Here is a 144,179-nt window from a genome sequence, read left to right on the forward strand (position 1 = left end):
GGTTCGGTAGGTTTCCCTAGGTGGCGGCTGAGCTACAGGCCAAATCTACAGGTAGGCACTTTGCAAAAAACACCTCTGTTTTCCTTAAAAAATTTGGCTGTGTCCACGTTGCGCTTTGGGGCGTTTCCTGTCGCAGGCGCTAGGCCTACCCACACAAGTGAGGTATCATTTTTATCGGGAGACGTGGGGGAATGCTGGGTGGAAGGAAATTTGTGGCTCCTCTCAGATTCCAGAACTTTCTGCCACAGAAATGTAAGGAACATGTGTTTTTTTAGCCAGATTTTGAGGTTTGCAAAGGATTCTGGGTAACAGAAGCTGGTCCGAGCCACACAAGTCACCCTATCTTGGATTCCCCTAGGTCTCTAGTTTTCAAAAATGCGCTGGTTTGCTAGGTTTCCCTAGGTGGCGGCTGAGCTACAGGTCAAAATCTACAGGTAGGCACTTTGCAAAAAAACACCTCTGTTTTCCTTCAAAAATTTGGCTGTGTCCACGTTGCGCTTTGGGGCGTTTCCTGTCGCGGGCGCTAGGCCTACCCACACAAGTGAGGTATCATTTTTATCGGGAGACGTGGGGGAACGCTGGGTGGAAGGAAATTTGTGGCTCCTCCCAGATTCCAGAACTTTCTGTCACCGAAATGAGAGGAAAAAGTTTTTTTGGGCCAAATTTTGATGTTTGCAAAGGATTCTGGGTAACAGAACCTGGTCAGAGCCCCGCAAATCACCCCATCTTGGATTCCCCTAGGTCTCTAGTTTTCAAAAATGCGCTGGTTTGCTAGGTTTCCCCAGGTGCCGGCTGAGCTAGAGGCCAAAATCCACAGGTAGGCACTGTTTTCTATGAAAAAATGTGATGAAACACGTTATGTTTTGGGCCATTTCCTGTCGCGAGCGCTAGGCCTACCCACACAAGTGAGGTATCATTTTTATCGGGAGACGTGGGGGAACGCTGGGTGGAAGGAAATTTGTGGCTCCTCTCAGATTCCAGAACTTTCTGCCACAGAAATGTGAGGAACATGTGTTTTTTTAGCCAAATTTTGAGGTTTGCAAAGGATTCTGGGTAACAGAACCTGGTCCGAGCCACACAAGTCACCCCATCTTGGATTCCCCTAGGTCTCTAGTTTTCAGAAACGCACAGGTTCGGTAGGTTTCTCTAGGTGGCGGCTGAGCTACAGGCCAAATCTACAGGTAGGCACTTTGCAAAAAACACCTCTGTTTTCCTTAAAAAATTTGGCTGTGTCCACGTTGCGCTTTGGGGCGTTTCCTGTCGCAGGCGCTAGGCCTACCCACACAAGTGAGGTATCATTTTTATCGGGAGACGTGGGGGAATGCTGGGTGGAAGGAAATTTGTGGCTCCTCTCAGATTCCAGAACTTTCTGCAACAGAAATGTAAGGAACATGTGTTTTTTTAGCCAGATTTTGAGGTTTGCAAAGGATTCTGGGTAACAGAACCTGGTCCGAGCCACACAAGTCACCCCATCTTGGATTCCCCTCGGTCTCTAGTTTTCAGAAATGCACAGATTTGGTAGGTTTCCCTAGGTGGCGGCTGAGCTACAGGTCAAAATCTACAGGTAGGCACTTTGCAAAAAACACCTCTGTTTTCCTTCAAAAATTTGGCTGTGTCCACGTTGCGCTTTGGGGCGTTTCCTGTCGCGGGCGCTAGGCCTACCCACACAAGTGAGGTATCATTTTTATCGGGAGACATGGGGGAACGCTGGGTGGAAGGAAATTGGTGGCTCCTCTCAGATTCCAGAACTTTCTGCCACAGAAATGTGAGGAACATGTGTTTTTTTAGCCAAATTTTGAGGTTTGCAGAGGATTCTGGGTAACAGAACCTGGTCCGAGCCACACAAGTCACCACATCTAGGATTCCCCTAGGTCTCTAGTTTTCAGAAATGCACAGGTTTGGTAGGTTTCCCTAGGTGGCGGCTGAGCTACAGGCCAAAACCTACAGGTAGGCACTTTGCAAAAAACACCTCTGTTTTCCTTCAAAAATTTGGCTGTGTCCACGTTGCGCTTTGGGGCGTTTCCTGTCGCGGGCGCTAGGCCTACCCACACAAGTGAGGTATCATTTTTATCGGGAGACGTGGGGGAACGCTGGGTGGAAGGAAATTTGTGGCTCCTCTCAGATTCCAGAACTTTCTGCCACAGAAATGTGAGGAACATGTGTGTTTTTAGCCAAATTTTGAGGTTTGCAAAATATTCTGGGTAACAGAACCTGGACCCAGCCACACAAGTCACCCCATCTTGGATTCCCCTAGGTCTCTAGTTTTCAGAAATGCACAGGTTTGGTAGGGTTCCCTAGGTGGCGGCTGAGCTACAGGCCAAAATCTCCAGGTAGGCACTTTGCAAAAAACACCTCTGTTTTCCTTCAAAAATTTGGCTGTGTCCACCTTGCGCTTTGGGGCGTTTCCTGTTACGGGCGCTAGGCCTACCCACACAAGTGAGGTATCATTTTTATCGGGAGACGTGGGGGAACGCTGGGTGGAAGGAAATTTGTGGCTCCTCTCAGAATCCAGAACTTTCTGCCACAGAAATGTGAGGAACATGTGTTTTTTTAGCCAAATTTTGAGGTTTGCAAAGGATTCTGGGTAACAGAACCGGGTCCGAGCCACACAAGTCACCCCATCTTGGATTCCCCTAGGTCTCTAGTTTTCAGAAATGCACAGGTTTGGTAGGTTTCCCTAGGTGGCGGCTGAGCTACAGGCCAAATCTACAGGTAGGCACTTTGCAAAAAACACCTCTGTTTTCCTTCAAAAATTTGGCTGTGTCCACGTTGCGCTTTGGGGCGTTTCCTGTCGCGGGCGCTAGGCCTACCCACACAAGTGAGGTATCATTTTTATCGGGAGACGTGGGGGAACGCTGGGTGGAAGGAAATTTGTGGCTCCTCTCAGATTCCAGAACTTTCTGCCACAGAAATGTGAGGAACATGTGTTTTTTTAGCCAAATTTTGAGGTTTGCAAAGGATTCTGGGTAGCAGAACCTGGTCCGAGCCACACAAGTCACCCTATCTTGGATTCCCCTAGGTCTCTAGTTTTCAAAAATGCGCTGGTTTGCTAGGTTTCCCTAGGTGGCGGCTGAGCTACAGGTCAAAATCTACAGGTAGGCACTTTGCAAAAAAACACCTCTGTTTTCCTTCAAAAATTTGGCTGTGTCCACGTTGCGCTTTGGGGCGTTTCCTGTCGCGGGCGCTAGGCCTACCCACACAAGTGAGGTATCATTTTTATCGGGAGACGTGGGGGAACGCTGGGTGGAAGGAAATTTGTGGCTCCTCCCAGATTCCAGAACTTTCTGTCACCGAAATGAGAGGAAAAAGTGTTTTTTGGCCAAATTTTGATGTTTGCAAAGGATTCTGGGTAACAGAACCTGGTCAGAGCCCCGCAAATCACCCCATCTTGGATTCCCCTAGGTCTCTAGTTTTAAAAAATGCGCTGGTTTGCTAGGTTTCCCCAGGTGCCGGCTGAGCTAGAGGCCAAAATCCACAGGTAGGCACTGTTTTCTATGAAAAAATGTGATGAAACACGTTATGTTTTGGGCCATTTCCTGTCGCGAGCGCTAGGCCTACCCACACAAGTGAGGTATCATTTTTATCGGGAGACGTGGGGGAACGCTGGGTGGAAGGAAATTTGTGGCTCCTCTCAGATTCCAGAACTTTCTGCCACAGAAATGTGAGGAACCTGTGTTTTTTTAACCAAATTTTGAGGTTTGCAAAGGATTCTGGGTAACAGAACCTGGTCCGAGCCACACAAGTCACCCCATCTTGGATTCCCCTAGGTCTCTAGTTTTCAGAAACGCACAGGTTCGGTAGGTTTCCCTAGGTGGCGGCTGAGCTACAGGCCAAATCTACAGGTAGGCACTTTGCAAAAAACACCTCTGTTTTCCTTAAAAAATTTGGCTGTGTCCACGTTGCGCTTTGGGGCGTTTCCTGTCGCAGGCGCTAGGCCTACCCACACAAGTGAGGTATCATTTTTATCGGGAGACGTGGGGGAATGCTGGGTGGAAGGAAATTTGTGGCTCCTCTCAGATTCCAGAACTTTCTGCCACAGAAATGTAAGGAACATGTGTTTTTTTAGCCAGATTTTGAGGTTTGCAAAGGATTCTGGGTAACAGAACCTGGTCCGAGCCACACAAGTCACCCCATCTTGGATTCCCCTCGGTCTCTAGTTTTCAGAAATGCACAGATTTGGTAGGTTTCCCTAGGTGGCGGCTGAGCTACAGGTCAAAATCTACAGGTAGGCACTTTGCAAAAAACACCTCTGTTTTCCTTCAAAAATTTGGCTGTGTCCACGTTGCGCTTTGGGGCGTTTCCTGTCGCGGGCGCTAGGCCTACCCACACAAGTGAGGTATCATTTTTATCGGGAGACATGGGGGAACGCTGGGTGGAAGGAAATTGGTGGCTCCTCTCAGATTCCAGAACTTTCTGCCACAGAAATGTGAGGAACATGTGTTTTTTTAGCCAAATTTTGAGGTTTGCGAAGGATTCTGGGTAACAGAACCTGGTCCGAGCCACACAAGTCACCACATCTAGGATTCCCCTAGGTCTCTAGTTTTCAGAAATGCACAGGTTTGGTAGGTTTCCCTAGGTGGCGGCTGAGCTACAGGCCAAAACCTACAGGTAGGCACTTTGCAAAAAACACCTCTGTTTTCCTTCAAAAATTTGGCTGTGTCCACGTTGCGCTTTGGGGCGTTTCCTGTCGCGGGCGCTAGGCCTACCCACACAAGTGAGGTATCATTTTTATCGGGAGACGTGGGGGAACGCTGGGTGGAAGGAAATTTGTGGCTCCTCTCAGATTCCAGAACTTTCTGCCACAGAAATGTGAGGAACATGTGTGTTTTTAGCCAAATTTTGAGGTTTGCAAAATATTCTGGGTAACAGAACCTGGACCCAGCCACACAAGTCACCCCATCTTGGATTCCCCTAGGTCTCTAGTTTTCAGAAATGCACAGGTTTGGTAGGGTTCCCTAGGTGGCGGCTGAGCTACAGGCCAAAATCTCCAGGTAGGCACTTTGCAAAAAACACCTCTGTTTTCCTTCAAAAATTTGGCTGTGTCCACCTTGCGCTTTGGGGCGTTTCCTGTTACGGGCGCTAGGCCTACCCACACAAGTGAGGTATCATTTTTATCGGGAGACGTGGGGGAACGCTGGGTGGAAGGAAATTAGTGGCTCCTCTCAGAATCCAGAACTTTCTGCCACAGAAATGTGAGGAACATGTGTTTTTTTAGCCAAATTTTGAGGTTTGCAAAGGATTCTGGGTAACAGAACCGGGTCCGAGCCACACAAGTCACCCCATCTTGGATTCCCCTAGGTCTCTAGTTTTCAGAAATGCACAGGTTTGGTAGGTTTCCCTAGGTGGCGGCTGAGCTACAGGCCAAATCTACAGGTAGGCACTTTGCAAAAAACACCTCTGTTTTCCTTCAAAAATTTGGCTGTGTCCACGTTGCGCTTTGGGGCGTTTCCTGTCGCGGGCGCTAGACCTAACCACACAAGTGAGGTATCATTTTTATCGGGAGACGTGGGGGAACGCTGGGTGGAAGGAAATTTGTGGCTCCTCTCAGATTCCAGAACTTTCTGCCACAGAAATGTGAGGAACATGTGTTTTTTAGCCAAATTTTGAGGTTTGCAAAGGATTCTGGGTAACAGAACCTGGTCCGAGCCACACAAGTCACCCCATCTTGGATTCCCCTCGGTCTCTAGTTTTCAGAAATGCACAGGTTTGGTAGGTTTCCCTAGGTGGCGGCTGAGCTACAGGCCAAAATCTACAGGTAGGCACTTTGCAAAAAACACCTCTGTTTTCCTTCAAAAATTTGGCTGTGTCCACGTTGTGCTTTGGGGCGTTTCCTGTTGCGGGCGCTAGGCCTACCCACACAAATGAGGTATCATTTTTATCGGGAGACGTGGGGGAACGCTGGGTGGAAGGAAATTTGTGGCTCGTCTCAGATTCCAGAACTTTCTGCCACAGAAATGTGAGGAACATGTGTTTTTTTAGCCAAATTTTGAGGTTTGCGAAGGATTCTGGGTAACAGAACCTGGTCCGAGCCACACAAGTCACCCCATCTTGAATTCCCCTAGGTCTCTAGTTTTCAGAAAAGCACAGGTTTGGTAGGTTTCCCTAGGTGGCGGCTGAGCTACAGGCTAAAATCTACAGGTAGGCACTTTGCAAAAAAACACCTCTGTTTTCCTTCAAAAATTTGGCTGTGTCCACGTTGCACTTTGGGGCGTTTCCTGTCGCGGGCGCTAGGCCTACCCACACAAGTGAGGTATCATTTTTATTGGGAGACGTGAGGGAACACTGGGTGGAAGGAAATTTGTGGCTCCTCTCAGATTCCAGAACTTTCTGCCACAGAAATGTGAGGAACATGTGTTTTTTTAGCCAAATTATGAGGTTTGCAAAGGATTCTGGGTAACAGAACCTGGTCCGAGCAACACAAGTCACCCTATCTTGGATTCCCCTAGGTCTCTAGTTTTCAAAAATGCGCTGGTTTGCTAGGTTTCCCTAGGTGGCGGCTGAGCTACAGGTCAAAATCTACAGGTAGGCACTTTGCAAAAAAACACCTCTGTTTTCCTTCAAAAATTTGGCTGTGTCCACGTTGCGCTTTGGGGCGTTTCCTGTCGCGGGCGCTAGGCCTACCCACACAAGTGAGGTATCATTTTTATCGGGAGACGTGGGGGAACGCTGGGTGGAAGGAAATTTGTGGCTCCTCTCAGATTCCAGAACTTTCTGCCACAGAAATGTGAGGAACATGTGTTTTTTTAGCCAAATTTTGAGGTTTGCAAAGGATTCTGGGTAACAGAACCTGGTCCGAGCCACACAAGTCACCCTATCTTGGATTCCCCTCGGTCTCTAGTTTTCAGAAATGCACAGGTTTGGTAGGTTTCCCTAGGTGGCGGCTGAGCTACAGGCCAAAATCTACAGGTAGGCACTTTGCAAAAAAACACCTCTGTTTTCCTTCAAAAATTTGGCTGTGTCCACGTTGCGCTTTGGGGCGTTTCCTGTCGCGGGCGCTAGGCCTACCCACACAAGTGAGGTATCATTTTTATCGGGAGACGTGGGGGAACGCTGGGTGGAAGGAAATTTGTGGCTCCTCTCAGATTCCAGAACTTTCTGCCACAGAAATGTGAGGAACATGTGTTTTTTTAGCCAAATTTTGAGGTTTGCAAAGGATTCTGGGTAACAGAACCTGGTCCGAGCCACACAAGTCACCCTATCTTGGATTCCCCTAGGTCTCTAGTTTTCAAAAATGCGCTGGTTTGCTAGGTTTCCCTAGGTGGCGGCTGAGCTACAGGTCAAAATCTACAGGTAGGCACTTTGCAAAAAAACACCTCTGTTTTCCTTCAAAAATTTGGCTGTGTCCACGTTGCGCTTTGGGGCGTTTCCTGTCGCGGGCGCTAGGCCTACCCACACAAGTGAGGTATCATTTTTATCGGGAGACGTGGGGGAACGCTGGGTGGAAGGAAATTTGTGGCTCCTCCCAGATTCCAGAACTTTCTGTCACCGAAATGAGAGGAAAAAGTGTTTTTTGGCCAAATTTTGATGTTTGCAAAGGATTCTGGGTAACAGAACCTGGTCAGAGCCCCGCAAATCACCCCATCTTGGATTCCCCTAGGTCTCTAGTTTTCAAAAATGCGCTGGTTTGCTAGGTTTCCCCAGGTGCCGGCTGAGCTAGAGGCCAAAATCCACAGGTAGGCACTGTTTTCTATGAAAAAATGTGATGAAACACGTTATGTTTTGGGCCATTTCCTGTCGCGAGCGCTAGGCCTACCCACACAAGTGAGGTATCATTTTTATCGGGAGACGTGGGGGAATGCTGGGTGGAAGGAAATTTGTGGCTCCTCTCAGATTCCAGAACTTTCTGCCACAGAAATGTAAGGAACATGTGTTTTTTTAGCCAGATTTTGAGGTTTGCAAAGGATTCTGGGTAACAGAACCTGGTCCGAGCCACACAAGTCACCCCATCTTGGATTCCCCTCGGTCTCTAGTTTTCAGAAATGCACAGATTTGGTAGGTTTCCCTAGGTGGCGGCTGAGCTACAGGTCAAAATCTACAGGTAGGCACTTTGCAAAAAACACCTCTGTTTTCCTTCAAAAATTTGGCTGTGTCCACGTTGCGCTTTGGGGCGTTTCCTGTCGCGGGCGCTAGGCCTACCCACACAAGTGAGGTATCATTTTTATCGGGAGACATGGGGGAACGCTGGGTGGAAGGAAATTGGTGGCTCCTCTCAGATTCCAGAACTTTCTGCCACAGAAATGTGAGGAACATGTGTTTTTTTAGCCAAATTTTGAGGTTTGCGAAGGATTCTGGTTAACAGAACCTGGTCCGAGCCACACAAGTCACCACATCTAGGATTCCCCTAGGTCTCTAGTTTTCAGAAATGCACAGGTTTGGTAGGTTTCCCTAGGTGGCGGCTGAGCTACAGGCCAAAACCTACAGGTAGGCACTTTGCAAAAAACACCTCTGTTTTCCTTCAAAAATTTGGCTGTGTCCACGTTGCGCTTTGGGGCGTTTCCTGTCGCGGGCGCTAGGCCTACCCACACAAGTGAGGTATCATTTTTATCGGGAGACGTGGGGGAACGCTGGGTGGAAGGAAATTTGTGGCTCCTCTCAGATTCCAGAACTTTCTGCCACAGAAATGTGAGGAACATGTGTGTTTTTAGCCAAATTTTGAGGTTTGCAAAATATTCTGGGTAACAGAACCTGGACCCAGCCACACAAGTCACCCCATCTTGGATTCCCCTAGGTCTCTAGTTTTCAGAAATGCACAGGTTTGGTAGGGTTCCCTAGGTGGCGGCTGAGCTACAGGCCAAAATCTCCAGGTAGGCACTTTGCAAAAAACACCTCTGTTTTCCTTCAAAAATTTGGCTGTGTCCACCTTGCGCTTTGGGGCGTTTCCTGTTACGGGCGCTAGGCCTACCCACACAAGTGAGGTATCATTTTTATCGGGAGACGTGGGGGAACGCTGGGTGGAAGGAAATTTGTGGCTCCTCTCAGAATCCAGAACTTTCTGCCACAGAAATGTGAGGAACATGTGTTTTTTTAGCCAAATTTTGAGGTTTGCAAAGGATTCTGGGTAACAGAACCGGGTCCGAGCCACACAAGTCACCCCATCTTGGATTCCCCTAGGTCTCTAGTTTTCAGAAATGCACAGGTTTGGTAGGTTTCCCTAGGTGGCGGCTGAGCTACAGGCCAAATCTACAGGTAGGCACTTTGCAAAAAACACCTATGTTTTCCTTCAAAAATTTGGCTGTGTCCACGTTGCGCTTTGGGGCGTTTCCTGTTGCGGGCGCTAGACCTACCCACACAAGTGAGGTATCATTTTTATCGGGAGACGTGGGGGAACGCTGGGTGGAAGGAAATTTGTGGCTCCTCTCAGATTCCAGAACTTTCTGCCACAGAAATGTGAGGAACATGTGTTTTTTAGCCAAATTTTGAGGTTTGCAAAGGATTCTGGGTAACAGAACCTGGTCCGAGCCACACAAGTCACCCCATCTTGGATTCCCCTCGGTCTCTAGTTTTCAGAAATGCACAGGTTTGGTAGGTTTCCCTAGGTGGCGGCTGAGCTACAGGCCAAAATCTACAGGTAGGCACTTTGCAAAAAACACCTCTGTTTTCCTTCAAAAATTTGGCTGTGTCCACGTTGCGCTTTGGGGCGTTTCCTGTCGCGGGCGCTAGGCCTACCCACACAAGTGAGGTATCATTTTTATCGGGAGACGTGGGGGAACGCTGGGTGGAAGGAAATTTGTGGCTCCTCTCAGATTCCAGAACTTTCTGCCACAGAAATGTGAGGAAAATGTGTTTTTTTAGCCAAATTTTGAGGTTTGCAAAGGATTCTGGGTAACAGATCCTGGTCCGAGCCACACAAGTCACCCCATCTTGGATTCCCCTAGGTCTCTAGTTTTCAGAAATGCACAGGTTTGGTAGGTTTCCCTAGGTGGCAGCTGAGCTACAGACCAAAATCTACAGGTAGGCACTTTGCAAAAAACACCTCTGTTTTCCTTCAAAAATTTGGCTGTGTCCACGTTGCGCTTTGGGGCGTTTCCTGTTGCGGGCGCTAGGCCTACCCACACAAATGAGGTATCATTTTTATCGGGAGACGTGGGGGAACGCTGGGTGGAAGGAAATTTGTGGCTCGTCTCAGATTCCAGAACTTTCTGCCCCAGAAATGTGAGGAACATGTGTTTTTTTAGCCAAATTTTGAGGTTTGCGAAGGATTCTGGGTAACAGAACCTGGTCCGAGCCACACAAGTCACCCCATCTTGGATTCCCCTAGGTCTCTAGTTTTCAGAAAAGCACAGGTTTGGTAGGTTTCCCTAGGTGGCGGCTGAGCTACAGGCCAAAATCTACAGGTAGGCACTTTGCAAAAAAACACCTCTGTTTTCCTTCAAAAATTTGGCTGTGTCCACGTTGCACTTTGGGGCGTTTCCTGTCGCGGGCGCTAGGCCTACCCACACAAGTGAGGTATCATTTTTATTGGGAGACGTGAGGGAACGCTGGGTGGAAGGAAATTTGTGGCTCCTCTCAGATTCCAGAACTTTCTGCCACAGAAATGTGAGGAACATGTGTTTTTTTAGCCAAATTATGAGGTTTGCAAAGGATTCTGGGTAACAGAACCTGGTCCGAGCAACACAAGTCACCCCATCTTGGATTCCCCTAGGTCTCTAGTTTTCAGAAATGCACAGGTTGGGTAGGTTTCCCTAGGTGGCGGCTGAGCTACAGGCCAAAATCTACCGGTAGGCACTTTGCAAAAAACACCTCTGTTTTCCTTCAAAAATTTGGCTGTGTCCACGTTGTGCTTTGGGGCGTTTCCTGTCGCGGGCGCTAGGCCTACCCACACAAGTGAGGTATCATTTTTATCGGGAGACGTGGGGGAACTCTGGGTGGAAGGAGATTTGTGGTTCCTCTCAGATTCCAGAACTTTCTGCCACAGAAATGTGAGGAACATGTGTTTTTTTAGCCAAATTTTGAGGTTTGCGAAGGATTCTGGGTAACAGAACCTGGTCCGAACCACACAAGTCACCCCATCTTGGATTCCCCTAGGTCTCTAGTTTTCAGAAATGCACAGGTTTGGTAGGTTTCCCTAGGTGGCGGCTGAGCTACAGGCCAAAATCTACAGGTAGGCACTTTGCAAAAAACACCTCTGTTTTCCTTCAAAAATCTGGCTGTGTCCACGTTGCGCTTCGGGGCGTTTCCTGTCGCGGGCGCTAGGCCTACCCACACAAGTGAGGTATCATTTTTATCGGGAGACGTGGGGGAACGCTGAGTGGAAGGAAATTGGTGGCTCCTCTCAGATTCCAGAACTTTCTGCCACAGAAATGTGAGGAACATGTGTTTTTTTAGCCAAATTTTGAGGTTTGCAAAGGATTCTGGGTAACAGAACCTGGTCCGAGCATCACAAGTCACCCTATCTTGGATTCCCCTAGGTCTCTAGTTTACAGAAATGCACAGGTTTGGTAGGTTTCCCTAGGTGGCGGCTGAGCTACAGGCCAAAATCTACAGGTAGGCACTTTGCAAAAAACACCTTTGTTTCCTTCAAAAATTTGGCTGTGTCCACGTTGCGCTTTGGGGCGTTTCCTGTCGCGGGCGCTAGGCCTACCCACACAAGTGAGGTATCATTTTTATCGGGAGACATGGGGGAACGCTGGGTGGAAGGAAATTTGTGGCTCCTCTCAGATTCCAGAACTTTCTGCCACAGAAATGTGAGGAACATGTGTTTTTTTAGCCAAATTTTGAGATTTGCAAAGGATTCTGGGTAACAGAACCTGGTCCGAGCCACACAAGTCACCCCATCTTGGATTCCCCTAGGTCTCTAGTTTTCAGAAATGCACAGGTTTGGTAGGTTTCCCTAGGTGGCGGCTGAGCTACAGGCCAAAATCTACAGGTAGGCACTTTGCAAAAAACACCTCTGTTTTCCTTCAAACATTTGGCTGTGTCCACGTTGCGCTTTGGGGCGTTTCCTGTCGCGGGCGCTAGGCCTACCCACACAAGTGAGGTATCATTTTTATCGGGAGACGTGGGGGAACGCTGGGTGGAAGGAAATTTGTGGCTCCTCTCAGATTCCAGAACTTTCTGCCACAGAAATGTGAGGAACATGTGTATTTTTAGCCAATATTTGAGGTTTGCAAAGGATTCTGGGTAACAGATCCTGGTCCGAGCCACACAAGTCACCCCATCTTGGATTCCCCTAGGTCTCTAGTTTTCAGAAATGCACAGGATTGGTAGGTTTCCCTAGGTGGCAGCTGAGCTACAGGCCAAAATCTACAGGTAGGCACTTTGCAAAAAACACCTCTGTTTTCCTTCAAAAATTTGGCTGCGTCCACGTTGCGCTTTGGGGCGTTTCCTGTCGCGGGCGCTAGGCCTACCCACACAAGTGAGGTATCATTTTTATCGGGAGACGTGGGGGAACGCTGGGTGGAAGGAAAATTGTGGCTCCTCTCAGATTCCAGAACTTTCTGCCACAGAAATGTGAGGAACATGTGTTTTTTTAGCCAAATTTTGAGGTTTGCGAAGGATTCTGGGTAACAGAACCTGGTCCGAGCCACACAAGTCACCCCATCTTGGATTCCCCCAGGTCTCTAGTTTTCAGAAATGCACAGGTTTGGTAGGTTTCCCTAGGTGGCGGCTGAGCTACAGGCCAAAACCTACAGGTAGGCACTTTGCAAAAAACACCTCTGTTTTCCTTCAAAAATTTGGCTGTGTCCACGTTGCGCTTTGGGGCGTTTCCTGTCGCGGGCGCTAGGCCTACCCACACAAGTGAGGTATCATTTTTATCGGGAGACGTGGGGGAACGCTGGGTGGAAGGAAATTTGTGGCTCCTCTCAGATTCCAGAACTTTCTGCCACAGAAATGTAAGGAACATGTATTTTTTTAGCCAAATTTTGAGGTTTGCAAAGGATTCTGGGTAACAGAACCTGGTCCGAGCCACACAAGTCACCCCATCTTGGATTCCCCTAGGTCTCTAGTTTTCAGAAATGCACAGGTTTGGTAGGTTTCCCTAGGTGGCGGCTGAGCTACAGGCCAAAATCTACAGGTAGGCACTTTGCAAAAAACACCTCTGTTTTCCTTCAAAAATTTGGCTGTGTCCACCATGCGCTCTGGGGCGTTTCCTGTCGCGGGCGCTAGGCCTACCCACACAAGTGAGGTATCATTTTTATCGGGAGACGTGGGGGAACGCTGGGTGGAAGGAAATTTGTGGCTCCTCTCAGATTCCAGAACTTTCTGCCACAGAAATGTGAGGAACATATGTTTTTTTAGCCAAATTTTGAGGTTTGCAAAGGATTCTGGGTAACAGAACCTGGTCCGAGCCACACAAGTCACCCCATCTTGGATTCCCCTAGGTCTCTAGTTTTCAGAAATGCACAGGTTTGGTAGGTTTCCCTAGGTGGCGGCTGAGCTACAGGCCAAAATCTACAGGTAGGCACTTTGCAAAAAACACCTCTGTATTCCTTCAAAAATTTGGCTGTGTCCACGTTGTGCTTTGGGGCGTTTCCTGTCGCGGGCGCTAGGCCTACCCACACAAGTGAGGTATCATTTTTATCGGGAGACGTGGGGGAACGCTGGGTGGAAGGAAATTTGTGGCTCCTCTCAGATTCTAGAACTTTCTGCCACAGAAATGTGAGGAACATATGTTTTTTTAGCCAAATTTTGAGGATTGCAAAGGATTCTGGGTAACAGAACCTGGTCCGAGCCACACAAGTCACCCCATCTTGGATTCCCCTAGGTCTCTAGTTTTCAGAAATGCACAGGTTTGGTAGGTTTCCCTAGGTGGCGGCTGAGCTACAGGCCAAAATCTACAGGTAGGCACTTTGCAAAAAACACCTCTGTATTCCTTCAAAAATTTGGCTGTGTCCACGTTGTGCTTTGGGGCGTTTCCTGTCGCGGGCGCTAGGCCTACCCACACAAGTGAGGTATCATTTTTATCGGGAGACGTGGGGGAACGCTGGGTGGAAGGAAATTTGTGGCTCCTCTCAGATTCTAGAACTTTCTGCCACAGAAATGTGAGGAACATATGTTTTTTTAGCCAAATTTTGAGGTTTGCAAAGGATTCTGGGTAACAGAACCTGGTCCGAGCCACACAAGTCACCCCATCTTGGATTCCCCTAGGTCTCTAGTTTTCAGAAATGCACAGGTTTGGTAGGTTTCCCTAGGTGGCGGCTGAGCTACAGGCCAAAATCTACAGGTAGGCACTTTGCAAAAAACACCTCTGTATTCCTTCAAAAATTTGGCTGTGTCCACGTTGTGCTTTGGGGCGTTTCCTGTCGCGGGCGCTAGGCCTACCCACACAAGTGAGGTATCATTTTTATCGGGAGACGTGGGGGAACGCTGGGTGGAAGGAAATTTGTGGCTCCTCTCAGATTCTAGAACTTTCTGCCACAGAAATGTGAGGAACATGTGTTTTTTTAGCCAAATTTTGAGGATTGCAAAGGATTCTGGGTAACAGATCCTGGTCCGAGCCACACAAGTCACCCCATCTTGGATTCCCCTAGGTCTCTAGTTTTCAGAAATGCACAGGTTTGGTAGGTTTCCCTAGGTGGCAGCTGAGCTACAGGCCAAAATCTACAGGTAGGCACTTTGCAAAAAACACCTCTGTTTTCCTTCAAAAATTTGGCTGTGTCCACGTTGCGCTTTGGGGCGTTTCCTGTCGCGGGCGCTAGGCCTACCCACACAAGTGAGGTATCATTTTTATCGGGAGACGTGGGGGAACGCTGGGTGGAAGGAAATTTGTGGCTCCTCTCAGATTCCAGAACTTTCTGCCACAGAAATGTGAGGAACATGTGTTTTTTTAGCCAAATTTTGAGGTTTGCAAAGGATTCTGGGTAACAGAACCCGGTCCGAGCCACACAAGTAACCCCATCTTGGATTCCCCTAGGTCTCTAGTTTTCAGAAATGCACAGGTTTGGTAGGTTTCCCTAGGTGGCGGCTGAGCTACAGGCCAAAATCTACAGGTAGGCACTTTGCAAAAAACACCTCTGTTTTCCTTCAAAAATTTGGCTGTGTCCACGTTGCGCTTTGGGGCGTTTCCTGTCGCGGGCGCTAGGCCTACCCACACAAGTGAGGTATCATTTTTATCGGGAGACGTGGGGGAACGCTGGGTGGAAGGAAATTTGTGGCTCCTCTCAGATTCCAGAACTTTCTGCCACAGAAATGTGAGGAACATGTGTTTTTTTAGCCAAATTTTGAGGTTTGCGAAGGATTCTGGGTAACAGAACCTGGTCCGAGCCACACAAGTCACCCCATCTTGGATTCCCCCAGGTCTCTAGTTTTTAGAAATGCACAGGTTTGGTAGGTTTCCCTAGGTGGCGGCTGAGCTACAGGCCAAAATCTACAGGTAGGCACTTTGCAAAAAACACCTCTGTTTTCCTTCAAAAATTTGGCTGTGTCCACGTTGCGCTTTGGGGCGTTTCCTGTCGCGGGCGCTAGGCCTACCCACACAAGTGAGGTATCATTTTTATCGGGAGACGTGGGGGAACGCTGGGTGGAAGGAAATTTGTGGCTCCTCTCAGATTCCAGAACTTTCTGCCACAGAAATGTGAGGAACATGTGTTTTTTTTGCCAAATTTTGAGGTTTGCAAAGGATTCTGGGTAACAGAACCTGGTCCCAGCCACACAAGTCACCCCATCTTGGATTCCCCTAGGTCTCTAGTTTTCAGAAATGCACAGGTTTGGTAGGTTCCCCTAGGTGGCGGCTGAGCTACAGGACAAAATCTACAGGTAGGCACTTTGCAAAAAAGACCTCTGTTTTCCTTCAAAAATTTGGCTGTGTCCAGGTTGCGCTTTGGGGCGTTTCCTGTCGCGGGCGCTAGGCCTACCCACACAAGTGAGGTATCATTTTTATCGGGAGACGTGGGGGAACGCTGGGTGGAAGGAAATTTGTGGCTCCTCTCAGATTCCAGAACTTTCTGCCACAGAAATGTGAGGAACATGTGTTTTTTTAGCCAAATTTTGAGGTTTGCAAAGGATTCTGGGTAACAGAACCCGGTCCGAGCCACACAAGTCACCCCATCTTGGATTCCCCTAGGTCTCTAGTTTTCAGAAATGCACAGGTTTGGTAGGTTTCCCTAGGTGGCGGCTGAGCTACAGGCCAAAATCTACAGGTAGGCACTTTGCAAAAAACACCTCTGTTTTCCTTCAAAAATTTGGCTGTGTCCACGTTGCGCTTTGGGGCGTTTCCTGTCGCGGGCGCTAGGCCTACCCACACAAGTGAGGTATCATTTTTATCGGGAGACGTGGGGGAACGCTGGGTGGAAGGAAATTTGTGGCTCCTCTCAGATTCCAGAACTTTCTGCCACAGAAATGTGAGGAACATGTGTTTTTTTAGCCAAAATTTGAGGTTTGCAAAGGATTCTGGGTAACAGATCCTGGTCCGAGCCACACAAGTCACCCCATCTTGGATTCCCCTAGGTCTCTAGTTTTCAGAAATGCACAGGTGTGGTAGGTTTCCCTAGGTGGCGGCTGAGCTACAGGCCAAAATCTACAGGTAGGCACTCTGCAAAAAACACCTCTGTTTTCCTTCAAAAATTTGGCTGTGTCCACGTTGCGCTTTGGGGCGTTTCCTGTCGCGGGCGCTAGGCCTTCCCACACAAGTGAGGTATCATTTTTATCGGGAGACGTTGGGGAACGCTGGGTGGAAGGAAATTTGTGGCTCCTCTCAGATTCCAGAACTTTCTGCCACAGAAATGTGAGGAACATGTGTTTTTTTAGCCAAATTTTGAGGTTTGCGAAGGATTCTGGGTAACAGAACCTGGTCCGAGCCACACAAGTCACCCCATCTTGGATTCCCCCAGGTCTCTAGTTTTTAGAAATGCACAGGTTTGGTAGGTTTCCCTAGGTGGCGGCTGAGCTACAGGCCAAAATCTACAGGTAGGCACTTTGCAAAAAACACCTCTGTTTTCCTTCAAAAATTTGGCTGTGTCCACGTTGCGCTTTGGGGCGTTTCCTGTCGCGGGCGCTAGGCCTACCCACACAAGTGAGGTATCATTTTTATCGGGAGACGTGGGGGAACGCTGGGTGGAAGGAAATTTGTGGCTCCTCTCAGATTCCTGAACTTTCTGCCACAGAAATGTGAGGAACATGTGTTTTTTTAGCCAAATTTTGAGGTTTGCAAAGGATTCTGGGTAACAGAACCTGGTCCCAGCCACACAAGTCACCCCATCTTGGATTCCCCTAGGTCTCTAGTTTTCAGAAATGCACAGGTTTGGTAGGTTTCCCTAGGTGGCGGCTGAGATACAGGCCAAAATCTACAGGTAGGCACTTTGCAAAAAACACCTCTGTTTTCCTTCAAAAATTTGGCTGTGTCCACCTTGCGCTTTGGGGCGTTTCCTGTCGCGGGCGCTAGGCCTACCCACACAAGTGAGGTATCATTTTTATTGGGAGACGTGAGGGAACACTGGGTGGAAGGAAATTTGTGGCTCCTCTCAGATTCCAGAACTTTCTGCCACAGAAATGTGAGGAACATGTGTTTTTTTTAGCCAAATTATGAGGTTTGCAAAGGATTCTGGGTAACAGAACCTGGTCCGAGCAACACAAGTCACCCTATCTTGGATTCCCCTAGGTCTCTAGTTTTCAAAAATGCGCTGGTTTGCTAGGTTTCCCTAGGTGGCGGCTGAGCTACAGGTCAAAATCTACAGGTAGGCACTTTGCAAAAAAACACCTCTGTTTTCCTTCAAAAATTTGGCTGTGTCCACGTTGCGCTTTGGGGCGTTTCCTGTCGCGGGCGCTAGGCCTACCCACACAAGTGAGGTATCATTTTTATCGGGAGACGTGGGGGAACGCTGGGTGGAAGGAAATTTGTGGCTCCTCTCAGATTCCAGAACTTTCTGCCACAGAAATGTGAGGAACATGTGTTTTTTTTAGCCAAATTTTGAGGTTTGCAAAGGATTCTGGGTAACAGAACCTGGTCCGAGCCACACAAGTCACCCTATCTTGGATTCCCCTCGGTCTCTAGTTTTCAGAAATGCACAGGTTTGGTAGGTTTCCCTAGGTGGCGGCTGAGCTACAGGCCAAAATCTACAGGTAGGCACTTTGCAAAAAAACACCTCTGTTTTCCTTCAAAAATTTGGCTGTGTCCACGTTGCGCTTTGGGGCGTTTCCTGTCGCGGGCGCTAGGCCTACCCACACAAGTGAGGTATCATTTTTATCGGGAGACGTGGGGGAACGCTGGGTGGAAGGAAATTTGTGGCTCCTCTCAGATTCCAGAACTTTCTGCCACAGAAATGTGAGGAACATGTGTTTTTTTAGCCAAATTTTGAGGTTTGCAAAGGATTCTGGGTAACAGAACCTGGTCCGAGCCACACAAGTCACCCTATCTTGGATTCCCCTAGGTCTCTAGTTTTCAAAAATGCGCTGGTTTGCTAGGTTTCCCTAGGTGGCGGCTGAGCTACAGGTCAATATCTACAGGTAGGCACTTTGCAAAAAAACACCTCTGTTTTCCTTCAAAAATTTGGCTGTGTCCACGTTGCGCTTTGGGGCGTTTCCTGTCGCGGGCGCTAGGCCTACCCACACAAGTGAGGTATCATTTTTATCGGGAGACGTGGGGGAACGCTGGGTGGAAGGAAATTTGTGGCTCCTCCCAGATTCCAGAACTTTCTGTCACCGAAATGAGAGGAAAAAGTGTTTTTTGGCCAAATTTTGATGTTTGCAAAGGATTCTGGGTAACAGAACCTGGTCAAAGCCCCGCAAATCACCCCATCTTGGATTCCCCTAGGTCTCTAGTTTTCAAAAATGCGCTGGTTTGCTAGGTTTCCCCAGGTGCCGGCTGAGCTAGAGGCCAAAATCCACAGGTAGGCACTGTTTTCTATGAAAAAATGTGATGAAACACGTTATGTTTTGGGCCATTTCCTGTCGCGAGCGCTAGGCCTACCCACACAAGTGAGGTATCATTTTTATCGGGAGACGTTGGGGAATGCTGGGTGGAAGGAAATTTGTGGCTCCTCTCAGATTCCAGAACTTTCTGCCACAGAAATGTAAGGAACATGTGTTTTTTTAGCCAGATTTTGAGGTTTGCAAAGGATTCTGGGTAACAGAACCTGGTCCGAGCCACACAAGTCACCCCATCTTGGATTCCCCTCGGTCTCTAGTTTTCAGAAATGCACAGATTTGGTAGGTTTCCCTAGGTGGCGGCTGAGCTACAGGTCAAAATCTACAGGTAGGCACTTTGCAAAAAACACCTCTGTTTTCCTTCAAAAATTTGGCTGTGTCCACGTTGCGCTTTGGGGCGTTTCCTGTCGCGGGCGCTAGGCCTACCCACACAAGTGAGGTATCATTTTTATCGGGAGACATGGGGGAACGCTGGGTGGAAGGAAATTGGTGGCTCCTCTCAGATTCCAGAACTTTCTGCCACAGAAATGTGAGGAACATGTGTTTTTTTAGCCAAATTTTGAGGTTTGCGAAGGATTCTGGTTAACAGAACCTGGTCCGAGCCACACAAGTCACCACATCTAGGATTCCCCTAGGTCTCTAGTTTTCAGAAATGCACAGGTTTGGTAGGTTTCCCTAGGTGGCGGCTGAGCTACAGGCCAAAACCTACAGGTAGGCACTTTGCAAAAAACACCTCTGTTTTCCTTCAAAAATTTGGCTGTGTCCACGTTGCGCTTTGGGGCGTTTCCTGTCGCGGGCGCTAGGCCTACCCACACAAGTGAGGTATCATTTTTATCGTGAGACGTGGGGGAACGCTGGGTGGAAGGAAATTTGTGGCTCCTCTCAGATTCCAGAACTTTCTGCCACAGAAATGTGAGGAACATGTGTGTTTTTAGCCAAATTTTGAGGTTTGCAAAATATTCTGGGTAACAGAACCTGGACCCAGCCACACAAGTCACCCCATCTTGGATTCCCCTAGGTCTCTAGTTTTCAGAAATGCACAGGTTTGGTAGGGTTCCCTAGGTGGCGGCTGAGCTACAGGCCAAAATCTCCAGGTAGGCACTTTGCAAAAAACACCTCTGTTTTCCTTCAAAAATTTGGCTGTGTCCACCTTGCGCTTTGGGGCGTTTCCTGTTACGGGCGCTAGGCCTACCCACACAAGTGAGGTATCATTTTTATCGGGAGACGTGGGGGAACGCTGGGTGGAAGGAAATTTGTGGCTCCTCTCAGAATCCAGAACTTTCTGCCACAGAAATGTGAGGAACATGTGTTTTTTTAGCCAAATTTTGAGGTTTGCAAAGGATTCTGGGTAACAGAACCGGGTCCGAGCCACACAAGTCACCCCATCTTGGATTCCCCTAGGTCTCTAGTTTTCAGAAATGCACAGGTTTGGTAGGTTTCCCTAGGTGGCGGCTGAGCTACAGGCCAAATCTACAGGTAGGCACTTTGCAAAAAACACCTATGTTTTCCTTCAAAAATTTGGCTGTGTCCACGTTGCGCTTTGGGGCGTTTCCTGTTGCGGGCGCTAGACCTACCCACACAAGTGAGGTATCATTTTTATCGGGAGACGTGGGGGAACGCTGGGTGGAAGGAAATTTGTGGCTCCTCTCAGATTCCAGAACTTTCTGCCACAGAAATGTGAGGAACATGTGTTTTTTTAGCCAAATTTTGAGGTTTGCAAAGGATTCTGGGTAACAGAACCTGGTCCGAGCCACACAAGTCACCCCATCTTGGATTCCCCTCGGTCTCTAGTTTTCAGAAATGCACAGGTTTGGTAGGTTTCCCTAGGTGGCGGCTGAGCTACAGGCCAAAATCTACAGGTAGGCACTTTGCAAAAAACACCTCTGTTTTCCTTCAAAAATTTGGCTGTGTCCACGTTGCGCTTTGGGGCGTTTCCTGTCGCGGGCGCTAGGCCTACCCACACAAGTGAGGTATCATTTTTATCGGGAGACGTGGGGGAACGCTGGGTGGAAGGAAATTTGTGGCTCCTCTCAGATTCCAGAACTTTCTGCCACAGAAATGTGAGGAAAATGTGTTTTTTTAGCCAAATTTTGAGGTTTGCAAAGGATTCTGGGTAACAGATCCTGGTCCGAGCCACACAAGTCACCCCATCTTGGATTCCCCTAGGTCTCTAGTTTTCAGAAATGCACAGGTTTGGTAGGTTTCCCTAGGTGGCAGCTGAGCTACAGACCAAAATCTACAGGTAGGCACTTTGCAAAAAACACCTCTGTTTTCCTTCAAAAATTTGGCTGTGTCCACGTTGCGCTTTGGGGCGTTTCCTGTTGCGGGCGCTAGGCCTACCCACACAAATGAGGTATCATTTTTATCGGGAGACGTGGGGGAACGCTGGGTGGAAGGAAATTTGTGGCTCGTCTCAGATTCCAGAACTTTCTGCCCCAGAAATGTGAGGAACATGTGTTTTTTTAGCCAAATTTTGAGGTTTGCGAAGGATTCTGGGTAACAGAACCTGGTCCGAGCCACACAAGTCACCCCATCTTGGATTCCCCTAGGTCTCTAGTTTTCAGAAAAGCACAGGTTTGGTAGGTTTCCCTAGGTGGCGGCTGAGCTACAGGCCAAAATCTACAGGTAGGCACTTTGCAAAAAAACACCTCTGTTTTCCTTCAAAAATTTGGCTGTGTCCACGTTGCACTTTGGGGCGTTTCCTGTCGCGGGCGCTAGGCCTACCCACACAAGTGAGGTATCATTTTTATTGGGAGACGTGAGGGAACGCTGGGTGGAAGGAAATTTGTGGCTCCTCTCAGATTCCAGAACTTTCTGCCACAGAAATGTGAGGAACATGTGTTTTTTTAGCCAAATTTTGAGGTTTGCAAAGGATTCTGGGTAACAGAACCTGGTCCGAGCATCACAAGTCACCCTATCTTGGATTCCCCTAGGTCTCTAGTTTACAGAAATGCACAGGTTTGGTAGGTTTCCCTAGGTGGCGGCTGAGCTACAGGCCAAAATCTACAGGTAGGCACTTTGCAAAAAACACCTTTGTTTCCTTCAAAAATTTGGCTGTGTCCACGTTGCGCTTTGGGGCGTTTCCTGTCGCGGGCGCTAGGCCTACCCACACAAGTGAGGTATCATTTTTATCGGGAGACATGGGGGAACGCTGGGTGGAAGGAAATTTGTGGCTCCTCTCAGATTCCAGAACTTTCTGCCACAGAAATGTGAGGAACATGTGTTTTTTTAGCCAAATTTTGAGATTTGCAAAGGATTCTGGGTAACAGAACCTGGTCCGAGCCACACAAGTCACCCCATCTTGGATTCCCCTAGGTCTCTAGTTTTCAGAAATGCACAGGTTTGGTAGGTTTCCCTAGGTGGCGGCTGAGCTACAGGCCAAAATCTACAGGTAGGCACTTTGCAAAAAACACCTCTGTTTTCCTTCAAACATTTGGCTGTGTCCACGTTGCGCTTTGGGGCGTTTCCTGTCGCGGGCGCTAGGCCTACCCACACAAGTGAGGTATCATTTTTATCGGGAGACGTGGGGGAACGCTGGGTGGAAGGAAATTTGTGGCTCCTCTCAGATTCCAGAACTTTCTGCCACAGAAATGTGAGGAACATGTGTATTTTTAGCCAATATTTGAGGTTTGCAAAGGATTCTGGGTAACAGATCCTGGTCCGAGCCACACAAGTCACCCCATCTTGGATTCCCCTAGGTCTCTAGTTTTCAGAAATGCACAGGATTGGTAGGTTTCCCTAGGTGGCAGCTGAGCTACAGGCCAAAATCTACAGGTAGGCACTTTGCAAAAAACACCTCTGTTTTCCTTCAAAAATTTGGCTGCGTCCACGTTGCGCTTTGGGGCGTTTCCTGTCGCGGGCGCTAGGCCTACCCACACAAGTGAGGTATCATTTTTATCGGGAGACGTGGGGGAACGCTGGGTGGAAGGAAAATTGTGGCTCCTCTCAGATTCCAGAACTTTCTGCCACAGAAATGTGAGGAACATGTGTTTTTTTAGCCAAATTTTGAGGTTTGCGAAGGATTCTGGGTAACAGAACCTGGTCCGAGCCACACAAGTCACCCCATCTTGGATTCCCCCAGGTCTCTAGTTTTCAGAAATGCACAGGTTTGGTAGGTTTCCCTAGGTGGCGGCTGAGCTACAGGCCAAAACCTACAGGTAGGCACTTTGCAAAAAACACCTCTGTTTTCCTTCAAAAATTTGGCTGTGTCCACGTTGCGCTTTGGGGCGTTTCCTGTCGCGGGCGCTAGGCCTACCCACACAAGTGAGGTATCATTTTTATCGGGAGACGTGGGGGAACGCTGGGTGGAAGGAAATTTGTGGCTCCTCTCAGATTCCAGAACTTTCTGCCACAGAAATGTAAGGAACATGTATTTTTTTAGCCAAATTTTGAGGTTTGCAAAGGATTCTGGGTAACAGAACCTGGTCCCAGCCACACAAGTCACCCCATCTTGGATTCCCCTAGGTCTCTAGTTTTCAGAAATGCACAGGTTTGGTAGGTTTCCCTAGGTGGCGGCTGAGCTACAGGCCAAAATCTACAGGTAGGCACTTTGCAAAAAACACCTCTGTTTTCCTTCAAAAATTTGGCTGTGTCCACCATGCGCTCTGGGGCGTTTCCTGTCGCGGGCGCTAGGCCTACCCACACAAGTGAGGTATCATTTTTATCGGGAGACGTGGGGGAACGCTGGGTGGAAGGAAATTTGTGGCTCCTCTCAGATTCCAGAACTTTCTGCCACAGAAATGTGAGGAACATATGTTTTTTTAGCCAAATTTTGAGGTTTGCAAAGGATTCTGGGTAACAGAACCTGGTCCGAGCCACACAAGTCACCCCATCTTGGATTCCCCTAGGTCTCTAGTTTTCAGAAATGCACAGGTTTGGTAGGTTTCCCTAGGTGGCGGCTGAGCTACAGGCCAAAATCTACAGGTAGGCACTTTGCAAAAAACACCTCTGTATTCCTTCAAAAATTTGGCTGTGTCCACGTTGCGCTTTGGGGCGTTTCCTGTCGCGGGCGCTAGGCCTACCCACACAAGTGAGGTATCATTTTTATCGGGAGACGTGGGGGAACGCTGGGTGGAAGGAAATTTGTGGCTCCTCTCAGATTCTAGAACTTTCTGCCACAGAAATGTGAGGAACATGTGTTTTTTTAGCCAAATTTTGAGGATTGCAAAGGATTCTGGGTAACAGATCCTGGTCCGAGCCACACAAGTCACCCCATCTTGGATTCCCCTAGGTCTCTAGTTTTCAGAAATGCACAGGTTTGGTAGGTTTCCCTAGGTGGCAGCTGAGCTACAGGCCAAAATCTACAGGTAGGCACTTTGCAAAAAACACCTCTGTTTTCCTTCAAAAATTTGGCTGTGTCCACGTTGCGCTTTGGGGCGTTTCCTGTCGCGGGCGCTAGGCCTACCCACACAAGTGAGGTATCATTTTTATCGGGAGACGTGGGGGAACGCTGGGTGGAAGGAAATTTGTGGCTCCTCTCAGATTCCAGAACTTTCTGCCACAGAAATGTGAGGAACATGTGTTTTTTTAGCCAAATTTTGAGGTTTGCAAAGGATTCTGGGTAACAGAACCCGGTCCGAGCCACACAAGTCACCCCATCTTGGATTCCCCTAGGTCTCTAGTTTTCAGAAATGCACAGGTTTGGTAGGTTTCCCTAGGTGGCGGCTGAGCTACAGGCCAAAATCTACAGGTAGGCACTTTGCAAAAAACACCTCTGTTTTCCTTCAAAAATTTGGCTGTGTCCACGTTGCGCTTTGGGGCGTTTCCTGTCGCGGGCGCTAGGCCTACCCACACAAGTGAGGTATCATTTTTATCGGGAGACGTGGGGGAACGCTGGGTGGAAGGAAATTTGTGGCTCCTCTCAGATTCCAGAACTTTCTGCCACAGAAATGTGAGGAACATGTGTTTTTTTAGCCAAATTTTGAGGTTTGCGAAGGATTCTGGGTAACAGAACCTGGTCCGAGCCACACAAGTCACCCCATCTTGGATTCCCCCAGGTCTCTAGTTTTTAGAAATGCACAGGTTTGGTAGGTTTCCCTAGGTGGCGGCTGAGCTACAGGCCAAAATCTACAGGTAGGCACTTTGCAAAAAACACCTCTGTTTTCCTTTAAAAATTTGGCTGTGTCCACGTTGCGCTTTGGGGCGTTTCCTGTCGCGGGCGCTAGGCCTACCCACACAAGTGAGGTATCATTTTTATCGGGAGACGTGGGGGAACGCTGGGTGGAAGGAAATTTGTGGCTCCTCTCAGATTCCAGAACTTTCTGCCACAGAAATGTGAGGAACATGTGTTTTTTTTGCCAAATTTTGAGGTTTGCAAAGGATTCTGGGTAACAGAACCTGGTCCCAGCCACACAAGTCACCCCATCTTGGATTCCCCTAGGTCTCTAGTTTTCAGAAATGCACAGGTTTGGTAGGTTCCCCTAGGTGGCGGCTGAGCTACAGGACAAAATCTACAGGTAGGCACTTTGCAAAAAAGACCTCTGTTTTCCTTCAAAAATTTGGCTGTGTCCAGGTTGCGCTTTGGGGCGTTTCATGTCGCGGGCGCTAGGCCTACCCACACAAGTGAGGTATCATTTTTATCGGGAGACGTGGGGGAACGCTGGGTGGAAGGAAATTTGTGGTTCCTCTCAGATTCCAGAACTTTCTGCCACAGAAATGTGAGGAACATGTGTTTTTTTAGCCAAATTTTGAGGTTTGCGAAGGATTCTGGGTAACAGAACCTGGTCCGAACCACACAAGTCACCCCCATCTTGGATTCCCCTAGGTCTCTAGTTTTCAGAAATGCACAGGTTTGGTAGGTTTCTCTAGGTGGCAGCTGAGCTACAGGCCAAAATCTACAGGTAGGCACTTTGCAAAAAACACCTCTGTTTTCCTTCAAAAATGTGGCTGTGTCCACGTTGCGCTTTGGGGCGTTTCCTGTCGCGGGCGCTAGGCCTACCCACACAAGTGAGGTATCATTTTTATCGGGAGACGTGGGGGAACGCTGAGTGGAAGGAAATTTGTGGCTCCTCTCAGATTCCAGAACTTTCTGCCACAGAAATGTGAGGAACATGTGTTTTTTTAGCCAAATTTTGAGGTTTGCAAAGGATTCTGGGTAACAGAACCTGGTCCGAGCCACACAAGTCACCCTATCTTGGATTCCCCTAGGTCTCTAGTTTACAGAAATGCACAGGTTTGGTAGGTTTCCCTAGGTAGCGGCTGAGCTACAGGCCAAAATCTACAGGTAGGCACTTTGCAAAAAACACCTCTGTTTTCCTTCAAAAATTTGGCTGTGTCCACGTTGCGCTTTGGGGCGTTTCCTGTCGCGGGCGCTAGGCCTACCCACACAAGTGAGGTATCATTTTTATCGGGAGACGTGGGGGAACGCTGGGTGGAAGGAAATTTGTGGCTCCTCTCAGATTCCAGAACTTTCTGCCACAGAAATGTGAGGAACATGTGTTTTTTTAGCCAAATTTTGAGGTTTGCAAAGGATTCTGGGTAACAGAACCTGGTCCGAGCCACACAGGTCACCCCATCTTGGATTCCCCTAGGTCTCTAGTTTTCAGAAATGCACAGGTTTGGTAGGTTTCCCTAGGTGGCGGCTGAGCTACAGGCCAAAATCTACAGGTAGGCACTTTGCAAAAAACACCTCTGTTTTCCTTCAAAAATTTGTCTGTGTCCACGTTGCGCTTTGGGGCGTTTCCTGTCGCGGGCGCTAGGCCTACCCACACAAGTGAGGTATCATTTTTATCGGGAGACGTGGGGGAACGCTGGGTGGAAGGAAATTTGTGGCTCCTCTCAGATTCCAGAACTTTCTGCCACAGAAATGTGAGGAACATGTGTTTTTTTAGCCAAATTTTGAGGTTTGCAAAGGATTCTGGGTAACAGAACCCGGTCCGAGCCACACAAGTCACCCCATCTTGGATTCCCCTAGGTCTCTAGTTTTCAGAAATGCACAGGTTTGGTAGGTTTCCCTAGGTGGCGGCTGAGCTACAGGCCAAAATCTACAGGTAGGCACTTTGCAAAAAACACCTCTGTTTTCCTTCAAAAATTTGGCTGTGTCCACGTTGCGCTTTGGGGCGTTTCCTGTCGCGGGCGCTAGGCCTACCCACACAAGTGAGGTATCATTTTTATCGGGAGACGTGGGGGAACGCTGGGTGGAAGGAAATTTGTGGCTCCTCTCAGATTCCAGAACTTTCTGCCACAGAAATGTGAGGAACATGTGTTTTTTTAGCCAAAATTTGAGGTTTGCAAAGGATTCTGGGTAACAGATCCTGGTCCGAGCCACACAAGTCACCCCATCTTGGATTCCCCTAGGTCTCTAGTTTTCAGAAATGCACAGGTGTGGTAGGTTTCCCTAGGTGGCGGCTGAGCTACAGGCCAAAATCTACAGGTAGGCACTCTGCAAAAAACACCTCTGTTTTCCTTCAAAAATTTGGCTGTGTCCACGTTGCGCTTTGGGGCGTTTCCTGTCGCGGGCGCTAGGCCTTCCCACACAAGTGAGGTATCATTTTTATCGGGAGACGTTGGGGAACGCTGGGTGGAAGGAAATTTGTGGCTCCTCTCAGATTCCAGAACTTTCTGCCACAGAAATGTGAGGAACATGTGTTTTTTTAGCCAAATTTTGAGGTTTGCGAAGGATTCTGGGTAACAGAACCTGGTCCGAGCCACACAAGTCACCCCATCTTGGATTCCCCCAGGTCTCTAGTTTTTAGAAATGCACAGGTTTGGTAGGTTTCCCTAGGTGGCGGCTGAGCTACAGGCCAAAATCTACAGGTAGGCACTTTGCAAAAAACACCTCTGTTTTCCTTCAAAAATTTGGCTGTGTCCACGTTGCGCTTTGGGGCGTTTCCTGTCGCGGGCGCTAGGCCTACCCACACAAGTGAGGTATCATTTTTATCGGGAGACGTGGGGGAACGCTGGGTGGAAGGAAATTTGTGGCTCCTCTCAGATTCCTGAACTTTCTGCCACAGAAATGTGAGGAACATGTGTTTTTTTAGCCAAATTTTGAGGTTTGCAAAGGATTCTGGGTAACAGAACCTGGTCCCAGCCACACAAGTCACCCCATCTTGGATTCCCCTAGGTCTCTAGTTTTCAGAAATGCACAGGTTTGGTAGGTTTCCCTAGGTGGCGGCTGAGATACAGGCCAAAATCTACAGGTAGGCACTTTGCAAAAAACACCTCTGTTTTCCTTCAAAAATTTGGCTGTGTCCACCTTGCGCTTTGGGGCGTTTCCTGTCGCGGGCGCTAGGCCTACCCACACAAGTGACGTATCATTTTTATCGGGAGACGTGGGGGAACGCTGGGTGGAAGGAAATTTGTGGCTCCTCTCAGATTCCAGAACCTTCTGCCACAGAATTGTGAGGAACATGTGTTTTTTTTAGCCAAATTATGAGGTTTGCAAAGGATTCTGGGTAACAGAACCTGGTCCGAGCCACACAAGTCACCCCATCTTGGATTCCCCTAGGTCTCTAGTTTTCAGAAATGCACAGGTTTGGTAGGTTTCCTTAGGTGGCGGCTGAGCTACAGGCCAAAATCTACAGGTAGGCACTTTGCAAAAAACACCTCTGTTTTCCTTCAAAAATTTGGCTGTGTCCACGTTGCGCTTTGGGGCGTTTCCTGTCGCGGGCGCTAGGCCTACCCACACAAGTGAGGTATCATTTTTATCAGGAGACGTGGGGGAACGCTGGGTGGAAGGAAATTTGTGGCTCCTCTCAGATTCCAGAACTTTCTGCCACAGAAATGTGAGGAACATGTGTTTTTTTAGCCAAATTTTGAGGTTTGCAAAGGATTCTGGGTAACAGATCCTGGTCCGAGCCACACAAGTCACCCCATCTTGGATTCCCCTAGGTTTCTAGTTTTCAGAAATGCACAGGTTTGGTAGGTTTCCCTAGGTGGCAGCTGAGCTACAGGCCAAAATCTACAGGTAGGCACTTTGCAAAAAACACCTCTGTTTTCCTTCAAAAATTTGGCTGTGTCCACGTTGCGCTTTGGGGCGTTTCCTGTCGCGGGCTCTAGGCCTACCCACACAAGTGAGGTATCATTTTTATCGGGAGACGTGGGGGAACGCTGGGTGGAACGAAATTTGTGGCTCCTCTCAGATTCCAGAACTTTCTGCCACAGAAATGTGAGGAACATGTGTTTTTTTAGCCAAATTTTGAGGTTTGCAAAGGATTCTGGGTAACAGAACCTGGTCCGAGCCACACAAGTCACCCCATCTTGGCTTCCCCTAGGTCTCTAGTTTTCAGAAATGCACAGGTTTGGTAGGTTTCCCTAGGTGGCGGCTGAGCTACAGGCCAAAATCTACAGGTAGGCACTTTGCAAAAAACACCTCTGTTTTCCTTCAAAAATGTGGCTGTTTCCACGTTGCGCTTTGGGGCGTTTCCTGTCGCGGGCGCTAGGCCTATCCACACAAGTGAGGTATCATTTTTATCGGGAGACGTGGGGGAACGCTGGGTGGAAGGAAATTTGTGGCTCCTCTCAGATTCCAGAACTTTCTGCCACAGAATTGTGAGGAACATGTGTTTTTTTAGCCAAATTATGAGGTTTGCAAAGGATTCTGGGTAACAGAACCTGGTCCGAGCCACACAAGTCACCCCATCTTGGATTCCCCTAGGTCTCTAGTTTTCAGAAATGCACAGGTTTGGTAGGTTTCCTTAGGTGGCGGCTGAGCTACAGGCCAAAATCTACAGGTAGGCACTTTGCAAAAAACACCTCTGTTTTCCTTCAAAAATTTGGCTGTGTCCACGTTGCGCTTTGGGGCGTTTCCTGTCGCGGGCGCTAGGCCTACCCACACAAGTGAGGTATCATTTTTATCAGGAGACGTGGGGGAACGCTGGGTGGAAGGAAATTTGTGGCTCCTCTCAGATTCCAGAACTTTCTGCCACAGAAATGTGAGGAACATGTGTTTTTTTAGCCAAATTTTGAGGTTTGCAAAGGATTCTGGGTAACAGATCCTGGTCCGAGCCACACAAGTCACCCCATCTTGGATTCCCCTAGGTTTCTAGTTTTCAGAAATGCACAGGTTTGGTAGGTTTCCCTAGGTGGCAGCTGAGCTACAGGCCAAAATCTACAGGTAGGCACTTTGCAAAAAACACCTCTGTTTTCCTTCAAAAATTTGGCTGTGTCCACGTTGCGCTTTGGGGCGTTTCCTGTCGCGGGCTCTAGGCCTACCCACACAAGTGAGGTATCATTTTTATCGGGAGACGTGGGGGAACGCTGGGTGGAACGAAATTTGTGGCTCCTCTCAGATTCCAGAACTTTCTGCCACAGAAATGTGAGGAACATGTGTTTTTTTAGCCAAATTTTGAGGTTTGCAAAGGATTCTGGGTAACAGAACCTGGTCCGAGCCACACAAGTCACCCCATCTTGGCTTCCCCTAGGTCTCTAGTTTTCAGAAATGCACAGGTTTGGTAGGTTTCCCTAGGTGGCGGCTGAGCTACAGGCCAAAATCTACAGGTAGGCACTTTGCAAAAAACACCTCTGTTTTCCTTCAAAAATGTGGCTGTTTCCACGTTGCGCTTTGGGGCGTTTCCTGTCGCGGGCGCTAGGCCTATCCACACAAGTGAGGTATCATTTTTATCGGGAGACGTGGGGGAACGCTGGGTGGAAGGAAATTTGTGGCTCCTCTCAGATTCCAGAACTTTCTGCCACAGAAATGTGAGGAACATGTGTTTTTTTAGCCAAATTTTGAGGTTTGCAAAGGATTCTGGGTAACAGAACCTGGTCCGAGCCACACAAGTCACCCTATCTTGGATTCCCCTAGGTCTCTAGTTTACAGAAATGCACAGGTTTGGTAGGTTTCCCTAGGTGGCGGCTGAGCTACAGGCCAAAATCTACAGGTAGGCACTTTGCAAAAAACACCTCTGTTTTCCTTCAAAAATTTGGCTGTGTCCACGTTGCGCTTTGGGGCGTTTCCTGTCACGGGCGCTAGGCCTACCCACACAAGTGAGGTATCATTTTTATCGGGAGACGTGGGGGAAAGCTGGGTGGACGGAAATTTGTGGCTTCTCTCAGATTCCAGAACTTTCTGCCACAGAAATGTGAGGAACATGTGTTTTTTTAGCCAAATTTTGAGGTTTGCAAAGGATTCTGGGTAACAGAACCTGGTCCGAGCCACACAAGTCACCCCATCTTGGATTCCCCTAGGTCTCTAGTTTTCAGAAGTACAGGCCAAAATCTACAGGTAGGCACTTTGCAAAAAACACCTCTGTTTTCCTTCAAAAATTTGGCTGTGTCCACGTTGCGCTTTGGGGCGTTTCCTGTCGCGGGCGCTAGGCCTACACAAGTGAGGTATCATTTTTATCGGGAGACGTGGGGGAACGCTGGGTGGAAGGAAATTTGTGGCTCCTCTCAGATTCCAGAACTTTCTGCCACAGAAATGTGAGGAACATGTGTTTTTTTAGCCAAATTTTGAGGTTTGCAAAGGATTCTGGGTAACAGAACCTGGTCCGAGCCACACAAGTCACCCCATCTTGGATTCCCCTCGGTCTCTAGTTTTCAGAAATGCACAGGTTTGGTAGGTTTCCCTAGGTGGCGGCTGAGCTACAGGCCAAAATCTACAGGTAGGCACTTTGCAAAAAACACCTCTGTTTTCCTTCAAACATTTGGCTGTGTCCACGTTGCGCTTTGGGGCGTTTCCTGTCGCGGGCGCTAGGCCTACCCACACAAGTGAGGTATCATTTTTATCGGGAGACGTGGGGGAACGCTGGGTGGAAGGAAATTTGTGGCTCCTCTCAGATTCCAGAACTTTCTGCCACAGAAATGTGAGGAACATGTGTTTTTTTAGCCAAATTTTGAGGTTTGCAAAGGATTCTGGGTAACAGATCCTGGTCCGAGCCACACAAGTCACCCCATCTTGGATTCCCCTAGGTCTCTAGTTTTCAGAAATGCACAGGATTGGTAGGTTTCCCTAGGTGGCAGCTGAGCTAGAGGCCAAAATCTACAGGTAGGCACTTTGCAAAAAACACCTCTGTTTTCCTTCAAAAATTTGGCTGTGTCCACGTTGCGCTTTGGGGCGTTTCCTGTCGCGGGCGCTAGGCCTACCCACACAAGTGAGGTATCATTTTTATCGGGAGACGTGGGGGAACGCTGGGTGGAAGGAAATTTGTGGCTCCTCTCAGATTCCAGAACTTTCTGCCACAGAAATGTAAGGAACATGTATTTTTTTAGCCAAATTTTGAGGTTTGCAAAGGATTCTGGGTAACAGAACCTGGTCCCAGCCACACAAGTCACCCCATCTTGGATTCCCCTAGGTCTCTAGTTTTCAGAAATGCACAGGTTTGGTAGGTTTCCCTAGGTGGCGGCTGAGCTACAGGCCAAAATCTACAGGTAGGCAGTTTGCAAAAAACACCTCTGTTTTCCTTCAAAAATTTGGCTGTGTCCACCATGCGCTCTGGGGCGTTTCCTGTCGCGGGCGCTAGGCCTACCCACACAAGTGAGGTATCATTTTTATCGGGAGACGTGGGGGAACGCTGGGTGGAAGGAAATTTGTGGCTCCTCTCAGATTCCAGAACTTTCTGCCACAGAAATGTGAGGAACATATGTTTTTTAAGCCAAATTTTGAGGTTTGCAAAGGATTCTGGGTAACAGAACCTGGTCCGAGCCACACAAGTCACCCCATCTTGGATTCCCCTAGGTCTCTAGTTTTCAGAAATGCACAGGTTTGGTAGGTTTCCCTAGGTGGCGGCTGAGCTACAGGCCAAAATCTACAGGTAGGCACTTTGCAAAAAAACACCTCTGTATTCCTTCAAAAATTTGGCTGTGTCCACGTTGCGCTTTGGGGCGTTTCCTGTCGCGGGCGCTAGGCCTACCCACACAAGTGAGGTATCATTTTTATCGGGAGACGTGGGGGAACGCTGGGTGGAAGGAAATTTGTGGCTCCTCTCAGATTCCAGAACTTTCTGCCACAGAAATGTGAGGAACATGTGTTTTTTTAGCCAAATTTTGAGGTTTGCAAAGGATTCTGGGTAACAGATCCTGGTCCGAGCCACACAAGTCACCCCATCTTGGATTCCCCTAGGTCTCTAGTTTTCAGAAATGCACAGGTTTGGTAGGTTTCCCTAGGTGGCAGCTGAGCTACAGGCCAAAATCTACAGGTAGGCACTTTGCAAAAAACACCTCTGTTTTCCTTCAAAAATTTGGCTGTGTCCACGTTGCGCTTTGGGGCGTTTCCTGTCGCGGGCGCTAGGCCTACCCACACAAGTGAGGTATCATTTTTATCGGGAGACGTGGGGGAACGCTGGGTGGAAGGAAATTTGTGGCTCCTCTCAGATTCCAGAACTTTCTGCCACAGAAATGTGAGGAACATGTGTTTTTTTAGCCAAATTTTGAGGTTTGCGAAGGATTCTGGGTAACAGAACCTGGTCCGAGCCACACAAGTCACCCCATCTTGGATTCCCCTAGGTCTCTAGTTTTCAGAAATGCACAGGTTTGGTAGGTTTCCCTAGGTGGCGGCTGAGCTACAGGCCAAAATCTACAGGTAGGCACTTTGCAAAAAACACCTCTGTTTTCCTTAAAAAATTTGGTTGTGTCCACGTTGCGCTTTGGGGCGTTTCCTGTCGCGGGCGCTAGGCCTACCCACACAAGTGAGGTATCATTTTTATCGGGAGACGTGGGGGAACGCTGGGTGGAAGGAAATTTGTGGCTCCTCTCAGATTCCAGAACTTTCTGCCACAGAAATGTGAGGAACATGTGTTTTTTTAGCCAAATTTTGAGGTTTGCAAAGGATTCTGGGTAAACGAACCTGGTCCGAGCCACACAAGTCACCCCATCTTGGATTCCCCTAGGTCTCTAGTTTTCAGAAATGCACAGGTTTGGTAGGTTTCCCTAGGTGGCGGCTGAGCTACAGGCCAAAATCTACAAGTAGGCACTTTGCAAAAAACACCTCTGTATTCCTTCAAAAATTTGGCTCTGTCCACGTTGCGCTTTGGGACGTTTCCTGTCGCGGGCGCTAGGCCTACCCACACAAGTGAGGTATCATTTTTATCGGGAGACGTGGGGGAACGCTGGGTGGAAGGAAATTTGTGGCTCCTCTCAGATTCCAGAACTTTCTGCCACAGAAATGTGAGGAACATGTGTTTTTTTAGCCAAATTTTGAGGTTTGCAAAGGATTCTGGGTAACAGATCCTGGTCCGAGCCACACAAGTCACCCCATCTTGGATTCCCCTAGGTCTCTAGTTTTCAGAAATGCACAGGTTTGGTAGGTTTCCCTAGGTGGCAGCTGAGCTACAGGCCAAAATCTACAGGTAGGCACTTTGCAAAAAACACCTCTGTTTTCCTTCAAAAATTTGGCTGTGTCCACGTTGCGCTTTGGGGCGTTTCCTGTCGCGGGCGCTAGGCCTACCCAAACAAGTGAGGTATCATTTTTATCGGGAGACGTGGGGGAACGCTGGGTGGAAGGAAATTTGTGGCTCCTCTCAGATTCCAGAACTTTCTGCCACAGAAATGTGAGGAACATGTGTTTTTTTAGCCAAATTTTGAGGTTTGCGAAGGATTCTGGGTAACAGAACCTGGTCCGAGCCACACAAGTCACCCCATCTTGGATTCCCCTAGGTCTCTAGTTTTCAGAAATGCACAGGTTTGGTAGGTTTCCCTAGGTGGCGGCTGAGCTACAGGCCAAAATCTACAGGTAGGCACTTTGCAAAAAACACCTCTGTTTTCCTTAAAAAATTTGGCTGTGTCCACGTTGCGCTTTGGGGCGTTTCCTGTCGCGGGCGCTAGGCCTACCCACACAAGTGAGGTATAATTTTTATCGGGAGACGTGGGGGAACGCTGGGTGGAAGGAAATTTGTGGTTCCTCTCAGATTCCAGAACTTTCTGCCACAGAAATGTGAGGAACATGTGTTTTTTTAGCCAAATTTTGAGGTTTGCGAAGGATTCTGGCTAACAGAACCTGGTCCGAACCACACAAGTCACCCCATCTTGGATTCCCCTAGGTCTCTAGTTTTCAGAAATGCACAGGTTTGGTAGGTTTCTCTAGGTGGCAGCTGAGCTACAGGCCAAAATCTACAGGTAGGCACTTTGCAAAAAACACCTCTGTTTTCCTTCAAAAATGTGGCTGTGTCCACGTTGCGCTTTGGGGCGTTTCCTGTCGCGGGCGCTAGGCCTACCCACACAAGTGAGGTATCATTTTTATCGGGAGACGTGGGGGAACGCTGAGTGGAAGGAAATTTGTGGCTCCTCTCAGATTCCAGAACTTTCTGCCACAGAAATGTGAGGAACATGTGTTTTTTTAGCCAAATTTTGAGGTTTGCAAAGGATTCTGGGTAACAGAACCTGGTCCCAGCCACACAAGTCACCCCATCTTGGATTCCCCTAGGTCTCTAGTTTTCGGAAATGCACAGGTTTGGTAGGTTTCCCTAGGTGGCGGCTGAGCTACAGGCAAAAATCTACAGGTAGGCACTTTGCAAAAAACACCTCTGTTTTCCTTCAAAAATTTGGCTGTGTCCACCTTGCGCTTTGTGGCGTTTCCTGTCGCGGGCGCTAGGCCTACCCACACAAGTGAGGTATCATTTTTATCGGGAGACGTGGGGGAACGCTGGGTGGAAGGAAATTTGTGGCTCCTCTCAGATTCCAGAACCTTCTGCCACAGAAATGTGAGGAACATGTGTTTTTTTAGCCAAATTATGAGGTTTACAAAGGATTCTGGGTAACAGAACCTGGTCCGAGCCACACAAGTCACCCCATCTTGGATTCCCCTAGGTCTCTAGTTTTCAGAAATGCACAGGTTTGGTAGGTTTCCTTAGGTGGCGGCTGAGCTACAGGCCAAAATCTACAGGTAGGCACTTTGCAAAAAACACCTCTGTTTTCCTTCAAAAATTTGGCTGTGTCCACGTTGCGCTTTGGGGCGTTTCCTGTCGCGGGCGCTAGGCCTACCCACACAAGTGAGGTATCATTTTTATCAGGAGACGTGGGGGAACGCTGGGTGGAAGGAAATTTGTGGCTCCTCTCAGATTCCAGAACTTTCTGCCACAGAAATGTGAGGAACATGTGTTTTTTTAGCCAAAATTTGAGGTTTGCAAAGGATTCTGGGTAACAGATCCTGGTCCGAGCCACACAAGTCACCCCATCTTGGATTCCCCTAGGTCTCTAGTTTTCAGAAATGCACAGGTGTGGTAGGTTTCCCTAGGTGGCGGCTGAGCTACAGGCCAAAATCTACAGGTAGGCACTTTGCAAAAAACACCTCTGTTTTCCTTCAAAAATTTGGCTGTGTCCACGTTCCGCTTTGGGGCGTTTCCTGTCGCGGGCGCTAGGCCTTCCCACACAAGTGAGGTATCATTTTTATCGGGAGACGTTGGGGAACGCTGGGTGGAAGGAAATTTGTGGCTCCTCTCAGATTCCAGAACTTTCTGCCACAGAAATGTGAGGAACATGTGTTTTTTTAGCCAAATTTTGAGGTTTGCGAAGGATTCTGGGTAACAGAACCTGGTCCGAGCCACACAAGTCACCCCATCTTGGATTCCCCCAGGTCTCTAGTTTTTAGAAATGCACAGGTTTGGTAGATTTCCCTAGGTGGCGGCTGAGCTACAGGCCAAAATCTACAGGTAGGCACTCTGCAAAAAACACCTCTGTTTTCCTTCAAAAATTTGGCTGTGTCCACGTTGCGCTTTGGGGTGTTTCCTGTCGCGGGCGCTAGGCCTACCCACACAAGTGAGGTATCATTTTTATCGGGAGACGTGGGGGAACGCTGGGTGGAAGGAAATTTGTGGCTCCTCTCAGATTCCTGAACTTTCTGCCACAAAAATGTGAGGAACATGTGTTTTTTTAGCCAAATTTTGAGGTTTGCAAAGGATTCTGGGTAACAGAACCTGGTCCCAGCCACACAAGTCACCCCATCTTGGATTCCCCTAGGTCTCTAGTTTTCAGAAATGCACAGGTTTGGTAGGTTTCCCTAGGTGGCGGCTGAGCTACAGGCCAAAATCTACAGGTAGGCACTTTGCAAAAAACACCTCTGTTTTCCTTCAAAAATTTGGCTGTGTCCACCTTGCGCTTTGGGGCGTTTCCTGTCGCGGGCGCTAGGCCTACCCACACAAGAGAGGTATCATTTTTATCTGGAGACGTGGGGGAACGCTGGGTGGAAGGAAATTTGTGGCTCCTCTCAGATTCCAGAACCTTCTGCCACAGAAATGTGAGGAACATGTGTTTTTTTAGCCAAATTATGAGGTTTACAAAGGATTCTGGGTAACAGAACCTGGTCCGAGCCACACAAGTCACCCCATCTTGGATTCCCCTAGGTCTCTAGTTTTCAGAAATGCACAGGTTTGGTAGGTTTCCTTAGGTGGCGGCTGAGCTACAGGCCAAAATCTACAGGTAGGCACTTTGCAAAAAACACCTCTGTTTTCCTTCAAAAATTTGGCTGTGTCCACGTTGCGCTTTGGGGCGTTTCCTGTCGCGGGCGCTAGGCCTACCCACACAAGTGAGGTATCATTTTTATCAGGAGACGTGGGGGAACGCTGGGTGGAAGGAAATTTGTGGCTCCTCTCAGATTCCAGAACTTTCTGCCACAGAAATGTGAGGAACATGTGTTTTTTTAGCCAAATTTTGAGGTTTGCAAAGGATTCTGGGTAACAGATCCTGGTCCAAGCCACACAAGTCACCCCATCTTGGATTCCCCTAGGTTTCTAGTTTTCAGAAATGCACAGGTTTGGTAGGTTTCCCTAGGTGGCAGCTGAGCTACAGGCCAAAATCTACAGGTAGGCACTTTGCAAAAAACACCTCTGTTTTCCTTCAAAAATTTGGCTGTGTCCACGTTGCGCTTTGGGGCGTTTCCTGTCGCGGGCTCTAGGCCTACCCACACAAGTGAGGTATCATTTTTATCGGGAGACGTGGGGGAACGCTGGGTGGAAGGAAATTTGTGGCTCCTCTCAGATTCCAGAACTTTCTGCCACAGAAATGTGAGGAACATGTGTTTTTTTAGCCAAATTTTGAGGTTTGCAAAGGATTCTGGGTAACAGAACCTGGTCCGAGCCACACAAGTCACCCCATCTTGGATTCCCCTAGGTCTCTAGTTTTCAGAAATGCACAGGTTTGGTAGGTTTCCTTAGGTGGCGGCTGAGCTACAGGCCAAAATCTACAGGTAGGCACTTTGCAAAAAACACCTCTGTTTTCCTTCAAAAATTTGGCTGTGTCCACGTTGCGCTTTGGGGCGTTTCCTGTCGCGGGCGCTAGGCCTACCCACACAAGTGAGGTATCATTTTTATCAGGAGATGTGGGGGAACGCTGGGTGGAAGGAAATTTGTGGCTCCTCTCAGATTCCAGAACTTTCTGCCACAGAAATGTGAGGAACATGTGTTTTTTTAGCCAAATTTTGAGGTTTGCAAAGGATTCTGGGTAACAGATCCTGGTCCGAGCCACACAAGTCACCCCATCTTGGATTCCCCTAGGTTTCTAGTTTTCAGAAATGCACAGGTTTGGTAGGTTTCCCTAGGTGGCAGCTGAGCTACAGGCCAAAATCTACAGGTAGGCACTTTGCAAAAAACACCTCTGTTTTCCTTCAAAAATTTGGCTGTGTCCACGTTGCGCTTTGGGGCGTTTCCTGTCGCGGGCTCTAGGCCTACCCACACAAGTGAGGTATCATTTTTATCGGGAGACGTGGGGGAACGCTGGGTGGAAGGAAATTTGTGGCTCCTCTCAGATTCCAGAACTTTCTGCCACAGAAATGTGAGGAACATGTGTTTTTTTAGCCAAATTTTGAGGTTTGCAAAGGATTCTGGGTAACAGAACCTGGTCCGAGCCACACAAGTCAACCCATCTTGGATTCCCCTAGGTCTCTAGTTTTCAGAAATGCACAGGTTTGGTAGGTTTCCCTAGGTGGCGGCTGAGCTACAGACCAAAATCTACAGGTAGGCACTTTGCAAAAAACACCTCTGTTTTCCTTCAAAAATTTGACTGTGTCCACGTTGCGCTTTGGGGCGTTTCCTGTCGCGGGCGCTAGGCCTACCCACACAAGTGAGGTATCATTTTTATCGGGAGACGTGGGGGAACGCTGGGTGGAAGGAAATTTGTGGCTCCTCTCAGATTCCAGAACATTCTGCCACAGAAGTGTGAGGAACATGTGTTTTTTTAGCCAAATTTTGAGGTTTGCAAAGGATTCTGGGTAACAGAACCTGGTCCGAGCCACACAAGTCACCCCATCTTGGATTCCCCTAGGTCTCTAGTTTTCAGAAGTACAGGCCAAAATCTACAGGTAGGCACTTTGCAAAAAACACCTCTGTTTTCCTTCAAAAATTTGGCTGTGTCCACGTTGCGCTTTGGGGCGTTTCCTGTCGCGGGCGCTAGGCCTACCCACACAAGTGAGGTATCATTTTTATCGGGAGACGTGGGGGAACGCTGGGTGGAAGGAAATTTGTGGCTCCTCTCAGATTCCAGAACTTTCTGCCACAGAAATGTGAGGAACATGTGTTTTTTTTGCCAAATTTTGAGGTTTGCAAAGGATTCTGGGTAACAGAACCTGTCCCAGCCACACAAGTCACCCCATCTTGGATTCCCCTAGGTCTCTAGTTTTCAGAAATGCACAGGTTTGGTAGGTTCCCCTAGGTGGCGGCTGAGCTACAGGACAAAATCTACAGGTAGGCACTTTGCAAAAAAGACCTCTGTTTTCCTTCAAAAATTTGGCTGTGTCCAGGTTGCGCTTTGGGGCGTTTCATGTCGCGGGCGCTAGGCCTACCCACACAAGTGAGGTATCATTTTTATCGGGAGACGTGGGGGAACGCTGGGTGGAAGGAAATTTGTGGTTCCTCTCAGATTCCAGAACTTTCTGCCACAGAAATGTGAGGAACATGTGTTTTTTTAGCCAAATTTTGAGGTTTGCGAAGGATTCTGGGTAACAGAACCTGGTCCGAACCACACAAGTCACCCCATCTTGGATTCCCCTAGGTCTCTAGTTTTCAGAAATGCACAGGTTTGGTAGGTTTCTCTAGGTGGCAGCTGAGCTACAGGCCAAAATCTACAGGTAGGCACTTTGCAAAAAACACCTCTGTTTTCCTTCAAAAATGTGGCTGTGTCCACGTTGCGCTTTGGGGCGTTTCCTGTCGCGGGCGCTAGGCCTACCCACACAAGTGAGGTATCATTTTTATCGGGAGACGTGGGGGAACGCTGAGTGGAAGGAAATTTGTGGCTCCTCTCAGATTCCAGAACTTTCTGCCACAGAAATGTGAGGAACATGTGTTTTTTTAGCCAAATTTTGAGGTTTGCAAAGGATTCTGGGTAACAGAACCTGGTCCGAGCCACACAAGTCACCCTATCTTGGATTCCCCTAGGTCTCTAGTTTACAGAAATGCACAGGTTTGGTAGGTTTCCCTAGGTAGCGGCGGAGCTACAGGCCAAAATCTACAGGTAGGCACTTTGCAAAAAACACCTCTGTTTTCCTTCAAAAATTTGGCTGTGTCCACGTTGCGCTTTGGGGCGTTTCCTGTCGCGGGCTCTAGGCCTACCCACACAAGTGAGGTATCATTTTTATCGGGAGACGTGGGGGAACGCTGGGTGGAAGGAAATTTGTGGCTCCTCTCAGATTCCAGAACTTTCTGCCACAGAAATGTGAGGAACATGTGTTTTTTTAGCCAAATTTTGAGGTTTGCAAAGGATTCTGGGTAACAGAACCTGGTCCGAGCCACACAGGTCACCCCATCTTGGATTCCCCTAGGTCTCTAGTTTTCAGAAATGCACAGGTTTGGTAGGTTTCCCTAGGTGGCGGCTGAGCTACAGGCCAAAATCTACAGGTAGGCACTTTGCAAAAAACACCTCTGTTTTCCTTCAAAAATTTGTCTGTGTCCACGTTGCGCTTTGGGGCGTTTCCTGTCGCGGGCGCTAGGCCTACCCACACAAGTGAGGTATCATTTTTATCGGGAGACGTGGGGGAACGCTGGGTGGAAGGAAATTTGTGGCTCCTCTCAGATTCCAGAACTTTCTGCCACAGAAATGTGAGGAACATGTGTTTTTTTAGCCAAATTTTGAGGTTTGCAAAGGATTCTGGGTAACAGAACCCGGTCCGAGCCACACAAGTCACCCCATCTTGGATTCCCCTAGGTCTCTAGTTTTCAGAAATGCACAGGTTTGGTAGGTTTCCCTAGGTGGCGGCTGAGCTACAGGCCAAAATCTACAGGTAGGCACTTTGCAAAAAACACCTCTGTTTTCCTTCAAAAATTTGGCTGTGTCCACGTTGCGCTTTGGGGCGTTTCCTGTCGCGGGCGCTAGGCCTACCCACACAAGTGAGGTATCATTTTTATCGGGAGACGTGGGGGAACGCTGGGTGGAAGGAAATTTGTGGCTCCTCTCAGATTCCAGAACTTTCTGCCACAGAAATGTGAGGAACATGTGTTTTTTTAGCCAAAATTTGAGGTTTGCAAAGGATTCTGGGTAACAGATCCTGGTCCGAGCCACACAAGTCACCCCATCTTGGATTCCCCTAGGTCTCTAGTTTTCAGAAATGCACAGGTGTGGTAGGTTTCCCTAGGTGGCGGCTGAGCTACAGGCCAAAATCTACAGGTAGGCACTCTGCAAAAAACACCTCTGTTTTCCTTCAAAAATTTGGCTGTGTCCACGTTGCGCTTTGGGGCGTTTCCTGTCGCGGGCGCTAGGCCTTCCCACACAAGTGAGGTATCATTTTTATCGGGAGACGTTGGGGAACGCTGGGTGGAAGGAAATTTGTGGCTCCTCTCAGATTCCAGAACTTTCTGCCACAGAAATGTGAGGAACATGTGTTTTTTTAGCCAAATTTTGAGGTTTGCGAAGGATTCTGGGTAACAGAACCTGGTCCGAGCCACACAAGTCACCCCATCTTGGATTCCCCCAGGTCTCTAGTTTTTAGAAATGCACAGGTTTGGTAGGTTTCCCTAGGTGGCGGCTGAGCTACAGGCCAAAATCTACAGGTAGGCACTTTGCAAAAAACACCTCTGTTTTCCTTCAAAAATTTGGCTGTGTCCACGTTGCGCTTTGGGGCGTTTCCTGTCGCGGGCGCTAGGCCTACCCACACAAGTGAGGTATCATTTTTATCGGGAGACGTGGGGGAACGCTGGGTGGAAGGAAATTTGTGGCTCCTCTCAGATTCCTGAACTTTCTGCCACAGAAATGTGAGGAACATGTGTTTTTTTAGCCAAATTTTGAGGTTTGCAAAGGATTCTGGGTAACAGAACCTGGTCCCAGCCACACAAGTCACCCCATCTTGGATTCCCCTAGGTCTCTAGTTTTCAGAAATGCACAGGTTTGGTAGGTTTCCCTAGGTGGCGGCTGAGATACAGGCCAAAATCTACAGGTAGGCACTTTGCAAAAAACACCTCTGTTTTCCTTCAAAAATTTGGCTGTGTCCACCTTGCGCTTTGGGGCGTTTCCTGTCGCGGGCGCTAGGCCTACCCACACAAGTGACGTATCATTTTTATCGGGAGACGTGGGGGAACGCTGGGTGGAAGGAAATTTGTGGCTCCTCTCAGATTCCAGAACCTTCTGCCACAGAATTGTGAGGAACATGTGTTTTTTTAGCCAAATTATGAGGTTTGCAAAGGATTCTGGGTAACAGAACCTGGTCCGAGCCACACAAGTCACCCCATCTTGGATTCCCCTAGGTCTCTAGTTTTCAGAAATGCACAGGTTTGGTAGGTTTCCTTAGGTGGCGGCTGAGCTACAGGCCAAAATCTACAGGTAGGCACTTTGCAAAAAACACCTCTGTTTTCCTTCAAAAATTTGGCTGTGTCCACGTTGCGCTTTGGGGCGTTTCCTGTCGCGGGCGCTAGGCCTACCCACACAAGTGAGGTATCATTTTTATCAGGAGACGTGGGGGAACGCTGGGTGGAAGGAAATTTGTGGCTCCTCTCAGATTCCAGAACTTTCTGCCACAGAAATGTGAGGAACATGTGTTTTTTTAGCCAAATTTTGAGGTTTGCAAAGGATTCTGGGTAACAGATCCTGGTCCGAGCCACACAAGTCACCCCATCTTGGATTCCCCTAGGTTTCTAGTTTTCAGAAATGCACAGGTTTGGTAGGTTTCCCTAGGTGGCAGCTGAGCTACAGGCCAAAATCTACAGGTAGGCACTTTGCAAAAAACACCTCTGTTTTCCTTCAAAAATTTGGCTGTGTCCACGTTGCGCTTTGGGGCGTTTCCTGTCGCGGGCTCTAGGCCTACCCACACAAGTGAGGTATCATTTTTATCGGGAGACGAGGGGGAACGCTGGGTGGAACGAAATTTGTGGCTCCTCTCAGATTCCAGAACTTTCTGCCACAGAAATGTGAGGAACATGTGTTTTTTTAGCCAAATTTTGAGGTTTGCAAAGGATTCTGGGTAACAGAACCTGGTCCGAGCCACACAAGTCACCCCATCTTGGCTTCCCCTAGGTCTCTAGTTTTCAGAAATGCACAGGTTTGGTAGGTTTCCCTAGGTGGCGGCTGAGCTACAGGCCAAAATCTACAGGTAGGCACTTTGCAAAAAACACCTCTGTTTTCCTTCAAAAATGTGGCTGTTTCCACGTTGCGCTTTGGGGCGTTTCCTGTCGCGGGCGCTAGGCCTATCCACACAAGTGAGGTATCATTTTTATCGGGAGACGTGGGGGAACGCTGGGTGGAAGGAAATTTGTGGCTCCTCTCAGATTCCAGAACTTTCTGCCACAGAAATGTGAGGAACATGTGTTTTTTTAGCCAAATTTTGAGGTTTGCAAAGGATTCTGGGTAACAGAACCTGGTCCGAGCCACACAAGTCACCCTATCTTGGATTCCCCTAGGTCTCTAGTTTACAGAAATGCACAGGTTTGGTAGGTTTCCCTAGGTGGCGGCTGAGCTACAGGCCAAAATCTACAGGTAGGCACTTTGCAAAAAACACCTCTGTTTTCCTTCAAAAATTTGGCTGTGTCCACGTTGCGCTTTGGGGCGTTTCCTGTCACGGGCGCTAGGCCTACCCACACAAGTGAGGTATCATTTTTATCGGGAGACGTGGGGGAACGCTGGGTGGACGGAAATTTGTGGCTTCTCTCAGATTCCAGAACTTTCTGCCACAGAAATGTGAGGAACATGTGTTTTTTTAGCCAAATTTTGAGGTTTGCAAAGGATTCTGGGTAACAGAACCTGGTCCGAGCCACACAAGTCACCCCATCTTGGATTCCCCTAGGTCTCTAGTTTTCAGAAGTACAGGCCAAAATCTACAGGTAGGCACTTTGCAAAAAACACCTCTGTTTTCCTTCAAAAATTTGGCTGTGTCCACGTTGCGCTTTGGGGCGTTTCCTGTCGCGGGCGCTAGGCCTACACAAGTGAGGTATCATTTTTATCGGGAGACGTGGGGGAACGCTGGGTGGAAGGAAATTTGTGGCTCCTCTCAGATTCCAGAACTTTCTGCCACAGAAATGTGAGGAACATGTGTTTTTTTAGCCAAATTTTGAGGTTTGCAAAGGATTCTGGGTAACAGAACCTGGTCCGAGCCACACAAGTCACCCCATCTTGGATTCCCCTCGGTCTCTAGTTTTCAGAAATGCACAGGTTTGGTAGGTTTCCCTAGGTGGCGGCTGAGCTACAGGCCAAAATCTACAGGTAGGCACTTTGCAAAAAACACCTCTGTTTTCCTTCAAACATTTGGCTGTGTCCACGTTGCGCTTTGGGGCGTTTCCTGTCGCGGGCGCTAGGCCTACCCACACAAGTGAGGTATCATTTTTATCGGGAGACGTGGGGGAACGCTGGGTGGAAGGAAATTTGTGGCTCCTCTCAGATTCCAGAACTTTCTGCCACAGAAATGTGAGGAACATGTGTTTTTTTAGCCAAATTTTGAGGTTTGCAAAGGATTCTGGGTAACAGATCCTGGTCCGAGCCACACAAGTCACCCCATCTTGGATTCCCCTAGGTCTCTAGTTTTCAGAAATGCACAGGATTGGTAGGTTTCCCTAGGTGGCAGCTGAGCTAGAGGCCAAAATCTACAGGTAGGCACTTTGCAAAAAACACCTCTGTTTTCCTTCAAAAATTTGGCTGTGTCCACGTTGCGCTTTGGGGCGTTTCCTGTCGCGGGCGCTAGGCCTACCCACACAAGTGAGGTATCATTTTTATCGGGAGACGTGGGGGAACGCTGGGTGGAAGGAAATTTGTGGCTCCTCTCAGATTCCAGAACTTTCTGCCACAGAAATGTAAGGAACATGTATTTTTTTAGCCAAATTTTGAGGTTTGCAAAGGATTCTGGGTAACAGAACCTGGTCCCAGCCACACAAGTCACCCCATCTTGGATTCCCCTAGGTCTCTAGTTTTCAGAAATGCACAGGTTTGGTAGGTTTCCCTAGGTGGCGGCTGAGCTACAGGCCAAAATCTACAGGTAGGCAGTTTGCAAAAAACACCTCTGTTTTCCTTCAAAAATTTGGCTGTGTCCACCATGCGCTCTGGGGCGTTTCCTGTCGCGGGCGCTAGGCCTACCCACACAAGTGAGGTATCATTTTTATCGGGAGACGTGGGGGAACGCTGGGTGGAAGGAAATTTGTGGCTCCTCTCAGATTCCAGAACTTTCTGCCACAGAAATGTGAGGAACATATGTTTTTTAAGCCAAATTTTGAGGTTTGCAAAGGATTCTGGGTAACAGAACCTGGTCCGAGCCACACAAGTCACCCCATCTTGGATTCCCCTAGGTCTCTAGTTTTCAGAAATGCACAGGTTTGGTAGGTTTCCCTAGGTGGCGGCTGAGCTACAGGCCAAAATCTACAGGTAGGCACTTTGCAAAAAACACCTCTGTATTCCTTCAAAAATTTGGCTGTGTCCACGTTGCGCTTTGGGGCGTTTCCTGTCGCGGGCGCTAGGCCTACCCACACAAGTGAGGTATCATTTTTATCGGGAGACGTGGGGGAACGCTGGGTGGAAGGAAATTTGTGGCTCCTCTCAGATTCCAGAACTTTCTGCCACAGAAATGTGAGGAACATGTGTTTTTTTAGCCAAATTTTGAGGTTTGCAAAGGATTCTGGGTAACAGATCCTGGTCCGAGCCACACAAGTCACCCCATCTTGGATTCCCCTAGGTCTCTAGTTTTCAGAAATGCACAGGTTTGGTAGGTTTCCCTAGGTGGCAGCTGAGCTACAGGCCAAAATCTACAGGTAGGCACTTTGCAAAAAACACCTCTGTTTTCCTTCAAAAATTTGGCTGTGTCCACGTTGCGCTTTGGGGCGTTTCCTGTCGCGGGCGCTAGGCCTACCCACACAAGTGAGGTATCATTTTTATCGGGAGACGTGGGGGAACGCTGGGTGGAAGGAAATTTGTGGCTCCTCTCAGATTCCAGAACTTTCTGCCACAGAAATGTGAGGAACATGTGTTTTTTTAGCCAAATTTTGAGGTTTGCGAAGGATTCTGGGTAACAGAACCTGGTCCGAGCCACACAAGTCACCCCATCTTGGATTCCCCTAGGTCTCTAGTTTTCAGAAATGCACAGGTTTGGTAGGTTTCCCTAGGTGGCGGCTGAGCTACAGGCCAAAATCTACAGGTAGGCACTTTGCAAAAAACACCTCTGTTTTCCTTAAAAAATTTGGTTGTGTCCACGTTGCGCTTTGGGGCGTTTCCTGTCGCGGGCGCTAGGCCTACCCACACAAGTGAGGTATCATTTTTATCGGGAGACGTGGGGGAACGCTGGGTGGAAGGAAATTTGTGGCTCCTCTCAGATTCCAGAACTTTCTGCCACAGAAATGTGAGGAACATGTGTTTTTTTAGCCAAATTTTGAGGTTTGCAAAGGATTCTGGGTAAACGAACCTGGTCCGAGCCACACAAGTCACCCCATCTTGGATTCCCCTAGGTCTCTAGTTTTCAGAAATGCACAGGTTTGGTAGGTTTCCCTAGGTGGCGGCTGAGCTACAGGCCAAAATCTACAGGTAGGCACTTTGCAAAAAACACCTCTGTATTCCTTCAAAAATTTGGCTGTGTCCACGTTGCGCTTTGGGGCGTTTCCTGTCGCGGGCGCTAGGCCTACCCACACAAGTGAGGTATCATTTTTATCGGGAGACGTGGGGGAACGCTGGGTGGAAGGAAATTTGTGGCTCCTCTCAGATTCCAGAACTTTCTGCCACAGAAATGTGAGGAACATGTGTTTTTTTAGCCAAATTTTGAGGTTTGCAAAGGATTCTGGGTAACAGATCCTGGTCCGAGCCACACAAGTCACCCCATCTTGGATTCCCCTAGGTCTCTAGTTTTCAGAAATGCACAGGTTTGGTAGGTTTCCCTAGGTGGCAGCTGAGCTACAGGCCAAAATCTACAGGTAGGCACTTTGCAAAAAACACCTCTGTTTTCCTTAAAAAATTTGGCTGTGTCCACGTTGCGCTTTGGGGCGTTTCCTGTCGCGGGCGCTAGGCCTACCCAAACAAGTGAGGTATCATTTTTATCGGGAGACGTGGGGGAACGCTGGGTGGAAGGAAATTTGTGGCTCCTCTCAGATTCCAGAACTTTCTGCCACAGAAATGTGAGGAACATGTGTTTTTTTAGCCAAATTTTGAGGTTTGCGAAGGATTCTGGGTAACAGAACCTGGTCCGAGCCACACAAGTCACCCCATCTTGGATTCCCCTAGGTCTCTAGTTTTCAGAAATGCACAGGTTTGGTAGGTTTCCCTAGGTGGCGGCTGAGCTACAGGCCAAAATCTACAGGTAGGCACTTTGCAAAAAACACCTCTGTTTTCCTTAAAAAATTTGGCTGTGTCCACGTTGCGCTTTGGGGCGTTTCCTGTCGCGGGCGCTAGGCCTACCCACACAAGTGAGGTATAATTTTTATCGGGAGACGTGGGGGAACGCTGGGTGGAAGGAAATTTGTGGTTCCTCTCAGATTCCAGAACTTTCTGCCACAGAAATGTGAGGAACATGTGTTTTTTTAGCCAAATTTTGAGGTTTGCGAAGGATTCTGGCTAACAGAACCTGGTCCGAACCACACAAGTCACCCCATCTTGGATTCCCCTAGGTCTCTAGTTTTCAGAAATGCACAGGTTTGGTAGGTTTCTCTAGGTGGCAGCTGAGCTACAGGCCAAAATCTACAGGTAGGCACTTTGCAAAAAACACCTCTGTTTTCCTTCAAAAATGTGGCTGTGTCCACGTTGCGCTTTGGGGCGTTTCCTGTCGCGGGCGCTAGGCCTACCCACACAAGTGAGGTATCATTTTTATCGGGAGACGTGGGGGAACGCTGAGTGGAAGGAAATTTGTGGCTCCTCTCAGATTCCAGAACTTTCTGCCACAGAAATGTGAGGAACATGTGTTTTTTTAGCCAAATTTTGAGGTTTGCAAAGGATTCTGGGTAACAGAACCTGGTCCCAGCCACACAAGTCACCCCATCTTGGATTCCCCTAGGTCTCTAGTTTTCGGAAATGCACAGGTTTGGTAGGTTTCCCTAGGTGGCGGCTGAGCTACAGGCAAAAATCTACAGGTAGGCACTTTGCAAAAAACACCTCTGTTTTCCTTCAAAAATTTGGCTGTGTCCACCTTGCGCTTTGTGGCGTTTCCTGTCGCGGGCGCTAGGCCTACCCACACAAGTGAGGTATCATTTTTATCGGGAGACGTGGGGGAACGCTGGGTGGAAGGAAATTTGTGCCTCCTCTCAGATTCCAGAACCTTCTGCCACAGAAATGTGAGGAACATGTGTTTTTTTAGCCAAATTATGAGGTTTACAAAGGATTCTGGGTAACAGAACCTGGTCCGAGCCACACAAGTCACCCCATCTTGGATTCCCCTAGGTCTCTAGTTTTCAGAAATGCACAGGTTTGGTAGGTTTCCTTAGGTGGCGGCTGAGCTACAGGCCAAAATCTACAGGTAGGCACTTTGCAAAAAACACCTCTGTTTTCCTTCAAAAATTTGGCTGTGTCCACGTTGCGCTTTGGGGCGTTTCCTGTCGCGGGCGCTAGGCCTACCCACACAAGTGAGGTATCATTTTTATCAGGAGACGTGGGGGAACGCTGGGTGGAAGGAAATTTGTGGCTCCTCTCAGATTCCAGAACTTTCTGCCACAGAAATGTGAGGAACATGTGTTTTTTTAGCCAAAATTTGAGGTTTGCAAAGGATTCTGGGTAACAGATCCTGGTCCGAGCCACACAAGTCACCCCATCTTGGATTCCCCTAGGTCTCTAGTTTTCAGAAATGCACAGGTGTGGTAGGTTTCCCTAGGTGGCGGCTGAGCTACAGGCCAAAATCTACAGGTAGGCACTTTGCAAAAAACACCTCTGTTTTCCTTCAAAAATTTGGCTGTGTCCACGTTCCGCTTTGGGGCGTTTCCTGTCGCGGGCGCTAGGCCTTCCCACACAAGTGAGGTATCATTTTTATCGGGAGACGTTGGGGAACGCTGGGTGGAAGGAAATTTGTGGCTCCTCTCAGATTCCAGAACTTTCTGCCACAGAAATGTGAGGAACATGTGTTTTTTTAGCCAAATTTTGAGGTTTGCGAAGGATTCTGGGTAACAGAACCTGGTCCGAGCCACACAAGTCACCCCATCTTGGATTCCCCCAGGTCTCTAGTTTTTAGAAATGCACAGGTTTGGTAGATTTCCCTAGGTGGCGGCTGAGCTACAGGCCAAAATCTACAGGTAGGCACTCTGCAAAAAACACCTCTGTTTTCCTTCAAAAATTTGGCTGTGTCCACGTTGCGCTTTGGGGTGTTTCCTGTCGCGGGCGCTAGGCCTACCCACACAAGTGAGGTATCATTTTTATCGGGAGACGTGGGGGAACGCTGGGTGGAAGGAAATTTGTGGCTCCTCTCAGATTCCTGAACTTTCTGCCACAAAAATGTGAGGAACATGTGTTTTTTTAGCCAAATTTTGAGGTTTGCAAAGGATTCTGGGTAACAGAACCTGGTCCCAGCCACACAAGTCACCCCATCTTGGATTCCCCTAGGTCTCTAGTTTTCAGAAATGCACAGGTTTGGTAGGTTTCCCTAGGTGGCGGCTGAGCTACAGGCCAAAATCTACAGGTAGGCACTTTGCAAAAAACACCTCTGTTTTCCTTCAAAAATTTGGCTGTGTCCACCTTGCGCTTTGGGGCGTTTCCTGTCGCGGGCGCTAGGCCTACCCACACAAGAGAGGTATCATTTTTATCGGGAGACGTGGGGGAACGCTGGGTGGAAGGAAATTTGTGGCTCCTCTCAGATTCCAGAACCTTCTGCCACAGAAATGTGAGGAACATGTGTTTTTTTAGCCAAATTATGAGGTTTACAAAGGATTCTGGGTAACAGAACCTGGTCCGAGCCACACAAGTCACCCCATCTTGGATTCCCCTAGGTCTCTAGTTTTCAGAAATGCACAGGTTTGGTAGGTTTCCTTAGGTGGCGGCTGAGCTACAGGCCAAAATCTACAGGTAGGCACTTTGCAAAAAACACCTCTGTTTTCCTTCAAAAATTTGGCTGTGTCCACGTTGCGCTTTGGGGCGTTTCCTGTCGCGGGCGCTAGGCCTACCCACACAAGTGAGGTATCATTTTTATCAGGAGACGTGGGGGAACGCTGGGTGGAAGGAAATTTGTGGCTCCTCTCAGATTCCAGAACTTTCTGCCACAGAAATGTGAGGAACATGTGTTTTTTTAGCCAAATTTTGAGGTTTGCAAAGGATTCTGGGTAACAGATCCTGGTCCAAGCCACACAAGTCACCCCATCTTGGATTCCCCTAGGTTTCTAGTTTTCAGAAATGCACAGGTTTGGTAGGTTTCCCTAGGTGGCAGCTGAGCTACAGGCCAAAATCTACAGGTAGGCACTTTGCAAAAAACACCTCTGTTTTCCTTCAAAAATTTGGCTGTGTCCACGTTGCGCTTTGGGGCGTTTCCTGTCGCGGGCTCTAGGCCTACCCACACAAGTGAGGTATCATTTTTATCGGGAGACGTGGGGGAACGCTGGGTGGAAGGAAATTTGTGGCTCCTCTCAGATTCCAGAACTTTCTGCCACAGAAATGTGAGGAACATGTGTTTTTTTAGCCAAATTTTGAGGTTTGCAAAGGATTCTGGGTAACAGAACCTGGTCCGAGCCACACAAGTCACCCCATCTTGGATTCCCCTAGGTCTCTAGTTTTCAGAAATGCACAGGTTTGGTAGGTTTCCTTAGGTGGCGGCTGAGCTACAGGCCAAAATCTACAGGTAGGCACTTTGCAAAAAACACCTCTGTTTTCCTTCAAAAATTTGGCTGTGTCCACGTTGCGCTTTGGGGCGTTTCCTGTCGCGGGCGCTAGGCCTACCCACACAAGTGAGGTATCATTTTTATCAGGAGACGTGGGGGAACGCTGGGTGGAAGGAAATTTGTGGCTCCTCTCAGATTCCAGAACTTTCTGCCACAGAAATGTGAGGAACATGTGTTTTTTTAGCCAAATTTTGAGGTTTGCAAAGGATTCTGGGTAACAGATCCTGGTCCGAGCCACACAAGTCACCCCATCTTGGATTCCCCTAGGTTTCTAGTTTTCAGAAATGCACAGGTTTGGTAGGTTTCCCTAGGTGGCAGCTGAGCTACAGGCCAAAATCTACAGGTAGGCACTTTGCAAAAAACACCTCTGTTTTCCTTCAAAAATTTGGCTGTGTCCACGTTGCGCTTTGGGGCGTTTCCTGTCGCGGGCTCTAGGCCTACCCACACAAGTGAGGTATCATTTTTATCGGGAGACGTGGGGGAACGCTGGGTGGAAGGAAATTTGTGGCTCCTCTCAGATTCCAGAACTTTCTGCCACAGAAATGTGAGGAACATGTGTTTTTTTAGCCAAATGTTGAGGTTTGCAAAGGATTCTGGGTAACAGAACCTGGTCCGAGCCACACAAGTCAACCCATCTTGGATTCCCCTAGGTCTCTAGTTTTCAGAAATGCACAGGTTTGGTAGGTTTCCCTAGGTGGCGGCTGAGCTACAGACCAAAATCTACAGGTAGGCACTTTGCAAAAAACACCTCTGTTTTCCTTCAAAAATTTGACTGTGTCCACGTTGCGCTTTGGGGCGTTTCCTGTCGCGGGCGCTAGGCCTACCCACACAAGTGAGGTATCATTTTTATCGGGAGACGTGGGGGAACGCTGGGTGGAAGGAAATTTGTGGCTCCTCTCAGATTCCAGAACATTCTGCCACAGAAGTGTGAGGAACATGTGTTTTTTTAGCCAAATTTTGAGGTTTGCAAAGGATTCTGGGTAACAGAACCTGGTCCGAGCCACACAAGTCACCCCATCTTGGATTCCCCTAGGTCTCTAGTTTTCAGAAGTACAGGCCAAAATCTACAGGTAGGCACTTTGCAAAAAACACCTCTGTTTTCCTTCAAAAATTTGGCTGTGTCCACGTTGCGCTTTGGGGCGTTTCCTGTCGCGGGCGCTAGGCCTACCCACACAAGGGAGGCTTCATTTTTATCGGGAGACGTGGGGGAACGCTGGGTGGAAGGAAATTTGTGGCTCCTCTCAGATTCCAGAACTTTCTGCCACAGAAATGTGAGGAACATGTGTTTTTTTAGCCAAATTTTGAGGTTTGCAAAGGATTCTGGGTAACAGAACCTGGTCCGAGCCACACAAGTCACCCCATCTTGGATTCCCCTAGGTCTCTAGTTTTCAGAAATGCACAGGTTTGGTAGGTTTCCCTAGGTGGCGGCTGAGCTACAGGCCAAAATCTACAGGTAGGCACTTTGCAAAAAACACCTCTGTTTTCCTTCAAAAATTTGGCTGTGTCCACGTTGCGCTTTGGGGCGTTTCCTGTCGCGGGCGCTAGGCCTACCCACACAAGTGAGGTATCATTTTTATCAGGAGACATGGGGGAACGCTGGGTGGAAGGAAATTTGTGGCTCCTCTCAGATTCCAGAACTTTCTGCCACAGAAATGTGAGGAACATGTGTTTTTTTAGCCAAATTTTGAGGTTTGCAAAGGATTCTGGGTAACAGAACCTGGTCCGAGCCACAGAAGTCACCCCATCTTGGATTCCCCTAGGTCTCTAGTTTTCAGAAATGCACAGGTTTGGTAGGTTTCCCTAGGTGGCGGCTGAGCTACAGGCCAAAATCTACAGGTAGGCACTTTGCAAAAAACACCTCTGTTTTCCTTCAAAAATGTGGCTGTGTCCACGTTGCGCTTTGGGGCATTTCCTGTCGCGGGCGCTAGGCCTACCCACACAAGTGAGGTATCATTTTTATTGGGAGACGTGGGGGAACGCTGGGTGGAAGGACATTTGTGGCTCCTCTCAGATTCCAGAACTTTCTGCCACAGAAATGTGAGGAACATGTGTTTTTTTAGCCAAATTTTGAGGTTTGCAAAGGATTCTGGGTAACAGAACCTGGTCCGAGCCACACAAGTCACCCCATCTTGGCTTCCCCTAGGTCTCTAGTTTTCAGAAATGCACAGGTTTGGTAGGTTTCCCTAGGTGGCGGCTGAGCTACAGGCCAAAATCTACAGGTAGGCACTTTGCAAAAAACACCTCTGTTTTCCTTAAAAAATGTGGCTGTTTCCACGTTGCGCTTTGGGGCGTTTCCTGTCGCGGGCGCTAGGCCTACCCACACAAGTGAGGTATCATTTTTATCGGGAGACGTGGGGGAACGCTGGGTGGAAGGAAATTTGTGGCTCTTCTCAGATTCCAGAACTTTCTGCCACAGAAATGTGAGGAACATGTGTTTTTTTAGCCAAATTTTGAGGTTTGCAAAGGATTCTGGGTAACAGAACCTGGTCCGAGCCACACAAGTCACCCTATCTTGGATTCCCCTAGGTCTCTAGTGTACAGAAATGCACAGGTTTGGTAGGTTTCCCTAGGTGGCGGCTGAGCTACAGGCCAAAATCTACAGGTAGGCACTTTGCAAAAAACACCTCTGTTTTCCTTCAAAAATGTGGCTGTGTCCACGTTGCGCTTTGGGGCGTTTCCTGTCGCGGGCGCTAGGCCTACCCACACAAGTGAGGTATCATTTTTATCGGGAGACGTGGGGGAACGCTGGGTGGACGGAAATTTGTGGCTCCTCTCAGATTCCAGAACTTTCTGCCACAGAAATGTGAGGAACATGTGTTTTTTTAGCCAAATTTTGAGGTTTGCAAAGGATTCTGGGTAACAGAACCTGGTCCGAGCCACACAATTCACCCCATCTTGGATTCCCCTAGGTCTCTAGTTTTCAGAAATGCACAGGTTTGGTACGTTTCCCTAGGTGGCGGCTTAGCTACAGGCCAAAATCTACAGGTAGGCACTTTGCAAAAAACACCTCTGTTTTCCTTCAAAAATTTGGCTATGTCCACGTTGCGCTTTGGGGTGTTTCCTGTCGCGGGCGCTAGGCCTACCCACACAAGTGAGGTATCATTTTTATCGGGAGACGTGGGGGAACGCTGGGTGGAAGGAAATTTGTGGCTCCTCTCAGATTCCAGAACTTTCTGCCACAGAAATGTGAGGAACATGTGTTTTTTTAGCCAAATTTTGAGGTTTGCAAAGGATTCTGGGTAACAGAACTTGGTCCGAGCCACACAAGTCACCCTATCTTGATTCCCCTAGGTCTCTAGTTTTCAGAAATGCACAGGTTTGGTAGGTTTCCCTAGGTGGCGGCTGAGCTACAGGCCAAAATCTACAGGTAGGCACTTTGCAAAAAACACCTCTGTTTTCCTTCAAAAATTTGGATGTGTCCACGTTGCGCTTTGGTGCGTTTCCTGTCGCGGGCGCTAGGCCTACCCACACAAGTGAGGTATCATTTTTATCGGGAGACGTGGGGGAACGCTGGGTGGAAGGAAATTTGTGGCTCCTCTCAGATTCCAGAACTTTCTGCCACAGAAATGTGAGGAACATGTGTTTTTTTAGCCAAATTTTGAGGTTTGCAAAGGATTCTGGGTAACAGAACCTGGTCTGAGCCACACAAGTCACCCCATCTTGGATTCCCCTAGGTCTCTAGTTTTCAGAAATGCACAGGTTTGGTAGGTTTCCCTAGGTGGCGGCTGAGCTACAGGCCAAAATCTACAGGTAGGCACTTTGCAAAAAACACCTCTGTTTTCCTTCAAAAATTTGGCTGTGTCCACGTTGCGCTTTGGGGCGTTTCCTGTCGCGGGCGCTAGGCCTACCCACACAAGTGAGGTATCATTTTTATCGGGAGACGTGGGGGAACGCTGGGTGGAAGGAAATTTGTGGCTCCTCTCAGATTCCAGAACTTTCTGCCACAGAAATGTGAGGAACATGTGTTTTTTTAGCCACATTTTGAGGTTTGCAAAGGATTCTGGGTAACAGAACCTGGTCCGAGCCACACAAGTCACCCCATCTTGGATTCCCCTAGGTCTCTAGTTTTCAGAAATGCACAGGTTTGGTAGGTTTCCCTAGGTGGCGGCTGAGCTACAGGCCAAAATCTACAGGTAGGCACTTTGCAAAAAACACCTCTGTTTTCCTTCAAAAATGTGGCTGTGTCCACGTTGCGCTCTGGGGCGTTTCCTGTCACGGGCGCTAGGCCTACCCACACAAGTGAGGTATCATTTTTATCGGGAGACGTGGGGGAACGCTGGGTGGAAGGAAATTTGTGGCTCCTCTCAGATTCCAGAACTTTCTGCCACAGAAATGTGAGGAACATGTGTTTTTTTAGCCAAATTTTTAGGTTTGCAAAGGATTCTGGGTAACAGAACCTGGTCCGAGCCACACAAGTCACCCCATCTTGGATTCCCCTAGGTCTCTAGTTTTCAGAAATGCACAGGTTTGGTAGGTTTCCCTAGGTGGCGGCTGAGCTACAGGCCAAAATCTACAGGTAGGCACTTTGCAAAAAACACCTCTGTTTTCCTTCAAAAATTTGGATGTGTCCACGTTGCGCTTTGGGGCGTTTCCTGTCGCGGGCGCTAGGCCTACCCACACAAGTGAGGTATCATTTTTATCGGGACACGTGGGGGAACGCTGGGTGGAAGGAAATTTGTGGCTCCTCTCAGATTCCAGAACTTTCTGCCACAGAAATGTGAGGAACATGTGTTTTTTTAGCCAAATTTTGAGGTTTGCAAAGGATTCTGGGTAACAGAACCTGGTCCGAGCCACACAAGTCACCCCATCTTGGATTCCCCTAGGTCTCTAGTTTTCAGAAATGCACAGGTTTGATAGGTTTCCCTAGGTGGCGGCTGAGCTACAGGCCAAAATCTACAGGTAGGCACTTTGCAAAAAACACCTCTGTTTTCCTTCAAAAATGTGGCTGTGTCCACGTTGCGCTTTGGGGCGTTTCCTGTCGCGGGCGCTAGGCCTACCCACACAAGTGAGGTATCATTTTTATCGGGAGACGTGGGGGAACGCTGGGTGGAAGGAAATTTGTGGCTCCTCTCAGATTCCAGAACTTTCTGCCACAGAAATGTGAGGAACATGTGTTTTTTTAGCCAAATTTTGAGGTTTGCAAAGGATTCTGGGTAACAGAACCTGGTCCGAGCCACACAAGTCACCCCATCTTGGATTCCCCTAGGTCTCTAGTTTTCAGAAATGCACAGGTTTGGTAGGTTTCCCTAGGTGGCGGCTGAGCTACAGGCCAAAATCTACAGGTAGGCACTTTGCAAAAAACACCTCTGTTTTCCTTCAAAAATGTGGCTGTGTCTACGTTGCGCTTTGGGGCGTTTCCTGTCGCGGGCGCTAGGCCTACCCACACAAGTGAGGTATCATTTTTATCGGGAGACGTGGGGGAACGCTGGGTGGAAGAAATTTGTGGCTCCTCTCAGATTCCAGAACTTTCTGCCACAGAAATGTGAGGAACATGTGTTTTTTTAGCCAAATTTTGAGGTTTGCAAAGGATTCTGGGTAACAGAACCTGGTCCGAGCCACACAAGTCACCCCATCTTGGATTCCCCTCGGTCTCTAGTTTTCAGAAGTACAGGCCAAAATCTACAGGTAGGCACTTTGCAAAAAACACCTCTGTTTTCCTTCAAAAATTTGGCTGTGTCCACGTTGCACTTTGGGGCGTTTCCTGTCGCGGGCGCTAGGCCTACCCACACAAGTGAGGTATCATTTTTATCGGGAGACGTGGGGGAACGCTGGGTGGAAGGAAATTTGTGGCTCCTCTCAGATTCCAGAACTTTCTGCCACAGAAATGTGAGGAACATGTGTTTTTTTAGCCAAATTTTGAGGTTTGCAAAGGATTCTGGGTAACAGAACCTGGTCCGAGCCACACGAGTCACCCCATCTTGGATTCCCCTAGGTCTCTAGTTTTCAGAAATGCACAGGTTTGGTAGGTTTCCCTAGGTGGCGGCTGAGCTACAGGCCAAAATCTACAGGTAGGCACTTTGCAAAAAACACCTCTGTTTTCCTTCAAAAATGTGGCTGTGTCCACGTTGCGCTTTGGGGCGTTTCCTGTCGCGGGCGCTAGGCCTACCCACACAAGTGAGGTATCATTTTTATCGGGAGACGTGGGGGAACGCTGGGTGGAAGGAAATTTGTGGCTCCTCTCAGATTCCAGAACTTTCTGCCACAGAAATGTGAGGAACATGTGTTTTTTTAGCCAAATTTTGAGGTTTGCAAAGGATTCTGGGTAACAGAACCTGGTCCGAGCCACACGAGTCACCCCATCTTGGATTCCCCTAGGTCTCTAGTTTTCAGAAATGCACAGGTTTGGTAGGTTTCCCTAGGTGGCGGCTGAGCTACAGGCCAAAACCTACAGGTAGGCACTTTGCAAAAAACACCTCTGTTTTCCTTCAAAAATTTGGCTGTGTCCACGTTGCGTTTTGGGGCGTTTCCTGTCGCGGGTGCTAGGCCTACCCACACAAGTGAGGTATCATTTTTATCGGTAGATGTGGGGGAACGCTGGGTGGAAGGAAATTTGTGGCTCCTCTCAGATTCCAGAACTTTCTGCTACAGAAATGTGAGGAACATGTGTTTTTTTAGCCAAATCTTGAGGTTTGCAAAGGATTCTGGGTAACAGAACCTGGTCCCAGCCACACAAGTCACCCCATCTTGGATTCCCCTAGGTCTCTAGTTTTCAGAAATGCACAGGTTTGGTAGGTTTCCCTAGGTGGCGGCTGAGCTACAGGCCAAAATCTACAGGTAGGCACTTTGCAAAAAACACCTCTGTTTTCTGTGATGTGTCCACGTTGTGTTTTGGGGCATATCCTGTCGCGGGCGCTAGGCCTACCCACACAAGTGAGGTATCATTTTTATCGGGAGACTTGGGGGAACATAGAATAGCAAAACAAGTGTTATTGCCCCTTGTCTTTCTCTACATTTTTCCCTTCCAAATGTAAGACAGTGTGTAAAAAAGACGTCTATTTGAGAAATGCCCTGTAATTCATATGCTAGTATGGGCACCCCGGAATTCAGAGATGTGCAAATAACCACTGCTTCTCAACACCTTATCTTGTGACCATTTTGGAAATACAAAGGTTTTCTTGATAGCTATTTTTTACTCTTTATATTTCAGCAAATGAATTGCTGTATACCCGGCATAGAATGTAAACCCACTGCAGGGTGCAGGTCATTTATTGGCTCTGGGTACCTAGAGTTCTTGATGAACCTACAAGCCCAATATATCCCCGCAACCAGAAGAGTCCAGCAGACGTAACGGTATATTGTTTTCGAAAATCGGACATTGCAGGAAAAAGTTACAGAGTAAAACTTAGAGAAAAATTTATGTTTTTTTCACCTCAATTTCAATATTTTTCTTTTTCAGTTGTTATTTTCTGTAGGAAACCCTTGTAGGATCTACACAAATTACCCCTTGCTGAATTCAGAATTTTGTCTACTTTTCAGGAATGTTGCGGTTTCTGGGATCCAGCATTGGTTTCATGCCCATTTCTGTCACTGACTGGAAGGAGGCTGAAAGCACAAAAAATCATAAAAATGGGGTATGTCCCAGTAAAATGCCAAAATTGTCTTGAAAAATTGGGTTTTCTGATTCAAGTCTGCCTGTTCCTGAAAGCTGGGAAGCTGGTGATTTTATCACCGCAAACCCTTTGTTGATGCCCTTTTCAGGGAAAAAACCACAAGCCTTCTTCTGCAGCCCATTTTTCCAATTTTTTTTAAAAAAACGAAATTTTCACTGTTTTTTGGCTAATTTCTTGGCCTCCTTCTGGGGAACCCACAAAGTCTGGGTACCTCTAGAATCCCTAGGATGTTGGAAAAAAAGGACGCAAATTTGGCGTGGGTAGCTTACGTGAACAAAAAGTTATGAGGGCCTAAGCGCGAACTGCTCCAAATAGCCAAAAAAAGGCTCGGCACAGGAGGGGGAAAAGGCCTGGCAGCGAAGGGGTTAAAAATCAAAGGTGCTTGTACTTATTGTTTAACGAGGGTTTATTTCCTAGTGAGGGATTGCTAATAAAGTGCACTGTACTCCTAAAGTCATAAAAATATCAAGCTACTTTTGATGTTGGACACCTGTTTTCTTTTACGAAGTTGCCGCGATGATTGAGATTAAGACGCAAATATGTATAAAAAGTTCACCATATTGGGCTTCTTTAGAAAAGTGCATGGAAGGGTTAACACGTACTAACCATTCAGAACTGGACTTACAAACCTAAAATATGAAAGGTATGTTTTTATTTGCTGACTTCCACAGTATCAGACAGCGCAAAGTTGAAAAGATTGCCATATGGTTGCTTTGCATGAGAGTGGTGTGTCATTCTCATTCATAGTTTTCACAATTGCTGAGACTGTTTAATCTATCTAATAAGAGCAAAAAAACAATTTCACCAGCAGACTAAATCTTCAGATATGTAAATTACATTTAATTCTGAGAAGAAAAAAATGAATTAAAATGCATATGTCTATGTGAGATTGTTAAAAGGTAGTACAAAATATAATTAAAATTATTGTAAGTACCTGAGATGATCTATTAGTGGTAATGTGAGTGCTTCTATATATTTAATAATAGGTGTCTAAGATGCAATTTCTCTGAGGTGCAGACTAGGTGTGTGAGAGGTTGGTTCACAAACTGTTGCCATGGAACTGCATATTATTCATGTGTTGCTTTACTGCATGAAAAGAATTGTACACTGAGGGTTAAACTTATACTTAACAATGTATTGGTAAATGTGAAAGTTTTACATGTCTGTACATGATGTGTTGTTCAGAAAGGTTTTTTTTTTAATTCTGGGAGTTGTAGTCCTATTTATTCCATAATAAAAGATTGCAAGACTCAAAATTGAAAAGGAAACATGCACTGTATGTGTATATGAACCATGAACTTGTGAAAGTTGAAAGCAATGTATTAGATACCCCTTAGGGAAAGTGTTGGTAAATTACAAGGCAGATGTGGACGTGCGTAGATGTTGAGAAATGTTGTTTAAACTAATACTGAGTCAGATGTGTAGTACAAGACTGCTACACATACTTAAATATGCAGTGTTTAAATATGGGTCAGCCCTAATAGGGAAGACCCTGTCTATGGTATAAAATAGGCAGATTCTCATGGTATGTACAAAGTGTTTGTTAGCTGTAAAAACCCATGTTTTAGTAGCCATTACTTATTCCTGAAATATGCAATTGGTATGTCATAAACTATGGTGTTTTGTGTTCAAAAGAAGAAAGATTTGTTTTTGAGATAAAGAAGTTACTCATGCACATGCAGGCCCCAATGCCAAGTATTACATGGAGTAGCACCCATGAAGGAATACATTATTCATGCACTTGCAGGTCCCTACAGCAAATATTACATACAGTCTACTACCCATAAAGCAAGTGACATACATATTCACAAAAGCATAGAGCCTCTATCACAACCAGTGACATTGCATTAAGGTATTTGTTTTGCCACTTACATACCCATTTAGAAAGCCATAGAGGTACTTTTACAACTGGCATCCTTGGCATGGTCTCCCCTGCCGTTTTTGCCTCTACTTCCCATGTTTTGCTGTTTTTGGTACTTTCGGCACTATAACACTGCTGATCAGTGCTAAAGTGCAAGTGCTCCTATGTAAAGTGTTTTCCATGATTGGCATATTCGATGTACTAGTAAGTCTCTAGTATAGTGCACTAGAGGTGCCTAGGGCCTGTATATCAAATGCTACTAGTGGGCCTGCAGCACTAGTTGTGCCACCCACATTACTAGCCTTGAAAACATGGCTCAGAACTGCCACTGCAGTGTCTGTGTGTACAGTTTTAAACTACCAATTCGACTTGGCAAGTGTACCTGCTTGTTAGGCCTACACCTTCCCTTTTTATACATGTAAGGCACCCCTAAAGTAGGCCCTAGGTAGCCTCAGGGACAGGGTGGAGTGTATGTTAAAGGTGGGACATCTACTGATGTGTTTTACATGTCCTAACAGTGAAATACCGCCAAATTTGTTTTCACTGTGCAAAGCCTATCTCTCTCATAGCTTAACATGGGGGCTGCCTTTAAATATCCTTAAAGTGAAGATTCCCTTTGAGAGCAGATAGAAGTGTGGGGTTTGGGGTCTCTGAACTCACAGTTTTAAAATACATCTTGTAGTGAAGTTGTGTTTTAGATTCTTAGTTTGAAAATGCCACTTTTAGAAAGTAGGCATTTTCTTGCTTTAACCATTCTGTGACTCTGCCTGTTTGTGGATTCCCTGTATGGGTCAGGCTGACAGACTGGGTCATTTTCTTGCTTTAACCATTCTATGACTCTGCCTATTTGTGGATTCCCTGTCTGGGTCAGACTGACAGTTTGGCTGTTTGTGAATCTCCTCTAGACAGCGACACAAAGGGAACTGGGGTGTAGCCTGCCTATCCTGATAAGCCATCTGAGCTAGAGTGGAGGGAGGAGTGGTCATTTATACGTGAATTGGTTGTGCCTGCCCTCACACAATGCAGTCTCCAACCCCCTGGTGTGTGTCTGGGGCGTGGCCTGGGCGAAGCAGGATCTTGTGAACAACAGAGACTTTCCTTTGAAGTCTGGCTACTTCAAAGGCAGAAAGGGGTGTAAGCAGTGGACCCAAAACCCCAGACTTAAGTCACACCTGGAACAAAGAGGAACCTCTGCCAAGGAGAAGAGCTGAACAGCTGAGGAGAAGTGCTTCCCCTGCCTGTGACTGTGCTTTGGTGGGCTATCCTGCAGTTGCTGCTTTTGCCTGTGAAAGGAGACAAAGACTGGACTTTGTTGTGCATTCCCGCTCGAGAAGAATCTCCAAGGGCTTGCCTCCTCTTTTGAAGTCTCATGTCCATCAAAGACTTCCTCTGCCAGCAACTAGACTCTCTACTGAGACTCCTGCCCTGCCAAGTGGTGCCCCACCCAGTCCCTGAGCTCTTGAAAGGTGAAGTTGGCAAAACAAGAGCTGAAAGCCACCAACAGAACACTGTGAAGGGAACGTTTCCATGCACCATCTGCAACGTGGCTGATAAATGATGCGCCACCCGCTTCATGGATGAAACCTGCATTGCGGCTGGGAAATCGAGGCATCACGGCTGGAGAAACGACACAATGGGTGCTGATAACCACGCAAACCCCACGCAGCGCGGTTTTCTAACACCGTGCGACCGGATTTCTCATGCATTGTTGCTGGGGGTCAAAGTCATCATGAACCTGCATGGATCTGAGGTGCCCAGTACGGAAATCGACGCATTGCTCTCTTGCAAGGGAGAAAAACGACGCATCGCCTATCCGACCAGAGAAGAGATGACACACAGCCTCACTTTCAAGTAAGGAATCAATGCCTCGCTGATTTTTTGATGCACACTTGCCCGTGCAGCTTTATTTTTGACGCAAACCAGGTACTTTGTGTAAAATCACCATTTCCATTATTGCCTATGGAGTAAGACTCATTCTTTTGAAAATTCATATCTTGGCTTGTGTATGTTGGATTTTTGTTGTTTTGGTCTTGTTTGATTTAGATAAATATTGCCTATTTTTCTAAACTGGTGTGGTATCCATTTTGTAGTGTTTTCACTGTATTACAGTAGTCACATACTGGCACGTTTACTGTAACATCTCATAGCACTTCTGTAGGGCCTCTACTACATTCAGTGAAAAATATAGGGAAGTAGTGACATAGGGCCAGATGTAGGTAGGTTTCCTTTTGCCAGTTGCAAATTGCGAGTCCCAGCGACTCGCAATTTGCAACTCGCAAAAGGAAATGCAGAAAGGTGTCTCAAACACCTTCTGCGACTCGGTATGGGGTCGCAAAGACCCACCTCATGAATATTTATGAGGTGGGTCGCAGTTTGCGACCCCATAGCGAGTCTAGGCAATCACGGGGATGGTGGCCTGCTGGGGACAGCAGACCACCATGTCCATGACTGCTTTCTTAATAAAGCAGTTTTTTTCTTGTCTTTTTGCAGCCCGTTTTCCTTAAAGGAAAACGAGCTGCAAACAGAAAAAATACCGAAACCATTTGTTTCGGTGTTTTCAGAGTAGGCAGTGGTCCATAGGACTACTGCCTGCTCTGAAAACATATTTTTGTTTGCATTCACAAAGGGGAAGGGGTCCCATGGGGACCCCTTCCCGTTTGCGAATGAGTTACCATCCACTATAAGTGGATGGTAACTGCGAGTTGATTTGCGACCGCTTTCACGGTCACAAATCAACTCTACATCGCGATGCGGTCGCAAATAGGAAGGGAACACCCCTTCCTATTTGCGAGTCGGAATCACATTTTGCGAGTCGGTACCGACTCGCAAAATGTGATTCTGAATCGCGTAAGGGCTTTTGCGCCTCGCAAACGGCGTTTTTCGCCGTTTGCGAGGCGCAAAAGCCTTCCTACATCTGGCCCATAATCTTTTTATGTATGCAGACAAATACTGGTTTCATCATGGGTGAGGCCTACTACTGCTGAGTCTGTGTGTGCACCTCTCACTGCCCACTCAAGTTGGTCTCTAAAACCCCTTTTTCAAGTCTTAAACCCATGTTTTAGTGCAAGTAAGTCACCTCTAAGGTATGATGTAGGTATGCTGTCAAGCATGGTGTTTTGTGCTTAAGTGATTGAGAGAGGTCATTTTCAATTTTAGAAACTTAGTCATGCATTTGCAGGCCACTAAGCCAAGCACTATACAGAGTATACCACTCATAAAGGAACTAACACACATGTTTCCAAATCATAGATCTGCCTTACTAAGTCACAGAGTGACACAGAGACTTCTACATTCGCTTGCATACTCAGAAAGTACTTGTGTATGCAGCAGTATCAAATGCAATTGGAGACACAGCCACATACCCCTGTATTCTCTAACATAGGCACTGAGGCATTTGTTCAGTTACTTACATACCCATTTAGAAAGCCATAGAGGTACTAAAACAGAGAGTCACGTACCAGCACATTTACTGAAACATCTCATGGCACTTATGTATGTGGTCTCCTACATTCAGTGAGAAATATAGGCAAGTGGTAACATAATCTTGTTATGTATGCAGACAAGTACTTCTTTAATCATAAGTGAAGCCTACTACTGCAAAGCACGTGTGTGCACTCTCACTGCCCACTCAAGCTGGTCTCTAAAAGCTTTCTGTGAAATCTTAAACTCAAATTTTAGTAGAAATATCTCACCTCTGCGATATAATGGAGGTATAACATCAAGCATGGTGCTTTGTACTTCAGTGATTGAGAGATGTCCTTTTCAGTTTTATAAACCTGCTCATGCACTTGCAGAACCCTTAGGCACGCACTTCATACAGTGTAACACTCATAAAGGAACCAACATACATGTTTCTAAAGCATAGATATTCTGTCTCACCCACTCAGAGAGTGACACACAGACTTCAACATTCACTCACATACTCAGAAACAACTTATGTATGCAGCAGTATCAAAGGCATGTCAAGACACATCCACATATCCCTCTATTCACTAATACAGACACAAAGGTATTTGTTCAGCCACATACCTACCCATTTAGAAAGCCATAGAGGTACTAAAACAAAGAGTCACATTTCGGCACATTTACTGGAATATCTCACAGCACTTCTGTAGTTGCTCTCCCACATTCAGTGAGAAATATAGGGAAGTAGTGACATAGGGGGTTATTCCGACCTTGGCGGGCGGCTACTGCCGCACGCCAGGCGGGAACCGCCATGCGGCCGCCAATGCAGCCGCACTCCCGCGGCCCCCATTCCGACATTCCCGCTGGGCCAGCGGGCGCAAACTTGGTTTGCGCCCGCCGGCCCAGTGGGAATGAGGCCGCAACACAAGAGCCGGCTCCTAATGGAGCCGGCGGTGTTGCGGCCGTGCGACGGGTGCAGTTGCACACGTCGCGCTTTTCACTGTCTGCTATGCAGACAGTGAAAAGCTGGCCGGGGCCCTGTTAGGGGGCCCCTGGACACCCCTTACCGCCAGCCTCTTCCTGGCGGTGAAAACCGCCAGAAACAGGCTGGCGGTAAGGGGATCATAATCCCCAGGGCAGCGCTGCTTGCAGCGCTGCCCTGGCGGATTATCACTGCTGGGGCATAAACAGCAGTAAACCGCCGGCCCCGGCGGTGCAACCGCAGCTATACCGCAGCGGTCAGAATACAGAAAAAAGCACCGCCAGCCTGTTGGCGGTGCTTTGGTCTTTTTTGCCCTGGCGGTCTCGGACCGCCAGGGTCAGAATGACCCCCATAGTCTTGTTATGTGTGCAGACAAGTACTGCTTTAATCATGGATGTGGCTTACTGCAGCAGAGCCTGTGTGTGCACTCTCACGGCCCACTCAAATTGGTCTCTAAAACCCCTCTGTCAAGTCTTAAACCCATGTTTCAGTACAAATAAGCCACCTCTGAGATATGCTGGAGGTATAACATTAAGTATGGAGCTTTGTGCTTAAGTGATTGAGAGATGTCCATTTCAATTTTAGAAACTTACTAATGCTCTTGCAGACCCCTCAGCCAAGCGCTACCTAGAGTATACCACTCATAAAGGAAGTAACCCACATCTTTCCAAAGCATAGATCCTCTGTCTCACCCAATCACAGAGCGACACAGAGACTTCTACATTCACTCACATATACAGAAATTACTCATGTATGCAGGAGTATGAAAAAGAACTGCATACACAGCCACATACCCCTGTCTTCTCTAACACAGGCATCGAGGTATTTGTTCACCTACTTACATACCCATTTAGAGAGTCATACAGTTAGTACAACAGACAGTCATATATTGCCAGACTTATTTAAATAGCTGGTCACATACACTCATTTAGATTAGATTAGTTAGTTCTGACACACTCTATTGACCCATCCAGTCTAGTATACATTAAGATTATGTATATGGGAACACAATGATAAATATCGTAGTATAGCAGTGATAGAGTAATGCATACAGTGACACAGGAAAACACAGAAATATAAACTCGAAAACGAATGCAATAATGTTACCAATGTCATAAGAAGACAACTGTTTACATTGCTAGTTAACAAATTAAAATATTCAATGTGAAACTATATAATTAAAAAATAAATATACCTTTTTCGATACCTTTCAGATATTACCTTCTACTTAACTATACAGAATTACAATGCTGTCAAAAAGTGAGTGAAGAAAGAACAAGAGACCACAATACGATCTCCTCACAACTGAGAAACAAAAGGGGTAAAAATGCAGAAAAAGTACTAAAGGAGAAAAGAGCTGCTGGTAAGAGAAAAAAGACATGTCTTAAAATAGTATGTGGTCAACTTGAAAGACATCAAAATGAAGTAAATAAAAACAATGTTTCAGATCAACTAAAAAAGGAGTAAAAGTATGTGATATTAGAAGTAAAAAGCAGAAGACTGCACCAGTTTAAGGAAATCAGAGTTAGAATGTACCGTAGTAGGGTAATTCAGAATCTATTGAGAGACATGAAGAAGTATAAAAGAAGAAGAGAAACTGTCCCACAAAAGGAATGTGTTGAGGGTGTAGTAGACAAGGCCTTTACTCTGAAAAGGAAGCTATTTTCTCAAATGTGAACTTCAGTTAAGAGGCTTTACCCTGTGAAGACTCTTGCGCTATGTTTAGAGGAAATTAATAGAGCTCTTTTGCATGGTACAGTAGCAGAGGTAGAAAAGGTTTGTGATGACTTTTGTAGTGAGTGTGTCGACAACATATACATACATAGTTTCATTTCAGTTCAGTTTCATTTCTTTGAACCTGAAGAGAAATGTAGGAGAAATTAAGACATGGTATCTGACGATGTAGCAGAACAAGAGGCAGGTTTTACTATTGGTAACTTTCATGAAGAGATTAGAAAGTTTAATACAGTCTGTTCAGAGAAACCGGACTGTGTATGTATATGTTGTCGACACACTCACTACAAAAGTCAACCTCGTTATGTTATTCAATTGCAATTATGGTATTTGAAGATTGAAGAAGACAATAGAGATAAGTGGCAGAATTTGCTGCTTATTTATTTGCAGAGGAATGCTTCAATTGTTTCACACATCAAAAGTAGTGTTATAATAAGCTAGAGGACAAAACCATGCCAGCTTGAGTGCTGCATACCACATTAAAACTGGTTTCAATTCCAGAGGAACTTCAAGATATGAATGTTTATGAATCTATACTTATACAATGTATACATCCATTTCAAGCTTTAGTCCGTATGGAGCCAAAAACTGGAAAGTTACTTCCAAATGAGCTCCAGAAAGGTCTTAAAAGTAGAGTTGTGTAGTTTACATTAGATGTCAAGCAGAGTATTGAAACTTTAGGGGTGCAGAGATATTTGAAAGAAGGACTTGAAATTCTACTCAATAGTGTCCCTATCAAGAGCAAAAAGATATGGCAAGAGTTAGAAGATGGTAGTAAACTAAAAAAAATCAACATTATCTCTGGTACAAAATAATATTTACTATAAAAATGTAGATGAACTTCAAGATATTACACATATGGAGTTTGACACACTTCGAGCAAGAGGTCAAATTGAAAAGATAGATCAATCCAGATCAGAAGAAATTTATGAACACTACAGTATTCATCCTCTATAATCCAAAGACATTACTGGAGATGCTATTGATCTCTTTCAGATGAACAAAGCAAAAGGAACTCCCTTCAGTGTTTGAGAGAAAAGCTTAGAAGCTTGATGTTTTCCACATCTCTTTCCTACTGCAGTAGGTGGTAGGCATGATAACCAGCCCATACAAATACCAGCAGCAGAGTACAGATCAACTAGTCTTCACTCATAGCACCCGAGATTTCGCCAGTGTATTCCCTATATATTTCATCTACTATTTGAGAGAGACTTGTCTGGCTTATCTTATGCAGTAAATCAAATTTTCAAAACAAGGGGAGAATATGCAGAATCTATCAGCAGGGTTTGCTGAAACAGTTCATAGAAAAGATGAAAATCTGGAATACAACTTGATTAATTTGATGGCATGTCAACAAGGTACCAATGAGTATTGGTATCGTCATCATGGTGAACTGAAACGCATGATGAGAAACCTAGGAACTCAGTTGTGCTGAGTATGCGTGGGATAACCTCCTTGATTTCTGATGAAAAGCAAATTCAAACATAAAAGACATCAATTTGAAGAAATAAAAAGAACACTGCTCATTGCACCCAGCAAACCTTTGCAAATATTTTAACCATGGATTTCAAACAATGATTGCTCTCATCTGTAACAAAACAAATCCTCCTTATGGTGAACTGACATTTCTTTTGGAGGAAAGAGTACGAAGCTAGAGGTGCTCCACATATTCACATGCTGTCATGAGTAAAAGATGCCCCGACATTTGGAACAGACACTGATGAGTCTGTCTTGTCTTTCATGGAATAGTATGCAACATGCGCCATCCTAAAAGAAAACGCTGACATAGATCAAAAGCAACATTTTACACAAGATGTTTGGATTCCCGCGACCTGCCATCTCAGAGGGAATAGTGAACAGCTTTTTGTCAACAGTCAGACACACTCTAACATGTAAATCACCAAAAATGCATACAACCTCGAAACAATAGAAGCATGAAAATAATTAAATTACTACAACTCTGTTATTCTGCAGATGTGCAATGCAAATATGGATGTACAATTTGTTTCAGATAACTCCATTGCTGTTGCTCGCTATGTGACTTCTTACATAACATAGTCAGAGAACACAGAGTTGAAAGTGGTGTGGGAGGAGATTTCTACAGAAAAGACTCCTACCAAGAAATTGTACAGTTTCAGTTTGAAAATGCTTTCCCACAGGTAAATTGGATCTTATGAATGGGCAGGTAGGTTGAGCTCTGCAAGGTTATTCTCAAAGTCAAGAGAAATTGTGTGGGAAAGACTGGGTCTTGCAAGCAGTCATAGTAGAGTATTAAAGTCTTTCCCAAAAATACAGTACCTTGCAGAATTGCTCCAAAGAGTACAGACATTCTAAGGACTAACATGTGGGATACATGCTATCCAAGAAAGAGTCCCAACTTCAAAACGTGTCTCTATGAAGTACTTCAATATTATATGTACAGCACTAATGTAACTGAAAACAAAGAAGAAGGAAGATTTACAATCATTGGATGTGACAGTTGTTTGGTGAAACACAACAAAGGAAATCTAATTAAGCACAGAAAGAGTAGCTGCCAAACCCCAGAGAGAAGAAAGTTTTTCTACTTGACAATTTTGCACCTGTTCAAACCACGACGTGCTGAATCAGATTTACGTGGACTCTATGGCTGTCATGAGGAGTCATTAAACACTGTAAATGATGAGATTGGACAAATAATCGCTGCTGAAATAGCCAGGTAGGGTTCAAAAGTAGCCAAAGTTCTGCTGCAACAAGTCACGATCATCTGGGAGAACCAGTAATTCAAAATGAAGCAGCTATGAATGAGGTGGACATTGCAATTCAGGCAAAAGAGGAAACTGTGGATTTTGAACAATTAGTGCTACAAGTGAAGAATGAACAGAGAGAAACTTACAACAGAGTTAAAGATAAAATAATGCATAGATTTCTCCATGAGAAGAAACAATGTTACTGTTCGTCCTATAAACCAATATTACTATACTTCAGTGGACAAATAGGCACTGGGAAAAGTTTTCTAATTAAAGTTCTCATGGTTATCTACAGAAGACTACAGATTCAAATGTGTCATGTGCAGTAAGAGCACCAACAGGATTAGCTGCACATATTATTAAAGGAATTACTCTACATCAACTACTAATGCTACCTGTTGAACATGAAGAGTACCAGAAATTATCTGGTGACACTTGCCATGAGGTATGAAGAATATTGAAAAAACTGAAGCTTCTACTCATTGATAAAGTGACCAGGGTAACAAACATAATGCTTGCCTTCATACGCTTAAGGTTGCAGCAAATTAAAAGAAAAAACTACAATGTACTCTTTAGAGGAAAGCATTTAATTGTCTTTGGTGACCTGCTCCAACGTATCCCTGTAAAAGGACAACCTGTATATAAAACACTTTTGCATTATGAAACAAGACATTTTCTGAGAAGTATTGGAAACATGAATATTTGGTTAAATTTTGAATACAAAGAATTGGTGAAAAACATGCACCAAGCATCTGATATGAAATATGGAGATATACTGAAAGACATTAGAGTGGAAGTGCTCACCAAAGAGGGAAACTGTGCTTCAGAAAGCTGCCTTATCAAGAATCTATTCCCATCTAGCATTACAGCACCAGACCTAATGCTCAATTTCATTAAAGAAGGGACATCTATAGTTTGTTTAGTACCAACACTTCAAGAGGGCTCCAACTTTAATGAAAAATTACTACAACTGGAGGAAGAAGAAAATTGAGAAATTACAACTATTGATATAATGGAACCTCAGGCAGTCACAATACTACTGACAGGTAAACTGCAATCAAAATTGTCAAGTTATTTTGCAATGTAATTTAAATGTTGAGAAAGGCTTAGTACATGGTTCAATGGGTAAAGTTATTGATTTCATTAATTTTCCAAATAGAGATGAAGTAGAATATTTGGCTATAATATTTTATTAGATAGATGATGTGAAGAACATTGGCAGATGTATTGTATGTTTTTTGCTTATAAAAGATATATATGCGGCAGCAACAGTTCCCACTCTCTTTAGCATATCTATAACTATCCATAAATCACAAGGTTTAAGTGTAAACTTTAGTAAATGTTGGGCGTTCTGTATTCAAAGAAGGAATGTCATATGTAGCATTGTCATGAATTAGAACATTGTCAGGTTTGTTTTTGAGTGACTTTGATGAGAAGAAAGTTAATGCTGATGCAAAACTGTGTAAGAGAGTACAATTGGTTAAGAGGACTATATGCTCCTCATTTAGGCCAGTATTCTATTTATGAGAAAAGGATGATCTGTCCAATTATAAAACAGTTTACAGACCCTGTAGGAGGCTGGCCCTCTATGTAGCGTGCAAAGCTAGGCACACTGTGCAGTGGGTCCAGGCGAACACAGGTTAGTTTACAGAGGTAAAAACTAGACCACTTAATGCTCTAATTTTTATGGTAGCTTGGTCGAGCAGTTAGGCTAACCTTGGAAAAGTGCAAAGCATTTGTGGAAGTACTTTTTAAGTTATGAATTTTAAACTTTTTACAAAGTTAGTCTTTTTGTGAGTAATTAAGTACTATAGGAATCAATGGAGAAATACTTTGAAAATTCACAGTAAATCAGGCAATGCATTTACCAATGTCTCCATGTCGAGGTCATAGATGGGTACCCCCGACCAGCTTGAAAAGTTTGGGCAACTCCCGGTTCTAGCGGGTGCAGCTGCAGAAAGTTGATGGAGCTGGTGCCAGGCCACTTCAGGGGATCACTTGGAAAAGCACTGCACACATGGATTTACAGGGGAGTCCCGTGGGCCCACTTGGGGTGTTGAGGTCGCAAGGGGTGTGGAACCCTCAGGGCACAGCTGGATCTAGGCAGCAGGGTGCAGAGCGAATCTGTGAGGGAGGAGCTATGTGCAAAAGTGCCTTTGGAAGCAGGAGATAGGTAAATTTGAGAGTCACTTGCATGTCAGCAGGGTCACTCTGGTGGGAGGTCCAGGTGGTTCCTAAAGTCCCTAGACTGGGCTTCCTCCTTGTCCTTTTTCAGTCCAAAATGGACTGTCCTTCTGGGTATCTGATGTGAGGTGACCAGTACCAGGGGCTATTGCACGGGCTGGCCAATGGAGAGAAAAGTGCCAACAAACGCACTGGTAAGTTTTGTCCCCGCAGTCCAAAGGGCAAAGTTTGGTGTAGCTGCAGCATCCAGTTCCTTGGTCAGCAGTTGGTCAGTAAAGTGGCCTTCACTGGGTCTTTGGTTCCTTGGGGTTGCAGAGTGATGGCTTTACCCTGGAGGGAGATCTTTGGTGATTTTTGAAGAGTGGAGTTCCTCTGGGGGTTTGTAGAGTCTGCCTGACATCCAAGCAACCCTTCAGTGACGATTGTCGAGTCCTGGGTGCAGCTGGCAGGGTTTGGTGCCTTTTCTTGGTGCAGCAGGACTTGAACATTGGGTCTTCCTTGTTGCTGGGCTTATTTTGTCCTTAGAATCTGATTTCTTGGTCGAGGGATGCTCACTAAATACTGTATTTAGGGGTGTTTTAGGGCGTACCTGATAGTGACCATTGGGTCATCTCCTATAGGGTGCCTACACCTACTAAGTGACCATTTCCTGTAGGAAGAGATCACTTCCCTACACCTGATTGGTTATTTTCTTTCCATGCAAGATAGAGAAAAATGAAAAGGAGAGGTCTCCTTGCATGCAACACCTAAGGGGTGGTGAAAGCCAGGACTGACCACGCCTCCTGTCCTTTGTCTCCCACCAAACGTGGGGGTTTGCAATGTGGGTGACAATCTGCTGCTAGCAGCAGGACTAGGGATTGAGTTTTGAAGGGCGGTATGCCCATTGAAGCTTGCTAGCAGGGCAGTGCACATTCCTGAGGGAGGGGGTGTTAGCACCTCCATCTAGGAGGGGCTTTGTTCTGAAAACCAGAGAGCAGGATCTCTCACTCCAGGGATTCAGACTCTTTTCTGGTGGTGGTAGTCTGGTTGTGACTGCCCAGCAACCATGCCAGGGTAGTTAAATGTGGCTGGAGGCACATCTAAGGTGACCCCTGGGTACTTTTTTAAATAAATCCAATACTGGCACCAGGTTAGATTTATCATTCAGAGTTGTTTGATACCAAACAACCCAAGGTTCAGAGTGGCCAACATATAGCTGTAAAACATGTATTGACCAGTGTCCAGCACATGCTCTTAAAGTGGCTGCTCTGTTCACTCGCTATATCCCATGTTTGGCAAGGACACAGTGGGGGCAAATTGCTCATGCAGCTATACCCTCACATATAGTGTAATGCACCCTGCCTTAGTGCTATAAGGCCTGCCAGAGGGGTGTCTTACCTATAATGCATGCAGCAGGTAGTGGACATGGCACACAGGTAGTGTGCCATGTCAAGTTTGTCTTTGGGATTGCATCAGGACACTCCGCCTACAATTACAGTGCTGGGTGCATCTGAATGCATGGCCCTAGAGGGTGGCACGATCAGTGCTGCTGCCCACAGGGGCCTACCCTTAGTGTCCTATGCCCTGGGTACCTAAGTAGAATTTACTAGGGACTTATAGTGGCAGCTAAAGGTTTTTCCAATTGTGCCAATGCGTCACAACAGTTTTGGGAAGGAGATCTGGCCCAGGGAACCTGGGTAGCAGGTGCCCTGGGCACTAACGACTTTGAGGCTACATCATTTACCAGGCAAAACGTGAGGAGCTTACCATGTCAAAAAAGGCCTTTTCTCACACTACCCGTCGCCCAAATGAATGAGGATGAGACTACCCCTTCCCTATTGAGTCTTCATCATCAAGTGGAAGAATCTGGAAAGGCCATTTGCAGTGGCTTGGGCAGTCTCAGATCTGTATTCCACATGGATGTCCATCCCCTCTAGGAAATAGACCACTTAAGCAGCTTGAGGGTTGCACCTTTCATCTGTTGTAGCCATCTGAGAGGCCTGTGGTCAGTCTGAACAATAAAGTGGGAGCCAAACAGGTATGATTTCTTCAGGGCCCAAACCACAGCAAAGGCTTCCCTCTCTATGGCACTCCCCTTTTGTTCCCTAGGGAGTAGTCTCCTGCTTATAAAAGCAACTGGACATTCATGCCCTTTATCATTTTTCTGGGCTAGGAGAGCTCCGACCTCCATTTCAGAAGCATCTGTTTGGACTATGAATTGCCTGGAGTAGTCTGGAGCTTATAGGACTGGAGCAGAGCACATAGCATTCTTCAAAGTGTCAAAGGATCTTTGACAACTCACTGTCCAGTTGATCGTTTTGGGCATTTTCTTGGAAGTTATTTCTGTGAGAGGGGCAACCATGGTGCCAAAGTCCTTCACAAACCTCCCATAATATCCAGTTAAGCCAAGGAATGCTTCCCAAGCCAGAATGGTCTGTATCTTGGTTTGGAGGCATTGAACTTGGCCTCCACCAACCAGGTGGCCCAAGTAAACAACCTTACCCTGCCCCATCTGACACTTACTTGCCTTGATAGTAAGACCTGCCTTCTGCAGAGTCTCAAGGACCTTCCCTAGGTGAATCAGATGATCCTGCAGGTGGAACTATAGACAGCTATGTCATCAAGGTAAGCTGCAATAAAAGATTGTAGTCCAGCAAGGACTTGGTTCACCAACCTCTGGAAGGTGTTAGGTGCATTCTTTAGTCCAAAGGGCATAACAGTGAACTGATAATGGCCACTAGGAGTAGAAAATGCAGACCTCCATTTTTCTCCTGGAGTCAGGCCAATCTGCCAGTATCCAGATGCTAAATCAAAAGTACTCAGGTATTTGGATGCCCCTAGTCTGCCTATGAGCTCATCAGCTCTTGGAATTGGGTGTGCATCAGTTTTTTGTAACAGAATGGTGGCCCCTGTAATTCACAAAAAAACTCTTTTACTTTTTCTCTCCTTGGGAGTGAGGTTTGGGGACTCGCACTACTATGCTAGCCCAGGGACTCTCTGAGGGTTCAAAGTCACCCAAATCCAGCATCATTTTAACTTCTGCTTGGATGCTTTCCCTGACATGGTCTGACTGTCTGTAAAGTGTGTTTTTGACAGGCAAGCTACCACCAGTGTCTACATCATGGGTACACCAGTTTGTCTTTTCAGGGGCCAGGGAGACTAAGGCCCTCATTTCGACTTTGGCGGTCTTTTAGGAAGACCGCTGTGAAGGTAGCCAGCAAAAGACTGCCAGTGTTGGCGGTATCCTGACCGCTGTATTACAAGTCACAGACTGAAGATCGCCAGAAAACAGCCACAAATCCGACACCGCCAGGCCAGCCGAGGGCGGGAGAGAGGCGGTCCCACCACCAGCACCGCCACACCAACAACATTCCGCCCTCCATATTACGACCCACAAATCAGCAAAGCGGACCTTCAACAGCAGTAAACCATTGGCGGTACGAACCGCCGTGGTTCAAAACTCACCTCCAATTGAATCCAAAGCCACACCGGAGAGTTTGAATATTTTGCACCTGATACACAGACACACACCACACACACCTGCTCACTGCACTATATAACACCCCCCAAACAACCCACAATTCTTTGTGACAAAAAAAATAGACAAACACACAGAAGGGAACGAGGAAAGAACAGAAACAGCACCATCACACCATAGGCATAGATACACTGTACAGTCACCACACACAACACAACTGCACCAACAACACTAGTCACACATCACAAATACACACATACACCACTACCTACCAGAAGTCACAACCAAACACTCCTACCCCACCAACCACCCTACACTGCACCCTACACACACAGCACAACCCCACACCTACAACATGTCACGTTCAAAGCACCCATGTTTTAATGACAATGAGTTGAGGGTCATGGTTGACACAATCATCAGGGTAGAACAACAACTGTTTGGAGCCCAGGTACAGCAGACATCAATGGCCAGAAAAACGGAGTTATGGCAGAGGATCATTGACAGGGTCAACTTAGTGGGCACCCATCCATGCACAAGGGAGGACATCAGGAAGAGGTGGAACAACCTATGGGGGAAGGCGTGTTCCATGACCTCGAGACACCAAATTGCCATGCTGAAGACTGGCATTGGGCCCCCACCTCCTTCCCCAGAGTTAACATCATGGGAGGAGAAGGTCCTGGACATCATGCATCCTGAGGGCCTGACTGGAATCTTCAGAGGGCTCTACTCTGGTAAATGAACAACACTCCGCAGGCACCAACCACTCCTGCCCAGCATGCGTCCCCACCACCCATCACACCCCACAAACCACCCATCTCACATGTCTGTACCCCCCCAATCACGCCATGCCCCTCCCTTGTATGCCACACCACCCCACTGTCACTATTCCCACAAAGTCCCTTTCCTAATGCACGAAGATCAATCACAATGCCAAGCACCACAACTCCTACAATGTATCACTCCCTACACATCAAAAGATCACAGTCCCACTTCACAGTGGAACACCTGCATGGAAAACAATAGCACATGCCACACCAATTGGATGCTTTGACTGCGTCCCAACACTTGGCAATGACAGCAATGCTATCCACTATCCAAAAGCCTCAATGGCACATGCACAAAATGGCACGATCTGTCACCCGTAAACAATGTTTGCAGTGCTGCACCTGTCATTGCCATCACAGGGAAGCAAGCTACGCTACTCTATTCATCACATGATGATACCAATAAGTACATTTCTACAATGTAACTCTTTCCCTTTCCATCCACAGGTCCGACTGCCGTTGCCACGTGGCAGCGAATGCCAGAGACAGACAGCCCTCCACAGGATGAAGGCCCCAGTGGATGTCTGGATAGTGAAAACTTGCATGGCCCATCTGGGATGACTGGCCAGTCCACCACCAGCAGTCCCACCCTGGACACAGCTACTATACCTCAGCCAACCCTCCATCCCCAAACCTGTGTCCCAAGGACAGGTCAATCAGACATGTGCCCCACAGTACATAGACCAGAGTTACGGCCACATACCCAAGACGATGAAGGTTGTGGTGAAACTGGGAGTGGGCACTCTGTGGGACAGGTGCAGGGGGCCAATGGCAGTAGGAGGGCACTTGTGGGCCAAGTGATGGGGCACCCAAGGGAAACTACTGGCCAGGAGGCCATCTCTCAAGTCCTGGGAGCATACCACCAATCCCAGGACAAGGTGGGCCAGATCTACACTACTGTTCAGGAGAACCAGAGGCCCCAGTGGAAACACCACCAGGAGGATATGCTGCAGTGGCAGACCCTCAATGTCACCATGGCCTCATTTGCAGGGGTGCTGAAGGAACTTACCACCATCCTGCATGAGTTCTCCACCCACCAGCAGCCCCCTTCCACTAGCCACATCCCAACAGAGCCCTCCACTTCTTCTGCAGCTAGTGGAATGGAGGCCCTGCCAGAAAACCTGCAGATCACCAGCACCACTCTCCCTGTAGCTGAAGAACCCCCACACAAGCAAGGACAACCAACCAGACACCCTGCAGTACCTGATGCCAAGACCAAAACCACTGCCAGGAAGTAACCATCTCCTGAACATTCCCCCGTGTGTGCCACTGACACACCCTGTTGACTGTTGACTGTACACTGTCATCTCTCCATTTCCCCATGGCCTCTTTGATACTGGACCTGGACTATCAGTAGCTGGCCCAACTACTCTGATGATTTCACCCACCATGGCCCCACTCATCACCCATTGCACTTGTACTTCACAATAAACAAGATTGAGCACAGCCACTGCCTACATGTTTTGATCATAAGTAAGATTTATTGTTGTATAACATGTCATGTCAGACAACCCATTGTCCTGAAAAAAGTCTGTGAGATTGACCAAAGAGGGAGCAATATGGCGCAAAGTTGATTGTAGAGCAGACATATGCTGGATAAATGTGTCAAGAGAGCCAACAGCAAGGCAGGAACCAGAGTTGCACCACAAGAATGCCCTGCAGATAGAACAAGAGAGGGACAACTGTCATAATAGGAGTCAATGTTGCCCACCCAACATACATGCTGTACAATGTCGACCTCCCTAGTGTGATTTGGCAAGTGGAATCTCATACTATATTCCCATGTCAGATCCACATTCCCTAGACAGACATACCCTATGGTCCTCCCCTAACAGCTGACTAAACTTAACTAAAGGCATGTTCCACAGACAGACACAGTTAGCTTGGACATCCTCCCATTATGGACTGTGAGGTTAAGTAGCAATACAGATGACACCACTATATTAGGCACAACCGTCTCAGTTGATGTAGCAGTACAGAAAGTATAGAGCATGGCAAAAAAATGTAATTGCATGACTAAAGAAAAACTACAGCAGAGTGAAAATAGCACTGACATTTGAACTGTTACACCTCCTCTGATGGGCAATATGCCCCCCCAAACCCACCCAGAGGGAGAGCTGCACTCAACACCTACAATGAGAACAGACACCAGGAACATCTATGTCACAAGGCAGACAGGAGTACAAGGCACATACAAAACAGTTGACACATACCTGCATCTCATCGGAAGTAATGCTGAATCAACTCTGCTCATCTACTAATCACTATTCACAAGTAAAATGGCAGCCGCCTGTCCTCCACGCACAGGACAGTTGGAAGGGACCTCATTCTGCCAGTGTTAGTCGTCATGCTGGTAGGCGGCCTCAACTGCCGTGCAAATTTTCTTTGGATAACAATGTTGCCTATGGGAGACTGGGGCCAAAGGTGATCACCGCCAGCCGTGACGGACATGTACGCTGTGGGCGTGACCATCATTTACTGTTGCATAGCTCACTTGACTCCTGACACTCATTCAAGTAAGACCTCCACTGTGTGTGCTGCTGTGATCTGACTCTGGAAGCCAAGATGCCACATCCTGCAGGAGATAGGGCCCCAGCCTTCACCCAGTAGGAGCTAGCTGGAGAAGCTGTTGGAGGGGTCCTACCCTTGTATGGACAGTTGTATGAGGCACCAGAGCAGCAGGTGAGTCTTATGTCACTGTCCTGTCTGATAGTGATGTGTGTGAGGACGGAAGGTGTTGGGACGAGGAAGACAGAGTGGATGCATGGAACGTTAGTGGCGTAAAGACACGTGAGTGAGGTCATGCGATGTGTCTGATGTCCACTGCTGTTCCTGTGATGCCACTCTGCATTACTTTGTCTTTCTCTTTGTGTCACCCATGCAGGTCAGCTCCTATCAGAAAAAGGGGATTTGGCGTGCCTTCGGCAAGCAAGTGCAGACCCTGGGGGTCCATGCCCGATGGAGCACCCACTGCAGGAAGTAGTAGGAGAACCTGGGACGCTGGACACATAAGGCAGCAGAGGCCCAGCTGGGGGCATCCTCCAAACGAGGGAGGGGTACACGTTGGACCCTGACTCCCCCTAATGGCCTGCATTGTGGCGGTGGCCTACCCTGAGGTGGATGTGCGCTTGAGGGCAGCACAGCAGCCACAAGGGGGTAACTACACACTCACACCTCTACATTGTAATGCTTGTATGGATTTGGGTTGACTACTGTGGGTAGATGTAGGGTAGGTAATTGGTAGATGCACGTCGACTATGAGTATCAGCCACCCTGGCAGGTTTGGTATCAGAAATGTGTGTCCATACCAAGCAGCCAGTGACTTATGAGGGCAATTCCTTCCAATGTGGGGTTTGTGTGATCACCCTCAACATTGTTTTGGTGGCAAGCTCCTGCCATCAGCATCAGCCTACCGCTGTGACCGAGGTAATTAGTGAGTCCTCAATCAGCTGCCATGTTCTGCATGTGTAGATAGGCACTGTGGGCCCAGATGTCACAGTGCTATTTGTCAATGGATTTGTGGGCATGCTGCCTACTCATTCAGGATTCTGTTGGGTATGGAGTACAGGGCATGTCTCCATAAATGACCATGAGATTGTGCCAAGCACTGTTGAAGTGTGATTAGTATAACCCTCATCAAGTACATGACTGCTGTTGAACCACCATCAGCAGTGAACATCTGCATTGCTGTAGAGTCCCCCATAGTGTCCTACTGTTGTAGCATGTAAAGGTGTGGGCATGGCCTGCCATGGCTGCAGATAATGATGTTGTTACTCTGTGTGAATGATGTGTAGGTACTGACCCATTGCACCCTTTCTAACTCTCCCACCTTCTCTCCCTCTCCTCCTCTGTCTTTGTGTTCATCATCATCATCAGGCAAAGGAGAAGGGGCACCGTTGATTGGGGAAGCTACAGCCCATGGGACCCAGGAGGCTGATACCAGCAGAGCCAAGGGGACCAGTGGGACGTAGGGCGAGGGGAGTGCCATGGGGGAGACAGGATCGACTACAACATCTCCAGATTCCTCCTCCGATGGATGCTCCCTGGTGGTGGTGGACCCATATGGACCATCCCAGCACCATCCTTGTCCACCACCCCCTTTACCAGCACTGCCCTCCCTGTGCCTCCCCACCCAATTGCGTGCGCCCGCTCACCCCAGGAGGGTAGGCATCTACTTTGCCACAGGCACCTTTGGCCCTGTCCCAGTCAGCCCTGCTGCCCTCAATAAGGAGGCTATTGACCTGAGGTCCATCTTTGTGGGGCAGTCAACCATTGTGAATGCCATCCCGGGACTGGAATCACAGATGCAGCAGTCCAATGCCTACCTGGAAGGCATTCACTATGCCCTGGCTGCCCTTCAGAGATCGTTTCAGGTTCTGGCCTCCTCATTGACGGGAGTCAGGTTCACTTCTTCTTCCGTCCCCCCTCCAACTACCTGTTCCCAAACCCACAGCCCTCTCTCCTCACCCATCCAAGGCACATTTTCCTAACAACATGCATCCAAATTCACAGACACGGTTTGCCTGGACCAACACACGCACCACAAACGACACCACCGCCATTCACACACACAACAGATACTTGCACACAGAAAAAAATCCACTCACTACACCGACTCCCCCATCACCTCCCCCCTCACAGACACTACACCACTCATACTTGTAGTCACCATATCATCACTCCCAGATCCTGCCACAAGTGCCCTGATTCCCACCATCGCCACAATTGCAGACCTCCACATATGCACCCCATACACTACATTTGCACTCAGCACAACTGTCAACACTCCCACTTGCAGCACATCCACCCTACCTGCAGACACCACCACAACATACATTCACACATCCACCCTGCCATCTCAATGTATCTTTGCCCCTCCTCCCCCTACACACAAAAGGCCACTCACCCACCCAACAGTCACAAGCACACACAAGGCATCCATGCTCGCACCTGCACCCAAGGCACTTCACCGTACACACCTCTCAACCACTGCCTCTCCCTTCACTCCCAAATGTGTATCCCATGACCAAACTTGTGCCCCTAATTCTTTTTTCCTAAAAGAGTTTTCCCTTTTCCCTCCCACTGATCTAGTCCCTGTCCCCACCAAGCACCCTGTTCCCCTCCCAAACCCCTGCATTCCACCTCCCAGTCCTCCGATGGTTCCCCTGGTAGAAGGCATGCCCCTCCCCCAACTAAGAGTTCTACCCCCACAAAGTCCAAGGTTACCTCTCCCAAACCCAAGCCTCCTCCCCTGAAATCCAAGTCAAAACCTAACCCCCCCAAACCAAACGTCCCCCTCCAAACCCAAACCTAAGGACCCCCCTTCCAAACCCAAACCCCCGCCTTGGCCCCCCCTACCCTTGAGGTGCCTGCATGCCCCATTGATGCCCCTGCCATGTGGAGGCCACTTTGAAGTCAGGAGTCAAGTTGGGGCCTTGGAAATTGCCCAATGTGCCAGGGGCACTGATATGTATTGGACTGGCCAGTAGGCCCATCTTGTATATAGTTCTGCCTGCACTATTTATTTGTCTGAAAATATCTGCACCACTTCACCATTGGTGTCAATGGTTACAAACTTGTCCTGGCTTTCCTTCAACATGTATGTGATGTTTATGTGTGATTTGTTGTGTGTGGCTTGTGTGAGTCTGTAGGTGTGTGTGTGTGTTGTTACGGGTGTTTGTTTGTGTGTGTGTGTGGGCATGGCTAGCCCTGCCAGGTGTGTGTGTTGTGTGTGGGTGTGTATTAATGTCCTTCCCTGCAGTGTGTGCTAGGCAGCTGTACTTACGGGTGTTGTCTTTGTCGCTAGTTGTGGAGTTGTATGACCAGCAGGAGCATTGGGAAGACTTCTAGTTTGGGTTCCATGGCAGCTGCGGATGTGCCTGTGTTCCTGAAGGTGAGTGTCCCTGTTCATATTGCTCGTTTCTGCCAGGCATTTTGTGGCGGTGAGACCACCCGTAAATAGTGGCGGAGTGCTGAGTCATAATATGGTCGGTGGAAACAAGCTCCCCGCCAGCTGTGAGATGCCTACCGCCAGCCGCGGTGATCTGGCCGCACTGGTGGTACTGGTGGTGACTTGGCTGTGTTCTTATCAGAACACCACCATTGTCATAATATGATGGTCTTCTCTGCCAAGCCCTCCACCATGGTGGTCCTCGGACACCCAAACTCGTAAGGAGGGTCTAAGTCATCATACTGACTGAGGACTTGCCTGCAGTCCATTTGCTGCATTTGCTGTTGTTCTGTGAGTGTGTATAATAAAACTACTCCATCCAGAGAACCATCTTGTGGGTTGCTGGAGAGGAGATCAGGGAGAGGTTCACTCTCCTCTTCCTGTCCCTCATCTGTAACCATGAGCATGGTCATTTCAGCCCTGTCATAGTAGAGATTTAAGTGGTTGACATTAATAATTCTTTTTGGGTTTTTGCAACTGCCTAGGTCAACTAAATAAGTGACCTTCCCATTCTTTTCAAGTTTGGGATAGAGCCCAGATCATTTGTCCTTTAGGGTCCTTGGAGCAACAGGCTCCAAAACCCAAACTTTCTGCCCTGGTTTAAACTCAAACACAGCAGCTTTTTTGGTCATACCAGAGATTTTAAAGCTCCTGTTGGCCTGAAGAATTTTGCTGGCTTTCTCCATGTACTCTGCCATCATTGAACATATCCTAGTACATAGTCCACAATGTCTTGCTTGGGTGCTTTGAGAGTCTTCTCCCAGCCTTCCCTAACAAGACTTAGTGGTTCCCTAACAGGATGCTCAGACAAAAGTTAAATTGGAGAGAATTCTACTACCTTTTGTGGCACTTCCCTGTAGGCAAACAGCAGGCAAGGAAGTAGGACATACCATCTCCTTCTGAGTTTTTCAGAGAGGGATTCCTCCAGTAATGCCTTTTAGGGTCAGACGATGGTATGGGGAAGTGAACTTATAAGTCACATCACATTCCTTTCAGGTGTTCTAAGTATGCAGGCATGAAGTTGGAACCTCCGTCTGATTCTTCCTCCTTAGGGAACCCTACACTGGTAAATAATACCCAGGAGGTCTTTTGCAACTGCAGGGACAGCAATGGTCCTAAGGGTTATAGTCTCAGGAAACCTAGTGGCATGATCCACTATCACTAGTATGTTTCTGTGTTCTGATGCTGTTTGGGGTCTTGAGGGGCCAACAATGTCCACTCCTACCCTTTCAAAGGGAACCCCAACCACAGGTAGTGGCATTAAGGTGGCCTTTAAGTGCCCACCTGCCTTTCCATTGGCTTGGCAGGTAGTGCAGGTATAGTGGATCCTACTTAGTTTTAATGGGAATCAGGAGTTTTTGCTTAGCCTTCTGGTTGCAGACCTGTGCCCCAATCACCCAGTGACGTTTACCCTACTTAGCTTGCTGTGTCTTAGCCTATCTATTTAATTATTTCTTTCAAAATGGCTACTATGTTTAAAGTTAGTGAAATGTTTTGATTTTACCTTATTAGTGCCACTCCGTAAAGGCGTTACTATCAGCGTCAAAGTTAAGTGAGATATTCAGGTATTCACATCATATCCTTTTCCCAGTTACCCGTGACAGGAACATAATGAACTTTTAGAGGGAATTGTTTCTATAATTGCCGTCCCAAGCATGCCTCCTTATCTATTGTTTGGGGAACATACCTGTGTCGGGGTCCTACAAGATCTGTATCAATACATTTCACACAGACAAGGTTATCAGAGGGATTCCTACCAGATGCCATCAACGCTATATATGCTACACATCACCGTCATACAGTCCCCACAGAGTATGATCTAGAGACCGCAATCCAAGGTAACGAGAGTTGGGGGGCTCTTCTCATGGACATGGTACTGGCAGATTAGGTGTATCACACCTAGCCCCCTTTAGGTTAGAAATGAGGTTCTCCATGCTAGGGTTTTAAGAATATTTTATGTTCCATGTTATTGCAATATGGTGGGGGTCTTTGTATTCACGACTCTCATCTTTACCATTCTGCTTCTTACATTGTTCATTATCCTAATCATTGCGGCTCATGCACTTTACATTAGATTGTTGTCTTGTTAATAAAACCTATTGAAAACTTAACTGCATCCTATCATTGCCTGTGTGTTACTGAGAGTTTTTGCTCATGTGAGAAAAGGGTAATCTCCGTTTAACCACGACTCCCCTGAGATGTTGCACTCTTGAGTCCATGCGTAAAGGCTGGCAGAAATCACCTTTTACTGTTTGGGTTTTTGGTGAGGTACTGCTTGTGAGCCGGGAGGTTTGGGCCGACAGTTGCGACTTGTTGTAGGATTGGCTTAGTCACCTACAAACAAAAGTGCAGTCATCTCTAAACCAGCAGTCTTGCCTAGAGCAAGAGGATTGGCTTAGTAACCTACAACCAAAAGTGCTGTCATCCCTAAACCAGCAGTCTTGCCTAGAGCAAGAGTCCAACTATGACATGGCTCTACCGACTATGGTGTTTTGGCACTAATTTATGGACGTCATGAGTATCTCTGACTCACACACAACAGGTACCCTAAGTACCATTATATGAACACGTCTGTGGTCTTTGGGATAATCCTCCTCAGCTGAACAGGGAGCACCCAATTGGCTGTAGGTTGTTAGAGCTCAAACTCTTAAAAGGACTTTTGTCCCCATTTGGTGTTCTATCTCTTTACCCATTTTGCAAAGTGGCTAACGCCATAGACATTCCCGAGAATGTCAGGCATACATTAACACTACATCTAATAGGGCATGGCTTAACAGATGTGGGCGGGGATGTCACATTCATTGTAGAAGCCAATGAAGCTTGCCAAACTGAAAAATTCTATTTCTGGGTCACCTTTCCTGAGGAAGACTCTAGACATCGACATTTCACACATACAGACTTGCAAATGTACCACAACAGAACCAAGCATACCACCATCTTGAAATACTGATTATTATCAAGAACATCAGAACTGGTGTAATGGCGCCCTACCACATGTAATACAACCTGTGAGATTAGGTCCTTTAGGTAATGACGGACAAACATGGCCAATGTTTGTCACATATACACCACACCCCAGTGTACAAAACATACAGGCGGCTAGTAACATTATAAAGACAACTTGTTCAGTCCGTTATGCGAACTTTGAACGCAACACCAGCGCGCCCAGCACCAGCAGCACCTGCTGGATACCAATTGCCCGTTACTGGGATTAACTCACAAACAGTACACTCTAGCATGAGAAAATCCTGTTCTGGATAGCCCAGAAAACTAATCAGCTGGAAGCTGTGCTTCCCCATATGAGACCACAGGAGAAACATAGAATTCTCACAATGTGCTTGCCATTCGTAATTGTTCCCTCAGTGGACACATGGGGTACAGTCTTCGCTGCAATATACACTACCACGCATGGTACCCCGACACTTGCCAATTTACCGGAAGTGTTAAAACAAATTCAGAATGAATACGGGGCTGCATCAGCCCTAGACTTGGGGATGAAACTGAATAGTAAATTCCACGCAGTCTCCTCAATATTACTCAGTACATTAAAGGGGAAGCGTTAGCGTTGGTTATACGCCAGTGACTCCGGGAGATTCCACACTTGGAACAGGAGAAACAGCAACTGAAATTTATTTCCAATACCTGTACTAGTATAGGGCGGGGTAGTTTGGGGGGAAACCCAAAAAAGCCTGAAATTCAGAGTACCGCTCCTAAGAAAGGTACCAAATAAGCACAGGAGGGTCTAAAAAGTGCTGGGATAAAAACAAAATAAAGACAGACAAAGGCAGAGAGCAGACTCTCCACACCTGGAGTACTCTAAAAGGAGATATAGACCCTCATTTTGACCCTGGCGGTCTTCTGACCACCAGGGTAAATGTGGCGCATTATCAGTGTGGCGGGTTGGCAGAGGCCAACCCGCTACATCTCCACCCATACCACCATGGCGATAAGAACCGCCAGGCCGGTGATGATCATGTTTGACCCGGCGGTCCACAGAAGAACACCGGGGTATTAGGAGCCGGGTTTCCACCATAGTTTCCTTGGCGGTAGAACCGCCACGAAAACCATGACAGAAAGGCGACTGGTGAAAGGGAATTCCTTCCATGTCACCAGGAGACGGCCCCCCCAGCAAGGACTAGGTGCCCCTTCCCCCAACCCAACCACTCTTCAGCCACATCGTTCCTCTCTCCGCCCACCCCTTCCCCCATTCAGCTACACTGTTCCTCACCCCGTACTCCCTCCCCGCATACATGCACACATTCACAACATCATCCATACACACATTCATACACGCAGTCACAGTAAGATCCATACACGCATTCACAGCTACATTCACACACGCACTCACAACTCCATTGATACAGGCACTCACAACTCCATTCATGCATGGATTCATAAAATCCATACACGCATTCACAACTCCATTCATACACACACTCCATTCATGCATAAATTCACAACATCCATACACGCGTTCATGCACGCATACTCACACCCATCCTAACATGCATACTCACACGCATACACACTTACATGCAGACATGCACTCACTTCAACATTCATACATGCATACAGCTACGCATTCACACATTCATGCACACATGCAGACACCATACACTCACACACGCACACACAACACCCCCACACTCCCACCGCCTCCCTTGTCGGACAATCACCTTGCCTCTTCCTGGGAGAAGGTCGCCCAGCAGGGAAGGGAAGCATCCACCGCCAGCACCACCCTGCCAACAGGACACCGCCTGGCCATATTATGGGCAATAATATGGCGGGCGATGTCCTACTGGCAGGGTGGTGCAGGTGATGGAACCGTCAGAGCACCACCGCCCACCAGCATGACTACTGCCGGATTTCTGCCCAAAGTGTGGCAGAAATCCAGAAGTACCCGTGATATGGCGGGCGGGAGACCACCAGCACTGGCGGTCTCTTGGTGCCCATGCCTTTGGCGCTCTTCATGGAAGACCGCCAAAATCGTAATGAGGGCCATAATCTCAGAAATAGAGAAAATATAAAAACTTCTGACAGATATACTGATTCACGTCCCTTTCGTTCCTTTCAGGACGCAGCGGATAGAGGTAGCGAGAAAGTGGGCCGGTCAGAGCAACGCCCTGATTATGTGAAACAGAAGAAAGACTCACAGCAGTCCTCAGACAAGTCAGAAGTCAAGTCCCCACAACAAAAGCTACATTTTAAACAAGCATTTGCAATGCAATGGGTCTCGCATATTACGGACAAGTTAATTGTCATCTTTTGACAACAGCGTCCACGAACAAAAACAAAAGAAAACATGAAAAGAAACTGAGAAAAGACAACTTGGCAAAATAAAACAAAAAGTTACCTTTCTAACTTTGCAATTTTGTTTGTCCCGCAGGACACGGTTTTGCCACTCACAAGCTTCTAATTGTGGGGCACTCGAAGTTCAAAAAAACGAATAGTACCTCGATCATGTCGGGAGTAGCGGACGGGCACTAATTAAGTTGCATCAAGTAGTGCTTGATCCCTGCTCCACTCAGAGAAACATAAGTGATGCCAGGCATGTCTTGTTGAACTATGAGGCTGTAAAGAAGAGTGTCAAGCAAACCTACGAATGGTGAGCGACAGGCGGGCTCCAAGCCCTTTACTGAACACAACAGCGTCTCTCATACGAAACACATTCGTAAGCGCATGCGCTCGCAGACTCGACCCTAAAAATGACAAAATAATTAAGTAATATTATTAAATGTGCGGCATTATGCCGCATAATTTGCGTTTTCTTGCCTCATAATCTACTCAACCCTGCCACATAATGTGGCCCTCTTCTGCCACATAATTCAAGTGCCCTGATTAAGAGGGAACACAGTCATGTGAACCCTGTGTTTGACCCAGACTTTCATAGGTGGAGCAACTTTATAGTATATTAAATCAAACACAATAGGTTTTTGTACAGCTGGTATTCTGACCTCTTGTATTTGACAATGCTTTCGTATGTGAAAGCGCAGAACAAGAATAAGATCATACGCTTTGGTTTAGTGGAGAAGCCACTATTAATCTAGATTTTCTGGTTACATTTTGTACAAGTCAGCCACTAAATTATTATCTGTGTCTCCGTTTTCTTTTTTCGAACGTTAAAGCTTTGACACAGTGTGTGTGCCACAAAGAGCAGCCACGTGACAACTTTTGCTCCAAGTTTTGATTCAAAGACAGCGCTATATGCAGGGGAGTTGACCCCTCACCCTGAGCTGATGCTAGGGTGAGGCAGTTCTAGACCGCACCTAGGGCGATGCAGCAGCAGGTCTTTGCATTGCTTCGAGGGCAGCATGAACCCCAGCTCGGCCCTACCAGCGGCTGCTGTAAAATCATTTTGATGGAACGGTTCTGTCAGTATAATCTGTGTGGCTGTAGCGCAGTAACCTCCAGGGAGGTTTTATATGCAGCAGCCTCTGTACTGAAAGGTAATTCTCATGCAGTAAGCCCAAACCTGGCCGGCCCGATGCTCAGAATATATCTTGATTTATTTGGTAGAGGATGCCACAAATAACAGTTTATGCTATATATTAAATAAACCCAGGTATTGTTATCATTGGTATAGAACTGTGAGCAGAAGTTATGTCAAACTGTGCATATGACATTAACGTGGCCAATAACAAAAAGCAGTGTTTGATAGGGAACAGTGAGTATTTTTAAATGATTTGACGTATTCTAGTAAAGATTGTACATTAGAGTTTGGAATGACTTGGTCTGTCCTTAGATGAGGAGTACCTTCGACCTCTCTAACAACGAGTATAGCATTCAACTCCCTCAGACCAGTAGAAACAGCCACCACACGTTAAACTCAGATGAAGAAATGCACGAAAACACGGCAGAACGCCCCCATCTTCCTGCCGTGTGACTGATTTGTGAGGGTCTGGTCACTCTTCTGGAGGTGCGGGCGGCAGGGCAGCCAGACACGCCTGCAATGATAGCGATTGTGTTACCTGCCCTGGAGGCACATTCTTTGCCGCCCCACACTTGAATGCCAAATGTCTGGAGAATCCCACCAAGGTTGCAGGCTGGGGCCCCTCTTCGCAGCATCCCGTGGACGACGTCTAGGCAGTGTCTCTGCAGCAGTGGGCATGTCAACGGATCTTGGAAAAACCCAGGACAAAAACAGCAAACATGATAATGACATACCAGCAATTCTGCAGAGTTCCCCAGGCTCTGTGACCCATCTCGCCTTTACTGAAATTTAAGCAAAAACTTTCAGGTTGTGTCGGTGACATAATGGAAAATGAAGGGGAACTGCACAATGTGATGAGGGCCCCATGAGTCCCCTATGTATAGGGTGACCAGATTTAAAAAAGAAAAATGCAACGAGTCTCGCATTTGCTCGATTTCGAGCTATTAAGGTTGTAAAGTCCTAACCGGACTTTTCTTGCCACACAAATTACAAGAAAAACAAGCATTTAGAATGCAATAGTCTCGTGTTTGCTCGAGTTAGAGCTCAGAGCGTTGTTAATTACTGACTGGACTTTTATTGCCACACAGACTGAAAATAACAAAAGGAAGCGAACAAGGGTGAGCTGGCCCTGGAAAAGCCCCCCTCTGCTGTTGGTTTATGTTTACAGAGGGAGCTGGTGGGAAGAAGTAACTGAACAAGCACCCACACTGTTGGGGTGAAACAGGAAAATGCCAAAAAAAAGTCCCTTACAGAAGAGATAAACAGGACATAGCATAATTACACAGTACTTTGTGCTGCTCCTAAAGTGAAAAAAGGCAGGACAAAGAGGCAGAACTGACCACTAGAAAGCAAGGATTTTTGAAGGACACTGCAACGAACAAATGAAAATGCTGGAACTCACTCTATAGTATACCTAAAAGTATACAGCAGGCCGAATGCTAACGATCAACCTAAAAATAAAAGGGGCAGCAATTTCAATTAAACATGCAAGCAAACTTGAGAACATTGCTGAAGAACAAGATGTGGGCAGTGACCCTGTTGGAAAGCGCGGCAGAAGTCACAATATGTTGCCAGAGCCTGAAAGATCATCTGGATGCGACAGCAAGTGGTGACTTTACTGCAGTCTAGACTGCGGATGGGCACATTCTCCCACCTGACAGGATTTATGATTTAAATATCCAAATTGAGGGAGGCATACAGCGCACCATTAGTGTAATATTCTGGGATGAACTTAGTTGTGATATCCTATTGGCCGAAAGAGACTGCCCTCCTGAAAACATCTGTAAGCTCCCACATTAGGAAGATATAATTATGCCTTCTTTCATTGATCTTGTTCCAGAGGCGATAAAACAAGCCTGTCCTGTCAACTGGGCGTTAGCACAGGCCCCTGCACTATACCACAACCATGTAGGGTGGGATAGAGATTCCACTTACAATGTAATACCTATAAGGTCTAAACCCCAGCCTCAGCCCCAAAGTCCTGTTAAACATGAGGCTAAAGCTCCAGTGAGGGAGATCCTCATTCCCCTCGAGTACCAGGGAGTCATAGAGTCCTGTGTCTCTACAACGAATAACCCATTATTCCCCGTTGCAAAACCCGACCACTCTTATAGAATAATCTTAGATGACTGACACTTAAACAGTCACACATGCACCTATGCAATACAACATTCACACAGCACAGCACTAATTACCAACATAGTGCGTAAAAAATACAAAACAAGCTTGGATATCTCCAACGGCTCTCTGACAAAATTTAGCATATGAAAGTCGGGACCTGGATGCATTCTCATTCAGCTCACAAAAATGCTTCTGTTGTTTGCCCCAAGGCTACTCAGTTTGTGTAACATCAATATTGCATAATATTGACCCCAAGGCATTGTCTTATGTGGATGACATCTACCTCACAGATGACGACCTCAACAGGGTCGATCTGATCGTTCTAGGATTCACAGCCCTTGACTACAAATTCAATTTTAGGAAAACTAAAATAGCCTTTCTCAGTGTATTGTTCCTTTGATATGAGCTATCAAATGAGAGCAAGAGCCTGGCCCCACACTTTCTAGAAAAATGTGCTCAACTCCAACCACCAGATACTATCAAGAAACTGCAGCCTTTACTTGTTTTCTTCAATTTTAGCAGAACTTATATTCCTGGCTATGCACAATGCATAAAACCACTCTATGATTTAATTTGCCCAGATTTCTCAAGCAGACACTGTACAATTGACCACACGTGCATCCTTAGAGGATGGGAGCAAGACATGCTAGAAGCAAAACACAGAATTATTGCTGGTGCCATTGAGTTAACTTATGTCACCTTTAATGAGGGTGACAAGATGCCCATAGCTTACAAATCACATTTATATTCCAATGCAGAATAAGCTTTGCACCCACAGAAAAAATTCTAACTGCTGTACAGATGGCTGTCATTAAGGAAAGGCCACTTGCCCAAGGGAAACACATTATTGTCATTACCCTGGTGCCAGGCTTAGAGGCTGTCACCAAATCAAGCGTTCATAATGCTTAAGCATTACATTCACATTGGATTTAATGGACAACCTCCCTGACTGCCACTGATATTGATTACATCGTTGATCCAAAACTTCAGACACAAGAATTTGTCCAATACAAACAGGAGTACCCCGCACCACTTAACATCTTGCCTCTTGATAGATACAATACTGTCATCTACACTGATGGTTCAGCACAACCAGCTGTGGTTGCAAAACATCAATACTAAGCCACTTGTGCAGCTGTGAGCGGAGTGATGGAGAATGGTGTATTCCACCCTCACAGTAACTACATGCATACTCTGGAGGACTGCACAGCTCAGCTGGCTGAACTTAAAGCCCTTATCCTAGTGCTAGAGCATACGGATCCGGGACAGCTCACACTGATTGTGTGTGCTTCGTACTATCATGTCCAGTCCTACAATGATTATCTCAATCATTGGCGATTGAATGGTTCAGAGATTCAAATGGGAACACTATAAAACACAGAATTCTTTGTGGGAGGGTAGCTGATCTTAAGAATAAGCTACCTTGGCCTCATGTAGTCCATACATTGGGTCAACAATATGAAGGAGTACATGGTATTGAAAATACCTTGGCTGATGAAGCAGCCAAATCCACAGTAGCTATGGCTTCTGTTGCCGCAATGACTCGTTCTCAGACGAGATTGGATAATTAAATTCTGGCTGCAGTGAAAGCTTCGGCTGAAGGCATGTCTCTCCCAAAAGCATACCCTACTAAGTATTCTTACCACATCAATGCACAGAATGTTGCCTTTGCGACATTTCCTGGGGTTGAAGATCGAATGATCCCCAACCAAGACCAGAGATTCGATCTCATCAAAGCAGCGCATGAGGGTGCAGCATTTGCTCATGCTGGTGTTGCGGCCACAATAACACTCTTGCAGAAACGCTTTTGGTGGCCGGTTCTATACAAACAGACCAACCAATATGTTCTTTGCTATGGCATTTGCCAGGAGATAAAGTGCTCAAACATCAAACGCCAACTGCAGACATCCCTCTTAGTGTCCATTAGGTCAAAACAATATGTGTACCTGGACAATTGTGGTCCCTTAAAATCTGATGGTGCATACAAATACATCTTGGTCACAGTAGATTCTTGTTCTACTTTCCTGTGGGTGTGGCACCTTGGTCAGCTGATGCTCAAACTGTTATAAAAGACTTGCTGATCTTTATCCATACATATGCGGTTGCAGCATTCCATTTGGACCAGGGCCCTGCCTTTGCCTTTAAGGCATTCAGGGACTCCACGAGAACGAGAACAAAGCAAACAGATTTGTCTGCATTGACAACATCAAATTATACCATGTGGCCAATTCTGCACAGTAGACCAAGAGGTCTTTGGGTAGTTAACATGCCCCTCTCACTACCCAACAGGACATACCTCTTGAAAGAAGAAATAACAACATTTCTGACTACACCAGCATGTACAACGATGCTACAAATGACTCATCGAGCATAGGGAGGGCAGAAAATTAGCTTTTGCTGATTCTTGTTACCGCTTCACCAACAACAACTGTTCAAGATGTGGTTGTCTTCTACTCCAACTCAACACAAACCAACGACATTGTCTATTGTGAGCCTCCACGTGAAGTGGATCCATCCACCAGTAATGCACTGGCTCCTGTGTATGCAGAGACCGCTTCTGGTTATTTCATTGACCTTGATGACTTTTCTTCAATTTTATTTGAAAGTGTTTCAAAGACACGTAAGCTGTACATATGGCTTCAAGATAACTATTCAGTTTATCCACTGAATTATCTGTGGTTATTTCTGACATTGCCTGCCTTTCTGTTAAGGATTAGTTTCATGACTGTTTTCTTTCTCTTGTTAAATGGTCATTATCTTCCTGAACGCTCTTCTGTCGAGCCAGTGGATGAAGTTCTAACTCCATATCTTTCCTCACATAAGGTCCATAGAGACTTGTCCCTTGTGAGCATTTCAGGAGTACCAATTCCAGATAGGTTTGTGAGGGATAAAGTTCCCTTTGATATATACAGGCCTACTGAGGTTATACAAATTCCATATGTTTTCAAAATGTCAATGGCTGATGTAATTACACCTGGTGTTGATCTGATGGGATGTTCAAACAGTTGATTCAATGCTTGCTGAGATGCAAACCTAATGTGTATTTGAAAATGATGATGTGTACACTAACACAAAGAATTATGGGGAAACTTTCTGTTATAATATTTGGGGACATTACTACCTGCACCAAGCAACAAGACACAGATCAGTATTTCATTACACACAGTGGGAACACTGATCAACTCTGCCCGTTGGGAGCCCTAAGCATTATTTAGATAAATTTACATACTTTTCTGGGCATGACATTACAAATGCAGAGTCATACTACTTCAAGCTACCACCTTCTAAAATTCAGAAGATTTTGCTAACAAACACTAAATTGATCTATTCAGATTCTTTTGTTTCCCGACTTGCAGTTGAAGGATACAAATACTGGAAGAACACTATTGATGTAAAAAGTGGATGGGAAACACAAGATTGGCAAATTCAGGGTAGGGAGGCTTTGTTTAATGCATGCCTTATTCCTGTTCAAATTATTTTTTTTAATGACACAATTCAGCAGACAACCTGCCTAGGGTTAGCAAAAATGAAGGAAATGAATGTGTCTAGTATCCCCGCACCGGCCAAAATCACCAATCGGCAATCCTTCCTAAATGTCACCAAGGAAGAATTAGATGCAAAGGTTCAGGATGGTACCTATAATTTGTCACTTTCCAGTCCCGGCTGGTGGTTATTGTGGCCAATGGACAAAAATGGGTGTCAGGCACATTTTGGTAATTCCTCAGGGGTTTTAAGATTAGCCAGCCGGACCCCCGCTTCGTCTCAGGTCAACACTCGTGTATAGTTATCACATACAGTCTAGGTAAACTGTGTCAGCAGTGGTTACAGACTAATACCTTAGCAGCAGTAAAATAACAGCTTCATCTCCTTTCAGAGGAAATGGACTTGCAGGATTTCTTGCTAGGTCCAAGAAAGCCCCGCTCTAAGAAATTGTTGTACGCCATATACATTGGAATCTGGAAGCTTTTGCAAGTAGAAGCAGCTGCACATTTGAGGCAGATAAATAAGGAAAATTTGGAAAAGGCTTTAGTTGTTGTCGACAATGGCATGAATAATCTGTTCAACAGAAAATACACCCTTAATAACATAGTGTTATCTGCAGTTGACATCTTTCAGAATGATGACATCTCCCTTCTACAGCATAGACAAAATCAGCTGTGTTCCATCATGCAGTTAGGTTGGATGCTACAGATTCTGAAAGATGGCCCGTACCATGAAAATACATTAACAGTAGTGACCTGTTTGCTGCTGTTAATTCATCCAGGGAACAACAGATAGTGGATAACAGGGAAGCAGGTTTCACCATGCATCATATAGAAAAGTTGGAAAAGCTGCCTTTTCTTGGTTGCAAAAAGTCCATCAACAGTATGGCTTGTACATGGCATTATAAATCTACCCATTTCCACTTTTCGTTTCATGAAATGCTTGAAACATCGTGCTGTGGGGAGATATGAGTGGCCAGGAGATAGCTACATTAAAGAAGAGTGATAGTTGCCCTTTAAATACAAATGTCTGAAAGGCAAAACAGATGTCTTCTTCAGCAGAAGCGAATATGAGGCTACTGTTAGTCATTCTATGATTTGCAAACAGGTGTCCCTTCATGGCCTTTGCAATGCATGGGTTGTGTTTTCCAAAAGGTACTCCCATCCCTTTGAGTCATCCAGCATTTCATTATATTTTCGAATGGAAGTTATGTGGTCCTGAATGAACAGAGCTGTTGCGGCAAAGACCAGGAATTGTCTACGGAAATTCAGTCTCTAAGATCGTAACTTGTTGTGTACATGTTCTATTCCCCCACACAAGAGATAAGAGTACCAGAAATGTGGCCTCACATTGATACTACTAATGTAAATTATGAGCAGACTAAAGGTGCTACTGTTCCAGAAAATAGTTGCGTTGACAACGGCTAGGGAGGCGTATGCTCTCCAGATAGCAAGATTATCAGCTGAGATACAATCCCTATTAAATACCAACTTCGGGGATTGTGCACTTCTTCAAAGCTATTGGGTCTGGATTTGTTTCCGTCTTCCAGACTGTCTTTGGAGTCATTCCATTGGCAATCCATTCACTCTTTTCAAGTCAGTTTGGCGGCTTTCCGGTGACTTTGACATTGATTGGCGGGATACTGCTGTTGCTGTTCCTAATACGCAGTGGTTGTGTCTTCTCAGCTAAGCGGAGTGATGGAGCTACTACCACTAGCCCAGCTATGTGCGGTGATCACATGGTGCAGTTCTTTAGTGCTCCTTTTCTGGAAGAATTGGAGCATTGATTGTCACTGTCATTTTGGCCAGTCCTTTGGTGTGTGCAACTAGTCTTCCATTGCACCTGGTGCATCTTTGAGTGTCTACCTTCAGCGTGCCTTGCTGTTCCGCCTATGCCTCCTGTAGACCTAGAACTGCTAGTATTCCTGATGAGGGTTCATTTACAGTCGTGCCCTATGAGACTGAGGCTGATTCGCGAGGCCACCTATCAGCCACCCCTGGTGAACTACTTGGCTCTTTCAGGCACTTTAGATGGTGCTACCTTTGCTGGTGATCCTGCGCTTGAGGCTGTTGCACACTACTGCTCCGTAGATCCATCTGACACTCCTGTAATTGACCCGACATCTGAATATTCAGAGTTATTTCTGGATGCACTTCCTTTCGATGACTTCAGAGATATTCTTCAAGATCATGACTATTGTTAACAGATATGACCATTGGCTTTATTTCAAACTTTCAAAGCTGTATGCCAAATTGCCTTATTGACAAGATTAGCTTTGGTCTCCTGTGCTTGTCATGGTCGACATTTTGATCCCTTTCTATGTTTTTACCTGTTTTAACTAGTTTTTAATAGGATTTTAACTTGTTTTCACCTCAGAGCATTTTAGCTTGGACTCATACACCTTCTCTGGTGTCATCACTGTGGCGTCATTGTTCCCGCAATGGGGAGGGTATAGTGGATCATATTTAGTTTTAATGGGAATCAGGTGTTTAGCTTAGCCTTCTGGCTTGCAGGCCTGTGCTCCCATCACCTAGTGACTTTTAACCTACTTAGCTCGCTCTGTCATAGCCTATTTGTTAGACCTGACAGCCAAAGGGTTGTCATACCCCAACGTTTTGCCTGCCTCCCTCCACTGTTCTGACACTGTTTTTGCTAGTTTTAGGACTCAGTGCTAAAGTGCATATGCTCTATCGCTTAAACATAGTAACATTGGTTAATACCCAATTGGCATATTTGATTTACTTGTAAGTCACTAGAAAAGAGCACTACATGTGCCCAGGGCCTGTAAATTGAATGCTACTAGTGGGCCTGCAGCACTGGTTGTGCCACCCACATAAGTAACCCCTTAACCATGTCTCAGGCCTGCCATTGTAAGGCCTGTGTGTGCAGTTTTACTGCCACTTCGACTTGGCATTTAAGAGTACTTGCCAATGCTTAAACTTCCCTTTGTCTACATATGTCACCCCTAAAATAGGCCCTAGGTAACCAATAGGGCAGGGTGCTAAGTATGTAAAAGGGACGACATATGCAGCTGTGTTTTATATGTCCTGGTAGTGGAAAACTCCTAAATTTGTTTTCCACTACTGTGAGACCTGCTCCTTTCATAGGCTAGCATTAGGTATGCCCTCAAATACTGTTTGAGTGGTAGATTCTGATCAGAAAAGGGTAAACAGGTCATGTTTAGTATGGCCAGAATGGTAATAGAAAATCCTACTTATTGGTGAGGTTGGATTTTATCTTACTATTTTACAAATGCCACTTTTAGAAAGTGAGCATTTCTCTGCACTTAAAATCCATCTGTGCCTTACAGCCTGTCTCCAGTTCACATCTGGGCTGGTTGACAGCTCCCTTGTGCTTTTCACCCAGACAACCACAAACACAGGATATTCAGTCACACCTGCATTCATCAGCATACTGTATGTGTCTTCCTGGGCTGGGAGGGTGGAGGGCCTTACACTTACATTTCAAAGGCTAGTGGCCTGCCCTCACACAATGGACTGGCAAACCCCCTACTGGGACCCTGGCAGACAGAGCTGTACTGAAAGGGGACCTTGTGCACTTCGAAATCACTCTTTGACGCCTCTCCCACTTCAAAGGCATTTTTGGGTATACAAACCGGGTCCCCGACCCCACCAAATCAGACATTTCTGGAACTGAACCTGCAACCTGTCAAAAGGAACTGCCTGTCTACCCAAACGACTCACCTGGATTCCTTTGCTGTGAAGGGCTGCTCCCCTGCTGTTGCCCTGCTGCCTTGCTGGCCTCTGACTTTGCTGAGAAGTGCTCTCCAAGGGCTTGGATTGAGCTTGCTTCCTGTTTTCTGAAATCTCAGGGCCAAAAGGACTTCATCTCTTCAAGGAAATTCCTTGTGAGCAGAAAACTGATGCACAACCTGACGGACACAACACACAGCCTGCCCTGTGACGAGAGAATCGCTGCACAGCCGAACTGGAATGACATAGCCCGACTTCTCAAGTGAAGATCGATGCAGTGCCTGCGTTGCAACCGGAAAATCAATGCATCACCTACTGGATTGACGCAATGCCTGTGACTTCATCCCGCATGCCCAAGATTTCCACGCATCGTGCCTGGGTGTCAAAAGATCCCCGCATTGCAGTGAGGAACTAAGACTGCACACCGGAAATCACCACAAAGCCTCTTGCACAACGTGGAAAGGAGCGATGCATCATCTGTGCCGCGTCGGAAAATTTGACGCAGTCCTTATTTTTCCTCACATCTCCTCCTCTGCTGTCTCTGTGCTTGATGATTTTGATGAAAACCAGGTACTTTGTGCAAACAAGAGAGAACTGTTGATTTTTAAGATCTCAGACTCTTTTTAATCTTTCAAAAGTGATATTTCAACTTGTGCTTATTGAATCTTTATCGTTTTGACCTTAATTTAACTAGATAAATATCACATATTATTCTAAACATGTATGGTGTATTTTTGTGGTGTTTTCTCTGTGTTATTGCATGATTTATTGCACAAATACTTCACATATTGCCTTCTAAGTTAAGCATGACTGCTCAGTGCCAAGCTACCAGAGGGTGGGCACAGGATAATTTGGATTGTGTGTGACTTACCCTGACTAGGATTGTGGTCCCTATATGGACAAAGGTGAATACCTCAGCCAACTAGAGACCCCATTTCTAACATTATTTATTTCATTATTTATTTCAAAATGTCTGCTATGTTTATAGTTAGTGAAATGTTTTGATTTTACATTATCAGTGCCACTCTGTAAAGTCACTATCAATGTCAAAGTTAAGTGAGATAGGTAGGTATTCACATCATGTCTCTTTCCCACTTACATGTGACAGGAACATTGGCCCTCATTCCTACCGCCAGGAACCGCCAGAAGACCGTACCGCGGTCAAAAGACCGCAGCGGTCATTCTGACTTTCCTACAGATGCCATCAACGCTATCAATGCTACATGTCGCCTTCATGCAGATGCAGCTTTCGAGTCCCCATGGAGTCTGATCTAGAGACCTCATTCCAAAGTAACGAGGGTTGGAGGGCTCTTCTCATGGACATGGTACTGGCAGATTAGGTTAATCCCACCTGGCTCTCTTTCTTTTAGAGATTAGGTTCTCTATGCTTGGGTTCTAGGGATATTTTATGTTCCACGTTATTGCAATATGGTGGCGGTCTTTGTATTCATGACTCTTATCTTTACCATTCTGCTTCTTGCATCCTTCATTATCCTAATCATTGCAGCTCATGCATTTTACAGTAGCTTGCAGTCTTGTTGATAAAACCTATTGAAAACTTCACTGCAACTCCGTTGTTGCCTGTGTGTGACTAAGACTTGTTGCTCATGTGAGAAAAGGGTAACCTCAGTTTAAACTAGACTCCCCTGAGATGTTGCACCCTTGAGTCCATGCGTAAAGGATGTCAGAAATCACCCTTAACTGTTTACTGTTTGGGTTTTTGGTGAGGTACTGATTGTGAGCCAGGAGGGTTGGGCCGACAGTTGCAACTTGCCTACAAACAAAAGTGCTGTCATCCCTAAACCAGCAGTCTTGCCTAGAGCAAGAGTCCAACTACGACACAGGACTGCCAAAAGTCCTTTACTTTTTGTGACATTCCTGCCAATAAAAGTGGTTAATTAACCCACTCCACATTTTTTTTGGCCCAGATGCCCAGCTGAGGGAATGTCTTGGGGTAGAGAGATGAGAAATTCTCTGAACCACTAAGGCACTAACACCCTCCTGGTTGTACCAGGCCAAAGGTCTCTGGCCTCATTGTACAGGAGACCCTCCTCCCAATAAACCCTGTGGGTACCACATTTTCAGGAACCAACGCTCCTTTTTCTCTCTGAAGTTTGTTTTGTGCCCTAGTCTTGACACATGCCCATTCTGAGATCCCAAGCATTGCTGCATGTGTCTTCCGTTCTACTTCAGCTTAGTGGGAATGCTCCAGGTCATTTCCAAGCAGGCAATCTAGTGGGATGGATGAGGACACAACCACTTCTTTCTGCCCCACTACCTCCCACCCCATCAAAGGTTACCATAGCCTTAGGATGGAACATTGTCTCATTGTCAGCATTGGTGACAGGATAAGACTTCCCTTCCAGGTTTTGATTTGAGTGGACCAAGTGCTGAGTTACCATGGTAACACTAGCTCCTGTGTTACTCAGTGCTTATACGTTCTACCTTTTAATCAAAGGGTGCAGCCTATATTTTTGCATGTTATTTGGCCAGGCAGCACAGGATAACTCCACCCCACCATCAGTGACTAATGTTGCCTCTGTGAGTTCACTGACATTGTCAGGCCACATCGATGATCCCATCAGGAGATTAGCAACTGCATTTGCTGCAGGTTGACAAGAGGCAGTCTTTTTGTTTGTAGAATCTCCAGTTGGGTGCCCTCTGTTTTTACAGTCATAGCACCAAGCCTTGTTGGGATCAAAGTTCTTACCTTTGTACTCCATCCTTACACTGTAAGGATTCTCTGGACCCACCCTCCTGTGCAGGTTTTTGGTGGCTTGAGAAGACTCTTTATTATTTTTATTTTGGCTCTCATCTTTCCCTTGGGGGGCTTTTTGGCCTCTTTCCTTTGGTCTCCCTCACCAGCGGTAGCCTTGGTCACTCTTGAATTGGCCCATGGGTCTGCTTTCTTTCCCAACTCCTGAGAGGAAAATGTACCTTGGTCTACCAGGTATTGATGTAGCCTCTCATTGTAACAATTACTCAGTAGATGCTCTTTCATGAATAAGTTATACAGCCCATCATAATCTTGTACCTTGTTACCAGCTAACTAATCACCCAGCATTTTTACTGAATGGTCCACAAACCCTACCCAAGTTTGGCTCTGGATTTTTCGAGCCTCCCTGAACTTTATATGGTACATTTCAGTAGTAAATATAAAGCCCTCCATCAGGGTACCCTTCATGAGATCACAGGATTTAGAATCTGCCTCATTCAGTGTCAGGAGCCTATCCCTGCACTTTCCTGTTCTCAACCTCCCACCCAATAAAGGCTCTTTCAAAGGCAGAAAACCATTTGACTACATCATCCCCTTCAGTAAAGGGAGGAATAACTCCTTTTTGGGAGTTTAATATTGAAAGATTTCTCCCTCAATACTTGAATGCTGTCACCAGAAATGGGTCCTAGGCCCAACTCTTTTCTTTGTTTCTCAGTTTCCAAAAGCTGACTCTCAAAGGCCAGTCTTTTGGTCAGCCTGGCTAGGGCCATGTCTTCTTCTGTGGGTGCTCTAATTCTTTGGGAGGAGGAGCTACCCTCATTCCCATTTTCCCCAGGGTCTTCTCCCCCCCAAGACGTTTCATCAGTTACTCTATCTGGAGGTTGCTCTTTCTCATACTGGGCCACCAGAAGCCTAAGCGTATCTGTATTGGCATGCTTCCCAGTATAAATGTTGCACAGCTTGCAGAGTTTCCTTAACTGCTCATAACTAAATACCTGGTAAGGGGCCAAGGCAAGTTCCTGGCTCTGGGTCTCTGCAGCTGACATTTTTGCTTTACTAAATCTCAGACCTTCTTATAAATTTTGAACACTTTTTTGTTTTTTTAATAAGGCCAACTAAAGTAAGGACTTTTAAAATTATGCTATTGTTGTGGGGACCTTAACAGGGCCCTAACAATTATTTAAAATTTTGTAAAAATGTAAATTGAAATTGAAAAACAAAAACAATTAAGTTAAAGGCAATTTAGAGAGTTATTCATGTGGTTAAAAAATTGAGAGAGTGTTTTTTTAGAGGGAATAACTAGAAGACCTAATACTCTATTTTTTATGGCAACTTGGTCGAGCAGTGAGGCTAATCTTGGAGAAGAACTCACAGTATCAATAAATCGAGGCATACTCTCAAAAGAAAAACTCAAAACCAATTTAAAAAGTACTCTTGATTTTTTAAAATTTTTAAGACCAAGATCATCAAAATTGGGTAAGTACTTTTTAAATTATGAATTTTAAAAGTTTAATATTGTTAGTCTTTTTGTGCGTAATTACGCACCATAGGAGTCAATGAAAAAATACTTTGAAAATTCACAGTAAATCAGGCAATGTGTTTACCAATGTCTCCCTTTGCAGGTATGTTGAGGTCACTGATGGGTACCTTGGACCAGCTGGAGAAGTTTGAGTGACTCCCGGTTTCAGAGGAAGCAGCTCCAGAACGTTGATGGAGCTGGTGCCAGGCCACTGCAGGGGACCACTTGGAAAAGCACTGTGCAGATGGACTTCCAGTAAGTCCTGTGGGTCCCCTTGGGGTGTTGAGGTCACAAGGCGGGTGGGACCCTTTGGGCACAGCTGGATATTCGGTGCAGGGTACAGGGCGGGCGGGTGCAGAGCGAATCTGTGAGCCAGGAGCTGTGTGCAAAGGTGCCCTTGGAAGCAGGTGGTAGGTCACATTGAAGGTCAGTTGCAGGTCAGCAGGGGCACTCTAGTGGGAGGTCTGGGTGGTTCCTGAAGGCATCTTCCTGGTCCTTTTTCAGTCCAGAATGGACTGTTCTTCTGGGTGTCCGATGTGAGGTGACCAATGCCTGGGGCTATTGCATGGTCTGACCTGGTACAGTGGTAGATTTGATTTTGTCCTCCCAGTCTGACAGGCAAAGTTTGGTCCAGCTGCAGTGTCCGGTTCCTTGGTCAGCAGCAGGTCAGTGAGGTGGCCTTCACTGGGTCTTTGGTTCCTTTGGGTTGCAGAGGGATGCCTTCACTCCGGAGGGAGATCTTTGCTGATTTTTGAAGAGTGGAGGTCCTCTGGGGGTTTGTAAAGGCCACTAACTAAAGGGGAGAAGAAGGGTTTAAAGGAGCTGGGTCTATCCTCCTTAAGGCTTCAGTAAATGTACATAAAGACCCAGTCCGGAAAATAAATTTCCACAGGGAGAAAAAAGTTTTTTTTGCTTGAAATACCCTCACCCACCAGGATCACCCCTTGGTGGAATGCTTCATCATTGGGTTTCCTCCTGTTCTGCATCAGAACAAGGCGTGCTGTGAGCAACGGAATACATGGGAGCACTGTTGGTTTCAACAATGTGAATGCTAGAAAGGGATAGGAGTGGTGGGGTCTTGGTGGGTTAAAAATACTACCCTCTGGATGATATTATTAATTTAATATGTCTCACAGGGGTGGTATGATTAAAACGGGGTGTAGGGAGGGTGTGTATATTATGTATCTGTCCTCCTAGGTGGTCTACATGTTTTGGAGTCTACCCCTAGACTCCTCATCAGGACCAAAGTGAACTACCTAGTGTCATTCGTTGTGCACCTGCAACTCATAGAAGCACTGTTACTACTCGCTATGTGGTAAGGTAATGTATATAACTAAATTAAATAATACCCATCTGTATAGTTGTTCTGCTGGGCAAGCCTGTGGAAGAGAAAGGAAATAAAATAAAAGTGTAAATGCATCTCTCAGGGGTGTGGTGCTATTGTCACCATCACCCAGCCAAATGGCACTTGTAATTCATACAGAAAAAACAAATACACGACGTACTACACATAAGAAACACTACAACACACTTAAACCCTAAGAAAACACACGTGGTGCATGCGTGACCTAATTTCAGTATCCTTGCTATTCGCATCTTAGGACTTCCGGGAGGGGTGTGTGCTTGTAGTCACACACTAAAAAATATAGTTGGTAAAAGGCAGAGTCACCGAGCGCGTTGTTACCACTTCAGTTGGTCAAGAGCATTGTGCACACTTAGGCCTGGATTTATACTTTTTGGTGCAAAACTGCACCAACGCAGTTTTGCACCAAAACGTTTAGCACTGTATTGCACCATTTCTTTGCACCAGCCAGGCACCATATTAATGGAATGGTGCAAGCCGGTGCAAAGGGTGGGCTAGCGTAAAAAAAATGACGTTAGTCAGATGGGGCTGGCACTATGGAAGAAGGGGGTTTTGCACCAAAAAATGACATTAGGCTGGTTAGAGTGAAACAAAAATGACTCTAACCTACCTAGAGTCATTTTGTGATGCAAAACCACTAATACCACATGACTCTTGTCTTAGAAAAGACAGGAGTCATGCCCACCACCCCAATGGCCAGCACAAGGGACGGGACCAGGGTCCCCTGGGCATGGCCATTGCACCCAGTGCCATGTAGGGGGGCCCATTTCCAGACCCTCTATGGCATTTTAAAAAATAAAATGCAATACTTACCTGTACTTACCTGTACTTACCTGGGATGGGGTCCCCCATCCTCCGCAGTCCCTCTGGTGTGGGGGGGGTGTCCCTGGGCCTGGGGAGGGCACCTGTGGGCTTATTCCATGGTGTTCCACCATGGAAATAGGCCCACAGGTCCCCTAATGCCTGCCACAAACCAGGTGTTAAAAAATGGGGCAAAGCAAGCTTTGCCCCATTTTTTGACCAATCCTTCCTCCCATGCACCATTTTTGCACAGGAATATAAATATTGCGTTAAGGCCATAGAGTCATTTTTGCACGGGAACGCCTACCTTGCATCTCATTAAGGCAAGGTAGGTTTCCACTTCCAAAAAATGACTAACTCCAAACATTTGGTGCTAGACAGGGCTAGCGCCAAAGTATAAATATGCAGTTAGTTTTGCACCAAATTAGAGTAAATAAAATGATGCTAATTTGGTGCAAACAGAGTATAAATATGCCCCTCACTTCATCAAAGCAAGACTCCCGCCAGTAGCCTACTTCTCACCTCGCCGGGGCCCAAGTAACACCGCCATACCAGAAGGGATCCGGTATTTGTAAGGGAAAACTTCTCACGTGTCCCAACTCGTGGTCGCGTCTAGGACTAGACCGATGACCTCCTAAGATGGTGGTTGTCAGTGTCCTAACGAAGGACTGCGAGTGCCCCGAGTTACGGGTGCCCCTCTTGGTGCCTGTGACAAAAATAAGCGTACTGCACCAGTTGTCTGAAAACGGAGGCAAGGGTGGGGGTAAAAAAGTCATGGGAGGAAGAGAGGGGTTGGTGGTGTTTGGGAAGTGGGGGAAAAGGGAGAGAGAAGGAAAAGGAAAAAGGACAAAAAGAAAAAAGGGGCGGGGGAGTTTGGGGGGGGGGAGAGATTTGGAAAGAGCAAAGACAAAGGAAAAGGAAAGAGAGAAAAAAAGACAGAGAAAAAAAGAAGGGAAGTGACCAGTGAGTCACAAAAATAATAAAATAATTCATAAAGAAATTATATATACAAGAAAATAGCTGCTATATGTTAGGGCTAGAGGAAAGGAAATTGTTTGTAAAGTATCTTAGTGGTGATTTGTAGAGTCCGTCTGACATCCAAGCAGCCCCTCAGCTGTGATTGTCGAGTCCTGAGTACAGCTGGCAGGGTTTGGTGCCTTTTCTTGGTGCAGCAGGACTTCAGTTCTCAAGCCTTGGGTCTTCTTCATTTCTGGTCTTCTTTTGTCCTTAGAATCTGATTTCTTGGTGTGGGGATGCCACTAAATACTGTACTTAGGGGTCATTTTAGGGGGTACCTGGTAGTGACCAATGGGTCATCTACCTTAGGGTGGCTAAACCCACTAAGTGACCACTTTCTGTGGGCAGACGTCCCTCCCCTACACCTGACTGGCTATTTTCCTTCCATGCAAGATGGAGGAAAATGAAATGGAGAGGTCACCTTGCATGCAACACCCTAGAGGTGGTGCAAGCCAGGACTGACCACATCTCCTTCGCTTTCTCTGGTTTACAGCCGTTGCTTGCGCCAAATGTGGGGGTTTGCAACAAGAGCGTCCATCAGCTTATAGCACCAGGCCTTGGGATTGAGTTTCAAGGGCAGTAAGCCCTTTGAAGTTCGCTACCAGGGAAGTGCACATTCCTGATGGAAGGGGTGTTAGCACCTCCACCCTGGAACAGCATTGTTCTGAAACCCAGAGAGCAGGATCTCTCACCCCAGGGATTTAGACTCTTGTCTGGTGGTGGCAGGCTGGTTGTGACCGGCCAGCAACCATGCTAGGGTAGTTCGCTTTTGCAGGGGGCACCTCTAAGGTGCCACCTGGGTACATTTTTGTAATAAATCCAATACTGGCACCAGGTTGGATTTATCATTCTGGGTTGTTTGCTACCAAAAACCCAGGGTTCAAAGTGCCCACTATGTAGCTGTGAAACTCATATTGACGTGTGTACAGCCCATGCACTTAAAATGGTTCCGCTGTTCACTTACTATGTCCCAGGTTTGGCAAGGACACAGTAGGGCCTACTGCTCATGCAGCTATGCTCTCACATACAGTGTAATGCACCCTGCCTTAGGGCTGGAAGGCCTGCCTGAGGTGTGTCTTACCTATACTTCATACATGGGGTAATGCACAGGGCACACAGGCAGTGTGCCGAGTCAAGTTTGTCTTTTGGGATTGCATCAGGACAATCAGCCTGCAATGGCAGTGTTGGGTGCATCTGAATGGATGGCCCTAGAGGGTGGCACAATCAGTGCTGCTGTCCTCATAGGCCTACCCTTAGTACCCCATACACTGGGTTCCTAAGTGCCATTAACTAGGGACTCATAGTCATAGCTAAAGGTGTCTCTAATTGGGCCAATGCATCACAACAGTTTTGGTGAAAGAGATCTGGCCCAGGGAACGAGGTTAGCATGGGCCCTGGGCACTGACAACTTTGAGGCTACATCATTTACCAGGCAAAAAGTGGGGGGCTAACCATGTCAAAAGAGGCCTTTTCTCACAGACCCTCAAAAATACAAAGTACAGAAGTAGAATACAGATGGTGCTAAGAAGCCGAAATTGGAAAACGATGAAGAAATTTTAGTTTACCAGTTAGAAAACAGTTCAGATGTCAGCTACAATGGAAATGTTGTTCTCAACGTACTGTACATTTACCACATATAGTGAACCAAATGGAACAAAAATCAGATAAGAGAATGTCTTCTGCACTATATAATTTGCTGCAATGTTTAATTAGTGACAGAAGTGTAATACATTCAGCTTCAGGGATCCAACATCTTTTGGATACATGTAGTGGATCAAAAATATTTACTCTCAAAACTCACCAAGACGCACAAGAATTTGTTATGGTCATCCTTGAAGTTTTATAACAAGAAGAAGTAAATGTTGATGATTTATTTGAGGTCATTTACAAATGAAACCCTGATTATGAAGACTGCTCTTTCTCACCTAGCACTGTAATCAATTCTGAACTGTTGTTCCAGTTAACATTACTGGATTCTAAAACTGTGCCTTTTGATAAATTGTATAGAAATGCTAACCAAAATATGACATGCCCAAGCTACAGATCAGACTTTGTGTCTACATTGTTTGCACAAATAACTGGAAAATACCTTATAGTAATGCTACAGCGATGCAGAGCAGTTAGTTCAAATTGGAAACATATTACTAACTTAAAAGCTGGACAGATATCACTTTCAGGAAGAACCTTTACTACTTTGGCTATCATCTTTCATTAATGAGTTATTACAACTTCTGGACACTACACTGTCTATCTCAGATGTGAAACTGGATGGATAGAATGCAATGACATCAACCTAAAATACAAATGAAAACTTCCATTCAAACTACCGAACTTGTATCTTTTCTTTCTTCAACAGACATTCTACGGAAAAATGTTGGTTAAAGAAATGGCTTATGGTTCACCTCTAAGCTTATTAAGGGTAATGTTTTTAAAAAAACTTCAAAAATCAAGAGTCCTTTTAATGTTACAGAAAGGAGGTAATATAACAATGCAATACAAAACTATGTAATTAAACTCTGAAACTGGATGGATATACGCCAATTACAGCAGCCTTAAGTTGAAACCAAGAAATGCCTTCAAAACTGAAAAAAAGTCTCCTTTTGCTTCTCCAACCAAAGTTCTATGTCCTAATTGTGGAAAAAAAACTACTGTGGGGGATTTTGTTTACCTGGATCATGAGCAGTTTAGATATCATGTGGTCCAGCAGAGATTATGTTTTCTAAAGGATCTCTCAAAGTACTTTACATTTACTTCTGATATTGTACCAGATATAATCATATAAAAAATTATTGTTTAGATTACAATAGTAACTCACTAAGACGTGAACAATGGTCTTACACGTGTACTTCATTACAAGATGCACCATTCTTCTTAGAGACTTAAAGGTGGCAAAGCAGCTGCCCGATACACTTTTTACTTGGGGAGCAAAGAAAAGGTCAGAGTCAAAAATGACTCAAAGATTCTACTTCCCATACTCATAAATGCTTTTGTGAATTGGCCGATAGACAATTGTATTGTATTATATTAGCTATGTGTAGCTGTTAAAACACTTTTGATGGACAATGAAGTGCTTGCCCTTCCTGTAGCACGCTAGTGAGTGAGTGGATGTGGGGTTGGTAGAGTGTTATCTTTGCTTTCAGCCTATCTGGAAGTGTTTCAATGTCATGTGTGATGACCACAGAGGTGTGGTTATTGTGTTAGGGGACACAGTGCTTAGTGGTGTAATGAATCATCAACATAAATTGAAATGACCTGCCTCTCACCAGTCAGCAGAGTTCACCTGTTCTGATTTTGAATTTTCATGTATTTCGCAAAAGGTTCTATTGCTAACACAAATAGCATAAGGGAAAGGAAGCAGTCTTGCTGTGTTTCTCTCAGAATTTGGTAGGGTGACAAAATTATCTTCAGGCTCAAACCCTGGCTGAGGGACTGTTATGTAACAGGTTGTGCCACATAATCCAAGCTCTACCCAAATTTAAGACCTGAGCAATGGTTTAAAGAAAACCACATGAGCATATTAAATGTTTTTTCTAAATTTACTGCTAAGATCACGGTGTGCTGGCGTACCTTCAAGCAAGACCTGCAAAAAGGTGTCTTATTAGGTGCAGTGTTTCGAAGGGGAATGAAGAGAGTAATGTCTCAAAAACTCTAGTTGCAAAAATTGCTTGTTAAAAATAAAAAGTCAAGCATATTGAGGAATAGAACATAAAAGGTAAGAATATTGTTTTCATTTTAATATGAGGTTTAAAATATTGTATAAAATTGCATTTTCTTTAATACAGTTGATTTGAGTATTGTTTTCTAACTTAGTTGATATATATTAGTCATATTAAACTTTGGTGTCATTATTATTACTATTCTTATTATTGCTGTTTTATATTTTTTAGTCTGGTTTGTAAGTTTCAATGTGTAATGTGTTTTACTTTTATTTCTTCATTTATAATTGAGTAGCAAGTCCTTGGGCGTGTAGGAGAAAAGGGTGGAAAGTAAATCAAATGATAAATTATTGATTTTAAAAATTTTAAGTAACACTTGTGCTACTTAAATATTTATTAGCAATCAATTATGTAAATAATTGTTGGTTTATTTATTTAAGTTTATTTTGTGATTTTTAGAATGTACTATAAATTTCCTATAGTGTAGTCACTAATTTGTAACAGGGTAGGAAGATATTTAGATTATATAATGTTGTATTTTTATTTTTTTATGTTTAATACTATTTATACTATTTACTATGATTAACTATGTAACTTATTTTATTGGCTAATAACTATTTTACTTGATTTAGTGTGTTTTGTCATTTTTATTGTGTATCTATACTTTTCTATAGTTTAACTACTAAGTTATAATTTTGTAGCAGGTTGTTGGGTTAGTTGGGGAAAAGGTGGAAAGCTATTTAATTTAAATATTTATTTTTGTCTTTTTAAATATGTGTATCTTAAACATTTATTTACTAATTGATTATGTAAATTATTTAATTGATTTCCTATGTCAATTATTTGTTTTTTTATCAGTTGTTTATTCATCGATAAGGTGTGTTTAATAATAAAAGTTTTTAAATGATTTTTATATTTCTTTTTTGTTTTCATTTTATTTAATTAGTATTTTAATGTTACCATTTTTTATTTCTAATTTCTTGTAAAGTTGGTGTTTTTTTTGGGGTAGTAAAGAGGAAAGTGTATTTATTTTAAATGTTTTTTATGTTTTATATTTGTTAAATTATTTTGGGATTTTGTATCTATTTTTATTATATTTACATTTATGGTATATTTAAACACCCCTGAGGCCAACCCTTTTCCTCCTGTGGCTTATACTGAAGTGGGAATAGTAAATCGAACGCCCCTCAAAGTCCAAAAACTTCCCAATGATTGCCTAGATTGGAGTGGGAATAGTAAATCTAGCCCCTCTAAAGTCCAAAACCTTCCTTCCTAACGCCTATATTAAACTGGAAATAATAGATTATCTAACCCCTTCAAGGTCCAACACCTTTCCTACTGTTGCTTAGATTGGTGTGAGAATAGTAAATCTAACCCCTCCAAAGTCCAACACCTTTCCTACTATTGCTTAGATTTAACTGGGAATAGCAAATCTAACCCTTTCAAAAGTCCAACACCTTTTCTACTGTTGCTTAGGTTGGAGTGAGAATAGTAAATCTAACCTCTTCATAGTCCGAAACTTTCCTTGAATTGTGTTAACCTTGGAATAGGAAGATTGTATCTAATCCCTCCAAAGTTCAAGACTTTCCGTACTGTTCCTTAAATAAGATTGGGAAGAGAAAACCTAACCCCTCCAAAATCTGAAACATTTCCTACTGTTGCTTAAATTGGAATGGGCATAGTAGATCTAACCCCTCCAAAGTCCAACACTTCATATACACATTATCTAAGAATAAATCAGAAGTAGTATATTAGGAGACAACAGATCTACCTCCCAATGAAAGATATTCAACAATTGCCTTATAAGTCAGAAAAAGGAAAGCAAACAACTAAAAGGATACAAGTGATGAGTAGGATTAGGCAATGTTTGTAACTCATCAGCTGTGTAGGGTGCCAGGCTAGGATATTCATAACGCCCAACTTCTGAGAGATCAATGTGTAACCATCTGTGGGGGTTCCTTTCTGGGTTGATCTAGGGCTGTCTACACTTCTCTGTCTTTGGATCATCACGACCAGTGGTCTTCTCTCAGCTCATGCTTATGTTAATTATGGTGCTTGTGGACACTTCTGCTCATCAGTCTTCCATGCTTCATCTTCCCTTGTTGACTAGGTTTTCGCCACTTTCCACCATCCTTCCCAGAAGTTCTATTGGTTCAGTGAAAGATAGCAATGTTTCATCCACTATGACCTTTAGTCTGGCAGGGAATAATAACATATAGTGGAGTACCACTTCTCTAAGGGCTTTCTTAGCTTCTTTAAAGTAAAAACACTTGAACTGCACTACAGCAGTATAATGTGGAAAGAACAGAACTGAGTGCCTCTCAAACTTGCCTTGCCATATTAAAAACTGTGTCATGAATCATGATAGTGTAGCAGCCTTGCCACAATGGGATGAGGAGAGGCACCCTGTGGCAGTTTCCTGGTAAGGACCTTGTGTGCCCTCTCCAATGCAAAAATCCTGGATAGTCCAGTGGGGGCAACTGTGCCCTTAATCTATTTCTCAATGAATGTCATAATGTTGTTACACTCAATGCCCTCAAGACGTCTCACTGCCTTGATCTTGTTCCTGTGGTTGCATCCTTCAGAGTCCTCCACTTTGTATTCCAGGAATCTGAGTCTCAGTGAGCTCTGTCAGGGGATGGACTGGCATTACCAGGCATCAGGCATTATTCCCCAGTGGGCTGGCAGAGTAGAGGCTGGATTCACAGCAGGGGGGGTGGTTTTGCCCCTGAGGGCTAGCCAACCATGTTCCTGCCCGCAACACTTATCAATAAACAAAGCAAAGCAAATGGTTTAAAAGCGTAATTAAAAAACAATTTGTTTTTGCACATCGATGGTTTCTTTCTCCTACAGGTAAGAACGTTGCCAGCTGAGCCCCAGCAACAAAACCGACCCCACCAGCAGTGACTCCGCCCTCACTCAGCTAATCGATTGGTAAACATTGCGCTTGATCACTACATGCAGTTTGGGAATTGGGCTTGCAAAATTTGCCAGGGTTGTTTTTGCTGTTGAGTTCGGCCATGAGTTCTGGTATTTGAGTCGGTAAGGCCTCAGAGGCATGGCACAGGTCATCAATAGCCTCCTCAGTGATCTTCACTCTCTCGGCTAGCCTACACTAATCCCCCCACGATAACCCCATGTCAACAGTCGCTCTGTTGAATTTGGCCTCTAACATTTTCTGGGTGGCCTTGATTGCTAGTTTTATCTGCCAGTGCCATACAACATTCAGGAAACATTTGCAGCTTCTGATTTCCTTGCAAGTCACCGGGTGCCCCTTGGCCTGGAACTCGGGTTGTCCCCATAGCCAACAGATCCTTGGCCCCTCTCATGCATCCCATCTCACAGTTCCCTCCCACCAACCATTCGCTGTTCATTGAATCTTAGTGTAGTGCTCAAAGATTACTAAATGTTAGTCAAATATAGCATCCCGTATGAAAAGGGAAGGAGTCGGGGACAGGGGTTCATCTGCAACAGACAGTCTAGGCCAGCCAGAAACAATCAGAAATATGTTTAAGATGCCACAGTAAGCTTTCGGTGTAGTGAAGGTCAGGTCAATATACCAACCATCAGCTTGTGCATAGAAAGTTCCAACAGTGTTCTTGAAGTCATGGGCCCAAAAATATGTGCAGTAGTGCATAGAGTCACTGTGTAACGATGCCCACCATCTCAGGCAGGTTCTAAGGTATCTATGAGCTTTAGGGACCCAGGGTAGGATCTGCCCCAGTCAGATCTCTCACCGACACTCAAGCACCTCACTCGAGTAAGCATATGATGCTATTTTCAGTAGTGTCAGGCAACTAGGGGCTAAATGGTATGGTGTTGCGGAGGAAAGATCAGAGCACCTCCATTCACCAATGAGGGACATTCATAATTGAGGAGACCAGCAAGAAATAGTCCCAAGTCCAGTATATTGTTCCAGCAGCAGCCAGGAATTATAAATTGGGCAGTCTGCTAGCGGGCCTCCCTGTGCACAGTCACTCACCGTAACACAACTGGACCACAGAACGGGCTGCTTCAGAAGTCTGTACATACATCAGAAGGGGGGCTCAGGCTTCACACAAGAGGAGAGGACTCTCCCTGCCTTCCAGTGACCCAATGCAAAGCCCCAAGAGTAGTTTAGGCCCAGTGTTACTTGATACAGTGACAGGCCAGGAAGTTGTATGCCCCTTTGTTGATCTGTCTCTCCACCAGAACCTAGCGTTGCTCCATTCAGTTAGCAGCCACCATTTTGCACAGCTCAACAAGGCAGCAGTCCTCCCACAGGGCAAATGTTTAGCTTCTTGAAGGCTCTAGGGATCACACTTAGAGCCCGCTCTAGGGATCCTGCCCAGAGCCCAAATGTACCCCACATCACCTCTGAATTCTCCATACCAGGGTGTTAGCTCCAGAACTCCACAGAAGCAGAGTTATCAGCTGGTCAAGCGTGAGCTCAAAAGAATGCTACTCTCTCCATGAGCTGGAGCCCCAGCTCTGAACCATGCATATATTGGTAGAAGAATAGTCATTTTAGGTTCTATTTCAGGGTCGGTAGGTGATATTATTATCTTGGAAACAACCATTTTGCATCTCTCTTCTGAACTTTAAATGGCCCTGGTTGCCTTGAATCTTAGTGGGCAATGAGTTCCAGAACTTGGTGGCTTGTACCAAGAAAGTGAAGCCTCATATAGGTTTCTTCTTGTGAGATGAGAAAAGTTTCAGTGTATGCTCTCACATTGTTAGGAAAAACAATAACAGCAATGAACTGTTAATATTTTACTTCCAAAGTTAGTGAAAAGGTAATTGGTGTAATTATCCAAATTAAATGAGAAGTACCCACAAACAAATTAAGTTGTCTGTAAGGTGATTGTGTTTGTCCAACAGTGAACAGACTATGTACAACAGGCATTTAACAAAATACAGACACTAGAGTATGGTTGTGTTTGGTTATGTGTTTAGTAAAAAATGAATGAGTGATTTAAGTGCCTTTGTGTTTTTCGTATCTACTTTATCTACTTTATATGAGTGGTATTGCCCAACAGAACCTGAAAACATTTAAATATGGGTCAAAAGGATTGCTAATAAACTGAGAAGCAGAACATAGAATTTGAGGCAATCCGTATGTCAGTTGTCTGTCCCCATACTTCTGTTGCTGAGGGAAATGTAGGTCAGGGATCAGGTAGTATACTGGTATTGTGGCATGACTAATTCTCAGAATGCTGAGTTTTCTTGACATCCAAGGTAGCCAGAACCTGTAAGACCATTCATTAATATTCACATACAAACAAATTACCCTTGAGATTTACATTTCATCCTTAAAATCTGGACATCTCCCATACCCAGAGGTAGAGTAATGCAGAAATACACTCTAATCCATGTCCATAGATGTCAGACACTGTAACACACATAAACTAATGGAAACCCCATCAGCTTTTTATGGATATTCCATCAGCATATATCGTCATGCGCATACTCTCACATGCATACATACATATTACATATAATACTATGATAATTAAAAGAAAATTAACTTCAATGTTTCTGAGAGTGGCCTGGAACCTAATAACCTTGTCCACCTATGATTTAATTTGAAAGCATCTGGTCAATCCTAAACTAGAAAACATACCTTTATTATCTACAATAAATGTCATCTGGGCTTCAAAGGAACTCCTCCTGACCACAGAATTTGGCTCCCCAGAAGGTATTTTTCACATTTGAAGGATTGATCTTTTTGGCCACATTCCTCAGGTGTGGGTATTTAAACAGTTCATCAACACAGTCACCTTCGATCCGTTACTACTATTTATAACTGTAAAACTGTAAACGTCTACACTTTACTCTGGGACACATGGTTAGATGTAAGAAGCTAGGAGATTAGTAAAAGAAGTTGTTTTTTTTTTACTAGTAGTTTGTTTTGCTAAGAGTGTTAAGTTAGTGCTCTTTTATATATATTACATGTTGAGACATTCCCATCTGTGTTTTTTATAAATATTTATTTTTTATTTTTTAACGAAACAAATTGATAAACACTTACACATACCTTCCCTATAATCATATGTACATACTGTGATATATATGTGTTATCACAGAAGAAAAACTAACCCTGAAGCACACAGTCATCTATATGTATGTTATCTATATGCAGAAACATATAATTACTGGTTTTATATATATATATATATATATAGTTCTTATAATACAAATTGATATATACATATATACAAACCTGCATATCTAAATACTTACATATAATTATATGCTTACATATAAATGCACAAATACACAAACACACAGATGAATTGACCCTTACATTTGTTCACTCATATTTGGAAACATGTAATAGTATTTACATGGTCAAATATACACATATATGGATGTGAGGATGACCTGTAGGTAGTGAAATCTTCTAGGGAGCTGAGCTCATGTTTTAGTAGAAAAGCATGTTGGTGTGTGGGTTCAGACGCAAGGTGTGCTACTGAGATGCTAGAAGGGAAATATGTAGGCTAGTTATCATTGGAGGGAGACTGCGAATAATGTTGTGACATTTGCAAGGAGAGAAGCTAGAGGAATATAGAAGAGAAGGGATAGCAAAAACAAATAATGGAAAACTGTAAACAATAAGTAAATAGAAGAGACCCTTAACCCACCCATAACCCACCCTTTGAAAATCTTCTGGAAAATATGAGGAGGTTGATGATCCAGGGGCCAGCTGCTAGAAGTAAGGGAGAGAGAACAAGGGGAAGTGCCAACGCTCTGAGGAGAGACCAATAGCAACAATAAATTGTTTTGCAACTACACACCTTCAACCATAATACTTTCTAGCCACCAATATGTAAGAATAGCAGAGCTAATTCAATAAAAAGAGGTGATATATGACGATAACATTTCTAACATATGCATCAACAAGTCATTATAGTCTAAATCATAATCAAGGAACATGGCTTTCCTCATTGTTATAATAGCAATGGAATTAAGTGAAATATGTTACTCACTTTGGTATATATACTGGATAATATACATCAGGACAATAGTACACGGATCAAGTAAAGTTTGCACATAGGGCCTAGTGGTGATAAAATTAACAGCTCATTTGTGAGGGCTATTAGTCTTAGGGGTAAGCTATAGGTTAGTACTAATGTAGCTTGCCGTTAATAGTTGACAGCAGTAGTGAGTATAGCTTTGCGTTGTGATTTCAATTAGTAGCAAATTTAGTTTTGAGAGAGCGTAGTTTAAATTCTACATACATTAGATGTGAAAGGCTTATACTTACCAATGCTGCTATAACAAAACATAAAGTATTATTCATTTGAATGTATTCTAAACATACTTATAAGAGTGAAGTTATTATTGTACACATATACTAATGTCGAATATAAGAAATAATTGCTTGCATTATGATTAATGGAATATGTTAACACCTACGAAGATTGCATTTATTAGAATCCATAAGCCTTAAGTTAGCGTGAGCCGAAAACTTAGCCGTGTAGCTCTCATATTAAAGCATATTTTTCTGTTTTCCAGTGTGCTGACTCGTAAAAGGCCATGACCCAGCATGTGTTCTTTTCCTTTGTTTTATGTTGCAAGATATGCCCTGTTCGCATCTGCATGCTAGCTGCTTTAGTATAAGTTTTATACGTTTTTGCAACAATAATTGAAACATCCAAGGACAATCGACCATGGAAAAGAGAACTTTTGACCCGAAGAACGTGCCAGAGAATGAAGTAACCCCGGATGTGCCACCTACGAAGACGTCAATTATGAGGACCAATCAAAGTGTTATAAATTATCGTGGGGTGACAATTGCATTACCTAATGTATAATTTGATAGGTTAAAGATAGTGGAGTGTAGCGACTAGCCAATAGAATTTTGGGGGAAGGTATTACAAAAAAGGGATAAAAACCCATGACACAGGAGACTCGACAGAACTAGGTAGGGAATGATATCGATTGCATCCAGAAACTCTGTCACTCTGTTTGGTGACTTGAGACTTAGACAATTATCCTCATCCATAGACTGCCCCATTACACTTTTCCTCCTTATGTTTTGCATGAAGTCCAACATGCTGATGCTAAATAGTGGTTAGATTAGGCATTCACCTTTGACTGACGTAACCAACCCGACTGACGTTGTGCTATGCTGAACTGAGACGTATATGATGTTCTATGCATTCTGATCTGTGTATATCTTACATTGGTGCTTTTATGTTTGTGATCTTTGCATTGTCAAAATCTTATCACAGTTGCCATATCGTGACTATGCTCTTTTATTTCTTGGTTTTGAGATTAATACTCTTGCTATTAGATTGTAATCAATAGGGAATAAAATTCACAAAACTCCAATAGAGGTGTGGTTATTCATGACTGAAAGGTCATGGTTGCACCAACGGTTTAATCAATGTCCAAAGTAAAGTATATTGTGGTGATATATGTTGATAATATAATTGATATATTGCTTGACATATTGATCAGTTATCTCGTTCTACAGTGTCTCACCACTGGGTCAAAAGATTTATCGACCTAAAACGAGTCCTAATGTGTATAAATTGACATAAAGGGACGCGTTAACAGTTCTGGTAGCAGAGCGACGGTTTGGCCCTTGGGGGCCTTAGGACGGAGATTCATTATTTGATTTGTTTTTCTGTGATAATGCAATTCGGAAGTATGATGGGTTTCTAAGTTCACCATGGCTTTCACGGGATCTCGGAGCCTGCCTAAATGAGTTGGGAATGATCTCGGCACCATAGTGGGTGTGGTTAGGGTCTCTGCGCTTGCCTAAAGCTTATGCATCTTGCAGGTGATTGTGAAAATTTGTGTGTATTTAGGCCAAATTAAGTGTTGTTTAGCAGGAGTGGGCGTACTCCACAGTATGAGAGTAAGGAAGTCGGCATACTTCATGTGAATGTAGCGCTTGTTGCTCAAAATTATCCACGTGGTTGGTTGTTGTGTACGGACCTGTCGAGGTCTAAGACTCCGGAGTATGAAGATAAATGTGGTTTATGTTGTAATCTGTGCGGTTTAATAGGTCAATCGGGCGTGGTTGACAAGTCGAGTTTGAGTGTGTGTATGAAACCTTCAATGGAGATTTGACAAATTCTAAAGTGCACTAGAAGGAGTCATTGACAAGCCGAGAGTAGAATTTGCGGGTCAAATTCTGCTTGCGTATGCGGGAACTAATAAGGAGAGAGTAGCAGCTGAGGCTTCAAGTGAAATCTCTGTAAAGTTCTGAAGCGAATGTGTTACCCTTCCTGTAGTAAACCGACAGATTTGTGTTGTCATCTTAAGGTGCTCGCAATAATTTACATTAGTTTGTGTGAGTTGTAGGGGTTCAGTGAGGAACGGACAAGCCGCAAGACTTTGTCAGCCGCAGTGTGTGTGAGTGTGACGTCAGTGGTGCCGCGCTGAGATAGGTCAGATGTCGAGAGGGGTCACGCACGGATTGGCTGCCGTCCATGAGAGGCAATAGGTTGAGAAAGGCAGGTGAAGAGTGTCCTGGGAACGAAGCCATTTCTGATTAAATACAAAATAAGGGAATCGCAAAAATGAATTTTGTCAAAGCATTCAAGAGCGCTCTAAAGGGAGATGTATATATTGTTGCAACTGATTGGGAACCTATACCACCTGAGGACACGCCAGCTTATACGGTTATGGAAGAGAAAGGTATTGCACCTTGTTTATGGATGAAACAGTGGCGCGAATTAACAGAGAAAGAAGGGTGTCTAGCGTTCCCAGAACATGGGACGTTTAATCCAAAGGTACTAGAAAATCTGAGGTGGATGTTAAGTACGCAGAAACCACCTCCGAGACCGGCACAATATGAGGCTTTGGCGATTTGGGACTTGATGGCCCTTAAACATAGACAAGAAAGGTTCCAGAGAAGACTGAGAAGGGCAGAAAAATCCTATGCAGAGGCTAGATGGGATAATGAGAACAAAATGTGGAGACGAGGAATTGTGGACGGGTTGAAGTTATTCCCAGCAATAACTCAGGGAGAAGAGACGCAGGGAAAGAAAGCCTCTTGTAAAACCAACAAAGACTCAGGCAAAACTAAAGAAAATAAAAGATCTTGGGAAGAGGAAGATGATTCAGACGATGAGGAATTTATGGATAGATTGTTACATGACCGTCTGCCACCATATGCGGTGAGCGACAGCACTCCTAGTACTTGCCTGGATCCTGGGAACCAGACGCAGGAAAAGGGAGTTACTGATACGGTACAGACTAGCGATACAGCTTTGATACAGCATGGTGTCAGTGTACCCACTGCACCCGACATGCCGATACAGTTACAGCCTCCGCCACAGATAAAGAGAATCTACCCTGATGTCCCAGTTCTTGAGACTACTACGAATTTGGTAATGCCGCCAGACCCGATATACACGAAGCCAAAGCTAATAGAGATCGAATCGACTCCGAAATTAATGTCTCAACCACAACCACAGTTGATACCAGGGTATAACCCTGTAGCGGGACCACCATTAGTACCTGTTCCGGGTACATTGGAACAGACCTATGGTGTTGGAGCTCCAAGAAGTTTGGGTCCAGGTCAAACACCTGCCGCTATATCGTTACCCATTACGGTTGGTCCCCCAGTGCCATTGTATGCACAAGATAAAGCAGGGATGTGTGACCAGGGAGTGATGACTCAGGAAGCAATAAGAGTGTAGCGTGGGCTCTCATTATCCTAAATGAGACTACTGGATTTCTAGGCAGCAGGATCGTTCACGGTGTGGGGGACTGAGTCTGACCCACTTGGAAGGACCTCTGTCACCCTAAATCCGGTTTTGCTCCGGTTAACTAGCAGTGCCTCATTTCTCCCAAAGGGAAGAGATGATTGGGCAGCCGAGCGCATGACATCTTTGGAACTTCTCAGGGAAGTTGTGGTCACTCAGATCCAAACCAACTCTCTCATTTACAGTATGATCTCATATACAAATGACAAAGGCAGTATAAGTTTTATATAATGTTTTAATAAAACGACTGCATTTTAGATAATAAGGCGTGAGCCGCAATAACCAGAACCATACAACACAGTAGGATTGAAATAGTCACCAGGAGAGTAAAACATAAGAAAAACGCTATCATGGTGTTTAACAATTTCTACTCTCCCTCTGCTAGTTCTATTTCGAGCACAGCATGTTAAGCTTCTAACTTGCCTTTCTGAATCCCTTGGGAGACATCAACCCTCATACCTGAGCAAAGGCCTGTGATCTGGTTCAGCATCTGCAACGAGGCAGTCAGAGTCTAGTTGTGGTTCCCTGGTCGGAATCTCCCTCTTGCGTGTATTGGGACAAGGAAGTGTTTTTATAACTAACATGTCAGCGTGATCACAAAATGTCCGTACGCAGGAATGCCAAAGACTAAACTCCTACCACGTCTATCGGCAATGTACCAGACTGTATCCTTGACTGAAGCACAGAGTAACGCGTTATGGAGAACTCCAGTGCTGAAGTAGGCTAAACAGAGTGATATGAAATATAAAACAAGACCGTAGAACTGGCTATTTGAAAAATAACAGTACGAAGCCGAATAAAAAGCAATTAGAGCAAAGTGCACGAAGGCTCTAAGCTACGAGCAAAGGAATAAAATACATCCAGGGCAAAATGCACAAAGGCCTAAAGCCTGAAGCTAATGCGCAAAGGATACGTAAAACTGACCACACTACAAGAAGAGGGTCTATGGGAACTCCACATATAATGGCCCCTGGAGAACAAGTAAATGAGCCACCGAGACCCTTAATGGACCTTAGTCCAGTGGGGGCACCTCTCGAAGCAATGCGTCAAGCAGGATTGGGAGTTTTAACTCCGCAAACCATGAGTACGAATACCTCACATTCTCCAATGATACATGCAGGGAACATTTCACTGCAGGGTTTTACAGTACAGCAGTTAAATGAATGGTTAGAGAAAACTTATACTTCGCAAAAGACTGCAGTGGCTACAGTTGAATCTGAGAAAGAAAAACAAGATGAATACCTGAACCTTGTACGACTAGGGGCAGAAGCTGCCGAGTTAGTGGAAGGGACAATGGGAGTAAATAGACTGGAATCATACACGGAGGCAGAACTAAGATACTTGTGTCCCAAGATTACCAAGGAAGTAGGCAAAGTACATCAGAGATTAGCGAACTTAGCAGACAAATACAATATCAATATTGGAAACACTAAGCATTTGAAAAGGAGTTACAGATTAGACTTTGACTCAAAAGATTTTGAACATATGAGATCTGCAGGTATGAAGGCACATTTGAGAGAACTGTTGCAAAGTGCACAGATTTGGGGTGCATTAGAGAAGTGGGAAGGCCGATGGGCAAAGAAAAGGGATAAGGGAAAGAGTGATAGCCCAAGGTCTAATCAAGTTAGGAGCTCACCTGATTTGGATCAGTAAAAATATTACCTATGAGAGAGACAGCTGGTGGTGTTTTAGTACATGTGCCATGGACTAGAGGAGACATTCTATCTTTTACAAATGATTATCCCAGACTGAGAGAAAAGCCGATAGAGTGGTATCAACAAACGGACAGGTTTGTGAAACTTGCAAAGTGTCTCTGGGAAGACTTGAATACCTTGTTTGAGATCATTGTTCCGCCTGATTTGTGGCTCAAGTGCAAGAGAGGGGTAGATTGGCCGACGAAGGAACCAGCAAGAGATAAGGTGACCGGAGCACCTTCAGAAGAGGTGATGAAATATTATCATAAAGTAATTGAGTTTTTGAAACAAAAGGTGTCGCCGAAGGTGACTGACTGGCAGAAAATCGACCGGACTTCTCAAGAGGTTAAGGAGTCAATACATGCTTACTATGAGAGATTGTTAAAAGCGTTCAAGCATTACAGTGGTACTGAGACTATTGAACCAAAGGACATGAAGCACCTTGTGTTTAGGTTTGTTGAAGGATTGAGACCGGAGGTCAGCCAAATGATTAAGAATCATTTGATTTGTTGGCAAGCTAAACCGATTGATGAGGTATTGCAGTATGCAAAGTACTGTAGTGATGAGATTGAGTTGAAGCAGAAAAAGTTAAAGGAAAAGGTGATGGTGATGCAGATAAGGGCTGCACAGGCTGGAATACAGGGAAACGGAGTTCAACAGATGATACAGCTTCAACCGCAAATGAATGGTGTGTTTCAGTCCCAACCGAGGGGCCGAGGTCGAGGGTTTGTGAATCGTGGTTCGGATATGAATAATGTTGTTATTCAAAATGATGTTCAAGGGGCGAAAAAGATGTCACCATGTCACGCGTGCGGGGGCGTGGGGCACTAGAAACGGGAGTGCCCGAATATGGTGCAGGATGGTGCAGTTCAGCAGAGCACTAATGTTGGTACATTACAAAATTCACAAGGTCCAAAAATAAGACATCAAAATCCAAATTTTCAGAATAATTTGGCACAAATGCAAGGGGTACAGCCCATGCAACAGATGCAAATGCTGCATTTTCATTCAATACAAATGCAACCAGTGCAACAGCAGATTCCTATGGTGCCTAGACAGCAAATGCAATTACCAATGGCTCTGATGGGACAGCAACAGGTGATGCTTCCTCAGCAGGTCACAGGCCAGGTAACAAATCAAAACAACACTGTACAACAGTTCCCATTACGAGGTGAAAATGGCATGAATGAAGAATGGTCAGATGATAGTTCAGACAGCGAAGAATGCAGACTTGCAGCATCCCTAGAGGTAGATCAGAGAGGCCCATATGTAGAAGGGAAGGTGATGGGCTATAAGGTTTCATTTTTGGTCGACACAGGAGCCACACGTTCCACAGTTCGAAGTGCAGAAGTTCCAAGGTTGCCTCTCTCAGGGCGTACTATACGTGTGGTTGGAGTAGCAAATCAGTACCTGACTAACCCGATTACAGATCCAGTACAAGTTGAAATTAGCAACTTCCAAGGGCTACATAGATTTGTAGTATGTGATTCAAGTCCAGTATCCCTATTGGGAAGGGACTTACTCTGTAAAACAAAATGTTCAATTACCTGTTCCAACGACGGAATTGAAGTACAGACAAATAGTGACGATGAGGGAGATGAAAGTAAATTTATAGAGAAAGAAACAGGGACAAATGAAGACTACCCTTTGATTACTCTATTCCCAATGCATACTTTGATTGATCTACCTGTCGAACTGCAAGGAACAGTAACAGAGAAAGTGTGGGATTTGACCGGGAAAGAAGTAGGATTGATAAAAGGAGTAGAACCGGTTAAAGTTCAGATAAAACCAAATGCAGTGTTCCCACAGGTGCCACAATATCACATGACTCAAGACGTTCTCATTGAGGTGTCACAAATAATTGCAGACTTTCTCAGACAGGGAGTCCTGAAAGAGGTCTTGAGCAGTCCATGCAACTCTCCCATAATGGGTTTAAAGAAGCCCTGTGGAAAAGTTTGAATTCTGCAAGACTTGAGAAAAATAAATGAAATTGTGATAAAATGTTGCCCTGTGGTACCTAACCCAGCAGTAATAATGTTCCAGGTTCCCTGTGATGCTGAATGGTTTACCTCTTCATGAGGACAGTCAATTTTTGTTCAGTTTCAAATTCCTGGACAAGGTGTACAGTTGATGCAGAATTCCTCAAGGGTTCTCAGAGTCACCATCCATCTTCAATCAGATATTAAAAAAGGATTTGGAACCTCTTGTGCTGCCTTTCAATTCAATTCTTGTGCAGTACATTGATGATTTGCTAATTGCATCCAAAACAAGAGACAGTTGTAAATATGATACCATTGCATTACTAAATCATCTGGGAAAGAATGGACACAAGGTGTCACCTAGAAAGTTACAATATTGTCAGAAAGAAGTAAAATACTTGGGACATTTGATTGAGAAAGGATCCAGAAGAATATCAAAATAAAGGATAACAGCAGTTTTGCAAATGAATCCCCCAACAACAAAAAGGGATGTCAGGATGTTTTTGGGAATGGTGGGCTACTGTCGCCAGTGGATACCCAACTTCTCAATTATCTCAAAGCCATTAATAAAACTGACAGAAAAGGAAGTTAAAGATGAGCCATATACTATAACTTTGTCAAAAGAGGAGCTTGAATCATTCGTAGAATTGAAAGAATGCATGTGCAGGGCACCAGCATTGGGTATGCCAGACTATGAGAAACTTTTTCTGTTGGTTTGTCATGAACGTGATGCTTGTTCTTTGTCTGTCTTAACACAGGTCCACGGAGATGCAAATCGCCCTGTAGCATATTTTTCAGCTACCTTGAACCCTGTCGCAGCAGCCTTACCGGGTTGTTTGCGTGCAGTTGCAGCAGTTGGTCAAAGCCTTTTACTATGTGAAGGCATAGACATGGGATACCCTTTGACAGTAATGGTTCCACATTCAGTTGAAATTCTGTTGACACAAACTAAGACTCAACACATGACAAATGCACGTCTCACTAGGTATGAGACGATCATACTGGGGTCGCCAGATGTCCCTCTTAAGAGATGCACTGTACTGAACCCGGCAACTTTACTTCCTAATGAAAATGCTGAAATCAAAGATGGGGAAGAATTTGAACATGATTGTCTTGAAGTGACTGAACTGTGTACCAAACCTCGCCCAGACATACAGGATACCCAATTAAAGGAAAATGATTGCATTATGTTTGTCGATGGGTCCTGTCTAAGAGATTCTGCAGGAACACTGAGAGCTGGTTATGCAGTATGTACCATAACTGGCATTGTCGAAGCCTCCTGGCTCGAGAGAGTGTTTTCCGCACAAGTGGCAGAATTAATCGCCCTAAGGCATGCCACGCAGCTGTAAATTTGAAAGTCACTATCTATACTGACAGCAGATACGGATTCGGAATTCTGCATGATTTTGGCCAACTTTGGTCACAGAGGGGTTTTATGACCTCCTCTGGTTCTCCTGTGAAAAACGGTGAACAAATAAGAGATTTGTTACACGCGATTCAGTTACCTCTTGAAATTGCTGTGGTGAAGTGCAGTGCTCACATCAGATCACAAGATTTTGTGTCTATGGGAAACGGCTATGCAGATCAAGTCGCAAGATTTTGTGCATTGAACTGTATATCGTTTAAGGAGCAATGGGAATTGTTACCACAATCTGAAAATGATACGTGTTTAAATCTAGCATTACAAGTGGTTGACACCTTAGATGAACTAAAAACATTACAAGGTTGTGCAAGCAAGGAAGAAAAACGTTCCTGGCAAAGAATGCAATGTGTACAAAGAGCTGATGATTTATAGGTTTCAGAGGAGGGAAAATTGGTCTTGCCAAATAGCCTTTTGTCACAGTTTGCCCGGCTCTATCATGGGCAGGCACATCTGGGAAGAGATGCCATGATCAGGTCCTTTAAGATTGATTGGTTCAATCCAAAATTCAGACATGCCGCAGAAATCACTTGCCACAGGTGCGTCATCTGTCAACAGATGAATGCTGGAAAAGGAACTGTGGTAACTTTGAGCCACATTGGGAGAGCTGGAGGTCCATTCAACAAAATGCAAATGGATTTTATCGAAATGCCTGTTTGTGGAGGATTGAAGTACGTGTTGGTGATTGTGTGTGTTTTAAGTCATTGGATTGAGGCATATCCCACATGTAGGAATGACAGTCTTACAGTTGCAAAGCTATTACTTAGGGAACTGATACCAAGATTCGGGTTTCCGGTTTCTATAGAATCAGATAGGGGGAGACATTTCGACAATGAGGTGATTAAACTCCTGTGTGCCGCACTCAACATTGAACAAAAGCTGCATTGTAGCTATCGCCCTGAAGCATCAGGATTAGTTGAGCAGATGAATGGTACTTTGAAATCAAGGATGGCAAAAATGTGCGCAGCAACTAATATGAAATGGCCAGATGCCTTGCCTCTAGTGCTGATGTCAATGAGAAACACCCCAGACAAGAAAACGGGATTATCCCCCCATGAAATCCTCATGGGCAGAGCTATGAGATTACCAGCAGTACCTGCAAATGCACTAGTGAATATTACAGATTATGGTGTTGGATTACTGCAAAGGTTTGGCTGACGTGATTCGCTCTTTTTCTCACCAGGTGGAAGCTAACACGTTGCCACCGATTGGCGATCCAGGCCACTCTCTACAAGCCGGTGATTGGGTGGTTGTCAAGAAGCACGTGAGAAAATCGTGTCTAGAACCACGTTGGAAAGGGCCGTATCAAGTAATATTAACGACCACCACTGCTCGGAAGTGTGCCGGGGTTCCCAACTGGATACATGCCAGTCTTACGAAAAGGGTAACGTGTCCTGTTGAAGAGGAACTTGAAGCTTCCGGCACAGCAACTTTAGAAAGAGAAGTCTCAGGGTTAGAGAACAATTAAGAAGGAACTGAAACTACTGGAGAGCCCACTGAGAACAGCCTTGTCCCTCAAACAGTCAATGAGTTCGAGAGAGGAGACAGAGTGCCCATCTCAGTAGAGGCAGCAGGAGAACTAAGCCAAGGAGAGGTTCTCCTAGAAGTAGACGAATACGGATTATAGTCTGAACCCAACATAGAACCGGAAGAAGAAAGAGAAGGAGAAACTGTAGAAAGAAATCAAAACGCATCAGAGTCCCCTGAACCAGTTGCAGGTCCGTCAAGAGAAAACACCATATCACAAGAGGAGGGTGCTGTCCAACGTCCTGAAGGAAAACATCGAATAAAGTCACATAGAGGTGACAATTGGCCAGACAAGCCACACCCTAAGATAAGGGAGGTATCAAATGACACAATAATAGAAGAGAGTGATACCTCACAAGCAGACGGTCTGAGTGAGGGAGAACAGCAAGGTGAACGAAGATTAAAAAGAAAAAGAATCGCAAACAGAAGATATACAGGTCCTGAATGGGCGTACGCTACAACCTCTGAATGGCAACAAGAATTCCTAGCATTCTGTTTTGATCGAGAAGTACCAGGCCAATACTACGGCACCTAAATGAGTTTGAAAATTTTATTTGGCTGAAAAAAAAAAAAAACATTTTTGGAAAGAGAGAGACTCTAGAAACTACCGGAAGTGACACTAAAACCGAATTTGACTTTCGAAGAAACCTGATTACGACAAGCTGCTAACCTGAATTGACAAAAGAGGTCCTGGAGTGAGTGAAGACGCTGTAATATACGCAGAAAAAAAAAAAAGTTTATCCTCAAGTTGATTGTTGATCTGCTATTCTGATTCTATACAAACATGGCTTACAATAGAAATAGTAGCAAGGGAAGTAAGGTGTGTGGTTGGTTAGGTCTTATAATAGGTGTTGTGTGTGCAGTGATAATTGTGGGAGTGATTGTGGGAATGCCATGGAGAGAGAAAGAGACTATTAACGCAACTTCAAAACCTGAAGCTACTACACTAACACCGTGGGAAAGATTTGAGCAGGATGCAAGACATATGCATGAAGGAACTAATGTAAAGGGAGAACTATCTACTAATGTCTTCTATCGCTTACTAAATGAGTATGTGGAAACCATGGATGTGAAAGATTGTTATGTATGTACTAAAATTCCTTCATCTGTGCAGGAGGGAGTTACCTATCATAGTCTCCCTCTTACTTATGGAATTAGTTGCAGCTTGCTACTAACAAGATTCTATAATGAAGAGCATGTGCAATACTTTTATTCGAATTTGGATGTTGTGTTTTCCTTTGTGCCTGTGATTGAATTCCTAAATAAATTAGCTAAAGAGCACGATATAAAAATAGTTTGGGGATTCTTTGACCCAACACTTACATTTGGAACTGCTTATGCACATCGCAACAATTTGACTTGCTTACTGTCGCCTGTAGAGAAAAGCTTTTTAGATCACACAGATGATAGACGCAAAGCACTGAAAGAAAGATTAGAAAAAGGATTAGAGAAACATACCTATGCAAATGATTATGCTTATACTGCAATCAAGACGCAAGGCAAACCAGCTATAGATGCATTACATGTAGGTAGGCTCTGTGTACATAGGCCAAAATCTGATCAAGACAATTTGTTTGTGGGTACGAGTGAATGTAGGCATGTGTTTTTGTTTCAGAGTAAATGGACCTTTATTTTGAATGGACAAGATCCAGCAATCCCTGGAATCTATTATATCTGTGGGCTAAATACTTATTACCGTCTCCCTAAGGGATGGTATGGGACATGTTATTTGGGGATAGTATTCCCAAAGATATACCAAATTGATGACTTAAAACAAATACCTAAAACGTCTGAATTACAACATCCTAGACAAAAACGAGAATCAGTGGCGGCTGTCATTGGTGATATATTTGGAGCCATAATCCCATCAGTAGGGGTTATGTTGAATTCTATGAAAATTCAAAAGTTGTCTACCATAGTGGATAACATGTTGACAAATTTTACGGGGGCTATACTCCTGATGGATACTGAACTTGCTGCAGAAAGGGCTATGACTCTTCAAAATCGGCTTGCTTTAGACATTCTTTTAGCTAAAAGCGGAGGGGTCTGCAAAATGCTCAATGAGCGTCATTGTTGCTCATTTATTCCAGATAACAGTAAGAAAATTAGAAGTATGCTTACTAACCTTACTAGAGATAGTACAGATTTGAAGGATCTGAAAGAACTTGGTGTTTGGGAGAAATTTGGAAAGGGAATTGCCCGAGTCGGAAGTTGGTTTACCAACATTTGGAATGGGGTACTTGCAAAACTATTAATGGGTCTATTAATTATTCTGGTTTGTCTATTAGGACTATGGGGGGCATGTAAAATTAATGACAAAGTAAAAATAAATTGGACCAAAAGAGCCAGAAGAAATTAAGAAAGTGAAAGAGAGAAAATGTTCAATGAGATATGGGAAAGCTCACATAAAGGGCAAGATGTTGAAATGCGTATTGTGCGCAAAGTGAAAAATTAGAAATTGAAAGGATCAAAGGAAGATTTGTCTGATGACGAGCGTCATCAGAGGAGGGACTGAGAGAGCGTAGTTTAAATACTACATACATTAGATGTGAAATGCTTATACTTACCAGTGCTGCAATAACAAAACATAAAGTATTATTCGTTTGAATGTATTCTAAACATACTTATAAGAGTGAAGTTATTATTGTACACATATACTAATGTCGACTATAAGAAATAATTGCTTGCATTATGATTAATTGAATATGTTAACACCTACGAAGATTGCATTTATTAGAATCTATAAGCCTTAAGTTAGCGTGAGCCGAAAACTTAGCCGTGTAGCTCACATATTAAAGCATATTTTTCTGTTTTCCAGTGTGATGACTCGTAAAAGGCCATGACCCAGCATGTGTTCTTTTCCTTTGTTTTATGTTGCAATATATGCCCTGTTCCCATCCGCATGCTAGCTGCTTTAGTATAAGTTTTATACGTTTTTGCAACAATAATTGAAACATCCAAGGACAATCGACCATGGAAAAGAGAACTTTTGACCCGAAGAACGTGCCAGAGAATGAAGTAACCCCGGATGTGCCACCTACGAAGACGTCAATTATGAAGACCAATCAAAGTGTTATAAATTATCGTGGGGTGACAATTGCATTACCTAATGTATAATTTGATAGGTTAAAGATAGTGGGGTGTAGCAACTATCCAATAGAATTTTGGGGGAAGGTATTACAAAAAAGGGATAAAAACCCATGACACAGGAGACTCGACAGAACTAGGTAGGGAATGATATCGATTGCATCCAGAAACTCTGTCACTCTGTTTGGTGACTTGAGACTTAGACAATTATCCTCATCCATAGACTGCCCCATTACACTTTTCCTCCTTACGAGGGAAGTGTCCCCTGTTCATTAGAAGAAATAGGTTGACGGCGATCTAACTGATGTCCTGAAGACGAAGACTGATCCTGTATGCTGACTCATTCCGAGGAGGGTAATTATGACAATTGCTATTGTAATTCGTCTATATGCTTTTCATTTCTAGGTACCAACTGCTGTATTTTTGGATAGAGACCCTAGTCAGATGTTTTCTAAATTAGTGTTCTAAATTGTTTTGCATGAAGTCCAACATGCTGATGCTAATTAGTGGTTAGATTAGGCATTCACCTTTGACTGACGTAACCAACGCGACTGACGTTGTGCTATGCTGAACTGAGACGTATATGATGTTCTATGCATTCTGATCTGTGTATATCTTACATTGGTGCTTTTATGTTTGTGATCTTTGCATTGTCAAAATCTTATCACAGTTGCCATATCGTGACTATGCTCTTTTGTTTCTTGGTTTTGAGATTAATACTCTTGCTATTAGATTGTAATCAATAGGGAATAAAATTCACAAAACTCCAATACAGGTGTGGTTATTCATGACTGAAAGGTCATGGTTGCACCGACGGTTTAATCAATGTCCAAAGTAAAGTATATTGTGGCGATATATGTTGATAATATCATTGATATATTGCTTGACATATTGATCAGTTATCTCGTTCGACGGTGTCTCACCAATGGGTCAAAAGATTCATCGACCTAAAACGAGTCCTAATGTGTATAAATTGACATAAAGGGACGCGTTAACAGTTCAATAGGTCACTGTAGCAGAATTAAACATAATGGTAGGTGAGTTGAGGCAATTAGTCTACTCTAGTACTAGGTGGAGAATAAAGATTTAGATTTGCGCCACACTGGAGTGATGTTAGGTTAGCAATACCTGTTATATAGAACAAAGAACACTGTTCTCCATACTTATGAATTTTACATTTGAGAAGTGCAGTTGTTCTGCAGAGGGCGTAGATTAGTATGTTAGTTTAGCGAGTATGACTGATGTTCAAACTGAAATGCAACAAAATCAGGTCAGGTAAGCCGGGAGGCTGAGCAATACGATGTCATATGAGAGACCTTACATGTCCATTTTCTGTTAAGTCTGGTCATCGAAGAATGTTTTGAGTTCTTTCGGTTCGTTGAAGAAGTAAGTCTTCTCCTCTTTCAAAATTCTCAGTTTTGCTGGGCCTGCGGAAGAGAAAATGAGGTTCATTGATTTCAGTCTGTCTCTTTGAGCTAAGAATCCTTTTCTTCGGAATACTTTGTCTTTGAGCATAATCTTAGGATATGCCGATTTTCAGACCTTTCTAGGTTAGTGATTTCAGGGATCTTATTTGGTTTGAGGATTATCTCAGTGTGGTGGTATTTAAACGGTCTGAAATTTAGAGATGGTGTTTGAGTGGAAAGAGACTTTGAGACTCATTGTTATGCAGAGGTTGATTGTGTTTTGAATATGCTTACAATAACTGGAAACTACAATGTGAGTTATGGTGGCTGAGGAACATTCCATAAGTGATACACTTTGGGTATTATACAAATGAAAAATAGTCATTAAGTATTATTTGTGATCTATAATATTGTATATGTTTGTGTCAGATTCATTGGATTATTTATGATGATCTCACAATTTAATGTAATCAAGAATTGGTGAGGGGTAAAGAGATATTTAAAGATGGTGCATGATTTGTATAAAGACCATAGAGACTTACCGCCGAGTTCCGAAAGATTAAGATTTGAGTACGCTTATATTAATTGGAAACTGTGATCTCCTCTAGGGTGATTAGGGAATATTCCGTGTTTGGTGTATATTTTGGTGTTATGCAGATGAAGTATTTTTTCTTGACTGTCTTGGTTCTTAGGTAGACCGCTGGAATTGGTGCTGTTAATTAAGAACACAAACACATAATATAAATCAAAATAACGGTCAAAGTTTTAAAAAACAGGAATTTTGTAGGGTTGCTCCTTTTAGACAAGATCAGGGGATACAGTTTGCAAGGTGAATGGAAATTTGGTGGGGTTTAAAACTGGATGTGAGATACTGTATTAAAAGTTCAAACTGGCGCCCACTAAGATTAGTTGCGTGCATGTGGTTGCTTTAAAAGTTCAGGTGTGCGTAATGACAATAATTGTGGAAGGACTATATAAAGGGATGCCAAAACGTGGCTCAGTTTGTTGCCGGGAAGCCGAAATGCTGGCCGAGAGAAAGATTATTTTGCCCAACGTACAACAGGACACCTCTGTAAGTATGGGCAATATTTTGCATGGCAACTAGTCTGGGATACAAATCTCAGGGATCTCTAATGGTTTATGTACTATGAAGCTTGTATTTAATCTTTATGTAGGCGTTGTCAGCAAGTGCATTAATACTTTTTAGAGAACAAGTGACTTTGTAGCTTGTAAAAACATTTGTCAACTACAATTTCAGATGGGAAGGTTGGGAATTATTCCCTTAATGGTTTTCAGTGGGGTGTCATTTGAAGTTGGTTTCTGTATGGCCTTGGATTTCAAAATTTTATATTGATAATGATGAACACATAAGTTTATATGGGAGACCATTGGAAATTTGCCTAGTCACTGTTATGAATATAATGTAGATTTAGTCCCGGGATGTTGATAGAATAATATTTCTTTAAAAATCTCCTGTCTGCTAATAATGGACATAAAAGTCTGCTTGTGAGATCAATTGAAGTTTTATTTGAACTCCATCATTATTTTACTCATTATGCAATTATGTAAATATTACCATTTATTTAATATGCTGAAGACAGTGTTTTAATTGACTATGTATTTATTTAACAGTTTAAATGTGACAAGAAAATTAATATATAACTACGCACGGCAGTGAGACCATTTTCACTCAATGTGAGTGATTATATATGGTGTTTATATTTTTGGATTTTGTGATTTGGTGAGGATATGTTCTCATTGGGTTATTAAGATTGATATTGGAATGCTACGTAAACATGAAATAAGTGAAATATTTAAATTTGTTGTACTTTACATTTTACTCATTGTAGGATGTATTTATGGCTAATGTGTTAGAAGTTGATTATTGTGTTATTTCCAAAGAATTGGAATGGCATGAGGAAGACTGCCTTTAATGAGGTTGTGATTGGGTTTAGGATCAGGTGGTTGGGCACATGTATTCATATATAAATTAGTTTTAAACATAAAGACATCAGTAGATATTTTATTAGAAGTGTGTATAAATGTTGTTTATGAGAGGTTGGTATGTTTGTTTTCTCTGCTCTGATGAAGTTCCTTTGTCTGGAACAAAATGCATTGGCTGGGTTATTTTAAAGGGGAAATAAAGATTGTTTGTGAATAAAAAGAAAGAATAACAATATTGGAGAGTGGGGATTTTTGTGATTGTTCAGCTTCTTCTATGCCATCACTGAGGAGGTGATTTTAAACTGGATTTGGAAGTTTGAAGTCAGATTGATTCATGTACACAGCTTGCCCTCCTTTATTGGTAGTTGTCTATGAATTGAGTGGTTTGTGGGCAGCCACAACCATAGAAGTGGGCATTGAGGCTTATTGATTCTAAGGAACTTGACCTGTGCAGAGCTTGTAGTCATGAGTGCCTCATGTGAACCAGCACTAAAGTGCTTATGCTCTCTCCCTTAAATGTCACAAAATTGTCCTACACTTGATGGATCCCTTTAGTTTGCTTGTAAGTCCATAGCATGGTACTACCTGTACCCGAAACCTTTAAATCAAATGGTACTAGTAGGCAGCAGCACTTATTGTGCCACTCACTAGGTGAGCGATAGGTGTGTGTTTTTTTTAGTGTGTGTGTGTGTGCATGTTTGTGGTGTGGGTGGGCACTGGTGACGCTTTATAACTAGGAAAAATTCAGCATCTCTGTCCCTAGGCCCTACCAGTCCCATATAAATAGGTTGCTCTTGTCCTGTTCATGCTTAGCCTCGATGCCCGGGCTAAAATGCCCTTGAGAGATGGCTTTTAAAAGCTTGTGTTGAGGTAATGTGACTCTCTCAGCCTCTTATGCTCATCTGCTGGACCTACCCAGTAGTGGCCCCTCGACCACAAAAGGGTGTACCTAGAGGAGGGATATGTTTAGCCTTCTAATAGCCACAAGCTGCGTCTGGGACAGCTAGTACTAAGTTTAATGTGCATGGCGTTCATACATACCCCCACTATGTGCCTCTATCTGCTCTACCTATGTTCTGTAGGTACACAGAATTCCACATCTTTTCAAAAGTAAGAAAGCCTGTTCTACAAATATGTCTAGGCTGCTGAGAACAGGTGGTGACCAAATACTGTCTTTGGTGACAGGCAGCTGCCACTGCACATACTTTCCACAGCTGCCATAATTGCCACTTTGTTCTTGTAAGGTTTCGGGTAAGGAGGTCAAACTTGTTCATGGATAAAAAGCATATTTACACACTTAGTAACACCAACTGGCAGAAACTACATTTTGTTTTGCTATATTTTACTGCTACACTGAGTTAAGTTTTATCTACTAAATAATAGAATTAAGCTGTTTATGTAGCAGCTTATATCACAGTTTTGTTGTGTCGAAAAGCTGTAAATAAACTGTATCTGTGGATTTCTCTCTTTCATCAATATACATACATATTTGGGAGGACAAGCGTGTGCTTATTTTGAACTGTAGATTAGGGATCGATATCTGTCATCAACCGAGGAATGCCCTCAATCTTTCTAAAATCCTTCATACATAACTTTGGTCAAAACCCACTTCAAGTAACATTTTTATAGGAGTGGATTTTTAAAGTAATCAAAATTACATCAAGCATTTGCAATGCCAACATTTCTGGTGTAATGTTATCATACATGTTAACACTAGGATGCAGAAATTCTGTTTGCATCAGATTACCCCATTAAAGCTAGAGCTATCAGCTTTGCTAATGCATGTATTATTACTGATACCTCACAAACAATGTCTGTCACATGCATGCACACGTCACCTTTTCTCCTACACACACAACACTGTTTAACATTCATAGATCTTACACAAAAAACAAACAAATACATTGTGGTGGTGATAGTGGTGATGGTCATATAGGTTGTAATGATGGAGTTAGGCCCTTTGAACCCCCACTGCTGCTTGGCCTGGAGGGTACCTCCCCTCCTACCAACTCCTACACCCCCTTCACATCTCCCCTTGAATTTGGCTCCACGGTCTCCCCAGTTGGATCCTCAGAATGCCCACTGGCATGCTTGGCTGCTACGCAGGCCCGCAACACCTTCTGTAGCTCCTCCTTCCTGGTGAGGCCTCTAACTTGGACTTTGAGGCTTTGGCAAACTGACTTCAGTTCCTTCACGATGTAGGTTTCCAACCTATTCTCCTCAAAAACCAAATCCAGGGATGTAATTGATGATACTCTTGACTGAGACATGATGTAGTAGGAAGTTCAACCTTATGTTAGAAATGGGGTCTCTAGTTGGCAGTCGGTTTACACACTGTCCAAGTATGGATCCTCACTCTAGTCATGGTAAGGGAGATACCTAGCTCAGATAACCTCTGCTCACCCCTTGGTAGCTTGGCACAAGAAGTAAGGCTTATCTCAGAAGCAATGTGTAAAGCATTTGCACATAACACACAGTAACACAGTGAAAACATTACAAAAGGACACAACACCAGTTTTAGAAAATAGGCAATATTTATCTGTGTAAAACAAGACCAAAATGAGACAAATCCAACATACAGTAATAAAGATATACATTTTGCAAGAATTCCTTAAAAATACAGTTCCTTGAGGTCAATAGCTCTGTCTGGGGCTATCACGGTGTCATGAACAACAAATCTAACAGTTCAGGCAGGCTGCGGCATTGCGGGCCAGCTATGGTGTCAGGAAGACCCACAAACAGTACCTTGGAAATGCAGGATGTCGTGATCCTCGCAATGAGATCTGGAATGTGGCGTCACTGGCGTCACAGGAGTCGGTTTCGGAGGTCAGTGCGGGGGTCATCAAGCCCTTAAAGTCACACGCATTGCAGATCGAACTCCGGGCTGATGATGAAGTCAGGAGTGCTGGCGTTGATGGTGTCAGGGCTGTGGTGCGAAGCAGGACAATGCGACGTGTGGTGCAGGAAGTGGCTCATTGGTGGGTCCTGTGGCATTGTTGAGAACAAGGCTGCGGTGTGAAGTGGGGCGGTGAGACGTGCGGTGTTTCCAGGTCATGTTGCAGGCAGCAGTGTTGTTGTTGCTGAAGCGCTGTCGTTGGTAGACCCAAGGCAGCAGTGCGGCACGGGGAGGGCTCCATGCATTGCTCATAGGTCATGGTGCAGACAGGCATCTGTTGACGATGCTGGAGTCGATGGCGCTGGCGTCGGCAGACTGGGGCTGGAGTGTGGGATGGGACAGTGCGTTGTGTACCTCACGAACGGTGTTCTCAGGCCACGGTGCAGGCAGCGGCAACGGTGTCAGCGTCGAGTGGCATCATTGGGGATGCCAAGGCTGCACTATGAGCAAGACGATGTGGAGTGCGGGGCCCATGGGTCATGGTGTAAGCAGCGGCTTAGTGACGGCATCCGGTGGCATTGGCAGTGAGACCAGGGTTGTGGTGCGAAGCGAGGCACTGCTCAGTGCGGTGCCATCAGGTCACGGTGCAGTCAGCTGTGCTGTTGGCGGTGTTGTGGTGGTTTTTCTTCAGTTGCAGCATATAACACACAGTTCCCAGTGCTGTAGGCAGATGAAACTGGAGTCTTTGATGTCCCTGAGACTTTCAACAGGAGGCAAGCTCTACTCCAAGCCCTTGGTGAAACTTCACAAGCAGGATGCATAGCAAAGTCCACTCTTTGCCCTCTTTAAGGCATAAGCAGCAACTGCAGGCCAACCCAGCAAAGCACACACAGCAAAGGGACAGTACTCCTCTTCCAGCTCTTCCGCTCTTCTCCATGGCAGAGGTTCCACTTGATCCAGAAGTATTCTAAAGCTCTTGGGTTTTGGGTTCACTACTTATACCCATTTCTGCCTTTGAAGTAGGCAAACTTCAAAGGAAAGTCTCTGTTGTTGACAAGATCCTGCATTTCCCAGGCCAGGCCCGACACACACTCCAGGGAGCCAGAGACTGCATTGTGTGAGAACAGGCCAGCCCTTTCAGGTGCCGGTATTAGCTCCTCCCTCCCCACTCTAGCCCAGGAGGCTCATCAGGATATGCAGGACACTCCTCAGCTCCCTTTGTGTCACTGTCTATAGGGAATTCATAAACAGCCCAACTGTCAGTCTGACCCAGATGTGGATTCCACAAGCAGGCAGAGGCACAGCATGGGTAAGCAAGAAAAGGCCCACTTTCTAAAAGTGGCATTTTCAAACTGACAATTTAAAACCCAACTTTACCAAAAGATGTATTTTTAAATTGTGAGTTCAGAGACCCCAAACTCCACATCTCTATCTGCTCCCTATGGGAAATTACACTCAAGAAGAATTTAAATGCAATCCGCATGGTCACCTATGGGAGAGATAGGCCTTGCAATAGTGAAAAACAAATTTGGCAGTATTTTACTATCAGGATATGTAAAACACACCAGTACATGTACTACCTTTTAAATACACTACACCCTGCCCATGGGGCTACCTAGGGCCTACCTTACGGGTGCCTTACATGTACCAAAAGGAAAGGTTTGGGCCTGGCAAGTGGGTACACTTGCCATGTCGAATTAGCAGTGTAAGACTGAACACACAGACACTACATTGGCAGGCCGGAGACATGGTTACAGGGCTACTCATGTGGATGGCACCATGAGTGCTGCAGGCCCACTAGTAGCATTTGATTTACAGGCCCTGGACACACATAGTGCACTTGACTAGGGACTTACCCGTAAATCAAATGTGACAATCATAGAAAACCAATCACTAATACCATTTACACAGGGAGCACTTGCACTTTAGCACTGATTAGCAGTATGGTAAAGTGTGCAGAGACAATAAACCAGCAAAAACAGAGTCCAGCATACCATAAAAAACAGTAGGCCAGAAGGCAAAAAGACAGAGGAAACATGCCAAAAGATGTCAGGTCTAACAGTGATAATGATGATTCCGGTGAAGGTGATGGTAATGGTCATAGTAAAGATGATGGTGGTGGTAGTGGTATTCGTGGTGAAAATAATAGTAGTGCTGGTGGTAATGGTGGTGGTGATAATACTGGTGATGGTGATAATGATATTGGTGGGTGTGATGGTGTTAATCGTGGAGGTGGTGGTAACAGCTGAGGTGGTAATGGTAAGGATCCCTGGAATTATGTGTCAATTTAGCACCAAACTGTGAGGCACGAAATATGCTGCCTAAGAGGTGAATATTGAGGAAGTACTATTTTGCTATTTTGGCATTTTAACACACATTAATATTGTCTTGGCAGAAGTGGCACCCCCATTAGTGCAGTTTAACAGCTGAATAGAGCAATCAGCTATGGAATGGCCAGTTAGCCACACAGGTCTGTCACTGCCAGGCAACCAGTGTAGTGCTTTTCATTTACAAACTTTTGATCCATTTTTTTAAACTTTTTTTATTGAAATCTGCAAATTATGTAGTACATTATAGCTAATCAGACAAGTGGATCGAATTCATAATAATGCAGAAAACTCCAGCAGCCGCATAATTGCATAATTTCAGTGAACTTGGTAATGGTATTGGTGGTAATGGGTGGAATTATGGTGGTGATGGTAATGGTACTGGTGGTAATTTTGGTGGTAATCATAATGGTTATTGCAATGCTCACAATGGTAGTATTAATAGTGGTGATGGTAGTGGTGGTAAAGATATTGGTGGGAGTAGTATTACTGAGGCATATACCATTGTCAAGATCTCAAAAGGTTAAGCACAGTCACTCTACATAACCCTTTGATAAAAAATGACCATGCAGGGTGGCTGCCCTGCAATGTGCATACCAAATGAACATGCAGGCAAACGTGTCATAGGAGCTGGTTGCACTTGAAGTGCAGAACAGAAGCTGGTTTTGCCTTGGGGACTAGGCAGAGTAGATGTGGGGATCACTGAACTACAGTGATGGGGTGGTAAGGTGAGCGGGGCATTTAAAAACCGGGTCTGCATGAGGCACTGTAATAAAAGGGTGGGACAGAGTTATAGCAGGGCTCACAAGACAATTTAGTCATTATGTTGTCAGGTTCTACAAATAGGTAAACACACAAAAGAATTAGGTGGCCATCTGAAGGTCAGGTTTGCACATCAATTGTAGCAAAATCATTCAAAACAAACCACAGCATTGAAAGAAATAAATGTAAGATTGATTTTTATATCCATTGTAGGTACTTGTATGAGATACAAGCTAGATGTATGATAAATGAGTGTACTCTTCAGGTGTAAAACAGCCCCCCCATATATTCCAATGGAACCATTTCCTAGGATGCCGATGATAAACCAAACAATCATTACCATGAGGTGTGAAAGGTGTACTCCACTGGGCTAATCCAAGATGTAATTGACAACATCTCAAAGCAAAGGCTGGTGGTGACCGACACAAACACGACAATGGCTGAAGAGGACTGGCCTAAAGCCCACAATCTTTACACTGAAAATATTCCGTTTGGCAAAGATCTACACTGTCAATGCAGAACTTAAAATGAAATGTTCAACATTTTCTAGGAAATGGCCAACCTACAGGTTTAAAAAACCTCCCCGGTGATGGCACCCCCGTACCACAAGGACCTTCAAATATTTGTGAGTTTCAAAAAAGTGAAAACAAGTTTGACTGAAACCAACAAACATGAGCAGTTATCATGACCTTCCATAACTTTATACTACCAACAGACTTGCTAAACTTCAAACCTATGAAAAAATACAAGATGACGTAGCTAGCAAGCAAGATCAAAGCATCATCAATGCAGTACATCAGTGGCCATCATCATTCATTAAAGACATTTTTCTCCATATTCACCGCAGACATCACAATTTTTGTAAACATATACATATTGCAAGGGCTAGCATTCAGCACCATGAAGTATTAATCATCATCAAATTCATAATTGGGACAGGAATGTCCTATGCTTGTTATACATGTGTGTACTCCAGCCCTGAGTACCTGACTGCAAGGAAAACTGGTATCCTGGCTTTTATTTTGGCCTTAGCGTCATGCTAATCTAGCATGTGTGTGAGGGAAGCCTGTCTCTGACAATCCAAGGTCCAGGACCTATCCTGCGAACTAGAGGGGCGCACCAAGCATGCCCTCACAGGAGGTACTGGAGTACTGTACACACTTAGGTATACCACATTAAGTGGTGTGGCAGCTATCAGCCCTCATTTGGGAGGTACAGGGCAGACAGAAGCTACAGGGTCCCAACCATGGTGGTTAAGTTCATTTGCCACCGGTGTCCTTTGATCTATCCTGCTATGTCTCTGCAAACTGGGCTAAGTACATATTTTCCGACTTTGATCTATCCTGCTATGTCTCTGCAAACTGGGCTAAGTACATATTTTCCGACTTGACTCTCAAGGTAGCAAGGGCAATCAGTCACATGCTTCTCAGGGAGGCAGATTGGAACCTAACAAACAACTAATAGATACAATAACTTTGATGACCACCCCAGTGCTTGTCTTTTAGAAAATCGAAGTACATTTTAACTATACAGTATTACTGAATAATACACAATTAAATCCAGCACACAGGGTAGTACCCGTGATCACGGTTCTCTTGTGTGCTGTATACCCCTTGACCCCCCACCATTCTCTCACCCACCTGGGTGATCCTGGTTTGATCTGCCCCACAGCAAAACTGTGGTAGAAGCATGAATAAGGCTCATGTGCAATTTACATTTCCCCACAAGTCAAATCAGCAGTCACTGTTTACTCTAGTTATTACCAGTGGTGCAGTATAGAGAAAATCTGTCTTTAGTCCTTTGCACTTCATTCAGCGTGAGACCAGATGCTCAGTCTGCCACAGGCAAAGGTCCATGCTGATCACATAAAGCTTCAGCGCAGCTGTCCGAGAAATTCCAGCACATCTCCCATCATGCTTAAGCATAGCCACCATTGATAGTCCATTGATAGTCTGGCATCCAACCCATGGCCAATGCACTCACATTTAGACAGTTTCAGCCCAACCTGGGCTAGTACACATGGCACAGCAGATGCAGCCCGACCAGGGTCGATATTAATGGCAAGGTAAATAAAGTCCTGATGAAGACTAATATAAGCAGCAAGAGAGATGCAGCCCGTGTCAGGCCAATGGGAAGATATACATAGACTTTTGTGGTTTTCTACAGAAACTGCTGAGAGACTGGCAGATCCTGTATATCGTGGGTCTCTTTTGGCTTTGCTCTAAGGTAGTACACCTTCTTTGGGTGCTCATCAGGCCAGGAACTCACTGGGCTTCTCCAACTGGACAGCCTTTCTTCCTTTAGGGCTAAGTCAACTCCATAGCTCCCTGGGCTTCGAGGCAGACTCTCAGCCCCTCCAGGAGAAAGGAAAGTACAGACATCAGTTGATGACACCTTGATACTAGGAGAATGGCTGTCAAGCAGACACCAGCCATGAACACACAGCAGTCCTTCAAGTACTCTGCAGAGCACTCCCTTCCTTAGTCATGAAAAACGTAGCGCTGGAACAAAGTGTTCACCCCACTTTGTAAGTGTCCCACTTCATAAACATTTTCTAGACAGTGGATGTGGAGACACACTCTCAAAGTTCAGAACCAGTTTAAGGTAGCTCTCTTTAAAGTGTCCTTCTCAGGCAGCTCTCTAAATATGGCCTTAGTGTATAGAAATTCTTCTCAGAGCAAGTAGTACTGTCACTGTCTCCAACGGGAGCACCCAAAATATGGGCACAGTGAAGTCTGAGGTTTCTGTGCCGGGCTGTCATTACCTTCTCCAAATTAGTTTAAGGGACCAAACAAAGGGCAGGACTAGCCTGGAAACTTACTCACCTTCGACAACAGAAATTGCTGTCTCAAACTGATATGATCTTTGTGTTCGCTGCTTGTGTATCCCCCACTTCATCTCATATATTCTATATATTCATTTGAGCTCACATTTCCCAGTTACAAAAGGATGTTACATTTGATATTGGTTGCACATGTACAAGAATAACAGTTGCATTATTATAAGTTTCTTACTGCTTCAATTATTGATCTATGTATGTTCTAAAGAGGGGTGAAAGAACAAAGCATTGATTTTATCATTTACATGCAAATAAATTCTTTTATAGCTACAACTATACATGTTATGTGCATTAGGATATGAGCTCATTTAAACAAAATCATTCACATATATTTCGAATGTGGATTCTTGATGGTGTCAATTCATGATTACAAAAGAAGTTTGGGGCCCATTAACAACACCTACTCCTGTAAGTCTCACAAGACTGATTATTACCCAGAATGCACCATCCTTGTTTAATGCAACAGTAGTTCATGGGCTCCAGTACATCAGATTTCCTGTCCCACACTGGTAAATTGGCATTGATCCTGCAATTTGGCCAAAGGATTAGTAAATCTAATCTTGGGCTGCATTTTTCTCAAACTAGCAAAAAAAGGTTCAACCCTTCACCCTTACTATCTACCAAATGACAGTGCTCAAGAAGAACTAAATCAGCAGTCCTTTGCTAACAGAGTATTCATGGAATTTCTAAAGGTGGCCCTGTTTCCATCTTCCTTCCGCTAGTGTTTGGATCACCCCATCCATCCACAGAAATGCATGCAGTACATTTCCATTGTCTGGGGAAGCTGTCCTCAGTCTCCAACTTGCGCCATGGCAAAAGCGTAGGCTTCCAAAATAGATTCCACTGGTTTCAGTACTCTGACTCACTACACACAAAATGTCAGCGCAAGGTTCAGGGTTTTCTCATAGTAGCTGAACTTTACACAAGTGAGGCCAAAATACTGCGCTCTCACTGATGCACATAAACAGGTCTGATTCAAGTGAGAAAGCACATCCAGTAAACATTGCATGAGGATCCAGAAGCTTTAACATTAGTTCTGAGTTAGGGGCATTACATGAGTTTCGACAAGAGGATGGGAGGAAGGAAGGGAGAAATAGTAATAGGGAATGATGGGCTCAATGAAAAGAACCAGATGAGAAAAAAGGAGCCAGTACACACAAGAGGAATCTAGGACATCAGCGGAGTAGAAGAGAAGAAGATGGACGATAATAGTAGTAGGCAGGAGGAAAATGGCATTGCTTCCAGAGAATCTCAATAACTGCAGCATGGGAGGAGAGGAAAGTATCCGAAAGTGCATCATTCCAAAGAGGCACACCAGTGGAGAGTGTAACAAGAGACTTGGCACTCAGATTGGAGCCAGGCCGATGCCCGGAGAAGAGAAGTGTGCATCGATCTACAGAGGCACACCAAACATATGATCTCCAGGAGAGAAGCATGATGTTTCCGATTGCAACAATCCTGAGGCTGGACAGTAGATCTAGCCACTTATTTAGAAACTCGATGATTTTGATTCAACAATTGTTATAAAGATTGAGCATATGCCACACTGGCATAAAGTTGCAAAGGGTGCACTTAAAGTCATGACTAGAGAAAACTTAAAGTGTGAATCTTTCTCATTAGCCACAACAAGGTGACTGCACATGAGTGCAGTAAAGTAACTTGGATGGGAACTTAAATGAATGCTTTATCGGTCTAATGCTGGCTTATGAATTCTTTTGAGGGAAATTTCTAGTAGTTTTCAAGAAGGTGCTGACAAGAAACCACAGCGGAAGCTAAGGGAGCACAAACTGAGAGAAAAGAGTCACACAAGATTTCAATTGCCCCATAGGTGCTGGAAGAAACGGTGTGCACCCCAGAATAATCATGCTGTTTAGAAGGTGAATGAGCAAATAAGATGCTTTTAAATTATGTTTTTATCTTATTACATTTGCTGTGCTTTAATGACCACCTGTTCAAATATTAGGCTGTGTATTCAATAAAACAGCGTATTCTTTTAACACAGAGACTGATGTTTACTTTCTCTGACTGCAAAATGAGAGGATTTTGTAAAGTAAACTAAGGGACAATCTTGCTGGGATACAGGGAGTCTTAAAGGAAAGGTTGTAGGATGTCACATACAAAAAAGTAACTACCTGTAAATGAACTGTAGAAATATTTCAGAATAAATCAACAGTTGGGAAAGGACAAATGAAGCGCATTTCTTTGGAATTCTGAAGTGTGATGGAAGCAAAGGGCCAGATGTATGAAAGCATTTTGCATTCGCAAACGGTGCGAATGCCCGTTTGCGAATGCAAAATGCCAGTTCAGAATGTATGAAATACATTCTGAATGCAATTTTAAGGAATCGCTAAAATAGCGATTCCTTAAAATTGCGACCCTGTTTCAAGAGTCGCAAATTGCGACTCTCTAAATTAGAAATCGCAAATAAGGATTCCTTATTTGCGATTTCTTAGCACATGTATAAAGCAATTCCTAAATGCGATCTTGGCATTTAGAAATCGCTTATTACCACCAAGTTGAACTTGGTGGTAACCATGTGCAAAATTTAAAAATGCATTTTTAAATTGTACATGTAAAGCACACATGCCCTTTTGGCATGTGTGCACCTTACATGTCCCCCCAAAAAATTGTGGGGTGCAGCAGACGGGGCCTTAGGCCCCCAGCACCCTGGGGTTTTGCATTTCCAAAATTGTGATTTCTGGTTCAGAAATCGCAATTTTGGAAATGCAAAAAATTTGCAGATATGGGCCAACAGGCCAATAGCTGCGAATGGGGCCGGTATCGCAATTTGCGATTCGGTAATAGCATTTGCAATTTTTAAGAAATCGCTATTACTGAATCGCAAATGTGATACATGGCACTTTGCAAGTCGGAAATAGCGATTTCTTAAAAATCGCTATTTCCGAATCACAAAGGGCCGTGATGGTACATCTGGCCCAAAGATTTTAATAAGATTAAAACAAATCAAGGCACTTACTTGGTAAAGCACAAATGATAAATATTTACTGAAACTCGATTTCCACACATTGTTTGTGTGCTATTTCATTTAAACAGCATTATTGCATGTCTGTGCAAATTTAGTGTCCATTTCAATCAAACTTTTACTTGCTGTCTGTAAAAGTGCCCAACCACATCATTGCCAGAACCCTTTCAGAGGACCATGGTGCATGTAGGGGCTGACCATGTTGGTTGAGGCTTTTTACTCCTGTTGTCCCAGGGCTCAACCTACTAGGGATCCTGAGCAACTGGGCCAAGTACCTCTT

The sequence above is a fragment of the Pleurodeles waltl genome, chromosome 2_1 (genome assembly GCF_031143425.1).
Source record: "Pleurodeles waltl isolate 20211129_DDA chromosome 2_1, aPleWal1.hap1.20221129, whole genome shotgun sequence".
Lineage (NCBI taxonomy): Eukaryota > Metazoa > Chordata > Amphibia > Caudata > Salamandridae > Pleurodeles > Pleurodeles waltl.